This window comes from Ranitomeya variabilis, chromosome 2 (genome assembly GCF_051348905.1).
Source record: "Ranitomeya variabilis isolate aRanVar5 chromosome 2, aRanVar5.hap1, whole genome shotgun sequence".
NCBI lineage: Eukaryota > Metazoa > Chordata > Amphibia > Anura > Dendrobatidae > Ranitomeya > Ranitomeya variabilis.
This window is the reverse complement of record NC_135233.1, coordinates 417,935,240-418,079,418: the sequence shown is the minus strand read 5'-3', so window position 1 is coordinate 418,079,418 and position 144,179 is coordinate 417,935,240. Positions and strand designations below refer to the sequence as shown.

The 144,179-nt window shown below is 47.1% G+C and overlaps 1 long non-coding RNA gene across 1 annotated transcript; it reads right to left on the bottom strand.

Annotated features, from left to right (window-relative positions):
• Positions 1-31,527: 31,527 nt before the first annotated feature.
• Positions 31,528-136,594, bottom strand: LOC143809532 (uncharacterized). Its single transcript, XR_013222322.1, has 3 exons — positions 136,541-136,594; positions 134,753-134,897; positions 31,528-31,637 (listed from the first exon to the last, which is right to left on the bottom strand). It is a non-coding gene; the product is annotated as an uncharacterized LOC143809532 (long non-coding RNA).
• Between the last annotated feature and the right edge of the window lie 7,585 nt (positions 136,595-144,179).

Below are 144,179 nucleotides of genomic sequence, written 5' to 3'. Positions count from 1 at the left end.
CGCGCTGGTCATTATTTTTCTCTCGGTTTAATTTTGTGGTGTCATACCTACCGGGTTCTAAGAATGTTAAGGCAGATGCCCTTTCTAGGAGTTTTGAGCCTGACTCGCCTGGTAACTCTGAGCCCACAGGTATCCTTAAGGATGGAGTGGTATTGTCAGCCGTTTCTCCAGACCTGCGGCGGGCCTTGCAGGAGTTTCAGGCGGATAGACCTGATCGTTGCCCACCTGATAAACTGTTTGTTCCTGATGATTGGACCAGTAGAGTCATCTCTGAGGTTCATTCTTCTGCGTTGGCAGGTCATCCTGGCATTTTTGGTACCAGGGATTTGGTGGCAAGGTCCTTCTGGTGGCCTTCCCTGTCACGAGATGTGCGAGGCTTTGTGCAGTCTTGTGACGTTTGTGCTCGGGCCAAGCCTTGTTGTTCTCGGGCTAGTGGATTATTGTTGCCCTTGCCTATTCCTAAGAGGCCTTGGACGCACATCTCGATGGATTTTATTTCAGATCTGCCTGTTTCTCAGAAGATGTCTGTCATCTGGGTGGTGTGTGACCGTTTTTCTAAGATGGTCCATTTGGTTCCTCTGCCCAAGTTACCTTCTTCTTCCGAGTTGGTTCCTCTGTTTTTTCAAAATGTTGTTCGTTTGCATGGTATTCCTGAGAATATCGTTTCTGACAGAGGGACCCAATTCGTGTCTAGATTTTGGCGGGCATTCTGTGCTAGGATGGGCATAGATTTATCTTTTTCGTCCGCTTTCCATCCTCAGACGAATGGCCAGACCGAGCGGATTAATCAGACCCTGGAGACATATCTGAGGTGTTTTGTGTCTGCTGACCAGGATGATTGGGTTGCTTTTTTGCCATTGGCGGAGTTCGCTCTCAATAATCGGGCCAGCTCTGCCACTTTGGTGTCCCCGTTTTTCTGTAATTCGGGGTTTCATCCTCGATTTTCCTCTGGTCAGGTGGAATCTTCGGATTGTCCTGGAGTGGATGCTGTGGTGGAGAGATTGCATCAGATCTGGGGGCAGGTGGTGGACAATTTGAGGTTGTCCCAGGAGAAGACTCAGCTTTTTGCCAACCGCCACCGTCGTGTTGGTCCTCGGCTTTCTGTTGGGGATTTGGTGTGGTTGTCTTCTCGTTTTGTCCCTATGAGGGTCTCTTCTCCTAAGTTTAAGCCTCGGTTTATCGGCCCGTATAAGATATTGGAGATTCTTAACCCTGTTTCCTTCCGTTTGGACCTCCCTGCATCCTTTTCTATTCATAACGTTTTTCATCGGTCATTATTGCGCAGGTATGAGGTACCGGTTGTGCCTTCCGTTGAGCCTCCTGCTCCGGTGTTGGTTGAGGGTGAGTTGGAGTACGTTGTGGAGAAAATCTTAGACTCTCGTGTTTCCAGACGGAGACTCCAGTATCTGGTCAAGTGGAAGGGATACGGCCAGGAGGATAATTCTTGGGTGAATGCATCTGATGTTCATGCCTCCGATCTGGTTCGTGCCTTTCATAGGGCCCATCCTGATCGCCCTGGTGGTTCTGGTGAGGGTTCGGTGCCCCCTCCTTGAGGGGGGGGGTACTGTTGTGAATTTGGATTCTGGGCTCCCCCGGTGGCTACTGGTGGAATTGAACTGGTGTCTTCATCTTCTCTGTTCACCTGTTCCCATCAAGATGTGGGAGTCGCTATATAACCTTGCTGCTCTGTTAGTTGCTTGCCGGTCAACAATGTTATCAGAAGCCTCTCTGTGCTTGTTCCTGCTCCTAGACAACTACTAGATAAGTTGGACTCTTGTCCATGTTTGTTTTTGCATTTTGTTCCAGTTCACAGCTGTAGTTTCGTTACTGTGTCTGGAAAGCTCTTGTGAACAGGAATTGCCACTCTGGTGTTATGAGTTAATGCCAGAGTTTTAAAGTAATTTCTGGATGGTGTTTTTGATAGGGTTTTCAGCTGACCATGAAAGTGTCCTTTCTGTCTTCTGCTATGTAGTAAGTGGACCTCAAATTTGCTAAACCTATTTTCATACTACGTTTGTTATTTCATCTCAACTCACCGCCAATACATGTGGGGGGCCTCTGTCTCCTTTCGGGGTATTTCTCTAGAGGTGAGCTAGGACTAATATTTTCCTCTGCTAGCTTTATTTAGTCCTCCGGCTGGTGCTGGGCATCTAGAATCAACGTAGGCATGCTACCCGGCCACTGCTAGTTGTGCGTTAGGTTTAGTTCATGGTCAGCTCAGTTCCCATCTTCCAAGAGCTAGTTCCTATATATGCTTATGCTATGTTCTCTTGCCATTGAGATCATGACACCTGATCCTCGGATTGTAAGCTGGGCCATTCCCATGGCCTTTAAAAAGTTCTCCTGTTCATTGGGCGTCGCCGATTATAGCTTCTCTCTTGTGCGTTGTTATCTCGGTCTGGAGTGGAGAGCTGGTTTGGAGATTCGTTGCTGGTGGTGTATTTTCCGCTGTCTTATTTACTCCTTCCTATATTTGTATTTATTTTGCCCTGCACATTTATAGTGTATTCTTGAGTGACTGCGGCGTGGTGTATATTTTCCTTTATCCTTGTCTGTTCTATCTGTGGGTATTGGAATATTACCTCTTCACTGGGTGGAGGGCGGAGGTATCAGCCTAGGGTTATTACAGGAGTTAGGGCTCATTTCCACATGCGAGGCACACGTCCGTATCTCGCATGTGGAAACCAAGCTGTGGAGCCGGCACTCCAGAGCGGAGCGTGCGGCCGCATAGGAACACATGGAGCTGCACAGCTCCGCTCCCTTGAGTGCCGGCGCCAGAGCTTGGTTTCCACATGCGAGATACGGACGTGTGCCTCGCATGTGGAAATGAGTCCTTAGGGTGAGGTTCGAGGCCTGGACATGCACACCATCAGTGTAAACTCCAGGTAGAGGGTCAGTCAGGATTTCCCTAGTCTGAGGGAAACTGCAGGGGCTGCCCGGGTATTTAGCTCTCGCTCACCTAGTTTCCCCGTGACATTTTAATCGGCCCAACAAAAAAAAAAAAAAAAAAGGTTTTTTTTTTTTTTTTGTCTTGTCATGGATTCCATGACTTCCATAACCTGCCAGTTGGAGGCGCTGTCCCTACAGGTCACTGAGTTGAGGGGGGCAGTGCAGCAACAGGGACTAGCAGTAGCTAATGTGCAGGCTGGAGCGACAGGAAGAGTTGCTGAGCCTAAATTTCCTTTGCCTGAAAGATTTACTGGGGAACGCAGTAAATTTGTTTCTTTTCGTGAAGCTTGCAAACTATATTTCCGCATGCGCCCGATCTCCTCGGGTAATGAGGCTCAGCAGGTGGGTCTGGTGTTGTCTTTGTTAAGCGGGGATCCCCAAGCGTGGGCGTTTTCTTTGCCATCTGATTCTGTTGCATTTGACTCTGTGGAGAGTTTTTTTTCTTCTCTTGTGACAGTCTACGATGAACCTGACAGAATGGCTCTAGCAGAATCTAAGATACGCACTATTTGCCAGGGGGAGCGAGTTGCAGAGGATTACTGTTCTGAATTTCGTTGCTGGGTGATCGATACACAGTGGAATGATCCAGCATTGCGGAGTCAGTTTATACATGGGATTTCTGGAAGGGTTAAAAAAGCCCTTCTGATGTACGAGACTCCTGCGTCTCTAGATTCCGCCATGAGTCTGGTTGTCCGCATAGATCGTCGTTTGCGTCAGGGGGAGCATGAGACGCCGCCTGTGGGAGAAGGTTTAGGTTCACGTGAGGTTGCTGCAGGTGAGCCCATGGAACCTATGCAAATCGCAGGGGTGTCACGTGTCAAGCGTCAAGCTCCTGAGCTCAGGAAGCAGGGAGCCTGTTTTTACTGTGGTAAAACTGGTCATTTTATTAACATTTGTCCTCTGCTGTCCAAGAAAAACGCAATAGCGGAAAACTGTTAGGCTCAGGGGGTGTGGAGGAGTCCAATCTGAGCTTATGTATATCCTCCATGGTGGTTTCTCAATGCATGCTCCCTGCTAAGGTTTTTATTGCTGGCAGTGAGCTGCCAATTACTGTTTTTGTGGATAGTGGTTCAGCCACAAATCTCATTGGTGAGGAGTTTGCGCGCACAGCAGGTTTTAGGATTGAAAAACTGTCTCATCCTATCCGCGTGGTCACCATCAATGCTGCTCCTCTCTCTCAGGGGGAGATAACTGAATTTGTGGCTGAGGTGAAACTCCACATAGGAGTTCTACATTCCGAGCGGGTTACATGTAAGGTGCTCAGGAATCTTCCTGCTCAGGTGGTTTTGAGTTTTCCTTGGTTGTCTATGCACAACCCGGTAATTGACTGGAAAACTCAGGACATAATTCGGTGGAGCGAGTTCTGCCAGGAGAATTGCCTGGCCACATGTGTGGCTGCGGTGACTTCAAGCGTTCCGGAGTCACTTCTGGATTTTGTGGATGTGTTCTCTGAGAAGGGTTGTTCAGAGTTTCCGCCACATCATCCTTATGACTGTTCTATCAGGTTTAAACCAGGGGCCAAATTGCCTAAAGCAAGGATGTTTAACATCTTCGGTCTGGAGAGACAAGCGTTAAAAGATTACATTGCTGAAAGCTTGAGCAAAGGGCACATCAGGTCGTCATCCTCGCCGGTGGCAGCAGGGTTCTTCTTCGTGAAGAAGAAAGATGGCGGATTACGCCCGTGTTTGGATTTCAGGGAGTTGAACCAGATCACGGTTCGTGATCCATACCCTATGCCTCTGATACCAGATTTGTTCAACCAGGTGGCAGGTGCTAAGTAGTTTACCAAGCTTGACCTCAGGGGGGCGTACAACCTCATAAGAGTCCGTCAAGTGTTGTGAATTCCGCTCTTGGGCTCCCTCCGGTGGTTGTAAGTAGCACTTTTGTGAATTCTGCTCTTGGGCTCCCTCCTGTGGTTTTGAGTGGTATAGCTGCTTCTTGGATTTAGCATCAGCAGCTGCTTCCACTGATCGTCTTTCTGGCTCGGCTATTTTAGTCTGGCCTTATCCCTCAATCAATGCCAGTTGTCAATTGTTCCTGCTTGGAGCCACTGCTCTTTTGGATTTCCCTGACACTCTGTCCAGTTCAGCAAAGATAAGTCCTTGCTTGTCCTTTTGCAGTCCACTTGTTGTGGACTTTATTGTTCAGCACATTCTATGTTTTGCTCATTTGTCCAGCTTATCAGTATGGATCTATTCAGCTAACCTGGAAGCTCTGGGCTGCAGATTTTGCCCTCCACACCTTTAGTCAAGTGTGGAGATTTTTGCATATCTCTGCGGTGGACTTTTTCTAGTTTTTATTACTGACCGCACAGTGTGCTTTCCTTACTATCTATCTAGCTAGAAGTGGCCTCCTTTGCTAAATCTTGTTTCATACTACGTATGTCATTTCCTTCTCCTCTCACAGTCAATATTTGTGGGGGACTATCCTATCCTTTGGGGATTTTCTCTGAGGCAAGATAGCTTTCCTGTTTCTACCTTTAGGGGTAGCTAGTTCTCCGGCTGTGACGAGGTGTCCAGGGAGTGACAGGAACATCCCACGGCTACTGCTAGTGTTGTGTTAATATCAGGAACTGCGGTCTGTATAGTTACCACCTGCTCAGAGCTAGTCGCATGTCGCTCCTAAATTACCAGTCCATAACAGTACAACTGGCCAAAAATGAGTTGAATGCATCTCAAAAGAAGGAAAAGAAAAAGAGTTCTGAGCCATTTTTTTTTCTTTAGTCTGTTTTGTCTTTTTCCTTCCTCTTAATCTCTGGGTGGATTTGGGTGCGGACATGGATGTTCAGGGTTTGTTTTCTCGTGTGGATCAGCTTGCTGCAAGAGTTCAGAGTATCCAAGATTATGTTGTTCAGACTCCAGCCTTAGAGCCTAGAATTCCTACTACAGATTTGTTTTACGGGGATAGATCTAAGTTTTTGAACTTTAAAAATAACTGCAAATTGTTTTTTGCTCTGAAACCCCGTTCCTCTGGTGACCCCACTCAGCAAGTTAAAATAGTTATTTCTCTGCTGCGTGGTGACCCTCAGGACTGGGCATTCTCCCTTGAGTCAGGGGATCCGGCATTGCTTAATGTAGATGCATTTTTTCAATCGCTCGGATTATTGTATGACGAACCTAACTCTGAGGATCATGCGGAAAAAAACCTTGTTGGCTCTGTGCCAGGGTCAGAAAGCGGCAGAATTATACTGCCAGAAATTTAGAAAATGGTCTGTGCTCACTAAATGGAATGAGGACGCTCTGGCAGTAATTTTCAGAAAGGGTCTTTCTGAAGCCCTTAAAGATGTTATGGTGGGGTTCCCCACGCCTGTTGGTCTGAGCAAATTTATGTCTCTAGCCATTCAGATCGATCGGCGCCTGCGCGAGCGCAAAGTGGTGCACCATATGGCAGCATCCTCTGAACAGAGTCCTGAGCCTATGCAATGTGATAGGATTCTGACTAGAGCGGAACAGAGGGGATACAGACGTCAGAATGGGCTGTGTTTTTACTGTGGTGATTCAGCTCATACTATCTCTGATTGCCCTAAGCGTATTAAGAGGGTCGCTAGATCTGTTACCATTAGTACTTTACAGCCTAAGTTTCTCCTGTCTGTGACCCTGATTTGCTCATTGTCATCTTTCTCTGTCATGGCATTTGTGGATTCAGGCGCTGCCCTGAACTTAATGGACTTAGAATTTGCCAGGCGCTGTGGTTTTTCTTTGCAGCCTTTGCAGAGCCCTATTCCTTTGAGGGGTATTGATGCTACACCGTTGGCCAAGAATAAACCTCAGTATTGAACTCAGCTGACTATGTGCATGGCTCCAGCACATCAGGAAGATTGTCGTTTTCTGGTGTTGCATAATTTACATGATGTTGTTGTACTGGGTTTTTCATGGTTACAAGTACACAATCCAGTGTTGGATTGGAAATCGATGTCTGTGACTAGTTGGGGTTGTCAAGGGGTACATAGTGACGTTCCTTTAATGTCAATTTCTTCTTCCCCCTCTTCTGATGTTCCTGAATTTTTGTCAGATTTCCAGGATGTATTCGATGAGCCCAAGTCCAGTTCCCTTCCTCCACATAGGGACTGTGATTGTGCTATTGACTTGATTCCAGGCTCTAAGTTCCCTAAGGGCCAACTTTTCAACCTGTCTGTGCCAGAACATACCGCTATGCGGAGCTATGTTAAGGAGTCCTTGGAGAAGGGGCATATTCGGCCGTCTTCGTCACCATTGGGAGCGGGATTCTTTTTTGTTGCCAAGAAGGATGGCTCCTTGAGACCCTGTATTGATTATCGCCTTCTTAATAAGATCACGGTCAAATTCCAATACCCTTTACCTTTGCTCTCTGATTTGTTTGCTCGGATTAAGGGGCTAGTTGGTTTACCAAGATTGACCTTCGAGGGGCATATAATCTTGTTCGTATTAAACAGGGTGACGAATGAAAAACTGCATTTAATATGCCCGAAGGCCATTTTGAATACCTGGTGATGCCTTTCGGGCTTTCTAATGCTCCTTCTGTATTTCAGTCCTTCATGCATGACATTTTCCACAATTATCTTGATAAATTCTTGATTGTGTATTTGGATGATATTTTGATTTTTTCCAATGATTGGGAGTCTCATGTGAAGCAGGTCAGGATGGTATTCCAGATCCTTCGTGATAATGCTCTATTTGTGAAGGGGTCTAAGTGCCTATTTGGAGTTCAGAAGGTCTCTTTTTTGGAGTTTATTTTTTCTCCTTCGTCTATAGAAATGGATCCTGTTAAGGTCCAAGCCATTCATGACTGGATTCAACCCACATCTGTGAAGAGCCTTCAGAAATTTTTGGGCTTTGCTAATTTTTATCGCCGTTTCATTGCCAACTTCTCTAGTGTGGTTAAGCCCCTGACCGATTTGACGAAGAAAGGCGCTGATGTGACAAATTGGTCCTCTGAGGCTGTTGAGGCCTTTCAGGAGCTTAAGCGCCGATTTACTTCTGCCCCTGTCTTGCGTCAGCCGGATGTGTCTCTTCCTTTTCAGGTTGAGGTTGACGCTTCTGAGATTGGGGCAGGGGCCGTTTTGTCACAGAGGAATTCTGATGGTTCCTTGATGAAACCATGTGCCTTCTTTTCCCGAAAGTTTTTGCCTGCGGAACGCAATTATGATGTCGGCAATCGGGAGTTGTTGGCTATGAAGTGGGCATTTGAGGAGTGGCGACATTGGCTTGAGGGAGCCAAGCACCACGTTGTGGTCTTGACTAGTGTTGAGCGATACCGTCCGATACTTGAAAGTATCGGTATCGGAAAGTATCGGCCGATACCGGCAAAGTATCGGATCTAATCCGATACCGATACCCGATACCAATGCAAGTCAATGGGACTCAAGTATCGGACGGTATTCCTGATGGTTCCCAGGGTCTGAAGGAGAGGAAACTCTCCTTCAGGCCCTGGGAACCATATTAATGTGTAAAAGAAAGAATTAAAATAAAAAATATTGCTATACTCACCTCTCCGACGCAGCCTGGACCTCACCGAGGGAAGCGGCAGCGTTCTTTGTTTAAAATTCGCGCGTTTACTTGGTTACGTGAAGTCCCGGCTTGTGATTGGTCGCGGCGGCCATGTTGCCGGGACGCGGACCAATCACAGCAAGCCGTGACGTAATTTCAGGTCCTGCAGGATTTTAAAATTACGTCCCGGCGTTGTGATTGGTTGCGCCGCAGTCACATGGGCGACGCAACCAATCACAAGCCGTGACGTCACGGGAGGCTGGACACGCGCGTATTTTAAAATGCGCGCTTGTCCAGCCTCCCGTGACGTCCCGGCTTGTGATTGGTTGCATCGCGGTCAACCAATCACAAGCCGGGAGGCTGGACGCGCGCATTTTAAAATGCGCGCTTGTCCAGCCTCCCGTGACGTCCCGGCTTGTGATTGGTTGCATCGCGGTCAACCAATCACAAGCCGGGAGGCTGGACGCGCGCATTTTAAAATGTGCGCGTGTCCAGCCTCCCGTGACGTCACGGCTTGTGATTGGTCGCGGCGGCCATGTTGCCGGGACGCGGACCAATCACAGCAAGCCGTGACGTAATTTCAGGTCCTGCAGGATTTTAAAATTACGTTCCGGCGTTGTGATTGGTCCGCGTCCCGGCAACATGGCCGCCGCGACCAATCACAAGCCGGGACGTCACAGGAGGCTGGACACGCGCGCATTTTAAAATGTGCGCGTGTCCAGCCTCCCGTGACGTCCCGGCTTGTGATTGGTTACGTCGCCCATGTGACCACGACGCGCCCAATCACAACGCCGGAACGTAATTTTAAAATCCTGCAAGGACCTGAAATTACGTCACGGCTTGCTGTGATTGGTCCGCGTCCCGGCAACATGGCCGCCGCGACCAATCACAAGCCGGGACTTCACGTAACCAAGTAAACGCGCGAATTTTAAACAAACAACGCTGCCGGTTCCCTCGCTGAGGTCCGGGCTGCGTCGGAGAGGTGAGTATAGCAATATTTTTTATTTTAATTCTCTCTTTTACACATTATTACATTAATGTTGTTTCGATACCCGATACCCGATACCACAAAAGTATCGGATCTCGGTATCGGAATTCCGATACAGCAAGTATCGGCCGATACCCGATACTTGCAGTATCGGAATGCTCAACACTAGTCTTGACCGATCATAAGAATTTGATTTACCTCGAGTCGGCCAAGCGGCTGAACCCTAGACAGGCTCGATGGTCCCTGTTTTTCTCCCGTTTCGATTTTGTGGTTTCATATCTTCCGGGATCTAAGAATGTTAAAGCGGATGCCCTCTCTAGGAGTTTTTTGCCTGATTCTCCTGGAGTTCTTAAACCGGTTGGCATTCTTAGGGAAGGGGTGATTCTTTCTGCCATCTCCCCTGATTTACGGCGGGTGCTTCAGGAATTTCAGGCTGATAAATCTGACCGCTGTCCTGTGGGGAAGCTGTAATTTCTGAGGTCCATTGTTCGGTGTTGGCCGGTCATCCTGGGATTTTTGGTACCAGAGATTTGGTGGCTAGGTCCCTTTGGTGGCCTTCCTTGTCACGGGATGTGCGTTCTTTTGTGCAGTCCTGTGGGACTTGTGCCCGGGCCAAGCCTTGCTGTTCCCGCGCTAGTGGGTTGCTTTTGCCTTTGCCTGTCCCTGAGAGGCCCTGGACGCATATTTCCATGGATTTTTTTTCGGATCTTCCTGTGTCCCAGAGGATGTCTGTTATCTGGGTGGTTTGTGACCGGTTCTCTAAAATGATCCATTTGGTACCTTTGCCTAAATTGCCTTCCTCCTCTGATTTGGTTCCATTGTTTTTTCAGCATGTGGTTCGTTTGCATGGCATTCCGGAAAATATTGTGTCTGACAGAGGTTCCCAGTTTGTTTCCAGGTTTTGGCGGGCCTTTTGTGCTAGGATGGGCATTAATTTGTCTTTTTCTTCGGCGTTCCATCCTCAGACAAATGGCCAAACTGAGCGAACTAATCAAACCTTGGAAACCTATTTGAGATGCTTTGTGTCTGCTGATCAGGATGATTGGGTGGCTTTCTTGCCATTGGCCGAGTTTGCCCTTAATAATCGGGCCAGTTCGGCTACTTTGGTTTCGCCTTTTTTTTGTAATTTTGGTTTCCATCCTCGTTTTTCTTCAGGGCAGGTTGAGCCTTCTGATTGTCCTGGTGTAGATTCTGTGATGGACAGGTTACAGCAGATTTGGACTCATGTGGTAGACAATTTGACGTTGTCTCAGGAAAAGGCTCAGCGTTTTGCTAACCGCCGTCGGTGTGTTGGTCCTCGGCTTCGTGTGGGGGATTTAGTCTGGTTATCTTCTCGTCATGTTCCTATGAAGGTTTCTTCCCCTAAGTTCAAGCCTCGGTTTATTGGTCCTTGTAAGATCTCTGAGATTATCAATCCAGTGTCTTTTCGTTTGGCACTTCCAGCCTCTTTTGCCATCCACAATGTTTTCAATAGATCTTTGTTGCGGAGATATGTGGTACCCGTTGTTCCCTCTGTTGATCCTCCTGCCCCGGTGTTGGTTGAGGGGGAGTTGGAATATGTGGTTGAGAAAATTTTGGATTCTCGTTTTTCGAGGCGGAGGCTTCAGTATCTTGTTAAGTGGAAGGGTTATGGCCAGGAGGATAATTCTTGGGTGGTTGCCTCCGATGTCCATGCTGCCGATTTGGTTCGTGCTTTTCACTTGGCTCATCCTGATCGGCCTGGGGGCTCTGGTGAGCGTTCGGTGACCCCTCCTCAAGGGGGGGGTACTGTTGTGAATTCCGCTCTTGGGCTCCCTCCGGTGGTTGTAAGTAGCACTTTTGTGAATTCTGCTCTTGGGCTCTCTCCTGTGGTTTTGAGTGGTATAGCTGCTTCTTGGATTTAGCATCAGCAGCTGCTTCCACTGATCGTCTTTCTGGCTCGGCTATTTTAGTCTGGCCTTATCCCTCAATCAATGCCAGCTGTCAATTGTTCCTGCTTGGAGCCACTGCTCTTTTGGATTTCCCTGACACTCTGTCCAGTTCAGCAAAGATAAGTCCTTGCTTGTCCTTTTGCAGTCCACTTGTTGTGGACTTTATTGTTCAGCACATTCTATGTTTTGCTCATTTGTCCAGCTTATCAGTATGGATCTATTCAGCTAAGCTGGAAGCTCTGGGCTGCAGATTTTGCCCTCCACACCTTTAGTCAGGTGTGGAGATTTTTGCATATCTCTGCGGTGGACTTTTTCTAGTTTTTATTACTGACTGCACAGTGTGCTTTCCTTACTATCTATCTAGCTAGAAGTGGCCTCCTTTGCTAAATCTTGTTTCATACTACGTATGTCATTTCCTTCTCCTCTCACAGTCAATATTTGTGGGGGGCTGTCCTATCCTTTGGGGATTTTCTCTGAGGCAAGATAGCTTTCCTGTTTCTACCTTTAGGGGTAGCTAGTTCTCCGGCTGTGACGAGGTGTCCAGGGAGTGACAGGAACATCCCACGGCTACTGCTAGTGTTGTGTTAAGATCAGGAACTGCAGTCTGTATAGTTACCACCTGCTCAGAGCTAGTCGCATGTCGCTCCTAAATTACCAGTCCATAACAGTCAAGGTGATGAGTGGAAGACGGCTTTTAATACCCCTGAGGGTCATTATGAAAATTTGGTGATGCCGTTTGGGTTGACTAACGCACCTGCAGTGTTCCAACATTTCATCAATGATGTGTTCTCGCATGTTTTGGGGAAATTCGATATCGTGTATCTAGATGACATTCTCATATATTCTTGCGACCGTGATGCTCATTTAGATCATGTCAGGCAGGTGTTACAGCTTCTCAGAGAGAATAAGCTGTATGCTAAACTTGAGAAATGTGTATTTTCTGTTCAAGAGTTGCCTTTCTTGGGTTATATTGTGTCTGCTTCTGGGTTTAAAATGGACGTCGCTAAGGTGCAGGCGGTGTTGCATTGGGAACGTCCTGATAACCTGAAAGCACTTCAATGGTTCCTTGGGTTTTCTAATTACTATAGGAAATTTATCAAGGATTTTTCCATCATTGCTAAACCGCTAACTGACATGACTAAAAAGGGTACCAATTTCTCCGTTTGGCCTGAGGCTGCTGTGCGCGCATTTGAATTTCTTAAGAACAGTTTTGTTTCAGCCCCCATTCTTGTGCAGCCAGATGTATCTAAACCCTTTGTTGTGGAAGTCGATGCGTCTGAGGTTGGTGTGGGGGCAGTACTATCTCAAGGCTCATCTTTGAGTGGTTTATGTCCGTGCGCCTATTTCTCCAAGAAACTGTCGTCCGCCGAACGTAACTACGATATCGGCAACAGGGAGTTGTTGGCAATTAAGTTGGCCTTTGAGGAATGGCGACACTTCTTGGAGGGGTCTGTACATCAGGTTACTGTTATTACCGATCATAAGAATTTGCTGTATTTGGAGTCAGCCAAGCGTCTGTCCCCCAGGCAGGCTCGCTGGGCATTGTTTTTCACGCGGTTCAATTTTGTGGTCACCTACAGACCGGGGTCTAAAAACACTAAGGCGGATGCTCTGTCCAGGTATTTTCCGGGGGGAGAACCTCGGGAGGATCCAGTACCCATCCTCCAAAAGGGTGTTGTGGTTTCGGCTCTCACTACCGAGGTTGAGGCTGAGATTGCCGAGGCTCAGGAGGAGGTACCATCTGAGCTTCCTGTCAACAAATCTTTTGTACCGCTTCATCTCCGCCTAAAGGTTTTGGCGGAGCATCATGATGCTGTCCTGGCTGGCCACCCAGGGGTTAGAGGTACCTTGGAGTTGGCGTCACGTCGGTTTTGGTGGCCCAAGATCCGACAGGACGTGGTCTCATACGTGTCGGCTTGTACCACGTGCGCTTGGGCTAAGACGCCTCGCTCCCGTCCTGTTGGCACACTACTTCCTCTTGAGGTACCTAGTAAGCCTTGGATGGAAATCTCCATGGATTTCATCACTGATTTGCCCTCATCAGCTGGGAACACGGTCATCTTGGTGATTGTTGATCGGTTTTCAAAAATGTCGCACTTTGTGTCTTTGCCTTCGTTGCCTAACGCTAAGACTCTGGCGCAGGTATTTGTGCAGGAGGTGGTCAGACTTCATGGGGTTCCGTCTGACATCGTGTCTGATAGGGGGTCTCAGTTTGTGGCAACATTTTGGAGAGCATTTTGCGCACGTCTGGGGATCAAGTTATCTCATTCTTCAGCGTTTCATCCTCAGTCAAATGGTCAGACTGAGCGTATGAACCAAAATTTGGAACAGTACTTACGCTGTTTTGTCTCTGATAATCAGGAGGAGTGGTCTACCTTTCTTCCTTTGGCTGAGTTTGCCATCAATAATCACCGCCAGGAGTCGTCTGGGGAGTCTCCGTTTTTTTGTGTTTACGGGCTACATCCTCAATTTTGTACCTTGAGTCAGAGGGGCTCTTCCGGCGTTCCGGAGGAGGACCAGTTGTGGACACAATTGTCATCAGTCTGGAGGAGAGTTAAGCAGCGCCTGTTGAGTGTGGGTGCTAGGTTCAAGCGTGTGGTTGACAGTAGGCGTGTGCCAGGTCCGGACCTGAGTGTGGATGACTGGGTGTGGTTATCCACAAAAAAAATAAGACTCAAAATACCGTCCCTTAAATTGGGTCCACGGTTTATTGGTCCATTTAGGGTCACCGCCGTCATTAACCCAGTAGCGTACCGATTGGAGCTCCCTACGGTGTATAAGATACACAACGTGTTCCACAGGTCTCTTCTAAAGAAGGTGGTGGGTTCTGTGGACGCGGCGCCTATGCCACCTCCAGTCTTGGTGGATGGTAATTTGGAGTTTGAAGTCTCCAAGGTGGTTGACTCTCGTGTAGTGCGTCGCACTTTACAGTACTTGGTACACTGGCGTGGTTATGGGCCTGAGGAGAGGTCCTGGGTACCAGCCTCGGACATTCATGCGGATCGGCTGGTCAGGTTTTTTCATCGTCGGCATCCAGACAAGCCGGGTCCTATAAGCCGTGAGGGCCCTGGGGTCCCTCGTAGAAGGCGGGGTACTGTCATGTCGGACGCTGTTCAGACCAGGTCGTTTGACAGACAGCGGTAATTCCGCTGTTGACCACTATTTGCTCATTGGCGTCTGCTAGATTTTGTCTAGCTGTTCCTGGGTTAATTTACCTGATCCTCGGATTGGAAGCTGGGCCATTCCCATGGCCTTTAAATAGTTCTCCTGTTCATTGGGCATCTCCGATTATAGCTTCTCTCTTGTGCGTTGTTATCTCGGTCTGGAGTGGAGAGCTGGTTTGGAGATTCGTTGCTGGTGGTGTATTTTCCTCTGTCTTATTTACTCCTTCCTATATTTGTATTTATTTTGCCCTGCACATTTATAGTGTATTCCTGAGTGACTGCGGCGTGGTGTATATTTTCCTTTATCCTTGTTTGTTCTATCTGTGGGTATTGGAATATTACCTCTTCACTGGGTGGAGGGCAGAGGTATCAGCCTAGGGTTATTACAGGAGTTAGGGTGAGGTTCGAGGCCTGGACATGCACAACATCAGTGTGAACTCCAGGTAGAGGGTCAGTCAGGATTTCCCTAGTCTGAGGGAAACTGCAGGGGCCCGGGTATTTAGCTCTCGCTCACCTAGTTTCCCCGTGACACTTAGCAGGACAAAAAAGCAAATCATCCAACATAATCTCAATGTACTCACAGAAAATAATCGTGTAATGAGCACCCATAGTAAGGCCCCTTTCCCACATCAGATTTTTTGCAGTCAGTAACAATCCGTTGGCTCGATGGATCGACGGATCTGTCACAGATTGTGAAAAACTGATACGAAGGATCTGTTTTTTGGACGGATTCGACTGGCTGATCTGGCTAATTGGATCGTAGCATGCTCAGTTAAAAAAACGGAATCAGTGATGACATTCCGTCATTTGACGGATCTGGCGCCATAGGCTTCCATTCTAGCAAACGATGGACGGCGACAGATCATTGCTGTCCGTTTTTTTGACGTACACAAAAAAACATTACTTTGTCCGTTGTCTCCAGCCGCTGGACAAACAATGTTCGATGGATCCGCCGAACGACGGATGAAACGTGAGGCCATCGTCACCATCCGTCGCTAATACAAGTCTATGAGAAAAAAACAGATCTGGCAGCATCAGTCACCGAATCCGTTTTTTTCAAAATTCGACGGATTGCGACTGATGGCAAAAAACTGATGTGTGAAAGCAGCTTAGAGAGGTAATCACCTGTCCTGACTGATCGCACAATGGTGGCGAGAAACGCGCAGATGTCTGTGGAATCTACTATATAATTGTCTAAGGGTCACTTCCGTCCTTCTGTCTGTCTGTCTGTCACGGATATTCATTGGTCGCGGCCTCCGTCTGTCATGTAATCCAAGTCGATGATTGGTCGTGGCAAAACAGCCACGACCAATCAGCGACGGGCACAGTCCGGCGGAAAAATGGCCGCTCCTTCCTCCCCGCAGTCAGTGCCCGCTCCATACTCCCCTCCAGTCTGCGCTCACACAGGGTTAATGGCAGCGTTGACCGCGGTGTAACGCACTCGGGTAATGCTGCTATTAACCCTGGGTGACCAACTTTTTACTATTCATGCTGCCTATGCAGCATGAATAGTAAAATGATCTAACAAAAAATCGTTATATACTCACCGTCCGTCGGCCCCCGGATCGACAACAAGCCTTTCCCGCTCGCGATGCTCCGGTAACCGGTCCATGCTGCGATCTCGCGAGATGATGTAGCGGTCTCACGAGACCGCTATGTCATCATTTTGCGAGACCGCAATGCGCTCTTGAGACCGAAGCACACGAGCAGCGTCGGTAACCTCTTCGCTTGGATGCGGGGGCTCCGGAAGGTGAGTATATAACTATTTTTTATTTTATTTCTTTTTTTTAACAGGGATATGATGCCCACATTGCTATATACTACGTGGGCTGGGCAATATACTACATGGGCTGTGCAATATACTACGTGGCTGTGCAATATAATACATGGGCTGGGCAATATACTACATGGGCTGTGCAATATACTACATGGGCTGGGCAATATACTACATGGGCTGTGCAATATACTACGTGGCTGGGCAATATACTACGTGGCTGGGCAATATACTACATGGCTCTGTGCTGTGTACTACGTGGCTGGGCAATATACTACGTGGCTGGGCAATATACTACATGGCTCTGTGCTGTGTACTACGTGGCTGGGCAATATACTACGTGACTGGGCAATATACTACGTGGCTAGGCAACATACTACGTGACTGGGCAATATTCTACGTGGCTGTGCTATATACTATGTGGACATGCATATTCTAGAATACCCGATGCGTTAGAATCGGGCCAGCATCTAGTATATATATAATGCCCTCCCTTATTATATAGGTTCTTCTGCTGTTATGTACAGCAGTATCTCTTAAATAGTGTATTCTTGTTATCTTTCTTATTCACAGCGCCCTCTCTTATTACATAGCCCTAGTATAAGGGGTGTGGTCTCATCATTATATCAGTGATGTCATCACCAGGGGCGGGGCTGATAACCTCTCACATGTATACAGGCAGGTTGTCAGCAATGATAGATGAGGGGGCGGGGCTGGAGTATAAGGGGTGTGGTCTCATCATTATATCAGTGATGTCATCACCGGGGGCGGGGCTGGAGTATAAGGGGTGTGGTCTCATTATATCAGGTGATGGACGGTCACTGATACTGATGGGATTTACATTTCTTTTTTCTTCAATAACGTTGTATTTTGTTAATTGATAAACATACCCCTAGTAACACTTCCACACTTCTATTTATGAAGCTTCCACACCTGCCTAAGACTTTTGCACAGTAGAGTATACAGACACAGTTGGGTATATATGTGCACAGAGAATGACAGATACTTATTTCATTACCACGGATATATCAAAGTGTAAATAAAGCAAAGAGCGGAAATACCGGAGAGAATTCCACAGTGAGGATGTAACAATGCGGCTCCACCGGGGTTTGTACAATTCTATTGTTCTGTTGTTACAAGTGACGACTGTTATTGTCAGGGCTGTCTGGGACCTAACACCTCGTGCAGATATGCGTCACCGAACGCTTCGGCCGCCGTCACTCTCTCTGGCGATTCGTCATACAGGACCTGACCCGCTGTGCTGCACGCTGTGGTCCCCGGAAGTGTGGCCCTAGCATACTTTGTACCATACATCAGGCTTGGACTGGCCCTCAGGGCAACAGGGGAATCCCCCGGGGGGCCCCTGTGCAGATCTGGGCCCCATCCCCCCTTATGGGCAGTACTTGGCATAATTCACTTGATTCACTCTGTACAGAAAAAAGCAGCATCTCATCATTAACCACACTGCCCAGTGTATTATTATACAGAGATAGAGGTACATTTGTGAACCAGGGTTGTTTAATATTTGTATGCAGGTGAAAGGTGGCCCCCAAAGGCAATGTTACTGGTGGGCCCTTACACCTCAGTCCAACACTGCCATACCTGTACACTGGAAGTTACACTCACACAAGCGTCCCCCTCCTGATCTGGTCGCTTCCCTCTGCTCTGGCTCGGATCTGGTCACTCGGTTCTTCACTTGACTCCTCACCCAGATCTGGTTGCTCAGTTATGGTCCCTCAATTGATCACTCTGATCTGGTTGCTCAGTTATGGTCACTCAGTTGATCACTCAGATCTGGTTCATTGGTTCCTCACTTGGATCTGGCTATTCGTAATGGCAGCTATAGGCCACCTCTGCTACACTGCACGTCCATCCTGCTACAGGTCCTGAGGCTGACTCCTCTACCCTCCTGAGCCTTTTATAATTAATGACTGCTCCACAGTTTTCACCTGACCTGGTGTCTCCTCCAATCTCTTCCCCTCAGGAACCATGTACTTCACCCTACAGTTTCAGCCGATGCAGTGATTGATACTTAGTCTTGTCCTACAACATTTGAACAGCAGATGGCGGTGCCTGTTTGCTGACACTATTATGCCTCAATCTGTGGAAATCTCTAATTTGTTCATCTCCTTATGCAGGCACATTATATTTTCAGCTGTCAGAAGGAGAAGTAGACTGACTGAGAACTATACTTGGAGTTGTTAGAAGGGGAAGTGGACTGACTAGACAGAAACAATACTAACAGTTGCAAGAGGTGGAAGGAGGCTGACTTGAGAGCTGTTACACGATTACAAGAATAAAATAATGGAGAAATTGTAGGTTCTAGGAACTAAGGAATATAGAGACTAAAGATTATGGGGCCGAAGGATACGAATGTAGGTTTTGGAGATTTTCAAGATGGAGAATAGAGGGACACAAATCTCCTTTTATGAATTGTCGTTGTTTTCTCAGGAATCAGAAGGATTATATGTGAATGATGCAGAGGCGGTGAGAGCCGGAGCGTCTGTCCACTGACAACCATCAACTTTCAATTGGTGAATTACTAAATTAACTTTAGAGCTTACCAGTTTTCTGAGTAATCTGCTGTGCAGATGAGGAACTACAGTCTCTGGCATTATGTCACTTGTATCCGGCGTTATTTCGCAGTTTCCCATTATGCAGGCTGCAGCTTCTTCCCTGTGTGTCCCTCCACTTCCTCCCTCTCCATAGACTTCCATAGGCAGCAGCCGTATTCTGATCCCTCAGCTTAAAGGGAACCTGTCACCTGAATTTGGCGGGTCCTTTTTTGGGTCATATGGGCGGTGTTTTCGGGTCTTTTATTAACCCTTTTGGCCGCACGCTGGTCGCGAAATTGACTTGACGTTGATCCGCTTTCCTCCCTAGTTAACGCGTGCGCAAAGCAATCTTGCCTTGCGCACGTGCAGTATGCTTTGTCCAACTGCAGGCAGGCAAAGCCGAAAACCATTAGTGCGCATGCGCCGGCGCACTATGTCCCGGAAGTATTTCGCTGTGTTCATAGTTCCCTTTAAAGAGTTGTGAAGAAAGATTTCAGCAGTTTTTGAGAGTGAATAAGTAGTTTGGGTGGCAGTGGAGGAGTGGTGTGTGCAGGGCAGTGACGTCCAGATACTGCTTGGTATTGTGGTTACGTTTCTGTGGCACTTGGTCTTTATATTTTACATATGGCACAAGTTCTGGTATAAATTATTTTGTCTTTTTGCACTAATATTTCATTAGTTTATTTGGATATATATTTTCACTAGATTGTATGAAATTGCTTATTTTACTTATATTTATTAGCACTTTCCACTTTGATTATGGTTATAAAATAATTTTTTGCTAATAAATTAAATGTTACTTATAGTATAATTTGTATATATATATATATATATATATATATATATATATATATACATATACATATATATATGTAGATTATGCACATTGATTAAGTGCACGGATTGCCATTAAATTTATTTTGTGCCAATCAGTTTCAGTATGCCCTGCCCTGTACATACATAGGTTTTGTGTTTGACCCCCATATTTCGTGTATATCTATTTAATATTTTTTTAATAAATTTTTTTTATATTTTAATAATTATCAACATCAATAAAGTTTCCTTTTTTATGAAGTAATATGGTGATATTTTGGTGATTATGTCTAAATACAATATTATTTATTATTTAAATTGGTCTGGTGGATAGTTTTTGTAAGGTTATATATGGGTGGCAGTGGAGTCTGATAAGTGCAGGGAAAAGCTTATTTCTTAAGGTACCTTCACTCGAAGCGACGCTGCAGCGATAGCGACAACGATGCCGATCGCTGCAGCGTCGCTGTTTGATCGCTGGGGAGCTGTCACACAGACCGCTCTCCAGCGACCAACGATGCCGAGGTCCCCGGGTAACCAGGGTAAACATCGGGTTGCTAAGCACAGGCCGCGCTTAGTAACCCGATGTTTACCCTGGTTACCAGCGTAAAAGTAAAAATAACAAACAGTACATGCTCACCTGCGCGTCCCCCGGCGTCCGCTTCCTGCACTGACTGAGCGCCGGCCCTAACAGCACAGCGGTGACGTCACCGCTGTGCTTTCACTTTCACTTTAGGGCCGGCGCTCAGTCAGTGTCAGGAAGCAGACGCTGGGGGACGCGCAGGTGAGCATGTACTGTTTTTTTTTTTTACTTTTACGCTGGTAACCAGGGTAAACATCGGGTTACTAAGCGCGGCCCTGCGCTTAGTAACCCGATATTTACCCTGGTTACCAGTGTAAAACATCGCTGGGTATCGTTGCTTTTGCTGTCAAACACAACGATACACGGCGATCGGACGACCAAATAAAGTTCTGAACTTTCTTCTCCGACCAGCGATATCACAGCAGGATCCTGATCGCTGCTGCGTGTCAAACTAAACGATATCGCTAGCGAGGACGCTGCAACGTCACGGATCGCTAGCGATATCGTTACAAAGTCGTTTCGTGTGAAGGTACCTTTACATTCAAAAATGTCTTATCTTTTATTGTTTTATGGTTAAAAAACTATTTAGTGCCTCTGTAAGAACACATTTCTGTGACAGTCAGGAGTCATCATCTGCTGAGATCTAATCACTGAGACCCTCTGATGATGTAGACCCCACTGGGATTCCTGTCAGCTGCAGTGACGTCTTCTGTGACCACTTACATCAATATCTACGTGTCACATGGTTTTATAATAATGTAGTGTTAGATTATATGACAATATATTATATTATGCTATGGCATAGTGTAGCATACTCCAACTCTAGTAATGGTAAGTATTGCCCACACTAAGCTCTTCAGTCAGTCTCCTTCCCCTTCTGGCACCTACGAATATAGTCTCCAGTTCACTCTCTTCTCTGTCTTCTTCCCCTTCAATCAGCTGTAAATTTACTTCCAACTCTATTTTCTTCACCATCCGACATCTGAAAATGTAGTTCTCAGTAAACTTCCTAGTTAGTCTCCTCTCCCCTCTGGAAGTAATAAATACTGTCCCCAGTACATTTCCCTGTTAGACATGAACGTTACAAAATCTCATCCACAGACTTGCGGAATTTGCAGCACAAATTGACTGGTGCTGAGGATAACTTTTGCAAGCTGTGAAAAATGTGCGTCCGTTACACAGTGGACGTGACCGGCGGGAACTTCTCCCGATGGTCCATGGCTCTGAACGTGTGAGAATATCAGCTGTCATCTCCGTGGCTGGGAGTGAAGGCGCGGGCTCATCAGTGGTTGCACTGGGGTGAAATCCTGCATGGCTGCACCTCGCCGCCCCTCCTGCGCCCGCTGCACCAGCATGGGGCACAAATAAAAGGACACGATAAACATCTGGAGAGGATGAGATCTCTTTGATCTCTGAAATATTCTAAATATTTACCATCTCGTATCAATGCGGCTTCCAACCATCTCACAGGAGCCCGTGGGGAGGGCGCAGGCGGAGGACGCCGACACAAAGAACCCGCATTATAACGATTTCTTCTTCTTCTAATCTTCAAAGATAAAGTAAAATTGAAGTCATAAATGACCGCGCTTCGTAGAGGAGCGTCGGAGGCGGCTTTAATAATTCAATTACGCGGGTCCTGAGAATAGAGGCTGATATAATTAGTCATTAGGCCGGGGAGCTGGCGGAGGTTGATGCGTCCTGATCCCGACGCTCCACGCTCCCCCGTTTACATTACAGGCTTCATTTCCATGGATTAAAATCAACTTCCCGTCTCCAGAAAGCAAAAAAACTTCTCTTGTGGGGAAAAAAATGCCTTGTTGACAGCGGCGATGCCTCGCAGAGATCTGCTTCATAAATTATACAGCCTAAGAACAGTAAATATTGTGTCCCCACGTGTACGGTTATGGGGCGCGTGTACGGTTATGGGGTGCGTGTACGGTTATGGGGCGCGTGTACGGTTATGGGGCGCGTGTACGGTTATGGGGCGCGTGTACGGTTATGGGGCGCGTGTACGGTTATGGGGCGCGTGTACGGTTATGGGGCGCGTGTACGGTTATGGGGCGCGTGTACGGTTATGGGGCGCGTGTACGGTTATGGGGCGCGTGTACGGTTATGGGGCGCGTGTACGGTTATGGGGCGCGTGTACGGTTATGGGGCGCGTGTACGGTTATGGGGCGCGTGTACGGTTATGGGGCGCGTGTACGGTTATGGGGCGCGTGTACGGTTATGGGGCGCGTGTACGGTTATGGGGCGCGTGTACGGTTATGGGGCGCGTGTACGGTTATGGGGCGCGTGTACGGTTATGGGGCGCGTGTACGGTTATGGGGCGCGTGTACGGTTATGGGGCGCGTGTACGGTTATGGGGCGCGTGTACGGTTATGGGGCGCGTGTACGGTTATGGGGCGTGTGTACGGTTATGGGGCGCGCGTACGGTTATGGGGCGCGTGTACGGTTATGGGGCGGGTGTACGGTTATGGGGTGCACGTATGGTTATGGGGTGCGTGTACGGTTATGTGGCGTGTGTACGGTTATGGGGCGCGTGTACGGTTATGGGGTGCGTGTACGGTTATGGGGTGCGTGTACGGTTATGTGGCGTGTGTACGGTTATGGGGCGCGTGTACGGTTATGGGGTGCGTGTAAGGTTATGGGGCGTGTGTACGGTTATGGGGCATGTGTACGGTTATGGGGCGCGTGTACGGTTATGGGGTGCGTGTACGGTTATGGGGCGGGTGTACGGTTATGGGGTGCACGTACGGTTATGGGGTGCGTGTACGGTTATGTGGCGTGTGTACGGTTATGGGGCGCGTGTACGGTTATGGGGTGCGTGTGCGGTTATGGGGTGCGTGTACGGTTATGTGGCGTGTGTACGGTTATGGGGCGCGTGTACGGTTATGGGGTGCGTGTACGGTTATGGGGCATGTGTACGGTTATGGGGTGCGTGTACGGTTATGGGGTGCGTGTACGGTTATGGGGTGCGTGTACGTTTATGTGGCATGTGTACGGTTATGGGGCGCGTGTACGGTTATGGGGTGCGCGTACATTTATGTGGCATGTGTACAGTTATGGGGCGCGTGTACGGTTATGGGGCACGTGTACGGTTATGAGGCGTGCGTACGGTTATGGGGCGCGTGTACAGTTATGGGGCATGTGTACAGTTATGGGGCACGTGTACTGTTATGGGGAGCGCGTACGGTTATGGGGCACGCGTACGGTTATGGGGCTCGCGCACGGTTATGGGGCGAGCGTACGGTTATGGGGCGCGCATACGTTTATGTGGCGTGTGTAAGGTTATGGGGCGCGTGTACGGTTATGGGGCACGCATACGTTTATGTTGCGCATGTACAGTTATGGGGCGCGTGTACGTTATCGGGCGCGTGTATGGATAAGTGGCGCGTGTACGTTTATGTAGCATGTGTACGGTTATGAGGCGCTTGTACGGTTATGGGGCGGGTGTACGGTTATGGGGTGTGTGTACGGTTATGGGGCGCGTGTACGGTTATGGGGTGTGTGTACGGTTATGGGGCTCGTGTACGGTTATGGGGCGTGCGTATGATTATGAGATGCATGTACTGTTATGGGGCGCTTGTACGGTTATGAGGCGCGTGTACGGTTATGGGGCGTGCGTAGTCTAGGCTGTCCACAAGACCAAGCTATCCACAAGACTAAGCTATCCATAGGTCTAGGCTATCCACAAGTCTAAGCTATCCACATGGCTAAGCTGTCCAGAAGTCTAGGATATGAACAAGTCTAAGATATCCACAAGTCTAAGCTATCCACAAATCTAGGCTATCCACAAGTCTAGGCTATCCACAGGTCTAAGCTATCCACAAGTCTAAGCTATCCAAAATACTAAGCTATCCATAAAAATAAGACATCCACAAGAATAAGCAATCAACAAATCTAAGATATGCACAAATCTAAGCTATCCACAAGTCTAAGCTACCAACAAGTCTAAGCTATTCACAAGTCTAAGCTCTCCACAAGTGTAAGCTATCCACAAATCTAAGCTGTCCACAAGTCTAGCCTATCCACAAGTCTAAGCTAACCACAAGTCTAAGCTATCCACAAGTCTGAGCTATTCACAAGTTTAAGCTATCCACAAGTCTAAGCTATCCACAAGTCTAGCCTATCCACAAGTCTAGCCTATCCACAAGTCTAGCCTATCCACAAGTCTAAGCTAACCACAAGTCTAAGCTATCCACAAGTCTAGGCTATCCACAATTCTAAGCTATTCACAATTCTAAGCTATCCACAAGTCTAAGCTATCCACAAGACTAAGTTATCCATAACAGTAAGCTATCCATAAGAATAAGCTATCCACAAGTCTAGGCTATCCACAAGTCTAAGCTATCCACAAGACAAAACTATCCACAAATCCAAGCAATACACAAATCTAAGCTATCCACAAGTCTAAGCTATCCAAAAGACTAAGCTATCCATAGGTCTAAGCTATCCACTTGTCTAGGCTATCCACAAATCTAAGCTATCAAAAATCTAAGTTATCCACAAGTCTAAGCTAACCACAAGTCTAAGATATAGACAAGTCTAGGCTAGCCACAAGTTTAAGCTATCCACAAATCTAAGCTATCCACAAGTGTAAGCCATCCACAAATCTAAGTAATCCACAAGTCTAAGCTATCCACAAGTCTAACCTATACATAGATAAAGGCTAACCACAAGTCTAAAGGTACCTTCACACTAAACGACTTTGCAGCGATAACGATAGCGATCCGTGACGTTGCAGCGTCCTGGCTAGCGATATCGTTGTGTTTGACACGCAGCAGCGATCTGGATCCTGTTGTGATATCGCTGGTCGTTGCTGAAAGTCCAGAACTTTATTTGGTCGTCAGATCGGCGTGTATCATCGTGTTTGACAGCAAAAGCAACGATGCCAGCAATGTTTTACAATGGTAACCAGGGTAAATATCGGGCTACTAAGCGCAGGGCCGCGCTTAGTAACCCGATATTTTTTCTCTGGTTACCATTGTAAATGTAAAAAAAAAACAGTACATACTCACCTTCTGATGTCCGTCAGGTCCCTGGCCATCTGCATCCCGCACTGACTGTGAGCGCCGGCCGGCCGTAAAGCACAGCACAGCGGTGACGTCACCGCTGTGCTCTGCTTTTACTTTACGGCCGGCCGGAGCTCACAGTCAGTGCGGGAAGCAGACGGCCAGGGACCTGACGGACATCAGAAGGTGAGTATGTACTGTTTTTTTTTTACATTTACAATGGTAACCAGGGTAAACATCGGGTTACTAAGCGCGGCCCTGTGCTTAGTAACCCGATGTATACCCTGGTTACCCGGGGACTTCGGCATCGTTGGTCGCTGGAGAGCTGTCTGTGTGACAGCTCTCCAGCGACCACACAGCGACGCTGCAGCGATCGGCATCGTTGTCTAGATCGCTGCAGCGTCGCTAAATGTGACGGTACCTTAAGTTATCCACAAGTCTTCGTTATTAACAAAATCTAAGCTATCAGCAAATCTAAGTTATCCACATGTCCAAGCTACCCACAAATCTAAGCTATCCACAAGTTTAAGCTATTTACAGGTCTATGCTAGCAAAAAATTAGTCTAACCCCAAGTGTAGGCTATCCACAGGTCTAAGCTATTCACAAGACTAAGCTATATAAAAAACTAAGCTATCCACAAGAGTAAGCTATCCACAAATCTATGCTAACCACAAATCTAACCTATGCACAAGTCTAAGCTATCCATAATTCTAAATTATCCACAAATCTAAGCTATCCAAAAGCCTAATCGACCCGAAAGTCTAAACTCTCCACAAATCTAAGCTATCACCAATTCTAAGCTATACAAAAGTCTAAGCTGTCATCAAGTCTAAGCTATCCACAAGTCTAAGCTATCCACAAGTACAACCCCTGGCAAAAATGATGGAATCACCGGCCTTGGAGGATGTTCATTCAGTTGTTTAATTTTGTAGAAAAAAGCCGATCACAGGCATGGCACAAAACTAAGGTAATATCAAATGGCAACTTTCTGGCTTTAAGAAACACTAAGGGTATGTGTCCACGTTCAGGTTTGCTTCAGGCTTTGGACAGGATTTTATGCAGGTAAAATCCTGACCAAAACTGCACCTGAGGTCACTGGCAGGTCACCTGCGGTGTTCCTGCGTGTTTTGCTCATTGTAGCAACATGCTGCGTTTTGAAAAAACGCACCGCATGTGCGTTTTCGCGGCAAAAACGCATGCGTTTTTTAACGCATAGTGGAGTCGGGATTTCATTAAATCCCCTCCACTATGCTGTAACATCTGGATGCTGCGTTTTTGACGCTGCAGCTCAGCGCTGCGTCAAAAACGCAGCGTTTCCTGAACGTGGACACATACCCTAAAAGAAATCAAGAGCAAATAATGTGGTAGTCAGTAATGGTTACTTTTTTTTAACCAACCATAGGGGAAATATTATGGAATCACTCAATTCTGAGGAAAAAATCATGGAATCACCCTGTAAATTTTCATACTCAAAACTAACTCCTGCATCAAATTAGATCTGCTCGTTAGTCTGCATCTAAACAGGAGTGATGACACCTTGGAGAGCTGTTGCACCAATAGGACTGACATGAATCATGGCTCCAACACGAGAGATGTCAAATGAAACAAAGGAGAGGATTATCAAACTCTTAAGAGGGTAAATCATCACGCAATACTGCAAAAGATGTTGGTTGTTCACAGTCAGCTGTGTCTAAAGTCTGGACCAAATGCAAACAACATAGGAAGGTTGTTAAAGGCAAACATACTGGTAGATCAAGGAAGACATCAAAGCTTCAAGACCAGAAACTTAAAGCAATATGTCTCCAAAACAGGAAATGCACAACAAGCTCCAAGGCCGGTGATTCCATAATTTTTGCCAGGGGTTGTATAAGCTATGAAGTTTAAGCTATCCACAAATCTAAGCTATCCAGAAATGTAACAAGATTAACCTATGTAAAGTATGTGCCCCCCACATCCACCTCCGGGGGCTTCTCTGTCCTCATCTACATCCATAGACATTAACCCCTTCATGATCGTGGGATTTTCCGTTTTTCCGTATTCGTTTTTCACTCCCCTCCTTCCCAGAGCCATAACTTTTTTTATTTTTCCGTCAATTTGGCCATGTGAGGGCTTATTTTTTGCGGGACGAGTTGTACTTTTGAACAACATCATTGGTTTTACCATGTTGTGTACTAGAAAACGGGAAAAAAATTCCAAGTGCGGTGAAATTGCAAAAAAAGTGCAGTCCCACACTTGTTTTTTGCGTGGCTTTTTTGCTAGGTTCACTAAATGCTAAAAGTGACCTGCCATTATGATTTTCCAGGTCATTACGAGTTCATAGACACCTAACATTACCTAAGTGGTGAAAAAAAATTCCAAACTTTGCTGAAAAAAAAAAAAAATTGCACCATTTTCCGATACTCGTAGCGTCTACATTGTCCATGATCTGGGGTCGGTTGAGGGCTTATTTTTTGCGTGCCGAGCTGGCGTTTTTAATGATACCATTTTGGTGCAGATACGTTCTTTTGATCGCCCGTTATTACATTTTAATGCAATGTCACGGCGACCAAAAAAACGTAATTCTGGCGTTTCAGATTTTTTTCTCATTACGCCATTTAGCGATCAGGTTAATGCTTTTTTTTATTGATAGATCGGGCGATTCTGAATGCAGCGATACCAAATATGTGTAGGTTTGATTTTTTTTTTATTGATTTATTTTGATTGGGGCAAAAGGGGGGTGATTTAAACTTTTATGTTTTTTTTATTTTTTTCAAATTTTTTTAACTTTTTTTTTACTTTTGCCATGCTTCAATAGCCTCCATGGGAGGCTAGAAGCAGGCACAACTCGATCGCCTCTGCTACATAACAGCGATCATCAGATCGCTGCTATGCAGCAGAAAATCAGGTGTGCTGTGAGCGCCGACCACAGGGTGGCGCTCACAGCTACCGGCGATCAGTAACCATAGAGGTCTCAAGGACCTCTATGGTTACAATACTGAAGCATCGCCGACCCCCGATCATGTGACGGGGGTCGGCGATGACGTCATTTCCGGCCGCCCGGCCAGATGCGGTAGTTAAATGCCGCTGTCAGCGTTTGACAGCGGCATTTAACTAGTTAATAGCGGCGGGTGAATCGCGATTTCACCCGCCGCTATTGCGGGCACATGTCAGCTGTTCAAAACAGCTGACATGTCCCGACTTTGATGCGGGCTCACCGCGGAGCCCTGCATCAAAGCAGGGGACCTGACGTCGGACATACTATCCCGTCCGACGTCAGAAAGTATGTGCCCCCCACATCCACCTCCGGGGGCTTCTCTGTCCCCATCTACATCCATAGACATGAATATGGAGAAAGTATGTGCCCCCACATCCTCCTCTGGGGGCTTCTCTGCCCTCATCTGCATCCATAGAAATTAATATGGAGAAAAGTATGTGCCCCCCTCACATCCACCATCTGCAGATATAACGGCTCAGCTCTTCTGGGATTTCTATAACATTTTGGAGGCATCTCTTGGATTTTTCCCCTTTATCTAGAAGAACATTTGTGGTGTCAGACGTTGATGTTGGGGGTCCGGGTTCACAATCGCCGTGGTGTTGGATGTGGCTGGGCTCCGGGGTCTGTCAGCCGATCATGTTCCCCCATGGCTGTGTAACGAATGGAAACGGAGGCACAGATGTAGGAGTTCACATTCGTATTTATTGAGGTTAGATGTGAACCACTAGACCACGGTACTGGGGGCTCCGAAGGGGGCGTTACTGCGTGAGCCCCAACACCCGTAGTAAGTCCCATCGAACAGGGACAGAGTGGAATGTCTGGAGGACACGGGTGCTACCTCCAGTTAGACCCCGTTCTCGTGGCGGCTGTCCCAGCGGAACAGACGGAACAGCAGGGTTAGCGGATACTGAAGAGCTGGCCAGAAGGTATCGGGTGCTTGAATAGTGTCTGGTACCGGTGTAACAGGCCAAAGTAACCCCGTCCCAGATTAACCCCGGGTATAATTTGGCCTAGGCCAGAGTATACCCCGGGGTATAAACTGGCCTAGGCCAAACTATACCCAGGCATAAAATGGCCTAGGCCAAACTATACCCCGGGGTGTAAAATAGCCTAGGCCAAACTATACCCCTCCAGGCCACATTATACCCCCCAGGGTTAAAGTGGCCTAGGCTACATTTAACCCTGGGTATATTTTGGCCTAGGCCAAACTATACCTAAGGATGTAAAACAGCCTAGGCCAAACTATAACAGGCCACACTATACCCTCAGGCCAGACTATAGCCTTTTACTGGTTGCTATGGGATTTTACATGGCCACTTTATCCTAGCAACGCCCTGGATACGGTTGGAAAAGGGGTTTATCTACCTTGGGGGCACCCTCACAGCACTGCGGGGAAGCCGGGGAACCCTTTTACTGGTTGCTATGGGATTTTACATGACCAATTTATCCTAGCAACGCCTTGTATACGCTTGGAAAAGGGGTTAATCTACCTTGGAGGACACCCTCACAGCACTGCGGGGTGGGTGGGGATCCCTTTTACTGGTTGCTATGGGATTTTACATGGCCACTTTATCCTAGCAACGCCCTGGATACGGTTGGAAAAGGGGTTTATCTACCTTGGGGGCACCCTCACAGCACTGCGGGGAAGCCGGGGAACCCTTTTACTGGTTGCTATGGGATTTTACATGACCAATTTATCCTAGCAACGCCTTGTATACGCTTGGAAAAGGGGTTAATCTACCTTGGAGGACACCCTCACAGCACTGCGGGGTGGGTGGGGATCCCTTTTACTGGTTGCTATGGGATTTTACATGGCCACTTTATCCTAGCAACGCCCTGGATACGATATGGCTTTGCTGTTTGTCTAAACTGGGACTTGGCATTTGCACGTTTCTCAGGAGGTAGATCGTAGGTATACTGAGGGTACCTTTGTTCTGTTGCAGTGTAGAATCTCAAAAGCTGGTCATACAATTGATCTTCCATGGTTGTCAAAATTGGAAAAGATTTGGTGTCATAGAGAGCAGAGAGGTGTCATAGAGAACATACAAAACAAGTTATCATTAACTATGCACTGACAGGACAGCGCCATCTACTGTCAGTTCAGATCTGCACACTTTTCAACAAATAAGCAATAGGGTGAGAAAAACAGTGAAGTGATAACATTATGGCCTAGAGAAATACTATAAAAACTATTTTATACCCCCTGGTATAAAGTTTATCCCCCGGGGGTATACTATGGCCTAAGTCAGCTTTTGAATTTTTGTGCTGTTTCCTTCCTCAGTAAAAGGGTTCCCCGGCTTCCCCGCAGTGCTGCGAGGGTGCCCCCATGGTAGATAAACCCATTTTTTAAGCGTATCCAAGGCGTTGCTAGGATAGAATGGCCATGTAAAATCCCATAGCAACCAGTAAAAGGGTTCCCCACCCACCCCGCAGTGCTGTGAGGGTGCCCCCAAGGTAGATTAACCCCTTTTCCAAGCGTATACAAGGCGTTGCTAGGATAAATTGGTCATGTAAAATCCCATAGCAACCAGTAAAAGGGTTCCCCGGCTTCCCCACAGTGCTGCAAGGGTGCCCCCAAGGTAGATAAACCCCTTTTCCAAGCGTATACAAGCCGTTGCTAGGATAAAGTGGTCATGTAAAATCCCATAGCAACCACCTAAGGGGTTAACCACCTATCCTTAAGTGCTGCGAGAGTGCCCCCAAGGTAGATAAACCCCTTTTTCAAGCGTATTCAAGGCGTTGCTAGGATAGAGTGATCATGTAAAATCCCATAGCAACCAGTAAAAGGTTTCCCCACCCACCCGCAGTGCTGCAATGGTGCCCCCAAGATAGATAAACCCCTTTTCCAAGCGTATCCAAGGTGTTGCTAGGATAGAGTGATCATGCTATATCCCATAGCAACCAGTAAAGGGGTTCCCCACCCACCCCTCAGTGCTCGTCAGTGCCCCCTAGGTATACAAAGCCCTTTTCCAAGCATATCCAAGGCGCCAAGACAACGAGCTGGCACGAGCAGGGCTGAAGATTTCATGTCACATGTGACTATAGGGAGGGGGTGGGGCTTAGAAAGGGAGATCCCTGGCGTCACCAGAGGTGGAGGAGCTTGAAAAGGAGCAGTGCCCGATGGGAGGGGGAGCTGTGACCTAGAAGAATGAGCAGCTTTCCCTCAGCTTACCCTGGGGGGTATAATCTGGCCTGGAGGGGTATACTTTGGCCTAGGCTATTTTATACCCCGGGGTATAGTTTGGCCTAGGCCAAAGTATACCCGGGGTATAATCTAGCCTAGGCCACTTTAACCCCGGGTATAGTCTGGCCTGGGGGTATAATCTGGCCTGTTACACCGGGAGTACTGGCGAAGTCCGGAAGAGTAGCTGGCAGACTGGCGGGACTAGACGGGTCCAGCGTAGACAGTGCGGATGCAGTCCCGATTAACCGGGTAATAGGTTGCAGAGGCTCTGTGGAGACAGACACAGTAAGCAGAGTACTTGGCAGATAGCTCAGAAACAGAGACGCATGTTAACAGGAACCGGAAGTAAGCAACAGTGGATACTTGTTGCTCCGGCGCCCTCGCTAAGGTGGAAGAGCTAGAAATAGTAACCAGTTATACGCTATTGGTTAGAGGCAACGTTTGGAAAATGCACACTGTCTCTTTAACCCCTTCCTGACGTCGGACGGGATAGTACGTCCGAGGTCAGCTCCCCTGCTTTGATGCAGGGCTCCGCGGTGAGCCCACATCAAAGCCGGGACATGTCAGCTGTTTTGAACAGCTGACATGTGCCCGCAATAGCGGCGGGTGAAATCGCGATTCACCCGCCGCTATTAACTAGTTAAATGCCGCTGTCAAACGCAGACAGCGGCATTTAACTACCGCATCCGGCCGGGCGGCCGGAAATGACGTCATCGCCGACCCCGTCACATGATCGGGGGTCGGCGATGCTTCAGTATTGTAACCATAGAGGTCCTTGAGACCTCTATGGTTACTGATCCCGGCTAGCTGTGAGAGCCACCCTGTGGTCGGCGCTCACAGCACAGCTGATTTTCTGCTGCATAGCAGCGATCTGATGTTGTCGCGTTGTGCCTGCTTCTAGCCTCCCATGGAGGCTATTGAAGCATGGCAAAAGTAAAAAAAAAAAGTTAAAAAAAATGTGAAAAAATAAAAAAAAACATAAAAGTTTAAATCACCCCCCTTTCGCCCCAATCAAAATAAATCAATAAAAAGAAAAAATCAAACCTACACATATTTGGTATCGCCGCGTTCAGAATCGCCCGATCTATCAATAAAAAAAAAGCATTAACCTGATCGCTAAATGGCGTAATGAGAAAAAAAATCCGAAACGCCAGAATTACGTTCTTTTGGTCGCCGTGACATTGCATTAAAATGCAATAACGGGCGATCAAAAGAACGTATCTGCACCGAATTAGAACCATTAAAAACGCCAGCTCAGAAAACAAAAAATAAGCCCTGAACCGACCCCAGATCATGAAAAATGGAGACGCTACGAGTATCGGAAAATGGCGCAGTTTTTTTTTTGTTTTTTTTTAGCAAAGTTTGGAATTTTTTTTCACCACTTAAAAAAATAACCTAGTCATGTTAGGTGTCTATGAACTCGTAATGACCTGGAGAATCATAATGGAAGGTCAGTTTTAGCATTTAGTGAACCTAGCAAAAAAGCCAAGCAAAAAACAAGTGTGGGACTGCACTTTTTTTGCAATTTCACCGCACTTGGAATTTTTTTCCCGTTTTCTAGTACACGACATGGTAAAACCAATGATGTCGTTCAAAAGTACAACTCGTCCCGCAAAAAATAAGCCAGCACATGGCCAAATTAACGGAAAAATAAAAAAGTTATGGCTCTGGGAAGGAGGGGAGTGAAAAACGAATACGGAAAAACGGAAAATCCCACGGTCATGAAGGGGTTAAGAGACCGGGAGCGAGCGCGCGTGCGACCTAAGAACCCTGCCTGGGAACCTGCTGGCCGCACGCCAGGAAGCAGGAGAGGAAGGAAGGACAGGAGCAGCACCAATGTAGAAGGTACGAAAGGCTAGCACTCGACTGTTGAGGATATGACGGTGCAAGTGAACGGAACCAGTAGTCCCATGAACCATCCAAATATATAATCACTGCACACGTACTATGGAATATGCTTGATGCAGGTGAACAAGTTTATTGAAATAATTGTTGCAGTAAGGTGAACTGAAGAAGCGATAGGCGTAAATGACGTTTCGGCCAGCTTGTGGCCTTGATCACATCATCGCCTGGTGAAAGGAACCTTTCACCAGGCGATGATGTGATCAAGGCCACAAGCTGGCCGAAACGTCATTTACGCCTATCGCTTCTTCAGTTCACCTTACTGCAACAATTATTTCAATAAACTTGTTCACCTGCATCAAGCATATTCCATAGTACGTGTGCAGTGATTATATATTTGGAAGGAGCAGCACCAAGACAGCGTGGAGCCCGACGGGGACCCCCAGGAGGTACAGGAAACGGACCGGGTGTAACAGTCTGTACAGACCTCATGCACTGGGCACAGTCATGGGCTGGCAGATAAGGGTCTTCCCCAAATTGTATCCACAAAGCTGAAGCTACAATTGTCCACAATTTCATGTGCTGAAGATGAAGATTTCCCATTCCTGGAGCTGAGGGTCCGAGGCCGCCCCCTGATAACAGCACATAGCATTATCCCCCTCCACCATCTGTACAGGGGGCCCAATGCAGTCAGGGGTTAACATCCTCCAGGAATCACCAATCCCAGACTCCTCCATCAGACGCAGATAGAGAAGTGCGATCCGTCACTGCACAGAACACGTCTCCTCCAGAGTCCAGTGGTGGAGGTGTTACACTGGCATTGTGCTTGGTGATGTACGGCTGTGTGCAGCTGCTCGGCCATGAATCTCCCGGCAGGGACGCAATGTTTGTGCTGATACCAGTGGAGGTCTGGACTCTGCATTTCAGGTCAAAAACCTAAACCTATAAGTTGGTATGCATGCAACATGTAGGGTATAGTTGCTTGTTTTTGCGCTGTGTGCAGGTAAGTCCGTGGCCTCCCTTTTCCTTGAAATGGACATTACGTTTATATGGCTCCCTGTGGTTAGGTGTCCATTAGTCCGGGGTCTTGGTCCTGCTCAGCCCTTATTCACAGTTACATAATTTGACGTATGGAAAGGTTTCAATACTATAGGTTAGGACCATGCCGAGTAGGGTCACCGTGATGTGGTGGGATGGCTTCTTTCATCAATATTATGTTAACTAAGCACCCTATATTATTTTCATGCCCTATTGCTATTTCTTTACTTCAGGGGATTTGCTCATTTTGCTTTTATTTTAGGTTTTGTCAGTTGTGGGGTCACAGAGTGGTGGTGATATTCTGCCCTCTGCTCCTCAGAACTCGGCCCCCCATTCTGTAACATTACGGGGTCTTCACTTCCATTCCCCTCTCGATAATATCACTTACAGGTGATGGGGGAAAATTCGGGAGGAAGAAATAGACAGACTTGTTCCCCTTGTGGCTCCTATAACAGAACCACGCTGGTATCAGGGAGCTCTGCACCACCGGCCGTTCTTTTACGGCGCTGGTATCGGGGAGCTCGGTACCACTGGCCGCTCTGTCAACACGCTGGTATCAGGGAGCCCTGAACCACCGGCCGTTCTGTCACCACGCTGGTATCAGGTAGCTCGACACCACCAGCCGCTCTGTCACCACGCTTGTATCGGGGAGCCCTTCACCACCGGCCTCTCTGTCACCGCGCTGGTATCAGGGAGCTCGGCACCACCGGCCGCTCTGTCACCACACTGGTATCGGTGAGCTCAGTACCACTGGCCACTCTGTCACCGCGCTGGGATCGGGGAGCCCTGCACCACAGGCCACACTGTCACCGCGCTGGTATCAGGTAGCTCGGTACCACTGGCCGCACTGTCACTGTGCTGGTATCGGAAAGCCCTGCACCACTTGTCGCTCTGTCACTGCGCTGGTATTGGGGAGCCCTGCACCACCGGCCACTCTCTCACCGCGCTGGTATCGGGGAGCCCTGCACCACCGGCCGCACTGTCACCGCGCTGGTATCGGGCAGATCCGTACCACTGGCCGCTCTGTCACCACGCTGGTATCGGGGAGCCCTGCACCACCAGCCGCACTGTCACCGCGCTGGTATCAGGTAGCTCGGTACCACTGGCCGCTCTGTCACTGCGCTGGTATCGGAGAGCCCTGCACCACCTGTCCCTCTGTGACTGCGCTGGTATTGGGGAGCCCTGAACCACCGGCCGCTCTGTCACCGCGCTGGTATCGGTTAGCCCTGCACCACTGGCCGCTCTGTCACCGTGCTGGTATCGGTTAGCCCTGCACCACTGGCCGCTCTGTCACCGTGCTGGTATCGGGGAGCCCTGCACCACCGGCCGCTCTGTCACCGTGCTGGTATCGGGGAGCTCTGCACCACCGGCCGCTCTGTCACCGTGCTGGTATCGGGGAGCCCTGCACCACCGGCCGCTCTGTCACCGTGCTGGTATCGGGGAGCCTTGCACCACCGGCCGCTCTGTCACCGTGCTGGTATCGGGGAGCTCTGCACCACCGGCCGCTCTGTCACCGTGCTGGTATCGGGGAGCCCTGCACCACCGGCCGCTCTGTCACCACGCTGGTATCAGGGAGCCCTGCACCACCGGCCGCTCTGTCACCGTGCTGGTATCAGGGAGCTCTGCACCACCGGCCGCTCTGTCACCGTGCTGGTATCAGGGAGCTCTGCACCACCGGCCGCTCTGTCACCGTGCTGGTATCGGGGAGCCCTGCACCACCGGCCGCTCTGTCACCGTGCTGGTATCGGGGAGCTCTGCACCACCGGCCGCTCTGTCACCGTGCTGGTATCGGGGAGCCCTGCACCACCGGCCGCTCTGTCACCACGCTGGTATCAGGGAGCCCTGCACCACTGGCCGCTCTGTCACCGTGCTGGTATCAGGGAGCTCTGCACCACCGGCCGCTCTGTCACCGTGCTGGTATCAGGGAGCTCTGCACCACCGGCCGCTCTGTCACCGTGCTGGTATCGGGGAGCCCTGCACCACCGGCCGCTCTGTCACCACGCTGGTATCAGGGAGCCCTGCACCACTGGCCGCTCTGTCACCGTGCTGGTATCAGGGAGCCCTGCACCACCGGCCACTCTGTCACCGCTCTGATATCGGTTAGCTCTGCACCACCGGCTGCTCTGTCACCGCTCTGATATCGGTTAGCTCTGCACCACTGGCCACTCTGTCACCGTGCTGGTATCGGGGAGCTCTGCACCACCAGCCGCTCCGTCACCGTGCTGGTATCGGGGAGCCCTGCACCACCGGCCGCTCTGTCACTGTGTTGATATCGGGGAGCCCTGCACCACTGGCCGCTCTGTCACCGCGCTGGTATCGGTTAGCTCTGCACCACCGGCCACTCTGTCACCACGCTGGTATCAGGTAGCTCGGTACCACCAGCCGCTTTGTCACTGCGCTGGTATCGGAGAGCCCTGCACCACCGGCCGCTCTGTCACCGTGCTGGTATCAGTTAGCCCTGCACCACCGGCCGCTCTGTCACCGTGCTGGTATCAGTTAGCCCTGCACCACCGGCCGCTCTGTCACCGTGCTGGTATCGGTTAGCCCTGCACCACCGGCCGCTCTGTCACCACGCTGGTATCAGGGAGCTCTGCACCACCGGCCACTCTGTCACCGCTCTGATATCGGTTAGCTCTGCACCACTGGCCACTGTCACCGCTCTGATACCGGTTAGCTCTGCACCACCGGCCGCTCTGTCACTGCGCTGGTATCAGGGAGCTCTGCACCACCGGCCGTTCTGTCACTGTGTTGGTATCGGGGAGCCCTGCACCACCGGCCGCTCTGTCACTGTGTTGGTATCGGGGAGCCCTGCACCACCGGCCGCTCTGTCACTGTGTTGGTATCGGGGAGCCCTGCTCCACCGGCCGTTCTGTCACCGCGCTGGTATCGGGGAGCTCTGCACCACCGGCCGTTCTGTCACACAGTAGTAATGGCAAACGGCATATGGGGGGCCAGAGGTCATACACTGGGGGGGGGGAATGGGGCTAAAAGAGAACCCAAAATGTAATGATCCCTGACAAATAAATCAATTCTTCTGTCCACATCTTGTACATATTCAGTATATTCATATTTATAGTGTCATTATAATAATCTTGTGGATAATAGAGTAAATATGATGATAGTAAATCCAATTTTCCTGCCATAACTGACACATAATATTGATAGCAAAATATCAATAAACAATAAAACGAATAATATTAACAGTGTCTACATTGTATAAATGATGGAATTCCAACATTGATACAATTACTGCTAATAATAAGCGGTCTCCTAGTAACACTAATGATGCAGTCGATCCCGTTCTACCCGTGGCCGGATCCCGCATTGTCGCTGCCTCTCACAGATCCAGGATTTGCCTCTTTCTTGCATTGCTGCGAATCATCTTTTGCAGCTTTTTGAATGATCGTCGCTCAGTCAGGATCTGAAGCTTCGGCTTTTTAATTATTTCTAGAGAATGTGAAAACATAAACAAAGTTCCTTGTAATAAATTTTTAACTCCGGCTTCCATGTTTTATTTAGAGCCTCCTCCATTTTCCACTTTAAATCCATGAACTTTGTATTAATAATCTGCATTACGCATTTTTTCTTCCATCCACACAAAAAGAAACATCAATAGTTTTGCTTTTCACTGAGCAGCAAGGAACATGCAATGTATGAAAATGAGTCTATCTCACCGTTGACAGACGAAGAAAGGCAAAGTGATTAGCGCGGAACACGAGGCGGCAGCGATCCTGTCATTTATTCCGATGATACCTCGCTAAGAGCTGAACAGTAAACAAGAGGCGGCGATGTAAACGCAAATGTATTGTGATCATTGCATTGTAGATGAAACGCACACAGATGCCATTGTGTTTGACACGCATTCATTACAACCCACATTACAGCAGCGCATTTATCTCCGCACCATTATCTCCTTAATTCTGCCATCCACTCTGCGGGGAAGTTGTGGGCGGAAAGTTCTATGGACCAACCAGGCCCGGAGTGGGACTAAAATTCAGCCCTGGCATATGAAGTTACACAGGCCCACTTGTCAGATGGTGACTGTATAATATCTTTGTACACTTGTAGGCAGGGCCAGTTTTAGGCAAAGTGGGGCCCTACGCCTAGGCAAAGTTTATAATGGGGCCCCAAATGCTAACATATTGCACATCACACAAAAGCATTTCTGTTGTATTTACAAGCGCTGAGTTCAGGCCGCTAAATGAGTTTGATCAACAATACTGAAGTTGTTCAACGCTTGTTTCCCGGCTTCTTTCCACCAGCTGAGGAATAATGATGTGACAGAACGATCACTAATAGATCACTAACAGATCACCATACAGTATCATGTTATCAGCAGCACATCAACAGTCTACGCCGGCGATGTGCTGCTGAGAACAATGATTTTTATTCCAGCAAAAACAATCTGAATATGCAGCATTTTACTTGTTTAGTAAAATACACCCCATAGTCCTCCATATATTATAATGTGCTCCACAGTCCTCCATATGGTATAATACACTCCACATAGTCCTCCATATATTAAAATACACTGCTCAGTCCTCCATATAGCATAATACACTCCTCATAGTCCTCCATATAGCATAATATACTCCTCATAGTGCTCCATATAGTATAATGCACCGCCATAGTCATCCATGTAGTACAATTCACTTCCCATAGTATAATGCACCCCATAGTTCTTCATATAGTATAACGTATTCCCCATAGTCTTCGATACAGTATAATGCAGCCCACATATTGTATAATGCAGCCACCACCCTACAGAATATAATGCAGCCACCCCAGAGTTTAATGCAGCCACCCCAGAGTATAATGCAGCCACCCCATAGAACATAATACAGTCCACCTCCCCAAAATATATAATGTAGCCCCCATAGAACATAATGCAGTCCCCCATATTATATAACACAGCCTCCCCCATAGAATATAATATACACCCACAATAGTATATAACAGCCACATAGTATATAACACGGCCTCCCCCATAGAATATAATATACCCCCCATAGTATATAGCACAACCCACACAGCAGATAACACAGCCCACGTAGCAGTATACAGCACAGCCCACATAGTAGTATACAGCACAGCCCACTTAGCAGTATACAGCACAGCCCACACAGTAGTATACAGCACAGCTCACATAGTAGTATACAGCACAGCCCACATAATAGTATACAGAACAGCCCACATAGTAGTATACAGCAGAGCCCACACAGTAGTATATAGCACTGCCCACATAGTAGTATACAGCACAGCCCACATAGTAGTATACAGCACTGCTCACATAGTAATATACACCACTGCCCACACAGTAGTATACAGCACTGCCCACACAGTAGTATACAGCACTGCCCACATAGTAGTATACATCACAGCCCACATAGTAGTATATAGCACAGCCCACATAGTAGTATATAGCACAGCCCACACAGTAGTATACAGCACAGCCCACATAGTAGTATACAGTAGAGCCCACACAGTAGTATGCAGCACAGCCCATGCAGTAGTATACAGCACTGCCCACACAGTAGTATACAGCACTGCCCACACAGTAGTATATAGCGCAGTCCACATAGTAGTATAGAGCAGAGCCCACACAGTAGTATACAGCACTGCCCACATAGTAGTATACAGCACTGCCCACACAGTAGTATACAGCACTGCCCACATAGTAGTATACAGCACAGCCCACACAGTAGTATACAGCAGAGCCCACACAGTAGTATATAGCACTGCCCACATAGTAGTATACATCACAGCCCACATAGTAGTATACATCACAGCCCACATAGTAGTATATAGCACAGCCCACACAGTAGTATACAGCACAGCCCACATAGTAGTATACAGCAGAGCCCACACAGTAGTATACAGCACAGCCCACACAGTAGTATACAGCACAGCCCACACAGTAGTATACAGCACAGCCCACACAGTAGTATACAGCACAGCCCACATAGTAGTATACAGCAGAGCCCACACAGTAGTATATAGCACTGCCAACACAGTAGTATACAGCACAGCCCACACAGTAGTATACAGCACTGCCCATATAGTAATACACAGCACTGCCCACACAGTAGTATACAGCATTGCCTACACAGTAGTATACAGCACTGCCCACACACTAGTATATAGCACTGCCCACATAGTAGTATACAGCACTGCCCACACAGTAGTATACAGCACAGCCCACACAGTAGTATACAGCACTGCCCACATAGTAGTATACAGCTCTGCCCACACAGTAGTATACAGCACAGCCTACACAGTAGTATACAGCACTGCCCACATAGTAGTACACAGCAGAGCCCACACAGTAGTATACAGCACTGCCCACACAGTAGTATTCAGCACAGCCCACACAGTAGTATACAGCACAGCCCACATAGTAGTATATAGCACAGCCCACATCGTAGTATACAGCACAGCCCACACTGTAGTATACAGCACAGCCCACATAGTAGTACACAGCAGAGCCCACACAGTAGTATACAGCACTGCCCACACAGTAGTATTCAGCACAGCCCACACAGTAGTATACAGCACAGCCCACATAGTAGTATACAGCAGAGCCCACACAGTAGTATATCGCACTGCCCACACAGTAGTATACAGCACAGCCCACACAGTAGTATACAGCACAGCCCACACAGTAGTATACAGCCATGCCCATATAGTATTACACAGCACTGCCCACACAGTACTATACAGCACTGCCTACACAGTAGTATACAGCACTGCCCACACAGTAGTATATAGCACTGCCCACATAGTAGTATACATCACAGCCCACATAGTAGTATATAGCACAGCCCACATAGTAGTATATAGCACAGCCCACACAGTAGTATACAGCACAGCCCACATAGTAGTATACAGCAGAGCCCACACAGTAGCATACAGCACAGCCCACACAGTAGTATACAGCACAGCCCACACAGTAGTATACAGCACAGCCCACATAGTAGTATACAGCAGAGCCCACACAGTAGTATATAGCACTGCCAACACAGTAGTATACAGCACAGCCCACACAGTAGTATACAGTACTGCCCATATAGTAATACACAGCACTGCCCACACAGTAGTATACAGCATTGCCTACACAGTAGTATACAGCACTGCCCACACACTAGTATATAGCACTGCCCACATAGTAGTATACAGCACTGCCCACACAGTAGTATACAGCACAGCCCACACAGTAGTATACAGCACTGCCCACATAGTAGTATATAGCTCTGCCCACACAGTAGTATACAGCACAGCCTACACAGTAGTATACAGCACTGCCCACATATTAGTATACAGCACAGCCCACATAGTAGTATATAGCACAGCCCACATCGTAGTATACAGCACAGCCCACACTGTAGTATACAGCACAGCCCACATAGTAGTATACAGCAGAGCCCACACAGTAGTATACAGCACTGCCCACACAGTAGTATTCAGCACAGCCCACACAGTAGTATACAGCACAGCCCACATAGTAGTATACAGCAGAGCCCACACAGTAGTATATCGCACTGCCCACACATTAGTATACAGCACAGCCCACACAGTAGTATACAGCACAGCCCACACAGTAGTATACAGCCATGCCCATATAGTATTACACAGCACTGCCCACACAGTACTATACAGCACTGCCTACACAGTAGTATACAGCACTGCCCACACAGTAGTATACAGCACAGCCCACACAGTAATATACGGCACTGCCCACATAGTAGTATACAGCACTGCCCAGACAGTAGTATGCAGCACAGCCCATACAGTAGTGTATAGCACTGCCCACACAGTAGTATAGAGCAGAGCCCACACAGTAGTATACAGCACTGCCCACATAGTAGCATACAGCACTGCCCACACAGTAGTATACAGCACTGCCCACATAGTAGTATACAGCACAGCCCACACAGTAGTATACAGCAGAGCACACACAGTAGTATATAGCACTGCCCGCATAGTAGTATACAGCACAGCCCACACAGTAGTATACAGCAGAGCCCACATCCCTCCTCCCCCCCTAGAATGGCCCCACAGTCCAGTAAAAAAAGAAAAAAAAAAGCTCCTCTCCTCGTGCCCGTGTTGAACCCTGCTCCTGTCTCGGCGGCTGCCGCTGCACTGCCTGGGACACAGTGAGTGCGCGTGTACCCGCAGTGTCAGAGGCAGAGCGGGGAATGATGGGAGAGGGAGAGTCAGGTGACACTCTCTCCTCCATCATTGCATTCAACTGTACCGGCATCATAGACGCCGGTATAGTTGAATGCGGCGGTGGCGCTGGGGGGAAGAGTGAGTCGGCGTGCAGCGGCCCACTACTGGCACCGGCCCTTCTGGCATTTGCCAGAACTGCCCGATGGCCAGTCCAGCCCTGGGACCAACATGGATCATAATTTCAGCACTGGAAATTTCCTGTATGACTTAGGTCACATGCCCAGAAAAACAGGGAGAGCCTGAGAGCGCAAAAATGTGTCCAGCCCCTACGAATGTCAGCCCGAAGGAGGATGAAGCCAGCAGACAGACTTCAGCCCGGAATGGGATGTACATTACAAAGGAGGGCGCAGCACAGTATGAGGTGTAGAGTGGAAGATGGCGATGGAAGGAGGCATGGCTGAAGGTAAAGCAATCGGGACTGAAGTGTGATGCAACTGTTGCATTAGTAGTTTGGCCCAAGAAGAGGAGGAGCTGGATGCAAAGGAAGCGCCTCACCAGAAGATGATGGCGCCATTTTCTTAGACACACATGAGAAGTGAGGAGTGTAGAGGTGAGCCTCCAGTGAGAATGGCGCATAGTGAACGGGACTGCCTCATGGATGTCAGTGACAAGGAGGTGATACCAGAACTTGTCAACCCTGGTGCCCGGGGTCAGCACCGCCATCTCAGATGCTGATCCATTGGGCGACCACGCCACAGCCAAACATTGGTCTCCTGCTCCAAGAACTGAAGGTGCTCTGCTGGAGCCGAATGCCGAAGGAACAGATACCCTCAGCTGAGGGAGAAAATTCCTCAGGGACTGCCGGCATGGATGTAACGCTCCCGGAGGAGAGGGGTGAACATATCCAAATGTGGCTAGCTCTAGTTCCGGATATAACCAGGGGGATCCCTGAAGTGAAGACAAGGGTGCACGTGCCTGAGATCAGCAGGCCAAGGGTAAGGCTGAATAACAGAATGGCCCCTTACATTAACTTAGTATAAAGACAGACATCATGAACACCTCACCAACCGACAGCCCCCTGATAACAGTCCGCGGTGCGTGACTGAACGTCCACCCAAGATGAACTTGCTGGCCCACAGCAAATAGACTGATCAGTACCTGAGGTGGTGGCTGGAGGGCTCCAACAGTGCCCGGTGTAAGGCCACAGAAAATATCCAGACCCAGGGGCGGGTCGTCGAGTTCAATATTAACAAGGGATAAGAGTTCATGGAGGAAGAATGGATCATGGACGAGGTCTATGTGAGCCGTCATGTGGTGAAAGGAAAATATCTGCCCTCACTTCTCCACATTTCAAGTCCCGGCGAGATTTTGGAGTTCATGAAATGTGAGCGCCGAAGGGGCTGGTGCGCAGCGGATCTAGTGCACCCTTATGCATGGAAGGACATTTTATAAAAGGACTAGGAGGTCTACAAGCGGAGAGCTCTGAAAGAGGATCCCAAGTGCTTCCTGAAAACGCAGAGGACTGGTGACTCCCGGAAGGAAAAGGTAACTCCTGAAGAGTCACCGGCAGAGTCCGAGGATGTATGCCAAAATCTTCCCGGAATCAGCGGGCCGGCTCAATCTTCTAGTAAGGTGCAGTCTTGCAGCTTGCCAGATATGTGAACTGGAAACTCAGGCTTTGTGAAGTAAGGGACCATAGAGGATAACAGGTCCACAGCATGCCACATGGCTCAAACGTTCAGGGTCACCAGTTAAAGTCATATCCAAGTGGGCTGCGGAAGTGTTACTGCTGGATAAGCAGACCCTGGACCAAGCAAGTTTCTGGACCAGCCTTGAAATGGAGGAGGCCACACTGCCCCACAGCCTGGACCGCCTTCATGAAGGAGAGACGGGACACCCAAAAGAAAATTTGGAGAGAAAAAGTGATCAGGTCTCATTGTATTCCGTTCTTAAGGTGAAAGTCGTTACAGGGAACAGTCTCAGACCAATTGGGGCAAACGCCTACAGAAAATCCCTGTTGGGCGTGAAGTGCACCGTTTCAAGCAAATGACTGCTTTCATGGAGTTTAAAGTTGTGTGCTAATGAAGAGAAATCTGAGGTACTGTTCTTTACCGAAAGGCCTGAAGCGGCTACGTTCATTTTTGCTGCTGGTTTTTGTTGCGCCAGTTGCACCTTTTTCTGCTGGAATTGCAGGTGTTGGTGCAATCTCTGAGGGTCTGATACCTTCAACAACAAAAACTGTGCACTTCCTACACTGTGTTTTGAAAAAAAAATGAAAAATTATTGCTGTGTTGGCCCATGGGCGCTTATTGACAAAAATGGACACACGCACTTTGCTTCCGGGGTCCTTACCGAGAAGGACCAATGCTGCTGAAAGTTATAAAGTTGACCAAAATATATTTATTTGCTGTATTGTTTCACTTGCTGTTCCAGGGCCCTTAACCAAGAAGGGCCGGGTGTTCTCCGAGGTGGGAGAAAAAGTCAGGACCAGTTTACGGCTTAATGTTTTATAAAGTTTATAATGTTTCAATCTTTGCACTATCTCCTCTTTTAAGGTCTGAAATGGCCAAGGACGACCATAATTAAAGTATGGAGGCATGTAGGAGTGGTAAAGCTCCTTACCACTAAAGGATTTAATGTATTTTATATACATGCATGCTATAAAAGGGTAATACTCACTGGAGCTGCAATATAGCCTAGGCAGGGTTAACTGTAATGACTGTTCCAGTTTGGGAGGTGGAACTAAGTGTTAGTATCAGGTTCCAGAAGTGTCAGACAGTTGATGGACAGTAGTGTGAAGTCACAGAAGCAGTCTTACGCATTGGACTGCTAGGGACAATGTGGGCCTAATACTCGGGGCAGTGGATTGCCAAAAATACCCTTCTGTGTGATTCCATCAGGGCCGAACTGGCCATCGGGCAGTTCTGGCAAATGCCAGAAGGGCCGGTGCCAGTAGTGGCCCGCTGCACGCCGACTCATTCTTCCCCCCCCAGTGCCACCGCCGCATTCAACTATACCGGCGTCTATGATGCCGGTACAGTTGAATGCAATGATGGAGGAGAGAGTGTCACCTGACTCTCCCTCTCCCATCATTCCCCGCTCTGCCTCTGACACTGCGGGTGCACGCGCACTCACTGTGTCCCAGGCAGTTCAGCAGCAGCCGCCGAGACAGGAGCAGGGATCAACACGGGCACGAGGAGAGGAGCTTCTTTTTTTTTTTTTTACTGGACTGTGGGGCCATTCTAGGGGGGAGGAGGGATGGGGGCTCTGCTGTATACTATGTGGGCTGTGCTATACACTACTGTGTGGGCTCTGTTGTATACTACTGTGTGGGCTGTGCTGTATACTACTATGTGGGCAGTGCTATATACTACTGTGTGGGCTCTGCTGAATACTACTGTGTGGGCTGTGCTGTATACTACTATGTGGGCAGTGCTGTATACTACTGTGTGGGCTCTGCTCTATACTACTATGTGGACTGTGCTATATACTACTGTGTGGGCTCTGCTGTATACTACTATGTGGGCTGTGCTGTATACTACTATGTGGGCAGTGCTCTATACTACTGTGTAAGCAGTGTTTTATACTACTGTGTGGGCTGTGCTGCATACTACTGTGTGGGTAGTGCTGTATACTACTATGTGGGCAGTGCTGTATATTACTGTGTGGGCTGTGCTGTATACTACTGTGTGGGCAGTGCTGTATACTACTGTGTGGGCTGTGCTGTATACTACTGTGTGGGCTGTGCTGTATACTGCTAAGTGGGCTGTGTTATCTGCTGTGTGGGTTGTGCTATATACTATGGGGGGTATATTATATTCTATGGGGGAGGCCGTGTTATATACTTTGTGGCTGTTATATACTATTGTGGGGGTATATTATATTCTATGGGGGAGGCTGTGTTATATACTATGGGGGGCTGCATTATGTTCTATGGGGGCTACATTATATATTATGGGGAGGTGGACTGTATTATGTTCTATGGGGTGGCTGCATTATACTCTGGGGTGGCTGCATTAAACTCTGGGGTGGCTGCATTATATTCTGTAGGGTGGTGGCTGCATTATACAATATGTGGGCTGCATTATACTGTATCGAAGACTATGGGGAATACGTTATACTATATGAAGAACTATGGGGTGCATTATACTATGGGAAGTGAATTGTACTACATGGATAACTATGGCGGTGCATTATACTATATGGAGCACTATGAGGAGTGTATTATGCTGTATGGAGGACTATGAGGAGTGTATTATGCTATATGGAGGACTGAGCAGTGTATTTTAATATATGGAGGACTATAGGGAGTGTATTATACCATATGGAGGACTGTGGTGCACATTATAATATATGGAGGACTATGGGGTGTATTTTACTAAACAAGTAAAATGCTGCATATTCAGATTGTTTTTGCTGGAATAAAAATCATTGTTCTCAGCAGCACATCGCCGGCGTAGACTGTAGATGTGCTGCTGGTAACATGATACTGTATGGTGATCTGTTAGTGATCTATTAGTGATCGATCTGTCACATCATTATTCCTCAGCTGGTGGAAAGAGGCCGGGAAACAAGCGATGAACAACTTCAGTATTGTTGATCAAACTCATTTAGCGGCCTGAGATCAGCGCATGTAAATACAACCGAAATGCTTTTGTGTGATGTGCAATATGTTAGTATTTGCGGCCCCATTACAAACTTTGCCTATGCGTAGGGCCCCACTTTGCCTAAAACCGGCCCTGCCTACAAGTGTACAAAGATATTATACAGTCACCATGTGACAAGTGGGCCTGTGTAACTTCATATGCCAGGGCTGAATTTTAGTCCCAGTCCGGCCCTGGATTCCATCTACCAGTCTGGGGCAACCTCAGATATGAGGTAGAAGGTATTGCAATCCAGGTCCACCGCTAGTGGTGGAGAAGAATTCCTAGTGCTAGAGAAGATAGCAAGAGGAACACCCTACTCATACCGAGGACCAGGGCTAAAGTTGTGACCAGTACCTGTGGAACGACAACCCGTTGGGCCTTATTTTGTATGCCTGCTTGTAAAGTCTGCCATTCATTAAGTAAAAGTTGGACTGTTTTTATAAAATTGTGTTCCCTAAATTGATTGCTGCTGAGGTTCCAAAAGCAGAAACCAGGAGTCAAAGGAGGCCTGCAGGCCAGAAGAATGTGTGATGCACCCCACACGTAGCAGCACAACGGGACGGGGACAGCCTGATAGGAAGGGTCATCCATCCAGAGGAGCCTGGGTGCACCAAGAAATTTATCCCCACCATTACTGCACCTCCACCATCCTGACAGGCAGGGTAATCAATCAAGAGGAGCCAGGGTGCACCAAGAAAACTTTCTTTGCCATTACTGCACCTTCACCAGCTTCACAGGCAGGGACGGGGGATGGCTGATGATGGGGCGACAGGGGACAGGGTGGCTGGTAAGGGGGCGGCTGGGTATGGGGTGGCTGTGAAGGGGGTGGCTGGGGACGGGGTGACTGGGGACAGACAGGGTGGCTGGGAAGTGGGTGGCTGGGGACGGGGTGACTGGGGACCCAGCCATTACTGCACCTTCACCAGCTTCACAGGCAGGGACGGGGGATGGCTGATGATGGGGCGACAGGGGACAGGGTGGCTGGTAAGGGGGCGGCTGGGTATGGGGTGGCTGTGAAGGGGGTGGCTGGGGACGGGGTGACTGGGGACAGACAGGGTGGCTGGGAAGGGGGTGGCTGGGTACGGGGTGATTGGGAAGGAGGCGGCCGGGGACGGGGTGACTGGGGACAGGGTGGCTAGGAAGGGAGCGCCTGGGAAGGGGGTGGCTGAAGACGGGGCGACTGGGGAAGAGGCGGCTGGGGATAAGACAGCTGGGGACGAGACGGCTGGGGACAGGGAGGCTGGGGACAGGGTGAAAGATCTGACTTGAAAACAAGTAGAAGTGTCTCTACAATGCTGTAAAAACTTAGCACATAGGTCCCAGATTACAACATAAGGACAAAAAACTCATATATGCAGTGGGTACGAATAATATTCAGACTCCTTTAAATTTTTCACTCTTTGTTTCATTGCAGCCATTGGGTAAATTCAAAAAAGTAAATTTTTTTCTCATTAACCCCGTACCGACATCGGGCGTTATAGTACGCCGATGTCGGTATCCCCGCTTTGATGTGGGCTCCGGTGGTGAGCCCACATCTTTTCTGGGACATGTCAGCTGTTTTCATGTGAAAAACATGTGAGTTGTTCCTTTGTTATTTTAGCTGTGTGCTTAGGGTCATTGTCTTGTTGGAAGGTGAACCTCCGGCCAAGTCTGAGGTCCAGACCAGTCTGGAAGAGGTTTTCATCCAGGATATCTCTGTACTTGGCCGCATTTATGTTTCCTTCAATGACAACCAGTCGTCCTGTCCCTGCAGCTGAAAAACACCCCCATACCATGATGCTGCCACTACCATGCTTCACTGTGGGGATTGTATTGGGCAGGTGATGAGCAGTGCCTGGTTTTCTCTACACATATCGCTTAGAATTATCACCAAAAAGGTCTATCTTTGTCTCATCAGACCAGAGAATCTTATTTCTCATACTCTGGGAGTCCTTCATGTGTTTTTTAGCAAACTCTATGTGGGCTTTCATATGTCTTGCACTGAGGAGAGGCTTCTGTCGGGCCACTCTGCCATAAAGGCCCGACTGGTGGAGGGCTGCAGTGATAGTTGACTTTGTGGAACTTTCTCCCATCTCCCTACTGCATCTCTGGAGCTCAGCCACAGTGATCTTGGGGTTCTTCTTTACCTCTCACCAAGGCTCTTCTCCCACGATTGCTCAGTTTGGCTGGACAGCCTGGTGTAAGAAGACTTCTGCTGGTCCCAAACTTCTTCCATTTAAGGATTATGGAGGCCACTGTGCTCTTAGGAACCCTGAGTACAGCAGAAATTCTGTTGTAACCTTGGCCAGATCTGTGCCTTGCCACAATTCTGTCTCTGAGCTCCTTGGCCAGTTCCTTTGACCTCATGATTCTCAGTTGGTCTGACATGCACTGTGAGCTGTGAGGTCTTATATAGACAGGTGTGCACCTTTCCAAATCAAGTCCGATCAGTTTAATTACACACAGCTGGACTCCAATGAAAGAGTTGAACCATCTCAAGGAGGATCACAAGGAAATGGACAGCATGCGACTTAAATATGAGTGTCTGAGCAAAGGATCTGAAGACTTATGACCATGGGATATTTCAGTTTTTCTTTTTTATTAAATTTGCAAAATTTCTACATTTATGTTTTTTTCAGCCAAGATGGGGTGCAGAGTGAACATTAATGAGAAAAAATGAACTTTTTTGAATTTACCAAATGGCTGCAATGAAACAAAGAGTGAAAAATGTAAAGGGGTCTGAATACTTTCTGTACCTACTGTAGATAATAAAGGGCTGCTGAACATCAAAATGCAGGGGCAAAAGGTTGCCAATGAAGTGCAAAGTGTATATGAATATTCAATCAACAGGTAAGTTAGTACATTGAAATACAAAAAGCCACATATAAATTAGCAGCAAATGACAAAAAAGTGCAATGTGCAAATACAAAGATTGAAAGTGGCAATGCAAAAATGATGGCTGTGACAAAAAAAACAAGTGTCTAACCGCAGTATAATCATAAAGCAAGAATATAACACAGATAAATCAGTGGAAAATACTAAAAGCCGCTAAATGCAGGAAATAAAGTGATTAAAGTGTCAGTGACAGAGCAGAGAACACATAGTATTAGCAGCTAAATCAGAAAGTGCCATGTGCTAGTAAAGTATGCCTGAATAGTAATATATTCCTGTAAATGAATGGTGGCTAAAGACAAACCTATCCATAATGCGAGCACAAAGTCAAGGTAAGTAACTTACTGGAATTAATGCGGTAACTGAACTGTCCCTGCTGCCCCCTACGTAACTAACCAGACATTGACTTTGATGTTCCCACTAGAGTTGAGCGACTTTTACTTTTTTCGGATCGAGTCGGGTTTCACGAAACCCGACTTTGTCAAAAGTCGGGTCGGGTGAAATCGGCCGATTATTGCGAAAAGTCGGGGGCCGACTGAAACACGAAACCCAATGCAAGTCAATGGGGAATCAAAGTCGGCAGTGAGTGGAGGACAGGAAAACACCTACAGTGCCCATTTTAATGCCAAAAACATCAATTCTTATTACTTAAGCTTGTCAATCTTAATTTACTTTATATTAATAGTTAGGCATTGAAAACTGGGGGTCATTTGGCTAAAGTTGTGGGGGGTAGGGCTGGCTCAAGATTTTCGTGGGCCCAGGAAACGCGGAATACGTCACGGCGGTGGAGCAGGGAGAGGTAAGTATTTCAACTTTGCAAGTGCTGTGATTCTGAGCAAGCAGGGGGGCCCCACTCGTTCGTAGGAAGGTGCAGATGAAAGTGCAGGTTCCTTCATCAGGTGGGGGGGCATACTCGTTGGTGACGTCACTGGCACAGGGCCCCTCTTAGTACGGCGGTTTGTTTGACGGAGGGTGGCACCTCCCACTGGCAGAGACACTTTTGCGTACTATGAGGGGCCCTGTGCCAGTGATGTCGCCAACAAGTATGCCCCCCCACCTGATGAAGGAACCTGCACTTTCATCTGCACCTTCCTCTTTGTCCCCGTGTAAGGTGGTATAGTATGCGGGAAGGGGAACCTGACTTTCAGTAGGGTCAGATTCTGGCTGTGTAGAGTGCAAGGGGAATGTAGTGGTCTTGGTCAATGTACCAGCAGACTCATCTAGCAGTGGCTGGGCAATGGGCAGGATGAGGAGGAAACACAGTTAGTAGGCCTAAATAATAAAGTAGGCTAAATGCAGTTCAAATGTGGTAACAGGACTAAACAGGCGGCATTGCTTTGTTCAGTGGAGGAAAACCGTAATGAGTGGCAGACACAGTTAGTAGGCCCAAATAATAAAGTAGGCTAAATGCAGTTCAAAATTGGTAACAGGACTAAACAGGCGGCATTGCTTTGCTCAGTGGAGGACTACTGTAATGAGTGGCAGACACAGTTAGTAGGCCCAAAAAATAAAGTAGCCTAAATGCAGTTCAAAATTGGTAGTAGGACTAAACAGGCGGCATTGCTTTGTTCAGTGGAGGACAACTGTAATGAGTGGCAGACACAGTTAGTAGGCCCAAATAATAAAGCGGGCTAAATGTCTGCCAAAAAATTGTTCATAAATAAACAGGTGGCATAGCTACGTTCAGGGGTGGGCTCCTCTGCTGAGTAACAGACAGTGGTAGTAGGCGCAAAGTATTAACTGGTCTAAATGGAGGCCAGGGCCCCTGTATATTTTAACTATCATCTGTCATTTCAAGAAATTTGTATTGGCAGTGCCATTGAAGGATTTAACAGCACAGACTACACAGTGGTGGAGCAGGGAGAGGTAAGTATTGCAAGTGGTAGAGCACTGTTCGAGCTGGGGGGGGGAACACTCGTGGGCAGCGGTACTGGCACAGGGCCCCTCATATTATGACGGTGTGTCTGACGTTGGTTGTGCACCACCACCATCAGAGACACTTCATTGTACTTTGAGGGACCCTGTGCCAGTGCCATCGCCCAAGAGTGGGCCCACCCACCTGTCCAGGCAAACGGCACCCGCATGGGTGCTTGCACCAGGTAATGGGCAGTTAACAATTTCCCTTTCTAACCCAGGCACGGTATGTGTAAAGAGCTCCATGGAGTAACCTGTAGTGTCGCCTGACGTATCCTTCACTTTTGGTTTGGGTGAAGGACACAAGGAAACGTCTTGTTCCTGACCAGGAGCATCCACTGACGACTCGCTGCTTTTATATTTGGAACTTTCTGAAGAGGAGGCAAAAGAGCTAGAGGCTGAGTCAGCAAGGAAAGCCAAAACTTTTTCCTGCTGCTCCGGCTTTAAAAGCTGTTTTCCTACTCGAGGCCTTCGAGGCCTTGTGTAGCCAGACGATGATGCTGGCTCAACACCTCCAGCCTTAGGTGCTATTGTGCTTTTGCCACTACCACCAGATGCACCACCACCACCACTATCAGTACCAGCTGGCAACCACCGCCCACGGGCTCTTCCACCAGACTTCCTCATTTTTTGGAAAATCTAACCAAAATAACAACCGTTATATGGTACTGTAAAACAAGGTAGAATGTGTATATAATCTTGTTGAGAATTTAAATCTCCCTTTTTTTTTGTGGGAGACTGAACCAAAACTCAGGCCCTGTGCATAAAACAACACAATGTAAGTGGCAGAAAGTAGCTGGCTGACATACGACAAACTAACAGGACTGTAGTATATCCACTTTGTGAGAATTTGAATCTCACTTTTTTTGGGGGGAGACTGAACCAAAACTCAGACCCAGTGTATAAAACAACACAATGTAAGTGGCAGAAAGTGGCTTGAAGATATATGAAAAAATACAAGGACTGTAGTACAATTTCAATCTCCCTACAATGATCTCAGGACAAGTATGGCAGCAATAAAAAGGACTGCTGCACACAAAAGTGTGGACAAATAAACAAGATAACTGTGCAGAAAGGAGCAACAGGATTTTTGCTTTTAAAAAAGCAGTTGGTTTGCACAGCAGCGTGCAAACAGCAATGCAGCTATCAGGGAGCCTTATAAGGCGGCCTAATAAGCTACAGAGCTGATGCACAAAAATATAGCTTCCACTGTCCCTGCAAAAAAAAGGTGGTGTTGGACAGTGGAAATCGCTACAGCACAAGCAGTTTGGGGGTTAATATTCCCTCCCTAACTATATCCCTTCTTCTGATGAAGCTGCAGCAACCTCTCCCTATGCTAAGATTGGCAGAAGTAAGATGGCGGTCGGCGTGCACGCCCCTTTATAGCCCCTGTGACGCCGCAGAAAGCAAGCCAATCACTGTCATGCCCTTCTCTAAGATGGTGGGGACCGAGACCTATGTCATCACGCTGCCCACACTCTGCATCCTCCTTCATTGGCTGAAAAATGGTGCTGAAAGCGTCATACGAAACGCGACTTTTGGTCGCAGATCGCCGACCTCATGGCCGATCCCACACTAGGATCGGGTCGGGTTTCATGAAACCCGACTTTGCCGAAAGTCGGCGATTTTTGAATTTGTCCGATCCGTTTTGCTCAACCCTAGTTCCCACATCTCCTATATGTAACAGAGTCCAGGAAGGTAGTCATGGCTGAGGGTGGTAGTACTTGAAAACCCTGGCCCTCCGTCACATAAATACATTGTCCCTTCTGTTGTGCGGGGGATGGCTCACTTACTTGCACATCCGAGTTCTCTCCAATCTGTTGGGGATTTCTTTTATCAGATATTGTGCAAAGACAGGCAGAGTCCAAATTCATTGTTAAACAAACAACTTTACTTATTTCTTGTCTCAGCTGATCCAGGTCAATCACAGGTACAACACAGGATCCTTCACACATCATGGCCTTTCCTTTCCCTGTGCCGTCCGGTACACCCCCAGGAATATCGCAGCGTCGTACCGTCATCTCCCGTACCGCAGCGTTCTCTCTGGTCAGCCTAACTACCTTCAGAAGTTCCCTGTCCGTTTTGCATCGGACATTTAGGTGTCTTCCCACGTAGTTTGCTGCAACCATGTTGAAGCTGCCCTGTATTCCTGTCTCCCAAAAGACTGTTGCTCCTAGGCCCTGGATGAGCTGGGCTCATTTACTTAAATGTTGCGTAGCACAACTGCCCGGTCCGGGCTCCCAGGCCCGCCCTACTAACTAAATGCAGGAAGCTCTCTCTAACTTGTCCCAGTTGGCCCCTCCTAATTAACTAGTTCCTATCTTAACCTATTATGCCCCCCTCTAGTGAGCTAATCTAAGCACTACGTTTTCCCTATATCTGTACAGTACAGGAACAATGTACATTAGCAGCATTATGACACAAGGCATTATACGGCATAATGTATATATATATGTATATATATGTAGCGCCCCCCCACTGCCGCAGGGCCGAGGGGTACCCGGTACCGGGCCTCTGAGTCTCTGCTCTGGGGTTGTCACGGTGGCTAGACCCGGTCCGTGACCCTGCTGAGGGGCGTACAGTAATAGATGTGGATGGTGGTGGTGGTGCGGTGCAGTAAATAACGAGGACACCAGGTTGCAGTCTCTTTACCTCTTTACTGAATGTCTCTGGGTCCTCAATCCGGAATACGGTTAACCAGGCTGCGCAAGTCCGGCCGGTCCAATGGCACTTCCAGAGTTCTCTTTGCAGGTGGAAATCTGTGCCTTCCTGCTAGCGCTATGTGTTGTGGTCCTTCCCTGCTGTGCTTACGGAAAGTCCCCACAACTGTTGTGTCTGTTTCTTAAGTTCCCTCACAACTCGATTAGATGATGTTCTGCTAATCTTCTGTCCCTCCCTGATGTTACGGTTAGGACGGCACCCGTATGACGGGTAGGCTCGGAGCTCTTCCGGGACCCTAGAGTCGCCCCTCTCCACAAGTTGCCCCCTATGTCTTCGTAGGTGATTTAGGTGAGACAGCCCGCCTATGACTGACTGTCCTGACGTTGGTTTGAAGCATTGCTTGAAGCTAGATGTATGAATACTTCTTCGGCGTTCCGGCCGCCGGTTGTGCGCCTCAGTAGGATGTTGCCTCGGTCTCACAGCATGACTCCTACTGGTATTCTCCTTGTTGCTTTGATCTCGTTTCTCACTCAGCACAATCTATCTCGCTTCTAATCCTTCCTTGGGCACCGCCGCTATGCTGAGCAGGCACGGTCCCGTGACGTTCTCTCAAGTTGCCAGACCTCTGTCAGGATCCCACCCCCAACAGGGGCCCTACCGAATCTTCCCCCACAACACCCTCTTCCACAAGGTGTTGCCTGGTTCCAACCCAGTCAGCTTTCTCTCTAACTTCCTGCCTGACCCCCAGTTTTACCAGTATGTGAGGAGTGGCCTAATGAATAGAACCCTTAGCTCCCCCTGGAGGCCCGGCTGCGAAATGTATTGGTGTCTGTGATACCTGGTCAGGTGAACTCCTTCAGTGCCATCAGACGTACCATAGCTCCCCTTAGTGGCGGAGCCACAGTACTGCAACGACCAGGACTCTGGGGCGCTGCACTCCCCCCCGGTTAAATCCAGTACTCCTGGACTGGGAAGAAAACAACAATACAGGTTAGCAAAAAGACATACAATTTTGAAAATGCAATAACAATAAGTAAGCTTGAACAGAGCTTCCCTTTATGGGAGGTGAGGACACTTGAACGTTACAAACATGGTTAAACATTATAAATTACAGGCTGTAAACAACTCCTGTTACCCAACCGGGTATTCTACTCAGTGCAAACTTTTGAATAATAAGTTAACATTGTCCTTAAGGACGTACACTTCCTATCCACTAAAGACGTTACTTATAAAACATTATGAAACTAACTTCTTCTTCAAGGGCGTACAGACTAAACCCACTAAAGAATTATTCTGAACTCTTTCTCTTTCATTCTCCTTCGTTAAATCTGCAGGACCGCCTGTCCTAACTGCTCCAGGCCTACTGCCTCTCCTTTCTTTACAGGACCGCCCCTTTCAGCCCGGGCCTACTGCCTTTTCAACTACTATACACAGTATAGAACATAACATTTACTTTCGGTTTGAAATCACTGAGCCATCCCCATATGGCTCCAAAGAGGACTCGCTGACTAACCCCGTACGGGTTCACTTTTCTGTCCTCATTCTTCTATCAACATTATCAAACATTTCTTACAATCAACTAATTGGATACATATAACTTTTACATGTAAGCATCATCATCACTTTCCTTTTTATCAAAACATTATTGCTATCTATCTGTCGTAAAGCAATACCATTCTTTAAGTGCAACAAGTGAACATCCCCTTTAAGAGGGGTCCAAGTCTTTACGAGGTAGCACATCTTCTCAAGCTACCAGTCCATACTCAGCAAAGGCTCCGGAGCGGTATCTTCACAAAGAGTCCTTCTTTAAGTAAAACCAGTAGGGAGCACCTTTAATAAGGTGCAAACTATTTACAAGCAGTTTGTATCATGCACTGTTCATGATTGCGGCAGTTCTTGATAACAAAGAAGAAAATAGAAAAATAACCAAAAACAATAGGGATCCCGGGACAACAAAGGGATCCCTTTAAGAGTTAACCCTAACCGGGTTTAGCAGCAAAACAGTAGAACAGTAACTATTTACATTCTCATGGTATCGAGGTTTATCCTCATAGTAAGGTGCACGACATCAGCCGAAAGTGGACACCTCCTGACTGCGCAGGCCCCGGCCCCTGGTCCACGACTGATGCGGTGCCAGTGTCAATAGTTGGTCCCTCGGGTGCAGTCAGACCACCTGATGTCTGGATTCGAAGGCGGACTCTAGCCGCCAGCTCAGTTGCTGCAATAAGACGTACGGCGGCAATAGTAGTAAGGTCTGTCACGTCTGGTTCAATCCCAGTTGAAGTAACAGATGACGCCCCCTCAGGTTCACAGCGGTGAACGTTCCGAGCGTACCATCCTTGCGCATTCCGATGACGGGTGTAGGTCACCTGATCCCCCTTTTGCAACGGGTCACCATCTCGGCTGCAGCAGGGAGTTTTTACGTTGTGACTAGTAACGAAGACGTCAGTTGGTAGCCCCGGTTCCTGTATGGAGCCCCATCCCCTCTTCGGGTGGAAGGCCAACACAGTTCCCCGCTTTACCACGTCTTTCCTACCACGCGCAAGAGGTGGTCGTTGTACTCTCGGTGGGTCAGTTAATTCTGCCTCTTTTTGTCTTTTCCAATGTAGGATCAAACATTGTTTGTATTGTTCCCAGGTAAGCACAGCAAGGGTGAAACCTTCCTCCCGAGCTCCATCTGGCCCAATCCGGGGGGTGTCCCACTGGAGAATCACCCCGTCTGGGCCCACGTCTATGGGTTCTCCCATCCTAATCGGCAGCGGTGGTACCAGCTTCCCCATTGCGTCGGGGGGTAACACCACTAGCTCTGCCGAGAGGAGGCGGCTTTTACTAAGATGAGGGTCGGTCGCGAGAGCGGGATCGAACGGGGGAGTAGGGGCGTCTTCCATACATGCGCCTGATGTGATTCCACCGATGTCGATCCGGTCCACTAACGAGGACACTGGAGTCGGCTGCAGCCCGGACCGCGGCTCCTCCAATGTGGTCTCCGGATGCGGCTCCGCCCTCCATGGTTCCTCCTCCGTTGGCTCCGAGGTCGGGATGGGTAGGCTCAGCTCCGTGACCGGTTCCAAGGAATTCAGGTCCTTCCGCTGCGGTGGACGTGGGTCCGCCTCTAGTGGATGAGGGCAAGCCGGGATTGCTCCTTCCTCGTTCAGGCACTTGCTGTTCACCATCGCTGTCTGATAGTCGGTGGCAGTGCATGCATCTGACTCCATTTCGCCGGGGCCGAGCTTCTCCATCACCCACTTCCCGCCGTTGCAAATCAAGGGGTGGTCCTCTGCTTTGAGGCAGGTCCTCGCTTTGCAGCAAGAGGCGCAGGGGGCGGTCGCCGCTTCTGGCGCCACTTTGGTAGTCTCCTCCCATGGCACGCCCTCCTTCTCCTTTGGTGTAGCAATGGCGGCGATTTTTGGCGGGAACTTCTGGCGGCAAACGACAATACACAATCCTCTCAATAACACGCAGTCTTTGCAACAAAGTACAGTCCAAGCACAATAAATCACAGTTCCAAGGCACACATGACCTGATTCTTCAGGCTTAAGTAGATCCTGTTCGTGACGCCAAGTTGTAGCGCCCCCCACTGCCGCAGGGCCGAGGGGTACCCGGTACCGGGCCTCTGAGTCTCTGCTCTGGGGTTGTCACGGTGGCTAAACCCGGTCCGTGACCCTGCTGAGGGGCGTACAGTAATAGATGTGGATGGTGGTGGTGGTGCGGTGCAGTAAATAACGAGGACACCAGGTTGCAGTCTCTTTACCTCTTTACTGAAGGTCTCTGGGTCCTCAATCCGGAATACGGTTAACCAGGCTGCGCAAGTCCGGCCGGTCCAATGGCACTTCCAGAGTTCTCTTTGCAGGTGGAAATCTGTGCCTTCCTGCTAGCGCTATGTGTTGTGGTCCTTCCCTGCTGTGCTTACGGAAAGTCCCCACAACTGTTGTGTCTGTTTCTTAAGTTCCCTCACAACTCGATTAGATGATGTTCTGCTAATCTTCCGTCCCTCCCTGATGTTACGGTTAGGACGGCACCCGTATGACGGGTAGGCTCGGAGCTCTTCCGGGACCCTAGAGTCGCCCCTCTCCACAAGTTGCCCCCTATGTCTTCGTAGGTGATTTAGGTGAGACAGCCCGCCTATGACTGACTGTCCTGCCGTTGGTTTGAAGTATTGCTTGAAGCTAGATGTATGAATACTTCCTCGGCGTTCCGGCCGCCGGTTGTGCGCCTCAGTAGGATGTTGCCTCGGTCTCACAGCACGACTCCTACTGGTATTCTCCTTGTTGCTTTGATCTCGTTTCTCACTCAGCACAATCTATCTCGCTTCTAATCCTTCCTTGGGCACCGCCGCTATGCTGAGCAGGCACGGTCCCGTGACGTTCTCTCAAGTTGCCAGACCTCTGTCAGGATCCCACCCCCCACAGGGGCCCTACCGAATCTTCCCCCACAACACCCTCTGCCACAAGGTGTTGCCTGGTTCCAACCCAGTCAGCTTTCTCTCTAACTTCCTGCCTGACCCCCAGTTTTACCAGTATGTGAGGAGTGGCCTAATGAATAGAACCCTTAGCTCCCCCTGGAGGCCCGGCTGTGAAATGTATTGGTGTCTGTGATACCTGGTCAGGTGAACTCCTTCAGTGCCATCAGACGTACCATAGCTCCCCTTAGTGGCGGAGCCACAGTACTGCAACGACCAGGACTCTGGGGCGCTGCATATATACATATATAGATATAGATATATCAGAATATACCAAACATATGAGATGTACCAGCACTTCCAGAGACATAGAAGCAGGTGCAGGGTATAAGCTATCCCCTGTAACCCCTTACATATATACACAGTATGGTGCTCCCACAGTGCCTATATACACAGTATGATTGTATGGGTGTAAATAGGAAATCGCCCATAAAGTTATTACATCTGTATGAATTATAATAGTGTTTAACTCCTCTCTGTATTACCCTTTGTGTTTATATGCAAGTTAAGTGAATAATGAAATTCCCCCGCTTTTTGAATATTCCCGTATGCGAGTAATAATAGGACATAGGAATTTGACATGACAAGACGTCACTGTTAATGGCCATAATGGAATTTCTCTGTGGAACGCATGATGCGTCTCAGGAGAGACTTCCGGATAGCAAACCGGAAGTGTAACGGCCATCTTGGATACACACGCTGCAAGGTTGCGGCGAGCGGTGACCATGGTGAGCTGTGGACGCTACTGTGTAAGCTTCCGGAGCATGAACCGGAAGCTGAGCTGCCATTTTCTGATACACGTGCAGCAAGATAGATGGCGTGTGTAGCGGCGGAATACTAATGGGTGAGTCATTATGATTGGAGAATTCCTTCATAACTTTTTTCTGGCCAATTGGGAGTTAGCCTATAAAGGCAACCAATGCGGGCGTGGTGACATGACCATTGAAAGCCCGAGAGTTACAAAGAAAAAACCCCCGTTTTTTCTGCAATTAGTGATGTACCCTAACAGAGTGTGGAGGTCCCCTGAGGATTCTGAGCATTGATGAAACGCGTTGGAACGCACAGGGACGAGTAGGGCTAATGTTGTAAGGGTCAGCTGTGGACTGCCCTTGTAAGGGCGGGAGTTTATGGGCTTAGGGCCGTAATAGCCTTTACAGGGCGTAACAGGTCGAGAGCACCCCACTCCTCTGCATGGAGACCGGCTGTCCGGAAATGAAGAAGTGATGGTCGGTACCTGAGCTGCTGACGGGTGAGATCCCTCCAAATTATTTCTTTTGAAAAACAGTGTGAGAATTAATACATGCACCCGAGCAAGCAAGGCCACGTGGAGACTGTGATTGTTTTTTGTGGATCAAGAATCGTATATGATGCCGGGATCTTTGGTTTAATTTCACGGTCTATAAATATATATGATGTGGTATCTAATCTAAATGTTGATCGGAATTGGAATTGGTCAGTATATTATATAGGGTCTCTATCGCAATAGATATTAGTATCCCTATGTTGTTTGGTTCGTGTGGACATATAGTGGATAAGTGAAAATTTACTTTGCACTTGGTCACTTTCTTTTATAAGGTAGTTTTTAATAGAAATAAATAAAAGTTACATTTTAAATATATTCTCTGTGCTGGTAGGTACTTGAAGGAGAGAGAATTCCGGGCTTTGACCCTGTGTTATTTTAAAGGAAATGATACAAGGTTTTCTAATTACTTAAGAAATGTAAATCTGAAAATTGTGCCGTGCATTTGTATTCAACCCCCTGAGTCAAATCTTTGTAGGACCACCTTCCACTGCAATTACAAATGTGAGACAAGTAAATCAGGAGAAAGGACTGTCAGTCATTACATGTCTCACACTGGTAACGCACCATTTCATTTACAATTAACTCTGGAGGCGGGGTCTCAGGGAGATCTTTGCCCCACCCATAGATCTTATCAGCTCATTTACATATAAGAAAAGTGGATTTCTCTGTAATAAGACATAGGATCATAGATATCACAGCGTTTTTTTATTTAGCTTCCTATGACCTGCTCAGAAGGGACGATCACTGATACATTCCCTTCAATACTGCACCATGTGACTTCTCTGCTTTGTGCGTCAGTATCTTCCTGTATCATCCATGTGATGATAGAGATAATGGTTACTGTATGTCCCAGGTGAAATGGTTCCTTATCCCTCACTGTCGGAGTGTGGGATGATTCTGCTGAGATCTCCAATATTGAGTTTCTGCTCCCCGGGATGCAGTGAGATGTGACGTGATGACATCACTATCTTGAGCCTGATGACATCACTGCTCTGGCCCTGACCTTATGACATCACTAATGACACATGTCCAGCTGGCTAGTCTTATGTGAGGGCACTGCGGGGGGCTGGTACTGGCCAGATGCCCCTCATTCTTAGCTGCCTGGACATTTTCAGGTAATTGCTGATTGGTTGTTCCCGTTCCGAGCTCAGTTTTCTGTAAATAATAATCATTTCCTGGCGCTGTGGTCAGATGTGCGGTCGGGTCCCATCTACAGGTCGGCACTGATCCGGCAGCCAATTATTCCCTCTTAGGGCGCCCGGATGTGCCGACTGGTGGCTGAACGTGACACGGAGCAGAGACGATTTGCTTTTTAGATTAATTCTGCTTTGACGGTGGTTTGTAGGGTAATGTGGCGTCTTGAGATGCAGGCAGATACACAGCGATATCTTTGCGCTACTTTGTTGAACTATGGCAGGAGCCGGGCTCCGAAATCTTCAAACAAATAAGTCATTTTCAAACAGCACAATGAAGGCCTCGGATCGGGGGCTGATGGGGATCTCAGTGGGATATACACGGATTAGTCTCTAATTAGGGCTCCCGCTATAAATGTCACAGGGAGACGCCGCTTCCTTCAAGCATTACAGTAAATTAACAATTTGTTTAACTATCATATTTTTCAGACGTTGCCGGTTTTGATGTGTGAAGCTGAAGTGAATCGAGCCACAACATGACTAAGTGAATAGCCTCCGCGCCGCTCCTAAATGGAATCATATTGGCATAAGTCAACACACGGCCGCCTCTGATGTGCGGGGACGAGGCCGACATAAAAAGCAGCACATTTACATTTCTAGAAAAAAGAAGATAAACTTTATAAATATTTACAGCAAAATAACCGAGGCTCCTCCACCGGCCCTGCAATGTGAGCGGCGACTGAGCCCCTCCACAAACGACCCCTACAGACCCCATATCAGAGACTAACCCCTCAGATATGGCGCCTAGAGACCCCCATAATAGAGACTGACCCCTCCAGATACGGCGCCTAGAGACCCCATATCAAAGAATGACCCCTCCAGATACGGCGCCTAGAGACCCCATATCAGAGAATGACCCCTCCAGATACAGCGCCTAGAGACCCCATATCAGAGACTGACCCCTCCAGATATGGTGCCTAGAGACCCCCAAAATAGAGACTGACCCCTCCAGATATGGTGCCTAGAGACCCCCAAAATAGAGACTGACCCCTCCAGATACGGCGCCTAGAGAACCCCATAACAGAGACTGACCCCTCCAGATACAGCACCTAGAGACCCCCATATCAGAGAATGACCCCTCCAGATACGGCGCCTAGAGACTCCCAAAATAGAGACTGACCCCTCCAGATACGGTGCCTATAGACCCCCAAAATAGAGACTAACCCCTCCAGATACGGCGCCTAGAGACCCCCATAATAGAGACTGACCCCTCCAGATATGGCACCTAGAGACCCCATATCAGAGAATGACCCCTCAGATACAGCCCCTAGAGACCCCATATCAGAGACTGACCCATCCAGATGCGGCGCCTAGAGACCCCCATAATAGAGACTGACCCCTCCAGATACAGCGCCTAGAGACCCCCAAATCAGAGAATGACCCCTCCAGATACGGCGCCTAGAGACCCCCATATCAGAGAATGACCCCTCCAGATACGGCACCTAGAGACCCCCATATCAGAGAATGACCCCTCCAGATACAGCGCCTAGAGACCCCATATCAGAGAATGACCCCTCCAGATATGGCGCCTAGAGACCCCATATCAGAGAATGACCCCTCCAGATACGGCGCCTAGAGACTCCCAAAATAGAGACTGACCCCTCCAGATACGATGCCTATAGACCCCCAAAATAGAGACTAACCCCTCCAGATACGGCGCCTAGAGACCCCCATAATAGAGACTGACCCCTCCAGATATGGCACCTAGAGACCCCATATCAGAGAATGACCCCTCAGATACAGCCCCTAGAGACCCCATATCAGAGACTGACCCATCCAGATGCGGCGCCTAGAGACCCCCATAATAGAGACTGACCCCTCCAGATACAGCGCCTAGAGACCCCCAAATCAGAGAATGACCCCTCCAGATACGGCGCCTAGAGACCCCCATATCAGAGAATGACCCCTCCAGATACGGCGCCTAGAGACCCCCATATCAGAGAATGACCCCTCCAGATATGGCGCCTAGAGACCCCATATCAGAGAATGATCCCTCCAGATATGGCGCCTAGAGACCCCATATCAGAGAATGACCCCTCCAGATAAGGCACCTAGAGACCCCATATCAGAGACTGACTGTGATGATTCAAAGAGGGAAAACGGAAAGTGGACCCTCTAGACCGTGACGACGAACCCCTCACGGACAAGCTGACCAGATAGACCACCCCCTATACAGGGAGAGTTAGGGGCAGGCCCGTGAGGGACTATTGCCATGGAAGCTGGAGGACCTGGACGGGGGAAGACCAAGAAGAGGCGGAGATAGTAGGACCACAGGATAGGAGGGTACTGCGGAGACACAGAACTGGCGGGTATAACGGGAACACTGCAGTAACACAGACCGTGCCGAAGCAATGCAGAGACACAGGGACTGACGGAGGTATGGCAGCGGTACGGGGACTGACAGAGGTATAGCACTGACACAGGGACTGACGGACGTATAGCGGTGACACAGGGACTGACGGAGGTATAGCAGTGACACAGGGACTGACGGAGGTATAGCAGTGACACAGGGACTGACGGGTGTACTGCAGCGGAACAGGGACTGACGGAGGAATCGCAGGGACACAGGGACTGAGGGAACGCAGAGGCTGGAAGGGTACTGGAAAGACAGGATTAACCCTAAGTCAGAGGAGATGAACTCACAGAGACCAAGGGCGGCCAGGAGCACCTGAAGGTACAAATGACAACCAGGCACAGAGGGACGGCAGGAAGCAGTTTAAATACCTTAAAGGGACTCTGTCACCTGAATTTGGAGGGAACAATTTTCAGCCATAGGGGCGGGGTTTTCAGGTGTTTGATTCACCCTTTCTTTACCCGCTGGCTGCATGCTGGCTGTAATATTGGATTGAAGTTCATTCTCTGTCCTCCGTAGTACATGCCTGCACAAGGCAATCTATCCTTGCGCAGGCGTGTACTATGGAGGACAGAGAATGAACTTCAATCCAATATTGCAGCCAGCATGCAGCCAGCGGGTAAGGAAAGGGTGAATCAAACAGCCGAAAACCCCGCCTCTATGGCTGAAAATTGTTCCCTCCAAATTCAGGTGACAGAGTCCCTTTAAGGCAGCGCAGCACTTCCGGGTACCAGTCCTCCAGAGCCATAGAGAGGACAATAAGGAGCGCCAACTTCTGGGTACTAGTCCTCCAGGACCATAGAGGAGACGAAGAGGAACGCCGACAGAAGATCAGAAGTGGTCGCGCGCAGCACTGAACCTGGTATGCGCACGAGAAGCAGAGGCCGGGAGCGAGCGCAGAGGGAAGGACGCTGCAGAAGGAGAGGCGCGCCGGGACGCCAAAGACAGGTAAGTATGACAGGGCAGGGGAGGCGGCAGCAGCGGTATGATACTGACCCCTCAGATACAGCCCCTAGAGACCCCATATCAGAGACTGACCCCTTCAGATACGGCCCCTACAGACCCCAAATCAGAGAATGACCCCTCCAAATACAGCGCCTAGAGACCCCCATATCAGAGACTGACCCCTCCAGATAAGGCACCTAGAGACCCCATATCAGAGACTAACCCCTCCAGATATGGCACCTAGAGACCCCCATATCAGAGACTGACCCCTCCAGATACAGCGCCTAGAGAACCCAAATCAGAGACTGACCCCTCCAGATACGGCGCCTAGAGACCCCCATATCAGAGACTGACCCCTTCAGATACGGCCCCTACAGACCCCATATCAGAGAATGACCCCTCCAGATACAGCGCCTAGAGACCCCCATATCAGAGACCGACCCCTCCAGATAAGGCGCCTAGAGACCCCCATAATAGAGACTGACCCCTCCAGATATGGCACCTAGAGACCCCCATATCAGAGACTGACCCCTTCAGATATGGCCCCTACAGACCCCATATCAGAGAATGACCCCTCCAGATACACGCCTAGAGACCCCCATATCAGAGACTGACCCCTTCAGATACGGCCCCTACAGACCCCATATAAGAGACTGACCCATCCAGATACGGCACCTAGAGACCTCATATCAGAGACTGACCCATCCAGATACAGCCCCTAGAGACCCCCATATCAGAGACTGACCCCTCCAGATATGGCGCCTAGACACCCCCATATCAGAGACTGACCCCTCCAGATAAGGCACCTAGAGACCCCGTATCAGAGACTGACCCCTCCAGATACGGCGCCTAGAGACCCCCATATCAGAGACTGACCCCTCCAGATACGGCACCTAGAGACCCCATATCAGAGACTGACCCCTCAGATACAACCCCTAGAGACCCCATATCAGAGACTGACCCCTCAGATACAGCACCTAGAGACCCCATATCAGAGACTGACCCCTCAGATACAGCACCTAGAGACCCCATATCAGAGACTGACCCCTCAGATACAGCACCTAGAGACCCCATATCAGAGACTGATCCCTACACATACAGCACCTTGAGACCCCCATATCAGAGACTGACCCCTCCAGATACGGCACCTAGAGACCCCATATCAGAGACTGACCCCTCAGATACAGCACCTAGAGACCCCATATCAGAGACTGACCCCTCAGATACAGCACCTAGAGACCCCCATATCAGAGACTGACTCATCACTGCTGACAACCTGCCTGTATACATGTGAGAGGTTATCAGCCCTGCCCCCGGTGATTACATCACTGATATAATGGAGACCACACCCCTTGTACTCCAGCCCCGCCCCTCATCTATCACTGCTGACAACCTGCCTGTATACATGTGAGAGGATATCAGCCCCACCGCTGGTGATGACATCACTGATATACTGATGAGACCACACCCCTTATACTCCAGCCCCGCCCCTCATCTATCACTGCTGACAACCTGCCTGTATACATGTGAGGTTACCAGCTCCGCCCCCCGGTGATGACATCACTGATATAATGATGAGACCACACCCCTTGTACTCCAGCCCCACCCCCATCTATCACTGCTGACAACCTGCCTGTATACATGTAAAAGGTTATCAGCCCGCCCCCGGTGATGACATCACTGCTATAATGATGAGACCCCGCCCCTTATGCTCCAGCCCAGTCCCTCATCTATCACTGCTGACAATCTGCCATTATATGGTGTGTGAGGTTGTCAGAGCCCGCCCCTGGTGGTGACATTGTAAGGTGATGGACTTATTGCCCACGTTCCCCCTTGAAGAAATGAGTGTTACTGTAATGTGAACTGTGATGTATAATGTAAATTGAGACTTGTGCTAATGATGTTAATATTGTGAATTACTGGCAGCAGGGACAGCAAGAGTTAATGGTTGGGACCAGCCCATAGTGGGAGAGGTTATGCTGAAGGCACCTAGAAAATTTCCTGTGGGGAGAGCAGATAGGAACTGGAATGCATAGAGAGGAGACTTAAGGTCCAATGTGAGCAGTGCTGCATTATGGGGTGACCCTAACAGTGAGAGGAGACCGGGAAAAAGAGATAGCATGACCCGGACCAGAAACTAGGAAGAGTGACCAAGAGACAGAGTGATTTACCAAAGGCGGGTCCTGGGAGATGCCGTTTAGCAGTACAGCCCAGACAGGTCAGGGTATGCGAGACAAAGAGAGCGCCCCAGGCGGGAGCTCCACAGTGTCAGCGTCAGAGAAGGTACACACCGGCCATACTGGCATCCTAAGGGGAGAGAAGACGTGGACCTGCGGGCTGGGTATAGGACTCTGGCTATCTGAACTGTAATGTCGAGCAGAGGGGTGATGGAGTAGTGAGGATCAGTGACGACAGAGGACAAGTAGTGAGAGAGAACAGAAAGGGACTGACTGTGAGGGAAATGCTGCACATCATGGAGGAAGCGTTTGAGACAATACGTGGCTGCTATCTGCGATATATAACTGCCCAAGTTACCGTCAGGAGAGTTTATTGGTGACTGGTGTCTCCTCATTGACCTGTCAAACACCTGGTCCTGACCAACCACCAACATCGGTTACATGCGGCCTGCACCCTCACAGCACACACCACAGACCCAGCCAGCACCCCCAGCTTCATGTACCACGGCCACGGCTGCACCCTGCGCCACACAGCACTGATATAATGCTGGGGGTTGTGGTCTCGGATGAGGGGTGCAGTCTCAGTAGAGCACTACAGTGCTTCAGCCATTATTCTTATGTCCCCTTTCTTCTGGTTTTAATTCTTGCAGCTCTGGACTTTCTTACAATGGAGCAGTCGCTGAGTGATTGTCTGGGAAGCGGAGGATTTAATCAGCGCCGCCGCTCGGGAGATCAATCACCGCCGCTGCTGCCGCTCACATGACTTACTGTTTGGGAAGTTGGGAAGTTTTGATCTGTCAGTAATTGCTGCCTCAGGATTCAATTACCGGAGCCGCTCATGTATCTTCTGTGCGGCGTCTGCAAGTGCAAAATGTCCAACAACGTGACCGTCGCCCGGCCGGGTGGTACTGCTTCTGTCCCACCAGGGCGGCGTCCAAACATGGCGGCTTCTGGTGATCTGGTAGGACGTTCTAAGCCAGCGCCCTCCTAACAGCTGCAGGTGTCAGTGAATGGAAACATTCGGAGAATCTGGAAACCATTCCTGGACCATTACTGTTCACAGCTGAGAGTTTGTTACAGTTATATCAAGTCTATAGAACCCTCTCTACAGGTGTCAGCAGCCTGCCATCATTGTGTACTACAACTCTCAGCATGCCCAGACTTATGAGCTGTGCAGATATAGAAAGTTGCTGGACTTGACCCTATAGAATAGAGAGGGAAACATGCAGATTTACTGATATATGAATCAGGAGGCCCCGGATGGACAGAGCTGCAGAGCCTTCCTAGATAAGGTGCTATGTCCTAGGTGATCACATGACCAGTGTGGGCTCCGGGGCCCCTGAGACTATCACTAGTAACGATGCTGCTCTGTGGTCTGTGGGCGTTTCCGACAGGACAGCGGCTGGTGATGGCGGCAGGATCCTCCCACAAGCGGGCGAGCTGTAATATCGGGAAACCTCAGAAAGAACACTATTGCGCTGCGTCATGTGGCGCGGAACGGTGGCTGTGGGCTCGATACTCATCTCTTCCATGTTATATGATGGTGGGGTCCGGGCCGGGTATGTGAATTGTGCTATGGGGGAGCAACGCCTCTTCAGGCCACATGCAACCGATGACTGGGGATGGCCAGGACCAGATGTTGAGGATGTAATGAGGGAGGCCAAAAGTAAACCTTTTACTGAAGGATAACTTGCTGCGGATTCCGCACAGCAGACCGCGGGGGCAGAACTATGGAGCATTTTCCACAGACGGCTCCTACTCCTTTCTTGATACTCGCTTGTTCTTTGCCTCCAGTTTCACTGTCCTCCCCCACCCCCGCGCCCAGTGCTATGGTCCAGATTACAAGAGTCTTTTACTGAACCCACGGCTCCGCGTCTAAAGGTCTCCCCTCAAGGGAAGTATATTACCACCATGGCCTCACTTCGTCTTCCATCCTCTGTCCCATCCTGGCCCTTACCTTGCGGGGTTATAAACTATGGTCCATACTCTGGTTCTCTCCCAGGACCCGTCTCCATTCGATCACTCCTTCCTCCTGCCAGTTTTCCTTCTCTCTTTATTCTTGTTCAAACTAACCACCGTCATGCAGCGCTGCTTACTGTCCAGACCTTAGGTCTACTTCACACACTGGGCCCTAACTGACGTCGTGACAGGAAACTGTCTCCGTCCCTTCACCTTACACCCTGCCACTCTGGGCTAGTCCCAACTGTTGGTCAGAACAGAATACCGACACTATTAATGCATGTCACAGTTCACATTACACAATGCAACAATGCACATGTTCTTCAAGGGGGAATGTGTGCAGCATGTCCACCTCTTTACAACGGCACCATGTAACAGGAGAAAATGGCAGAAGAATTCCTGCGAGAGAAAAGACTGATGATAAGGCCACGTTCAGACAGAATTTAGTCAGTTTTTCACATCAGTATTTGTCACGATATGGTAGGAAATATCATATAAGTTTAGTTCTCTTGCTAGCCTGCTGTGGGCTAAGCCCCCCTTCTTGGAGTGATTCTGTAACAGCTTGTGGCTGCAAATGCCTGACTTTCAGCTCACAAGCCCTCATCCCCCGCACTAAGGTATTTACGACCGGCATTTCCTGTAGTAGAAAGTGCCCAGCTTTAACTGGATTAGAAACTTCTAGAATCTGAAAGTCCTTTGTTCTGTTATTGTGAGATATTAGGCAAACTATTTCAGATAGGAGAATGATAAATACATATCCTTGATCTCCATCGAAGCATCTACCCATCACTCTAAACACAGACGTCTAACTCCATCGGGTGAAGAAGTAGGGATTGCTCTGTAAATAATAGGACATATTTGATCTCATTAGAAAGCCCACGTTAATCCCAGATGAATGCTGGGTTTCTCACAACTATGACATGTTGTGTAGTGGAGTTATAGAAATTAGATATAGGTTAGGGAAAAATCAGTTAGCAGAAGAAGTAGGAGGGGTTGGAAAAGCCAGCCCTTTCTGTGAGGTCACAGACTGTAGGTTTTAAGTGCTGGCAGGCGTCCAAGAGAGAGATTGGAGTCTTCTTGTCCTTTCCTGAAGTGCCCTCAGCACGTCCAATGAGCTGGGACGTATGGTTGCCTGCAATGCAATGATCTGAGAATATGTGAGTGTTACCTTTTCTTCATTTAATCCTTTTATTTTTATAATTACCTTGTACATATTTGCAATTGTCTCATTTGTAACATCTTTGTAACATATTTTTATAAAGCACTGCCTACCGTTTGTGGGGTATATTATTTCATGCCAGTTCTTTCTCCCCGCTCTAAAAAGTACCCTAAGTCTCTTGAAGGGAAATTACGCTACTGTTTTGGGGTTAGCTTCGGACCCGATTAATCGGAGCTGGTGGCAGCAATACCGTGTACAGGCCGTTGGGTGTCACTGCAGCGACTGCGGCTTGATAATTATTGTTCCTGCCCGAGCGGGAGTAGTTATCGCCTCGCTGCAGCGTGCCCAATAGCCAGTACATAGCAGGCAGCCTAATTACCCTAGGTGCAGTACCTAATCTGACCTGACGGTAAGGGGGGCGCTAGAGAGCCGCAAGGTTTAAATGGAACTGTAAGCGGGATACACAAATCCCTGCAGTTCATGGTATATTGAAGAGCAGTGGGATACCTAAAATAAGCCCCTGCTGTAACCTAAGAGGTCATTAAACTTGTGTGTGTTTTTTTATCACATTGTGGCAGTGGAGGGATAACTAAGATAAGCCCCCTGCACATGTGATAGCCGTCTGTTGGTCTAAAGTCACCCCAATCCGTGACCTATTGGTGGCAGTGGTCAGGAATCCCTGTGGATTTCGTGACAAACTGCTGGCCGCGGCTAAGGGAACTTGACAGTCACGGTGTGAATCGTGACAATTGGTGGCAAGGCGGTGGGATATTAGAGCATTAGTGATTTGGTTTGAGCAATCATTCCTCTCACTAAAAACTTGCAGAAAGTTCTTGCGAGAACTCTGCGCAAATAAGTTTGGGAGAACGAACTCAGTGCTTATTAGTTGTGAGACAATTGTGTACTGGTAATTATCCCCTCCCTTTCTCTTCGTTTTTCTATCCTCTTTTATTTGGCAACCATGGTTGTGCTGGGAGAAACCTTTTATGAGCAGCAGACCAAAGACACCCTTGTGGCCTTGTGCAAGTCACAGCACATTGAGTATGCAAACAAAAACAAAAGCCAACTGGTCGCAGTCTTAATGCAATGGGAAGCCGCTCTAGACCACTCACAGAGCCCAGGAGCCGCAGAAGCCAGCACCAGCGAACATGGTGCTGCAGCCGAGGTCCAACCACTGAATGCTGGCCCTGTTAGCAATCCGGGCGAATTGGACCCCCACCTGCAGGCGGCCTTGAAAGAATTCCCCACTGACGACCATGAGGGACGTCGGCAGCTGATTCAGCAATACCGGCAGGAGGCTGAGGCCCGAGCCGAGCGAGAGGCCCAGCGAGCCGAGCGAGATGCCCAAGCGCAGCGGGAGTACCAGCTGCAGATGGCCCGACTGCAAATGCAGGGGTCGTCCCAGTCCAGTCGTGAGCCCAGCAGCGCTCAGACACCAAAGCCCCGGCCCGACCACTTTCCTGTTATGGAAAAGGATGGGGACTTGGACACTTTTCTGCGGGCCTTTGAGAAAGCCTGCAGACAGTACCAGCTGCATACACAAGAAAAGGCACGATACCTGACACCAGGGCTGAGAGGCAAAGCTCTGGAGGCGTTTGCTGCCCTCCCTCAAGAACAAGATGGTGACTATGAGGCCATCAAGCAGGCTCTGATAGCCAAGTACCAGCTTACACCCGAGGTGTACCGTAAAAAGTTTCGGACCCTCCAACGTGGCCCACACGACAGTTACAGTGATGTGGTGCATGGACTGGGGACCCACTTTGACCAGTGGACCCAAGGACTGTCAGTGACCACCTTTGCACAGCTGCGAGACCTGATGATCAAAGACCAGTTCTTCCATCTTTGCCCAACTGAGGTGCGACAGTTCGTGATGGACAGAGAACCCAAAGACGTGACGAAAGCAGCGCAGATTGCCGATGCCTATGAGGCCAACCGTAGATCGGAAGTGCGGAAGCCAGTCACCTCCAGCTGGAGAGGGGGTAAGCCTGCATCCAACGCCAGTACCCCTGCCAGCCAACACTCCAGAGGTCCTGTCCCCGTGGCCAACAGCACCAGACCTACCACCGAACTTCGCCAGTGTTACCACTGCAGGCAGCCTGGTCATATCAGTACCTTCTGTCCAACCAAGCAGAAGAACCCACCAGCCAAGGCCCCAGGGCCGAATGCAGCAGTTCTTTTGGTGGGTGGTGTGGTTGGGAGGGTGTGTGACAATGTACAGCCCGTCACTGTGGGAGGTCATGTTGGTACAGGCCTCAAGGACACCTGGGCTGAACGAACCCTCATCCGACTCGAACTGGCGGCCCCTGAAGAAATCATTCCGGGGAAAACCCTAACTGTCACTGGGATTGGGGGCATCAGCTGTCCCTTACCGATGGCCCGGGTTTATATTGATTGGGGTGCTGGGAGCGGGGTGAAGGAAGTGGGGCTGTCTGATAATTTGCCCACTGATGTTTTGTTGGGGACTGATTTGGGGAGGTTGGTTGCATACTACGTCGTTGACACCCCTCCCCAATCTGCTAATAAGGGTAACGTTAACCCTGATGATGATGATGATGATGGGAAATCGCATGTGTTACCTGACCATGCTTTATCTTGTAATGATGCGTCTGTTAACCATTTTTTCCCTAGGATTGATGGTGAAAATGTTGTACCTGTGCCAACTGAATCTGATAATGATGTTTCTGTGCAAGTTGATGTGTCCATAGGTACAGGAGTGCTCAACCACGTTGCTCTGCGGAGTGAGACGACTGAGGAACCTCTAGCAGGGGCAAGTGTCGGTGCTACAGGAAATGGGGAGATACATGGGAACCGTGAGGAAGGTGATGCCATGCAATTGACCAGTGCCACCGAGGAAGGTAACTGGCCCATAAGTAGCAATGCTCCTGAGGTAATGGGGGTGGATGGGGAGGTAGAGCCCATAGCAGCGTCGGCTGATGGGTCTGTAGAAATCCCCGGGGAGACAGCCTGCGTAGCTGCTGTCACCTGCAGTCAGAGTGCCCGGAACGCAGATACCTGTTTGCCTCCCGGACCCTCCTCAGTCATCAGTATGACTGAACCAGAGGTGGACCTAGAGCAGGTCCCAGAGGGCTCCCGTGGGGAAGGGACCCTGACGTCGCTTCTGGCTTCCCCTAGCCAGGAGTTTCAGGCTGCTCTGCACACAGATGCGAGCCTAGAGAGTTTGAGACAACTCGCCGGGACGCCATTCTCCGAGACTGATAAGGAGAAGGTGTTCTGGGAAGGAGGAAGATTGTACCGGGAGACAGTACCCGGAGAATCACAAAAGGAGTGGTTGAGGGAAAGACAGCTGGTCGTCCCGCAGCAATTCCGGGGTGAGTTGTTGCGGATTGCTCATGAGATCCCGCTAGCTGGACACTTGGGGATCAGCAAAACTAAGGCCCGGCTGTCTTAACACTTCTATTGGCCTAAGATGGGGACAGATGTGTCAAACTACTGCCGCTCCTGTATCACCTGTCAAAGAGTGGGGAAGGCGGGGCCTGCTCTTAAGGCTCCCCTGATCCCTTTGCCAGTGATAGAGGAGCCTTTCCAGAGGATTGCGGTGGACCTTGTGGGCCCGCTGGCCGTCCCCAGCAGCTCTGGAAAGCGATTTATTCTTACTGTGGTAGACTACGCTACCCGGTACCCAGAGGCAGTAGCTCTGTCTTCAACTAGGGCAGATAAGGTGGCGGATGCCCTGTTGGCTATCTTTGCACGGGTAGGATTTCCCAGAGAAATGCTTACTGATCAAGGGACCCAATTTATGTCTCACCTAATGGAGGCTCTCTGTAAGAAAATGCAGGTGAAGCACCTGGTATCGAGTGCGTATCATCCACAGACCAATGGCTTGTGTGAACGCTTCAATGGTACCCTCAAACAGATGCTACGCATGCTGGTTGAGACACAAGGGCGCGACTGGGAGCGGTACCTCCCACACCTGCTATTCGCTTACCGAGAGGTTCCGCAGGCCTCGACGGGGTTCTCCCACTTCGAGCTCCTGTACGGCAGGCGAGTCCGGGGACCCCTTGGGTTGGTAAGAGAATCCTGGGAAGAGGAGCCGAAACCTTCTGAAGTGTCCATAGTGGAGTATGTCATGCGCTTCCGTGACAAGATGCAGACCTTGACGCAGTTGGTGCATGACAACATGACGCAGGCTCAGGCTGATCAGAAGCACTGGTACGACCAGAACGCCCGGGAGCGGACCTACCACGTGGGTCAAAAGGTGTGGGTGCTGGTTTCCGTACCAACGGATAAGCTTCAGGCAGCCTGGGAGGGCCCGTACGTCGTCCACCAACAGCTCAACCCGGTCACCTATGTGGTCACGCTTGACCACACTCGGGGTAGGCGAAAGGCCTTTCACGTCAACATGATGAAGGCTCATCACGAACGTGAACCTTTCGTCCTACCGGTGTGCAGCGCACCCGAAGAAGGGGAGGAAGACACCCTCCTGGACATGCTGGCCCAAGCCAAGGCCCGTGGGTCCATTGAGGACGTGGAGGTAAGCGCCTCGCTAGATGAACCACAGCGGTTGCAGTTGCAAACCACACTGGAACCCTTCCGGGTCGTGTTCTCCAACCGGCCGGGAAGGACTGAGTTAGCCGTCCACGAGGTGGACACTGGGAATCACGCCCCACTACGGCGAACACCCTATCGAATCTCTGACCAGGTGCAGCAGATTATGCGCCAGGAGATCGATGAGATGTTACAGCTGGGGGTGATTCGACGGTCAAAGAGCGCGTGGGCCTCACCGGTAGTTCTCGTGCCAAAGAAGGACCGGACCACCCGGTTCTGCGTGGACTACAGGGGGCTCAACGCCATTACAGCCTCTGACGCGCACCCAATGCCACGCATCGAAGAGCTGCTTGAGAAGTTAGCGGGCGCAAAATACCTGACAATAATGGATCTGAGTCGCGGTTCACACCGTGACTATATTTGTGAGCCAAAATCGGGAAAGGAACAATCAGAGGAAACGTGTAATAGAAATGCGTCTCTGCGTCTGACCCCGGTGTTTTGTATTTTTTGCTGTTGTATTTATGGATGGTCCTGTAGTAATTATAGTAATAACGTATGTGCCCCCTGGATCTGCTATTATCATGTATTTATCGCACGTCTGTCAGTGATGCTGTCGATAAAGAATTAAGCTTCTTCGCTCCCAGAAAAGGCGACTTGGCAAAGCGCCACTGACAGATTTGAAAAGTGTGGATGGGATTGGGCAGATCGTCCTCGTGGATGGGTCTGATAACGAGGCCAGTGCAGCTGTCAGTCCTGCGCAACCCGCATCCTCCATCTCGTGTGACAGCAGATTTCTGTGATTATTTATAACTAATGTGATTTCTCTGCAGTCAGAACGTGATATAAATAGATTCACGGAACAGAACAGAAACATCCACGGCTGCACAAAACTACAGAAAGCACGAGGACATTTAAAATATAGAAGAACCAGAGCTGTCACGAATCCAAAAATGGATCGTGATAGTTTTCTGTGCACAGATGAGGTCCCTAACCCTTGGGCTTAGCCTTCTTATATTCACAATGAATTCAGCACTTAGAGACAAAGTGGTGCCTAACCCTACCCCTAACCTAAACCTTACGCCTAACCTTAACCCTGCCCCTAACCTTAACCCTACCCCTAACCTTAACCCTACCCCTAACCTTAACCTTAAAGCTACCCCTAACCCTGCCCCTAACCTTAACCCTACCCCTAAGCTTAACCCTGCCTCTAACCTTAACCCTGCCTCTAACCTTATCCCTGCCTCTAACCTTAACCCTACCCCTAACCTTAACCCTACCTCTAACCTTAACTTTAACCCTACCCCTAAGCTTATCCCTAACCCTACCCCTAACCTTACCTCCAACCCTAACCTAAGGATTAGTGAGCTGTGTACACACAGGCTGATGTCTCCATCTAACCGACCTTCGTCAGATATTCACTAAAATCAAAGAATATATAAATATAAAAATATGACAAAGAAAACCAAATGATAGAAAACTACACACAAAAATTGTACAAAGTAGATAATGGAATCTAGTCAAAAAGGCAAAATGATGGCTGCTGAACTTGAATTTATCATTTACATCCTCCATCTCAATAATCACTGTACACACAAATCCTATAAGAGCATATTATAATTTAAGATGAAAAGGACAAGCAAATTGCTCGTAAGACGCGCTTGTGGAGAGGTGACTAATGTGACTTTTCCATTGTGAGAGCGCGCTCACTAACAGGTAGGGGAACACTCGCTTAGCAACGAGATTCAAGATACACAGGAACACTTTTTGCACATAACAGTCTATGCGGTTTATAATAGAGTCATAAACCGTACCACGAACAGTCCATTACACACTGTATCAGGACATGACATTAGGTTTCACATCATTAGTTTGTGGCAACTAAACACGCTGGTCCTCCTCTGACCAGTTGCCGTGGGTGACCGCACAGGTCATAGAACATAATAAGCATCAACAGTCTGCGGAGGTATCTTACGGGAGCTCCTGCTCCACCTGCTGACTCCCTGTCAATCTTTTCTCCCTGGGAAAGCTGCATTACGGGGATCACCAACTTGCCTGAGAGGCAGACGCCAGTCGGTTCCAGACTCACTGAAGGATGGTAGCTTCCCCAACACAGTAGCCGCCACTGGCTCTGCAGGTCCTTGGCCTCACCTCGTGCTCTTCAGGGATCCGGTCTACACACAGGGCCTCCCAACACAGAGGCCACTCAGGATCATGGTCTCACCAGGTGCTCTTCAGGGATCCAGTCCACACTCTGGACCTCCCAAAACCCAGGCCATTCAGAATCACGGCCTCACCAGGTGCTCTTCAGGGATCCGGTCCACACTTTGGACCTCCCAACATCCAGGCTACTCAGGTCCATGGCCTCATCAGGTGCTCTTCACGGATCCGGTGTCATGTCGGACGCTGTTCAGACCAGGTCGTCCGACAGACAGCGGTAATTCCGCTTTTAACCACTATTTGCTCATTGGCGTCTGCTAGATTTTATCTAGCTGTTCCGGGGTTAATTTACCTAATCCTCGGATTGGAAGCTGGGCCATTCCCATGGCCTTTAAATAGTTCTCCTGTTCATTGGGTATCGCCGATTATAGCTTCTGTCTTGTGCGTTGTTATCTCGGTCTGGAGTGGAGAGCTGGTTGTTGGAGATTCGTTGCTGGTGGTGTATTTTCCTCTGTCTTATTTACTCCTTCCTATATTTGTATTTATTTTGCCCTGCACATTTATAGTGTATTCCTGAGTGACTGCGGCGTGGTGTATATTTTCCTTTATCCTTGTATGTGCTTACTGTGGGTATTGGAATATTACCTCTTCACTGGGTGGAGGGCGGAGGTATCAGCCTAGGGTTAAAACAGGAGTCAGGGTGAGGTTCGAGGCCTGGACATGCACACCATCAGTGTAAACTCCAGGTAGAGGGTCAGTCAGGATTTCCCTAGTCTGAGGGAAACTGCAGGGGCCCGGGTTTTTAGCTCTCGCTCACCTAGTCTCCCCGTGACATTATAATCGGCCCAACAAAAAAAAAAAAAAAAGGGGTTTCTTTTTTTGTGTGTTTTGTCATGGATCCCATGACTTCCATAACCCGCCAGTTGGAGGTGCTGTCCCTACAGGTCACTGAGTTGAGGGGGGCAGTGCAGCAACAGGGACTAGCAGTATCTAATGTGCAGGCTGAGCCTAAATTTCCTTTGCCTGAAAGATTTACTGGGGAACGCAGTAAATTTGTTTCTTTTCGTGAAGCTTGCAAACTATATTTCCGCATGCGCCCGACCTCCTCGGGTAATGAGGCTCAGCGTGTTGGCCTGGTGTTGTCATTGTTAAGCGGGGATCCCCAAGCATGGGCGTTTTCTTTGCCATCTGATTCTGTTGCATTTGACTCTGTGGAGAGTTTTTTTTCTTCTCTTGGGAAAATCTACGATGAACCGGACAGAATGGCTCTAGCAGAATCTAAGATACGCACTATTCGCCAGGGGGAGCGAGTTGCAGAGGATTACTGTTCTGAATTTCGTCGCTGGGCGATCGATATAGTTGTGAATTCTGCTCTTGGGCTCCCTCCGGTGGTTATAAGTGGAAGCACTGCTGTCTCTGGATCGCAGCATTTATCAGGTGTTTTCACTTTTTGCAATTCTGACTGGGCTATTTAGTCTTGCTTGACCCTTTAGTCAGTGCCAGTTGTCCATTGTTCCTGGAGGATTCACATCCCTGCCTGGTCTCTCCTGCTTGCTGTTCTTTTCAACAAAGATAAGTTCTGGCCTTGATTTTTGCTGTCCACATGCTGTGGCCTTATTGTTCAGTTCTTTTCCATGTTTTTGTCTTGTCCAGCTTGGTCTGTATAAGGATTTGTTTAGCCAAGCTGGTATCTCTGGAGATGCAGATATACCCTCCATATCTTTAGTTAGATTTGGAGATTTTGTATTTTCTGTGGTGGATATTTTCTAGTGTTTTAATACTGACCGCATAGTACTCTGTCCTATCCTTTCTATTTAGCTAGAAGTGGCCTCCTTTGCTAAATTCTGATTTCAGTCTGTGTATGTTTTTTCCCTCTCCTCTCACAGTCAATATTTGTGGGGGGCTGTCTATCCTTTGGGGATTTTCTCTGAGGCAAGATAGTTTTCCCTTTTCTATCTCTAGGGGTAATTAGTCCTCCGGCTGTGTCGAGATGTCTAGGGAGTGATAGGTACATTCCACGGCTACTTCTAGTTGCGGTGTTAAGTTCAGGGTCTGCGGTCAGTACAGGTACCACCTTCTCCAGAGTACGTCTCATGCTGCTCTTAGGCCACCAGACCATCACAGTACAACTGGCCAACAATGAGTTAACCGCATCTCAGAAGAAGGGAAGGAAAGTGCTGAGCCATTTTTTTTCTGTAGTCTGTTGTGTTTTTTTTTTTTTTCCCTCTTTACCTCTGGGTGGCTCAGGAGTTCGGCGCTGGTATGGATGTTCAGGGATTGGCTTCTCGTGTGGATCAACTTGCTGCTAGAGTACAGGGTATTTCCGATTATATCGTTCAGACTCCGGTTTTAGAGCCTAGAATTCCAACTCCTGATTTGTTTTTTGGGGACAGGTCCAAATTTTTGAGCTTTAAAAATAACTGTAAACTGTTTTTTGCTCTGAAACCCTCTGGTGATCCCATCCAGCATGTTAAAATTGTTATATCTCTGCTGCCTGGTGACCCCCAGGATTGGGCATTTGCCCTGGAACCTGGGAATCCGGCGTTGTTTAATGTAGACACCTTTTTCCAGGCGCTTGGGTTATTGTATGATGAACCTAATTCAGTGGATCATGCTGAGAAGACCTTGTTGGCCCTGTGTCAGGGTCAAGAAGCGGCAGAATCATATTGCCAGAAATTTAGAAAATGGTCTGTACTGACTAAATGGAATGAGAATGCCTTGGCGGAAATTTTCAGAAAGGGTCTTTCTGAATCCGTTAAAGATGTTATGGTGGGGTTCCCCACGCCTGCTGGTCTGAGTGATTCTATGTCTCTGGCCATTCAGATTGATCGGCGCTTGCGCGCGCGCAGAGTTGTGCACACTATGGCATTGTCTTCCGAGCGGAGTCCTGAGCCTATGCAGTGTGATAGGATTGTGTCTAGAGCTGAACGACAAGGATTCAGACGTCAGAATAGGTTGTGTTTTTACTGCGGCAATTCTGCTCATGTTATTTCTGATTGCCCTAAGCGTACCAAGAGAATTGCTAGTTGTGTTACCATCAGTACTGTACAACCTAAATTTCTGTTATCTGTGACCCTGATCTGCTCATTATCGTCATTTTCTGTCATGGCATTTGTGGATTCAGGTGCCGCTCTAAACCTAATGGACTTAGAATTTGCCAGACGTTGTGGTTTCCCCTTGCAGCCTTTGCAGAGTCCTATTCCTTTGAGGGGCATTGATGCTACACCGTTGGCTAAAAATAAACCTCAGTTTTGGACACAGCTGACCATGTGCATGGCGCCAGCCCATCAGGAAGATTGTCGTTTTCTGGTGTTGCATAATTTGCATGATGCTATTGTGCTGGGTTTCCCATGGTTACAGGTGCATAATCCGGTATTAGATTGGAAATCTATGTCTGTGACTAGTTGGGGTTGTCAGGGGGTTCATGGTGACGTTCCTTTGATGTCAATTGCCTCCTCCCCCTCTTCTGAAATTCCTGAGTTTTTGTCAGATTTCCAGGATGTATTCAGTGAGCCCAAGTCCAGTTCCCTTCCACCGCATAGGGACTGTGATTGTGCTATTGACTTGATTCCAGGCTGTAAGTTCCCTAAGGGCCGACTTTTCAACCTGTCTGTGCCAGAACATACCGCCATGCGGGGCTATGTTAAGGAGTCCTTGGAGAAGGGGCATATTCGGTCATCTTCTTCACCATTGGGAGCAGGGTTTTTTTTGTTGCCAAGAAGGATGGCTCCTTGAGACCCTGTATTGATTATCGCCTCTTGAATAAGATCACGGTCAAATTCCAATACCCTTTGCCTTTGCTTTCTGATCTGTTTGCTAGGATTAAGGGGGCTAGTTGGTTTACTAAGATTGACCTTCGAGGGGCATATAATCTTGTTCGTATTAAGCAGGGTGACGAATGGAAAACTGCGTTTAATACGCCCGAAGGCCATTTTGAATACCTTGTGATGCCATTCGGACTCTCTAATGCTCCATCTGTGTTTCAGTCCTTCGTGCATGATATATTTCGGAATTATCTTGATAAATTCATGATTGTATATTTGGATGATATTTTGAATTTTTCAGATGATTGGGAGTCTCATGTGAAACAAGTCAGGATGGTATTTCAGATCCTTCGTGATAATGCCTTGTTTGTTAAGGGGTCTAAGTGCCTCTTTGGAGTACAGAAGATTTCTTTTTTGGGCTTCATTTTTTCTCCCTCATCTATAGAAATGGATCCGGTTAAGGTTCAGGCCATTCATGATTGGATCCAGCCCACATCCGTGAAGAGCCTTCAGAAATTTTTGGGCTTTGCTAATTTTTATCGCTGTTTCATTGCCAACTTCTCCAGTGTGGTTAAACCCTTGACCGATTTGACGAAGAAAGGCGCTGATGTGGCGAATTGGTCCTCTGTGGCTGTTTCTGCCTTTCAGGAGCTTAAGCGCCGATTTACTTCTGCCCCTGTGTTGCGTCAGTCGGATGTTTCTCTTCCTTTTCAGGTTGAGGTTGACGCTTCTGAGATTGGGGCAGGGGCCGTTTTGTCTCAGAGGAATTCTGATGGTTCCTTGATGAAACCGTGTGCCTTCTTTTCTCGAAAGTTTTCGCCTGCGGAACGCAATTATGATGTCGGCAATCGTGAGTTGTTGGCTATGAAGTGGGCATTTGAGGAGTGGTGACATTGGCTTGAGGGGGCCAAGCACCGTATTGTGGTCTTGACCGATCATAAGAATCTGATTTACCTCGAGTCTGCCAAACGGCTGAATCCTAGACAGGCCCGATGGTCCCTGTTTTTCTCCCGTTTTGATTTTGTGGTCTCGTATCTTCCGGGTTCTAAGAATGTTAAGGCTGATGCCCTCTCTAGGTTCTTTTTGCCTGATTCTCCTGGGGTCCTTGAGCCGGTCGGCATTCTGAAGGAAGGGGTGATTCTTTCTGCCATCTCCCCTGATTTACGACGGGTTCTTCAGGAATTTCAGGCTGATAAACCTGACCGCTGTCCAGTGGGGAAACTGTTTGTTCCTGACAGATGGACTAGTAAAGTGATTTCGGAGGTTCATTGTTCTGTGTTGGCTGGTCATCCTGGGATTTTTGGTACCAGAGATTTGGTTGGTAGGTCCTTTTGGTGGCCTTCTTTGTCACGGGATGTGCGTTCTTTTGTGCAGTCCTGTGGGACTTGTGCGCGGGCCAAGCCTTGCTGTTCCCGCGCTAGTGGGTTGCTTTTGCCTTTGCCAGTCCCTGAGAGGCCTTGGACGCATATTTCTATGGATTTTATTTCAGATCTTCCGGTTTCCCAGAGGATGTCGGTTATCTGGGTGGTTTGTGACCGGTTTTCTAAGATGGTTCATTTGGTACCTTTGCCTAAATTGCCTTCCTCTTCTGATTTGGTTCCGTTGTTTTTTCAGCATGTGGTTCGTTTGCATGGCATTCCGGAGAATATTGTGTCCGATAGAGGTTCCCAGTTTGTTTCTAGGTTTTGGCGGGTCTTTTGTGTTAGGCTGGGCATTGATTTGTCTTTTTCTTCCGCATTTCATCCTCAGACAAATGGCCAAACCGAGCGAACTAATCAGACTTTGGAAACTTATTTGAGATGCTTTGTGTCTGCTGACCAGGATGATTGGGTGGCTTTCTTGCCATTGGCTGAGTTTGCCCTTAATAATCGGGCTAGTTCTGCTACCTTGGTTTCACCCTTCTTTTGTAACTCTGGTTTTCATCCTCGTTTTTCTTCAGGGCAGGTTGAGCCTTCTGATTGTCCTGGGGTGGACTCTGTGGTTGACAGGTTGCAGCAAATTTGGGCTCAGGTTGTTGACAATTTGGTGTTGTCTCAGGAGGGGGCTCAGCGTTTCGCTAACCGTCGTCGGTGTGTTGGTTCCCGGCTTCGAGTTGGGGATTTGGTCTGGTTGTCTTCCCGTCATGTTCCTATGAAGGTTTCTTCCCCTAAGTTTAAGCCTCGGTTTATTGGCCCTTATAGGATTTCTGAGATTATCAATCCAGTGTCTTTTCGTTTGGCCCTTCCAGCCTCTTTTTCCATCCATAATGTTTTTCATAGATCTTTGTTGCGGAAATATGTGGCGCCCGTTGTTCCCTCTGTTGATCCTCCTGCCCCGGTGCTGATTGATGGGGAGTTGAAGTATGTGGTTGAAAAGATTTTGGATTCTCGTTTTTCGAGGCGGAAGCTTCAGTATCTTGTCAAATGGAAGGGTTGTGGCCAGGAGGATAATTCTTGGGTTGTTGCCTCCGATGTTCATGCTGAGGATTTGGTTCGTGCCTTTCATTTGGCTCGTCCAGATCGGCCTGGGGGCTCTGGTGAGGGTTCGGTGACCCCTCCTCAAGGGGGGGTACTGTTGTGAATTCTACTCTTGGGCTCCCTCCGGTGGTTATAAGTGGTAGCACTGCTGTCTCTGGATCGCAGCATTTATCAGGTGTTTTCACTTTTTGCAATTCTGACTGGGCTATTTAGTCTTGCTTGACCCTTTAGTCAGTGCCAGTTGTCCATTGTTCCTGGAGGATTCACATCCCTGCCTGGTCTCTCCTGCTTGCTGTTCTTTTCAACAAAGATAAGTTCTGGCCTTGATTTTTGCTGTCCACATGCTGTGGCCTTATTGTTCAGTTCTTTTCCATGTTTTTGTCTTGTCCAGCTTGGTCTGTATAAGGATTTGTTTAGCCAAGCTGGTATCTCTGGAGATGCAGATATACCCTCCATATCTTTAGTTAGATTTGGAGATTTTGTATTTTCTGTGGTGGATATTTTCTAGTGTTTTAATACTGACCGCATAGTACTCTGTCCTATCCTTTCTATTTAGCTAGAAGTGGCCTCCTTTGCTAAATTCTGATTTCAGTCTGTGTATATTTTTTCCCTCTCCTCTCACAGTCAATATTTGTGGGGGGCTGTCTATCCTTTGGGGATTTTCTCTGAGGCAAGATAGTTTTCCCTTTTCTATCTCTAGGGGTAATTAGTCCTCCGGCTGTGTCGAGATGTCTAGGGAGTTATAGGTACATTCCACGGCTACTTCTAGTTGCGGTGTTAAGTTCAGGGTCTGCGGTCAGTACAGGTACCACCGTCTCCGGAGTACGTCTCATGCTGCTCTTAGGCCACCAGATCATAACACGATACACAATGGAATGATCCAGCATTGCGGAGTCAGTTTATACATGGGATTTCTGGAAGGGTTAAAAAAGCCCTTCTGATGTACGAGACTCCTGCTTCTCTAGATTCCGCCATGAGTCTGGTTGTCCGCATAGATCGCCGTTTGCGTCAGGGGGAGCATGAAACACCGCCTATGGGAGAGGGCTTAGGTTCACGTGAGGTTGCTGCAGGTGAGCCCACGGAGCCTATGCAAATCGCAGGGGTGTCACATGTCAAGCGTCAAGCCCCTGAGCTCAGGAAGCAGGGAGCCTATTTTTCTGTGGTAAAACTGGTCATTTTATTAACATCTGTCCTCTGCTGTCTAAGAAAAACGCAACGGCGGAAAACTTCTAAGCTCAGAGGGTGTGGAGGAGACCAATCTGAGCTTATGTATATCCTCCATGGTGGTTTCTCAATGCATGCTCCCTGCTAAGGTTTTTATTGCTGGCAGTGAGCTGCCAATTACTGTTTTTGTGGATAGTGGTTCAGCCACAAATCTCATTGATGAGGAGTTTGCGCGCACAGCAGGTTTTAGGATTGAAAAACTGTCTCATCCTATCCGCGTGGTCACCATCAATGCTGCTCCTCTCTCTCCGGGGGAGATAACTGAATTTGTGGCTGAGGTGAAACTCCATATAGGAGTTCTACATTCCGAGCGGGTTACATGTAAGGTGCTCAGGAATCTTCCTGCTCAGGTGGTTTGGGGTTTTCCTTGGTTGTCTATGCACAACCCGGTAATTGACTGGAAAACTCAGGACATAATTCGGTTGAGCGAGTTCTGCCAGGAGAATTGCCTGGCCACATGTGTGGCTGCAGTGACTTCAAGTGTTCCGGAGTCACTTCTGGATTTTGTGGATGTGTTCTCTGAGAAGGGTTGTTCAGAGTTGCCGCCACATCGTCCTTATGACTGTTCTATCAGGTTTAAACCAGGGGCCAAATTGCCTAAAGCAAGGATGTTTAACATCTCCGGTCCGGAGAGACAAGCGTTAAAAGATTACATTGCTGAAAGCTTGAGCAAAGGGCACATCAGGCCATCATCCTCGCTGGTGGCAGCAGGGTTCTTCTTCGTGAAGAAGAAAGATGGCGGATTACGCCCGTGTTTGGATTTCAGGGAGTTGAACCAGATTACGGTTCGTGATCCATACCCTATGCCTCTGATACCAGATTTGTTCAACCAGGTGGCAGGTGCTAAGTGGTTTACCAAGCTTGACCTCAGGGGGGCGTACAACCTCATAAGAGTCCGTCAAGGTGATGAGTGGAAGACGGCTTTTAATACCCCTGAGGGCCATTTTGAAAATTTAGTGATACCGTTTGGGTTGACTAACGCACGTGCAGTGTTCCAACATTTCATCAATGATGTGTTCTCGCATGTTTTGGGGAAATTCGTTATCGTGTATCTAGATGACATTCTCATATATTCTTGCGACTGTGATGCTCATTTAGATCATGTCAGGCAGGTGTTACAGCTTCTCAGAGAGAATAAGCTGTATTCTAAACTTGAGAAATGTGTATTTTCTGTTCAAGAGTTGCCTTTCTTGGGTTATATTGTATCTGCTTCTGGGTTTAAAATGGACACCGCTAAGGTGCAAGCGGTGCTGCATTGGGAACGTCCTGATAACCTGAAAGCACTTCAGCGGTTCCTTGGGTTTTCTAACTACTATAGGAAATTTATCAAGGATTTTTCCATCATTGCTAAACCGCTAACTGACATGACTAAAAAGGGTACCAGTTTCTCCGTTTGGCCTGAGGCTGCTGTGTGCGCATTTGAATTTCTTAAGAACAGTTTTGTTTCAGCCCCCATTCTTGTGCAGCCAGACATATCTAAACCCTTTGTTGTGGAAGTCGATGCGTCTGAGGTTGGTGTGGGGGCGGTACTATCTCAAGGCTCATCTTTGAGTGGTTTACGTCCGTGCGCCTATTTCTCCAAGAAACTGTCGTCCGCCGAACGTAACTACGATATCGGCAACAGGGAGTTGTTGGCAGTTAAGTTGGCCTTTGAGGAATGGCGACACTTCTTGGAGGGGTCGGTACATCAGGTTACTGTTATTACCGATCATAAGAATCTGCTGTATTTGGAGTCAGCCAAGCGTCTGTCCCCCAGGCAGGCTCGCTGGGCATTGTTTTTCACGCGGTTCAATTTTGTGGTCACTTACAGACCGGGGTCTAAAAACACTAAGGCGGATGCTCTGTCCAGGTGTTTTCTGGGGGGAGAACCTCGGGAGGATCCAGTACCCATCCTCCAAAAGGGTGTTGTGGTTTCGGCTCTCACTACCGAGGTTGAGGCTGAGATTACCGAGGCTCAGGAGGAGGTACCATCTGAGCTTCCCGTCAACAAATCTTTTGTACCGCTTCATCTCCGCTTAAAGGTTTTGGCGGAGCATCATGATGCTGTCCTGGCTGGCCACCCAGGGGTTAGAGGTACCTTGGAGTTGGTGTCACGTCGGTTTTGGTGGCCCAAGATCCGACAGGACGTGGTCTCATACGTGTCAGCTTGTACCACGTGCGCTAGGGCTAAGACGCCTCGCTCCCATCCTGTTGGCACACTACTTCCTCTTGAGGTACCTAGTAAGCCTTGGACGGAAATCTCCATGGATTTCATCACTGATTTGCCCTCATCAGCTGGGAACACGGTCATCTTGGTGATTGTTGATCGGTTTTCTAAAATGTCGCACTTTGTGTCTTTGCCTTCGTTGCCTAACGCTAAGACTCTGGCTCAGGTATTTGTGCAGGAGGTGGTCAGACTTCATGGGGTTCCGTCTGACATTGTGTCTGATAGGGGGTCTCAGTTTGTGGCAAAATTTTGGAGAGCATTTTGCTCACGGCTGGAGATCAAGTTATCTCATTCTTCTGCGTTTCATCCTCAGTAAAATGGTCAGACTGAGCGTACGAACCAAAATTTGGAACAGTACTTACGCTGCTTTGTCTCTGATAACCAGGAGGAGTGGTCTATAGGGTTGAGCGAAACGGGTCGATCATTTTCAAAAGTCGCCGACTTTTGGCTAAGTCGGCGTCTCATGAAACCCGATCCGACCCCTGTGCTTGTCGGCCATGCGGTACGCGACTTTCGCGCCAAAGTCGCGTTTCAATGACGCGAAAAGCGCCATTTCTCAGCCAATGAAGGTGAACGCAGAGTGTGGGCAGCGTGATGACATAGGTCCTGGTCCCCACCATCTTAGAGAAGGGCATTGCAGTGATTGGCTTGCTGTCTGCGGCGTCACAGGGGCTATAAAGGGGCGTTCCCGCCGATCGCCATCTCACTGCTGCTGATCTGAGCTTAGGGAGAGGTTGCTGCCGCTTCGTCAGAAGCAGGGAGAGCGTTAGGCAGGGTCCACTAACCACCAAACCGCTTGTGCTGTAGCGATTTCCACTGTCCAACACCACCTTCGGTGTGCAGGAACAGTGGAAGCTATTTTTTTTTTTTTTTTCCTCAGCGCTGTAGCTCATTGGGCTGCCCTAGAAGGCTCCGTGATAGCTGTATTGCTGTGTGCAATAGAAAGCCTATTTATTTATTTTTTTAAATATTATTGGGTTTCTAAAGTCTCCCTTAAAAAACAAAAAATACATAAAAAAACAGTGGGAGAGTAATATTGCCCTTTCAGCTTGTGTGCCAGTCTTGACTCCTGGGTGTGCCACCTCTCTCTCTCATTCAGTGGGCCATAGAAAGCCTATTTATTTTTTTGGTTTTTTTAATATTATTTGGTTTCTAAAGTCTCCCTGAAAAAAAAAAAAACATAAAAAAACAGTGGGAGAGTAATATTGCCCTTTCAGCTTGTGTGCCAGTCTTGACTCCTGGGTGTGCCACCTCTCTCATTCAGTGGGCCATAGAAAGCCTATTTATTTTTTTTTTAAAATATTATTGGGTTTCTAAAGTCTCCCTTAAAAAACAAAAAATACATAAAAAAACAGTGGGAGAGTAATATTGCCCTTTCAGCTTGTGTGCCAGTCTTGACTCCTGGGTGTGCCACCTCTCTCATTCAGTGGGCCATAGAAAGCCTATTTATTTTTTTTTTTAAATATTATTGGGTTTCTAAAGTCTCCCTTAAAAAACAAAAAATACATAAAAAAACAGTGGGAGAGTAATATTGCCCTTTCAGCTTGTGTGCCAGTCTTGACTCCTGGGTGTGCCACCTCTCTCTCTCATTCAGTGGGCCATAGAAAGCCTATTTATTTTTTTGGTTTTTTTAATATTATTTGGTTTCTAAAGTCTCCCTTAAAAAACAAAAAAAACATAAAAAAACAGTGGGAGAGTAATATTGCCCTTTCAGCTTGTGTGCCAGTCTTGACTCCTGGGTGTGCCACCTCTCTCATTCAGTGGGCCATAGAAAGCCTATTTATTTTTTTTTAAAAATATTATTGGGTTTCTAAAGTCTCCCTTAAAAAACAAAAAATACATAAAAAAACAGTGGGAGAGTAATATTGCCCTTTCAGCTTGTGTGCCAGTCTTGACTCCTGGGTGTGCCACCTCTCTCTCTCATTCAGTGGGCCATAGAAAGGCTATTTATTTTTTTGGTTTTTTTAATATTATTTGGTTTCTAAAGTCTCCCTGAAAACAAAAAAAACATAAAAAAACAGTGGGAGAGTAATATTGCCCTTTCAGCTTGTGTGCCAGTCTTGACTCCTGGGTGTGCCACCTCTCTCTCTCATTCAGTGGGCCATAGAAAGCATTTTTTTTTTTTCCTTGATTTGTGTTCTAAAATCTACCTCAACACAAAAACACTACATCAATCAGTGGGAGAAAAATATTGGCCTCAGTCAGGGCTTGTGTGCCACTGCTGTGTGTGCTATCTCTCATTCAGTGGGCTATAGAAAGCCTATTTATTTATTTTTTTTCTTATTATTTGGTTTCTAAAGTCTCCCTGAAAAAAAAAAAAACATAAAAAAACAGTGGGAGAGTAATATTGCCCTTTCAGCTTGTGTGCCAGTCTTGACTCCTGGGTGTGCCACCTCTCTCATTCAGTGGGCCATAGAAAGGCTATTTATTTTTTTGGTTTTTTTAATATTATTTGGTTTCTAAAGTCTCCCTGAAAAAAAAAAAACATAAAAAAACAGTGGGAGAGTAATATTGCCATTTCAGCTTGTGTGCCAGTCTTGACTCCTGGGTGTGCCACCTCTCTCTCTCATTCAGTGGGCCATAGAAAGGCTATTTATTTTTTTGGTTTTTTTAATATTATTTGGTTTCTAAAGTCTCCCTTAAAAAACAAAAAATACATAAAAAAACAGTGGGAGAGTAATATTGCCCTTTCAGCTTGTGTGCCAGTCTTGACTCCTGGGTGTGCCACCTCTCTCTCTCATTCAGTGGGCCATAGAAAGCCTATTTATTTTTTTGTTTTTTTTAATATTATTTGGTTTCTAAAGTCTCCCTGAGAAAAAAAAATAAATAAATTAGGTGGGAGATTAATATTGACATTAGTGCTTGAGTGACAGTCCTGCGTGTGTGTCATCTCTGTGATTTTGTGCCACAGAAAACAGAGTGTGTAACATTGTGCCTGATTTTCCTTGTGGTCTCACCAACCTGTTAAGGGATATTGAAATCATACTGAAGTTATAGCTCACCGTGTAAGTTGTTTGACAGCAACAAATAAAGTTACTTTGGTTAAGATTTTAAAACAATGAGGAAGTCTGGTGCAAGAGGTCGTCGTGGGCGTTCATTGTCAGCTGGTAATGATGGTAGTGGTAGTGGAGCATCAGGTGGTCGTGGGGATAAAAATATTCCACCTAAGTCTGGAGCTGTGGAGCCAGTTTCGTCGTCAGGCTACACAAGGCCTCGAACGCTCTCTTTTCTGGGAGTAGGAAAACCGCTTTTAAAGGCGGAGCAGCAACAGCAAGTTTTGGCTTACATTGCAGACTCAGCCTCTAGCTCTTTTGCCTCCTCTTCCGAAACTGGTAAATGTAAAAGCAGCGCGTCGCTTGTGGATGTTCACGGTCAGGGACAAGTCGCTTCCTTGTCCTCCTCAGCAAAAACTACAACAAGAGAGAAGGATGCAGCAGGCGACACAACGGGTCACTCCATGGAGCTCTTTACACATACCGTCCCTGGCTTAGAAAGTGAAACATTTAACAGGCCATGCCCATTACAAGTAGATTCTGACATGGAGTGCACTGATGCACAGCCACAGCCAGAGTACTATGCTGCTCCTTTGACTCAGACCACCACATTGCCCTCTCAGGGTACAGATCCACAATCAGACCCTGATGAGACTATAACAACTAGAGAACATGGAGTAAAGAAACACCAATAAATTGGAAAGATAAAACATAATACTTTATTGGTACATATAAAATCTATAACATAAGCCCAAACATGGGGCAAATACACAAAAAGGAGGGTATCCAAGGAACCTGCTAGTTCAGCAGGTGAACAGGACCTGTATAATATCACATATGGATAAGTGTGGCAAGGTATAGACAATAGGAAAAAAGGGGGGGAGAAAGGTAAAGCAGGGGTGATCCCACAAGCTCCAACATCAGGGTTCAGGCCAAAAGACTCCTACAGACGCTGCCAAGAGCAGTGGGATCCCAGACCCCCCTTAACAATCCCAATGAAGGGCCATCACTTACCCATAATAACCAGTAAAAAAAGGTCCTCCTGCTGACCCCTTCCTCCTGCTGACCTGATGAGACTATGTTGCCCCGCCACGAACGCTATACCACCGACCGACACAGTGACACAGACGAAGTTGCACACGAGCTCGAAGAGGAGGTAATAGATGACCCAGTTATTGACCCCGATTGGCAGCCATTGGGGGAACAGGGTGCAGGCGGCAGTAGTTCAGAAGCGGAGGTGGAGGAGGGGCCGCAGCAGGCATCAACATCGCAACAGGTTCCATCTGCCGGGCCCGTATCTGGCCCAAAATGCGTGTCAAAGCCAAAACCTGTTGGAGGACAGCGTGGCCATCCGGTTAAAGCTCAGTCTGCAATCCCTGAAAAGGGATCCGAGTCTAGGAAGAGTGCAGTCTGGCATTTTTTTAAACAACATCCAACTGATCAGCGCAAAGTCATCTGTCAAAAATGTTCAACTAGCTTAAGCAGAGGTCAGAATCTGAAAAGTCTAAATACTAGTTGCATGCATAGACACTTAACCACCATGCATTTTCAAGCCTGGACTAACTACCAAACGTCCCTTAAGGTTGTAGCACCCTCGGCCAATGAAGCTAGTCAGCAACGCAACATCCCTTCCGTCACTGTAAGGCCACCATTTTCCGCACCACCGGCAGTATCTGTGCAGGTTTCTTTGCCAGCCAAAAGCAGTCAGGGTCAGGGAACCACCAGTTTTGTAGGAGGAAATATTGCATCTAGGGCACCGGCGGAAACAATACCGTCTCCAACCGTCTCTCAGTCTGCCATGTACACCGGCACACCCGAAAGTTCCACGATCTCCAGCTCTCCAGTCCAGCTCACCCTACATGAGACTCTGGTTAGAAAAAGGAAGTACTTATCCTCGCATCCGCGTACACAGGGTTTTAACGCCCACATAGCTAGACTAATCTCGTTAGAGATGATGCCCTACCGGTTAGTTGAAAGCGAAGCTTTCAAAGCCCTGATGGAGTACGCTGAACCACGATACGAGCTACCCAGTCGACACTTTTTTTCCAGAAAAGCCATCCCAGCCCTGCACCAGCATGTTAAACAGCGCATCGTCCATGCACTCAGGCAATCTGTGAGTACAAAGGTGCACCTGACTACAGATGCATGGACCAGTAGGCATGGCCAGGGACGTTATGTGTCCATCACGGCACACTGGGTGAATGTGGTGGATGCAGGGTCCACAGGCGACATCAATTTAGGGACAGTTGTGCCTAGCCCACGGTCTAGGAAACAGTTGGCTGTAGGCGTTCGCACCCCCTCCTCCTCCTCCTCCTCGTCCTCCTGCAGAAGCTACAGCTCTTCCACAGAACGCAGTCTGCCAACCACTCCATCGGCAGATGACACTGTTGCACACCAGTTGTCCCATTATGGGCCAGCTACTGCCAAGCGTCAGCAGGCTGTATTGGCTATGAAGTGTTTGGGTGACAACAGACACACCGCGGAAGTTCTATCCGAGTTCTTGCAACAAGAAACGCAGTCGTGGCTGGGCACAGTAGATCTTGAGGCAGGCAAGGTAGTGAGTGATAACGGAAGGAATTTCATGGCTGCCATCTCCCTTTCCCAACTGAAACACATTCCTTGCCTGGCTCACACCTTAAACCTGGTGGTGCAGTGCTTATTGAAAACTTATCCTGGGTTCTCCGACCTGCTCCTCAAAGTGCGTGCACTTTGCTCACATATCCGACGTTCGCCTGTACACGCCAGCCGTATGCAGACCTATCAGCGGTCTTTGAACCTTCCCCAGCATCGCCTAATCATAGACGTTGCAACAAGGTGGAACTCAACACTGCACATGCTTCAGAGACTGTGCGAACAGAGGCGTGCTGTTATTTATTTGTGGGAGGATACACGGGCAGGCAGTAGGATGGCAGACATGGAGTTGTCAGGTGTGCAGTGGTCTAAGATACAAGACATGTGTCAAGTCCTTCAGTGTTTTGAGGAATGCACACGGCTGGTTAGTGCAGACAACGCCGTAATAAGCATGAGCATCCCCCTAATGCGTCTGCTGATGCAAAGTTTGACGCACATAAAGGAGCAGGCGTCTGCACCAGAGGAAGAGGAAAGCCTTGTTGACAGTCAGCCATTGTCTGGTCAGGGCAGTGTACAGGACGAGGTAGCGGGCGAAGAGGAGGTGGAGGACGAGGAGGATGATGGGGATGAGTATATTTTTAATGCCGAACCTTTCCCGGGGGCACAGGAAATTGGTTGCGTGTCACGGCCGGGTTCTGGTTTTTTGAGGGACACAAGTGACGTAGATTTGCCTGCAACTGCCCCTCAACCAATCACAACCGGAGATTTGACAACTGGAACTTTGGCCCACATGGCGGATTATGCCTTACGTATCCTAAAAAGGGACACACGCATTACGAAAATGATGAACGATGACGATTACTGGTTGGCCTGCCTCCTTGATCCACGCTATAAAGGCAAATTGCAAAATATTATGCCACATGAGAACTTGGAACTAATATTAGCAACCAAACAATCAACTCTTGTTGACCGTTTGCTTCAGGCATTCCCAGCACACAGCGCACGTGATCGTTCTCACACGAGCTCCAGGGGGCAGCAGACTAGGAGTGTTAGGGGTGCACACATCAGAAGTGGCGTTGGACAGAGGGGTTTTCTGACCAGGTTGTGGAGTGATTTTGCTATGACCGCAGACAGGACAGGTACTGCTGCATCAATTGAAAGTGACAGGAGACAACATTTGTCCAGTATGGTTACTAACTATTTTTCATCCCTTATCGATGTTCTCCCTCAACCGTCATTCCCATTTGATTACTGGGCCTCCAAATTAGACACCTGGCCAGAATTGGCAGAATATGCATTGCAGGAGCTTGCTTGCCCGGCAGCAAGTGTCCTATCAGAAAGAGTATTCAGTGCTGCAGGTTCAATATTAACCGAAAAAACTCGTCTGGCTACCCAAAATGTTGACGATCTAACATTCATTAAAATGAACCACAACTGGATTTCGAAATCTTTTGCCCCACCTTGCCCGGCCGACACCTAGCTTTCCTATGAAAAGCTCTTGCCTGTGAATTACTTTTCTAATGTCTAATTTGCTGCAGCTGATTGTACAGCATACGACATGTTTACACCTCCCTAAATGGCAAAACTCCCCACACGGGGCCGTGGTATCGCGACTTGGCGCAAGCACCCGTGAGACTGCTGTTTGTCTGAAGAGGTGGGTGTGCTCGCTTTTGGCTGACGGCATTGCTACTGGGTCCCTCATAGTACAATGTAGTGTCTCTGGCGGTGGTGGTGCGCACCCAACGTCAGACACACCGTTGTAACATGAGGGGCCCTGGGGCGGTCCCGCCGGCCTCAAGAGAGTTCCCCCCTACCCCAGCTCAAAATGTGCTCTACCACGTGCAAAATTATGTCGCACAGCTCCACCAATCTTTAGTCTATTCGCTGACATCATTCAATGTCTGGCACTGACAATACAAATTTGTAGACATCTATGATGCAACTTAAAGTAGTCTGTGTCTGTGTCCTATATTGGCACCATTAAATAGTTACTGCCAAATTACTATGTCAGAAACTCAGTAGATGAGCCCACCCCTGTACCTAAGTATGCCACCTTTTTTTTTGTTTTGGTTGTTTTGCGAGACATTAACATCTATTTATATTTTGGGAGTACTGGGACAGACACTCCTTGCACTACTCCTCCACTCACCACCAAGCTGCCTGTGTATCCATGTAACCGCTGTAAAGCTGCCATGAGCCTACTGTTTGTTATTTTAGGCCTTTGATAGCCTGTCTGCGGTCCCTACTTTAAATACTCCTCCACTGACCACCAAGCTGCCTGTGTATCCATGTAACCGATGTAAAACTGCCATGAGCCTATTGTTTGTTATTTTAGGCCTTTGATAGCCTGTCTGCGGTCCCTACTTTAAATACTCCTCCACTCACCACCAAGCTGCCTGTGTATCCATGTAACCGCTGTAAAGCTGCCATGAGCCTATTGTTTGTTATTTTAGGCCTTTGATAGCCTGTCTGCGGTCCCTACTTTAAATACTCCTCCACTCATCACCAGCTGCCTGCCCGTGTATCCATGTAACCGCTGTAAAACTGCCATGAGCCTATTGTTTGTTATTTTAGGCCTTTGATAGCCTGTCTGCGGTCCCTACTTTAAATACTCCTCCACTCATCACCAGCTGCCTGCCCGTGTATCCATGTAACCGCTGTAAAACTGCCATGAGCCTATTGTTTGTTATTTTAGGCCTTTGATAGCCTGTCTGCGGTCCCTACTTTAAATACTCCTCCACTCACCACCAAGCTGCCTGTGTATCCATGTAACCGCTGTAAAGCTGCCATGAGCCTATTGTTTGTTATTTTAGGCCTTTGATAGCCTGTCTGCGGTCCCTACTTTAAATACTCCTCCACTGACCACCAAGCTGCCTGTGTATCCATGTAACCGATGTAAAACTGCCATGAGCCTATTGTTTGTTATTTTAGGCCTTTGATAGCCTGTCTGCGGTCCCTACTTTAAATACTCCTCCACTCACCACCAAGCTGCCTGTGTATCCATGTAACCGCTGTAAAGCTGCCATGAGCCTATTGTTTGTTATTTTAGGCCTTTGATAGCCTGTCTGCGGTCCCTACTTTAAATACTCCTCCACTCATCACCAGCTGCCTGCCCGTGTATCCATGTAACCGCTGTAAAACTGCCATGAGCCTATTGTTTGTTATTTTAGGCCTTTGATAGCCTGTCTGCGGTCCCTACTTTAAATACTCCTCCACTCATCACCAGCTGCCTGCCCATGTATCCATGTAACCGCTGTAAAACTGCCATGAGCCTATTGTTTGTTATTTTAGGCCTTTGATAGCCTGTCTGCGGTCCCTACTTTAAATACTCCTCCACTCACCACCAAGCTGCCTGTGTATCCATGTAACCGCTGTAAAGCTGCCATGAGCCTATTGTTTGTTATTTTAGGCCTTTGATAGCCTGTCTGCGGTCCCTACTTTAAATACTCCTCCACTCACCACCAAGCTGCCTGTGTATCCATGTAACCGCTGTAAAGCTGCCATAAGCCTATTGTTTGTTATTTTAGGCCTTTGATAGCCTGTCTGCGGTCCCTACTTTAAATACTCCTCCACTCATCACCAGCTGCCTGCCCGTGTATCCATGTAACCGCTGTAAAACTGCCATGAGCCTATTGTTTGTTATTTTAGGCCTTTGATAGCCTGTCTGCGGTCCCTACTTTAAATACTCCTCCACTCACCACCAAGCTGCCTGCCCGTGTATCCATGTAACCGCTGTAAAGCTGCCATGAGCCTATTGTTTGTTATTTTAGGCCTTTGATAGCCTGTCTGCGGTCCCTACTTTAAATACACCTCCACTCACCACCAAGCTGCCTGCCCGTGTATCCATGTAACCGCTGTAAAGCTGCCATGAGCCTATTGTTTGTTATTTTAGGCCTTTGATAGCCTGTCTGCGGTCCCTACTTTAAATACTCCTCCACTCACCACCAAGCTGCCTGTGCATCCATGTAACCGATGTAAAACTGCAGTATTTTGCTTATAAAAAAGAAAATACTGGAGAGATATCAAATGCAGACATTTTAACATTAAAAACAAAAACACATACAACAAAAAACTGGTACAGTACAAAAATTGGCCACCAGCTACAAAAACTTGCTCCTGCAAGTAGTTAACTGAAAGGTTTTTTTCCATTGAAAACACAGATATGGCATCCACCGAGTGTTGTCCTGTCGCGTCTTCTTTATATTATTGCCAAGAAGCTGCAACTGAATAAAGCTGAGCTTCTACCTTCTGCCTCTTATTAACTGCTTTTTTTAAAAAAAATTGTCCACCAGCTACAAAAACTTGCTCCTGCAAGTAGTTAACTGAAAGGTTTTTTTCCATTGAAAACACAGATATGGCATCCACCGAGTGTTGTCCTGTCGCGTCTTCTTTATATTATTGCCAAGAAGCTGCAACTGAATAAAGCTGAGCTTCTACCTTCTGCCTCTTATTAACTGCTTTTTTTAAAAAAAATTGTCCACCAGCTACAAAAACTTTCTCCTGCAAGTAGTTAACTGAAAGGTTTTTTTCCATTGAAAACACAGATATGGCATCCACCGAGTGTTGTCCTGTCGCGTCTTCTTTATATTATTGCCAATAAGCTGCAACTGAATAAAGCTGAGCTTCTACCTTCTGCCTCTTATTAACTGCTTTTTTTTAAAAAAATTGTCCACCAGCTACAAAAACTTGCTCCTGCAAGTAGTTAACTGAAAGGTTTTTTTCCATTGAAAACACAGATATGGCATCCACCGAGTGTTGTCCTGTCGCGTCTTCTTTATATTATTGCCAAGAAGCTGCAACTGAATAAAGCTGAGCTTCTACCTTCTGCCTCTTATTAACTGCTTTTTTTTTAAAAAATTGTCCACCAGCTACAAAAACTTGCTCCTGCAAGTAGTTAACTGAAAGGTTTTTTTCCATTGAAAACACAGATATGGCATCCACCGAGTGTTGTCCTGTCGCGTCTTCTTTATATTATTGCCAAGAAGCTGCAACTGAATAAAGCTGAGCTTCTACCTTCTGCCTCTTATTAACTGCTTTTTTTAAAAAAAATTGTCCACCAGCTACAAAAACTTTCTCCTGCAAGTAGTTAACTGAAAGGTTTTTTTCCATTGAAAACACAGATATGGCATCCACCGAGTGTTGTCCTGTCGCGTCTTCTTTATATTATTGCCAAGAAGCTGCAACTGAATAAAGCTGAGCTTCTACCTTCTGCCTCTTATTAACTGCTTTTTTTTAAAAAAATTGTCCACCAGCTACAAAAACTTTCTCCTGCAAGTAGTTAACTGAAAGGTTTTTTTCCATTGAAAACACAGATATGGCATCCACCGAGTGTTGTCCTGTCGCGTCTTCTTTATATTATTGCCAAGAAGCTGCAACTGAATAAAGCTGAGCTTCTACCTTCTGCCTCTTATTAACTGCTTTTTTTAAAAAAAATTGTCCACCAGCTACAAAAACTTTCTCCTGCAAGTAGTTAACTGAAAGGTTTTTTTCCATTGAAAACACAGATATGGCATCCACCGAGTGTTGTCCTGTCGCGTCTTCTTTATATTATTGCCAAGAAGCTGCAACTGAATAAAGCTGAGCTTCTACCTTCTGCCTCTTATTAACTGCTTTTTTTAAAAAAAATTGTCCACCAGCTACAAAAACTTGCTCCTGCAAGTAGTTAACTGAAAGGTTTTTTTCCATTGAAAACACAGATATGGCATCCACCGAGTGTTGTCCTGTCGCGTCTTCTTTATATTATTGCCAAGAAGCTGCAACTGAATAAAGCTGAGCTTCTACCTTCTGCCTCTTACTAACTGCTGTTTTTTTAAAAAATTGGCTGTTCCGGCCTACTAAAGGTGTCTGTCTGCCCCTGCCTGGTGTTGTCCTCAACTGAATAAAGCTGAGCTTCAACCTTCAGTTCCAAATTACCATTTTTAAAAATGCAATTGGCTGTTCCGGCCTACTAAAGGTGTCTGTCTGCCCCTGCCTGGTGTTGTCCTCAACTGAATAAAGCTGAGCTTCTACCTTCTGCCTCTTACTAACTGCTGTTTTTTTAAAAAATTGGCTGTTCCGGCCTACTAAAGGTGAATGTCTGCCCCTGCCTGGTGTTGTCCTCAACTGAATAAAGCTGAGCTTCAACCTTCAGTTCCAAATTACCATTTTTAAAAATGCAATTGGCTGTTCCGGCCTACTAAAGGTGAATGTCTGCCCCTGCCTGGTGTTGTCCTCAACTGAATAAAGCTGAGCTTCTACCTTCTGCCTCTTACTAACTGCTGTTTTTTTTAAAAATTGGCTGTTCCGGCCTACTAAAGGTGAATGTCTGCCCCTGCCTGGTGTTGTCCTCAACTGAATAAAGCTGAGCTTCTACCTTCTGCCTCTTACTAACTGCTGTTTTTTTAAAAAATTGGCTGTTCCGGCCTACTAAAGGTGTCTGTCTGCCCCTGCCTGGTGTTGTCCTCAACTGAATAAAGCTGAGCTTCAACCTTCAGTTCCAAATTACCATTTTTAAAAATGCAATTGGCTGTTCCGGCCTACTAAAGGTGAATGTCTGCCCCTGCCTGGTGTTGTCCTCAACTGAATAAAGCTGAGCTTCTACCTTCTGCCTCTTACTAACTGCTGTTTTTTTAAAAAATTGGCTGTTCCGGCCTACTAAAGGTGAATGTCTGCCCCTGCCTGGTGTTGTCCTCAACTGAATAAAGCTGAGCTTCTACCTTCTGTTCCAAATTACCATTTTTAAAAATGCAATTGGCTGTTCCGGCCTACTAAAGGTGAATGTCTGCCCCTGCCTGGTGTTGTCCTCAACTGAATAAAGCTGAGCTTCTACCTTCTGTTCCAAATTACCATTTTTAAAAATGCCATTGGCTGTTCCGGCCTACTAAAGGTGTCTGTCTGCCCCTGCCTGGTGTTGTCCTCAACTGAATAAAGCTGAGCTTCAACCTTCAGTTCCAAATTACCATTTTTAAAAATGCAATTGGCTGTTCCGGCCTACTAAAGGTGTCTGTCTGCCCCTGCCTGGTGTTGTCCTCAACTGAATAAAGCTGAGCTTCTACCTTCTGCCTCTTACTAACTGCTGTTTTTTTTAAAAATTGGCTCTTCCGGCCTACTAAAGGTGTCTGTCTGCCCCTGCCTGGTGTTGTCCTCAACTGAATAAAGCTGAGCTTCAACCTTCAGTTCCAAATTACCATTTTTAAAAATGCAATTGGCTGTTCCGGCCTACAAAAGGTGTCTGTCTGCCCCTGCCTGGTGTTGTCCTCAACTGAATAAAGCTGAGCTTCTACCTTCTGCCTCTTACTAACTGCTGTTTTTTTTAAAAATTGGCTGTTCCGGCCTACTAAAGGTGTCTGTCTGCCCCTGCCTGGTGTTGTCCTCAACTGAATAAAGCTGAGCTTCTACCTTCTGCCTCTTACTAACTGCTGTTTTTTTAAAAAATTGGCTGTTCCGGCCTACTAAAGGTGTCTGTCTGCCCCTGCCTGGTGTTGTCCTCAACTGAATAAAGCTGAGCTTCAACCTTCAGTTCCAAATTACCATTTTTAAAAATGCAATTGGCTGTTCCGGCCTACTAAAGGTGAATGTCTGCCCCTGCCTGGTGTTGTCCTCAACTGAATAAAGCTGAGCTTCTACCTTCTGTTCCAAATTACCATTTTTAAAAATGTAATTGGCTGTTCCGGCCTACTAAAGGTGAATGTCTGCCCCTGCCTGGTGTTGTCCTCAACTGAATAAAGCTGAGCTTCTACCTTCTGTTCCAAATTACCATTTTTAAAAATGCCATTGGCTGTTCCGGCCTACTAAAGGTGTCTGTCTGCCCCTGCCTGGTGTTGTCCTCAACTGAATAAAGCTGAGCTTCTACCTTCTGTTCCAAATTACCATTTTTAAAAATGCAATTGGCTGTTCCGGCCTACTAAAGGTGAATGTCTGCCCCTGCCTGGTGTTGTCCTCAACTGAATAAAGCTGAGCTTCTACCTTCTGTTCCAAATTACCATTTTTAAAAATGCCATTGGCTGTTCCGGCCTACTAAAGGTGTCTGTCTGCCCCTGCCTGGTGTTGTCCTCAACTGAATAAAGCTGAGCTTCAACCTTCAGTTCCAAATTACCATTTTTAAAAATGCAATTGGCTGTTCCGGCCTACTAAAGGTGTCTGTCTGCCCCTGCCTGGTGTTGTCCTCAACTGAATAAAGCTGAGCTTCTACCTTCTGCCTCTTACTAACTGCTGTTTTTTTAAAAAATTGGCTGTTCCGGCCTACTAAAGGTGTCTGTCTGCCCCTGCCTGGTGTTGTCCTCAACTGAATAAAGCTGAGCTTCAACCTTCAGTTCCAAATTACCATTTTTAAAAATGCAATTGGCTATTCCGGCCTACTAAAGGTGTCTGTCTGCCCCTGCCTGGTGTTGTCCTCAACTGAATAAAGCTGAGCTTCTACCTTCTGCCTCTTACTAACTGCTGTTTTTTTTAAAAATTGGCTGTTCCGGCCTACTAAAGGTGAATGTCTGCCCCTGCCTGGTGTTGTCCTCAACTGAATAAAGCTGAGCTTCAACCTTCAGTTCCAAATTACCATTTTTAAAAATGCAATTGGCTGTTCCGGCCTACTAAAGGTGAATGTCTGCCCCTGCCTGGTGTTGTCCTCAACTGAATAAAGCTGAGCTTCTACCTTCTGTTCCAAATTACCATTTTTAAAAATGCAATTGGCTGTTCCGGCCTACTAAAGGTGAATGTCTGCCCCTGCCTGGTGTTGTCCTCAACTGAATAAAGCTGAGCTTCTACCTTCTGTTCCAAATTACCATTTTTAAAAATGCCATTGGCTGTTCCGGCCTACTAAAGGTGTCTGTCTGCCCCTGCCTGGTGTTGTCCTCAACTGAATAAAGCTGAGCTTCAACCTTCAGTTCCAAATTACCATTTTTAAAAATGCAATTGGCTGTTCCGGCCTACTAAAGGTGAATGTCTGCCCCTGCCTGGTGTTGTCCTCAACTGAATAAAGCTGAGCTTCTACCTTCAGTTCCAAATTACCATTTTTAAAAATGCAATTGGCTATTCCGGCCTACTAAAGGTGTCTGTCTGCCCCTGCCTGGTGTTGTCCTCAACTGAATAAAGCTGAGCTTCTACCTTCTGCCTCTTACTAACTGCTGTTTTTTTAAAAAATTGGCTGTTCCGGCCTACTAAAGGTGAATGTCTGCCCCTGCCTGGTGTTGTCCTCAACTGAATAAAGCTGAGCTTCAACCTTCAGTTCCAAATTACCATTTTTAAAAATGCAATTGGCTGTTCCGGCCTACTAAAGGTGAATGTCTGCCCCTGCTGTTATGACCCCAATGGCGAGGGTCTCAGAGGAACGTGGAAGTCTGCAGAATACAAAAATCCAGCTCATAGGGCAGTGGTAACTGGGTTGACCATATATCTACTCCTAACGCCAACACTAGAAGTAGCCGGGGATCATTCCTACGTTGATTCTAGATGACACGCGCCAGCCGGAGAATCTAGCTACCCCTAGTAGAGGAAAACAAAGACCTTTCTTGCCTCCAGAGAAGGGGACCCCAAAGCTGGATAGAAGCCCCCCACAAATAATGACGGTGAGGTAAGAGGAAATGACAAACACAGAAATGAACCAGGTTTAGCACAGAGAGGCCCGCTTACTGATAGCAGAATAAAGAAAGGTAACTTATATGGTCAACAAAAACCCTATCAAAATCCACACTGGAAATTCAAGAACCCCCGAACCGTCTAACGGTCCGGGGGGAGAACACCAGCCCCCTAGAGCTTCCAGTAAAGGTCAGGATATAGATTTGGAACAAGCTGGACAAAAATACAAAACCAAAACAAATAGCAAAAAGCAAAAGGCAGACTTAGCTGATATAACTGGAACCAGGATCAGTAGACAAGAGCACAGCAGACTAGCTCTGATAACTACGTTGCCAGGCATTGAACTGAAGGTCCAGGGAGCTTATATAGCAACACCCCTAACTAACGACCCAGGTGCGGATAAAAGGAATGACAGAAAAACCAGAGTCAAAAAACTAGTAACCACTAGAGGGAGCAAAAAGCAAATTCACAACAGTACCCCCCCCTTAGTGAGGGGTCACCGAACCCTCACCACGACCACCAGGGCGATCAGGATGAGCGGCATGAAAGGCACAAACTAAATCGGCCGCATGAACATCAGAGGCGACCACCCAGGAATTATCCTCCTGACCATAGCCCCTCCACTTGACCAGGTACTGAAGCCTCCGCCTGGAGAGGCGAGAATCCAAGATCTTCTCCACCACGTACTCCAACTCGCCCTCAACCAACACCGGAGCAGGAGGCTCAGCAGAAGGAACTACAGGCACAATGTACCGCCGCAACAAGGACCTATGAAATACATTGTGAATAGCAAACGACACAGGAAGATCCAGACGAAAAGATACAGGATTAAGGATTTCCAATATCTTGTAAGGCCCAATAAAACGAGGTTTAAATTTGGGAGAGGAGACCTTCATAGGAACAAAGCGGGAAGAAAGCCACACCAAATCCCCAACGCGTAGTCGGGGACCCACACCGCGGCGGCGGTTGGCAAAGCGCTGAGCCTTCTCCTGTGACAACTTCAAGTTGTCCACCACATGATTCCAGATCTGCTGCAACCTATCCACCACAGAATCCACCCCAGGACAGTCAGAAGGCTCCACATGACCCGAAGAAAAGCGAGGATGGAAACCAGAGTTGCAGAAAAAAGGTGAAACCAAGGTGGCGGAACTAGCCCGATTATTAAGGGCAAACTCAGCCAACGGCAAGAATGTCACCCAATCGTCCTGATCAGCAGAGACAAAACACCTCAAATAAGCCTCCAAAGTCTGATTGGTTCGCTCCGTCTGTCCATTAGTCTGAGGATGGAAAGCAGACGAAAACGACAAATCAATGCCCATCCTACTACAAAAGGATCGCCAGAACCTGGAAACGAACTGGGATCCTCTGTCTGACACAATATTCTCAGGGATGCCGTGCAAACGAACCACGTTCTGGAAAAACACAGGAACCAGATCGGAAGAGGAAGGCAGCTTAGGCAAAGGAACCAAATGGACCATCTTGGAGAAGCGATCACATATCACCCAGATAACGGACATGCCCTGAGATAGCGGAAGATCAGAAATGAAATCCATGGAGATATGTGTCCAAGGTCTCTTCGGGACAGGCAAGGGCAAGAGCAAACCGCTGGCACGAGAACAGCAAGGCTTAGCTCGAGCACAAGTCCCACAGGACTGCACAAATGACCGCACATCCCTTGACAAGGAAGGCCACCAAAAGGACCTGGCCACCAGATCTCTGGTGCCAAAAATTCCCGGGTGACCTGCCAACACCGAGGAATGAACCTCGGAAATGACTCTGCTGGTCCACTTATCCGGGACAAACAGTCTGTCAGGTGGACAAGACTCAGGCCTATCAGCCTGAAATCTCTGCAACACACGTCGCAGATCCGGAGAAATAGCTGACAAGATAACTCCATCTTTAAGAATACCAACAGGATCAGCGACTCCAGGAGCATCAGGCACAAAGCTCCTAGAAAGAGCATCGGCCTTCACATTCTTTGAACCTGGTAAATACGAGACAACAAAATCAAAGCGGGAGAAAAACAATGACCAGCGGGCCTGTCTCGGATTAAGGCGTTTAGCAGACTCGAGATACATCAGATTTTTGTGATCAGTCAAGACCACCACACGATGCTTAGCACCCTCGAGCCAATGACGCCACTCCTCAAATGCCCATTTCATGGCCAACAACTCCCGATTGCCCACATCATAATTTCGCTCGGCAGGCAAAAATTTCCTAGAGAAAAAGGCACAAGGCTTCATAACAGAGCAACCAGGGCCTCTCTGCGACAAAACGGCCCCTGCCCCAATCTCCGAAGCATCCACCTCAACCTGAAAGGGAAGTGAGACGTCAGGCTGGCACAAAACAGGCGCCGAAGTAAACCGGCGTTTCAACTCCTGGAAAGCCTCCACGGCAGCAGGAGCCCAGTTAGCTACATCGGAGCCCTTCTTGGTCATATCCGTCAAAGGTTTCACAATGCTAGAAAAATTAGCGATAAAACGACGGTAGAAGTTAGCGAAGCCCAAGAACTTCTGAAGACTCTTAACTGACGAGGGCTGAGTCCAATCAAGAATAGCTCGGACCTTGACTGGGTCCATCTCCACAGCAGAAGGGGAAAAAATGAACCCCAAAAAGGGAACCTTCTGTACACCAAAGAGACACTTTGAGCCCTTGACAAACAAAGAATTTTCACGCAAAATTTTAAAGACCAACCTGACCTGCTCCACATGCGAATCCCAATTATCAGAAAAAACCAAAATATCATCCAGATAAACAATCAAAAATTTATCCAGATACTTCCGGAAAATGTCATGCATAAAAGACTGAAAAACTGAAGGCGCATTGGAGAGCCCAAAAGGCATCACCAAGTACTCAAAATGACCTTCGGGCGTATTGAATGCGGTTTTCCATTCATCACCTTGCTTAATGCGCACAAGGTTGTACGCACCACGAAGGTCTATCTTGGTGAACCACTTGGCACCCTTAATCCGGGCAAACAAGTCAGACAACAGCGGTAAAGGATACTGAAATTTGACAGTGATCTTATTTAAAAGCCGATAATCAATACAAGGTCTCAAAGATCCGTCCTTTTTTGCCACAAAAAAGAATCCCGCACCAAGAGGGGAAGAAGACGGACGAATATGTCCTTTTTCCAGAGACTCCTTGATATATGAACGCATAGCGGTATGTTCAGGTACCGACAGATTAAACAGTCTTCCCTTAGGAAATTTACTGCCTGGGATCAAATCTATAGCACAGTCACAGTCCCTATGAGGAGGCAGTGCACTGGACTCAGACTCACTGAAGACATCCTGATAATCAGACAAATACTCCGGAACTTCCGAAGGCGTAGAAGAAGCAATAGACACAGGCAGGGAATCCTCATGAATACCACGACAGCCCCAACTTGAGACTGACATAGCCTTCCAGTCCAGGACTGGATTATGGGTCTGTAACCATGGCAGCCCTAAAACGACCAAATCATGCATTTTATGTAAAACCAGGAAACGTATCACCTCGCGGTGTTCAGGAGTCATGCACATGGTAACCTGAGTCCAATACTGCGGTTTATTTGCTGCCAATGGTGTAGCATCAATACCCCTAAGAGGAATAGGATTTTCTAATGGTTCAAGAGTAAATCCACAGCGCTTAGCAAATGAGAGATCCATGAGACTCAGGGCAGCACCTGAATCTACAAACGCCATGACAGGATAAGATGACAGCGAGCAAATCAAAGTTACAGACAGAATAAATTTAGGTTGCAAATTACCAACGGTGACAGGACTAACAACCTTAGCTATACGTTTAGAGCATGCTGAGATAACATGTGTAGAATCACCACAGTAGTAGCACAAGCCATTCCGGCGTCTATGAATTTTCCGCTCATTTCTAGTCAGGATTCTATCACATTGCATTAAATCAGGTGTCCGTTCAGACAACACCATGAGGGAATTTGCGGTTTTTCTATCACATTGCACCGAATTAGGTGTCTGTTCAGACAACACCATGAGGGAATTTGCGGTTTTGCGCTCCCGCAACCGCCGGTCAATTTGAATAGCCAGTGCCATAGTATCATTCAGACCTGTGGGAATGGGAAAACCCACCATAACATTCTTAATGGCTTCAGAAAGGCCATTTCTAAAATTAGCGGCCAGTGCACACTCGTTCCAATGTGTCAGCACGGACCATTTCCGAAATTTTTGGCAATACACTTCAGCCTCGTCCTGCCCCTGAGACATAGACAGCAAGGCCTTTTCTGCCTGAATCTCAAGATTGGGTTCCTCATAAAGTAAACCGAGCGCCAGAAAAAACGCATCAAGATCAGCCAATGCCGGATCTCCTGGCGCCAGCGAAAAAGCCCAATCCTGAGGGTCGCCCCGTAAGAACGAAATAACAATTTTTACTTGCTGAGCAGAATCTCCTGATGAACAGGGTCTCAGGGACAAAAACAATTTACAATTATTCACGAAATTCCTAAACTTAAACCTGTCTCCGGAAAACAGTTCAGGAATCGGTATTTTAGGTTCTGACCTAGGATTTCTGATAACATAGTCTTGTATGCCCTGCACACGAGTAGCCAGCTGGTCCACACTTGTAATCAAGGTCTGGACATTCATGTCTGCAGCAAGCATAGCCACTCTGAGGTAAAGGGGAAGGAGAAAAAAAAACAAAAACTCAGAATCTTCTTTCTTATAATCCCTCTTCTGCAATGCATTAAACATTTAATACTGGCCTGGCAAACTGTTATGACCCCAATGGCGAGGGTCTCAGAGGAACGTGGAAGTCTGCAGAATACAAAAATCCAGCTCATAGGGCAGTGGTAACTGGGTTGACCATATATCTACTCCTAACGCCAACACTAGAAGTAGCCGGGGATCATTCCTACGTTGATTCTAGATGACACGCGCCAGCCGGAGAATCTAGCTACCCCTAGTAGAGGAAAACAAAGACCTTTCTTGCCTCCAGAGAAGGGGACCCCAAAGCTGGATAGAAGCCCCCCACAAATAATGACGGTGAGGTAAGAGGAAATGACAAACACAGAAATGAACCAGGTTTAGCACAGAGAGGCCCGCTTACTGATAGCAGAATAAAGAAAGGTAACTTATATGGTCAACAAAAACCCTATCAAAATCCACACTGGAAATTCAAGAACCCCCGAACCGTCTAACGGTCCGGGGGGAGAACACCAGCCCCCTAGAGATTCCAGTAAAGGTCAGGATATAGATTTGGAACAAGCTGGACAAAAATACAAAACCAAAACAAATAGCAAAAAGCAAAAGGCAGACTTAGCTGATATAACTGGAACCAGGATCAGTAGACAAGAGCACAGCAGACTAGCTCTGATAACTACGTTGCCAGGCATTGAACTGAAGGTCCAGGGAGCTTATATAGCAACACCCCTAACTAACGACCCAGGTGCGGATAAAAGGAATGACAGAAAAACCAGAGTCAAAAAACTAGTAACCACTAGAGGGAGCAAAAAGCAAATTCACAACACCCTGCCTGGTGTTGTCCTCAACTGAATAAAGCTGAGCTTCTACCTTCTGTTCCAAATTACCATTTTTAAAAATGCAATTGGCTGTTCCGGCCTACTAAAGGTGAATGTCTGCCCCTGCCTGGTGTTGTCCTCAACTGAATAAAGCTGAGCTTCTACCTTCTGTTCCAAATTACCATTTTTAAAAATGCCATTGGCTGTTCCGGCCTACTAAAGGTGTCTGTCTGCCCCTGCCTGGTGTTGTCCTCAACTGAATAAAGCTGAGCTTCAACCTTCAGTTCCAAATTACCATTTTTAAAAATGCAATTGGCTGTTCCGGCCTACTAAAGGTGAATGTCTGCCCCTGCCTGGTGTTGTCCTCAACTGAATAAAGCTGAGCTTCTACCTTCTGCCTCTTACTAACTGCTGTTTTTTTAAAAAATTGGCTGTTCCGGCCTACTAAAGGTGAATGTCTGCCCCTGCCTGGTGTTGTCCTCAACTGAATAAAGCTGAGCTTCTACCTTCTGTTCCAAATTACCATTTTTAAAAATGCAATTGGCTGTTCCGGCCTACTAAAGGTGAATGTCTGCCCCTGCCTGGTGTTGTCCTCAACTGAATAAAGCTGAGCTTCTACCTTCTGTTCCAAATTACCATTTTTAAAAATGCCATTGGCTGTTCCGGCCTACTAAAGGTGTCTGTCTGCCCCTGCCTGGTGTTGTCCTCAACTGAATAAAGCTGAGCTTCAACCTTCAGTTCCAAATTACCATTTTTAAAAATGCAATTGGCTGTTCCGGCCTACTAAAGGTGTCTGTCTGCCCCTGCCTGGTGTTGTCCTCAACTGAATAAAGCTGAGCTTCTACCTTCTGCCTCTTACTAACTGCTGTTTTTTTTAAAAATTGGCTCTTCCGGCCTACTAAAGGTGTCTGTCTGCCCCTGCCTGGTGTTGTCCTCAACTGAATAAAGCTGAGCTTCAACCTTCAGTTCCAAATTACCATTTTTAAAAATGCAATTGGCTGTTCCGGCCTACAAAAGGTGTCTGTCTGCCCCTGCCTGGTGTTGTCCTCAACTGAATAAAGCTGAGCTTCTACCTTCTGCCTCTTACTAACTGCTGTTTTTTTTAAAAATTGGCTGTTCCGGCCTACTAAAGGTGTCTGTCTGCCCCTGCCTGGTGTTGTCCTCAACTGAATAAAGCTGAGCTTCTACCTTCTGCCTCTTACTAACTGCTGTTTTTTTAAAAAATTGGCTGTTCCGGCCTACTAAAGGTGTCTGTCTGCCCCTGCCTGGTGTTGTCCTCAACTGAATAAAGCTGAGCTTCAACCTTCAGTTCCAAATTACCATTTTTAAAAATGCAATTGGCTGTTCCGGCCTACTAAAGGTGAATGTCTGCCCCTGCCTGGTGTTGTCCTCAACTGAATAAAGCTGAGCTTCTACCTTCTGTTCCAAATTACCATTTTTAAAAATGTAATTGGCTGTTCCGGCCTACTAAAGGTGAATGTCTGCCCCTGCCTGGTGTTGTCCTCAACTGAATAAAGCTGAGCTTCTACCTTCTGTTCCAAATTACCATTTTTAAAAATGCCATTGGCTGTTCCGGCCTACTAAAGGTGTCTGTCTGCCCCTGCCTGGTGTTGTCCTCAACTGAATAAAGCTGAGCTTCTACCTTCTGTTCCAAATTACCATTTTTAAAAATGCAATTGGCTGTTCCGGCCTACTAAAGGTGAATGTCTGCCCCTGCCTGGTGTTGTCCTCAACTGAATAAAGCTGAGCTTCTACCTTCTGTTCCAAATTACCATTTTTAAAAATGCCATTGGCTGTTCCGGCCTACTAAAGGTGTCTGTCTGCCCCTGCCTGGTGTTGTCCTCAACTGAATAAAGCTGAGCTTCAACCTTCAGTTCCAAATTACCATTTTTAAAAATGCAATTGGCTGTTCCGGCCTACTAAAGGTGTCTGTCTGCCCCTGCCTGGTGTTGTCCTCAACTGAATAAAGCTGAGCTTCTACCTTCTGCCTCTTACTAACTGCTGTTTTTTTAAAAAATTGGCTGTTCCGGCCTACTAAAGGTGTCTGTCTGCCCCTGCCTGGTGTTGTCCTCAACTGAATAAAGCTGAGCTTCAACCTTCAGTTCCAAATTACCATTTTTAAAAATGCAATTGGCTATTCCGGCCTACTAAAGGTGTCTGTCTGCCCCTGCCTGGTGTTGTCCTCAACTGAATAAAGCTGAGCTTCTACCTTCTGCCTCTTACTAACTGCTGTTTTTTTAAAAAATTGGCTGTTCCGGCCTACTAAAGGTGAATGTCTGCCCCTGCCTGGTGTTGTCCTCAACTGAATAAAGCTGAGCTTCAACCTTCAGTTCCAAATTACCATTTTTAAAAATGCAATTGGCTCTTCCGGCCTACTAAAGGTGAATGTCTGCCCCTGCCTGGTGTTGTCCTCAACTGAATAAAGCTGAGCTTCTACCTTCTGTTCCAAATTACCATTTTTAAAAATGCAATTGGCTGTTCCGGCCTACTAAAGGTGAATGTCTGCCCCTGCCTGGTGTTGTCCTCAACTGAATAAAGCTGAGCTTCTACCTTCTGTTCCAAATTACCATTTTTAAAAATGCCATTGGCTGTTCCGGCCTACTAAAGGTGTCTGTCTGCCCCTGCCTGGTGTTGTCCTCAACTGAATAAAGCTGAGCTTCAACCTTCAGTTCCAAATTACCATTTTTAAAAATGCAATTGGCTGTTCCGGCCTACTAAAGGTGTCTGTCTGCCCCTGCCTGGTGTTGTCCTCAACTGAATAAAGCTGAGCTTCTACCTTCTGCCTCTTACTAACTGCTGTTTTTTTTTAAAATTGGCTGTTCCGGCCTACTAAAGGTGTCTGTCTGCCCCTGCCTGGTGTTGTCCTCAACTGAACAAAGCTGAGCTTCCACATTCTGGCTTTCGCCCTATACTATCACATATTAAACTGCATTTGGCCTACTAGTGTGGTTAGGCCCTTGAAACAGTGTCTGCTGCTCTTGGGTTTGCTACTCCACTGAACAAAGCAATGCCGCCTGTTTAGTCCTGTTACCAATTTTGAACTGCATTTAGCCTACTTTATTCTTTGGCCCTATATCTGTTTCCTCCTCATCCTGCCCATTGCCCAGCCACTGCTAGATGAGTCTGCTGGTACATTAACCTAGACCACTACATTCCCCTTATACTCTACACAGCCAGAATCTGACCCTGCTGAAAGTAAGGTTCCCCTTCCCGCATGTTATACCACCTTACACAGGGACAGAGAGGAAGGTGCAGATGAAAGTGCAGGTTCCTTCATCAGGTGGGGGGGCATACTCGTTGGCGACGTCACTGGCACAGGGCCCCTCAGAGTACGCAAAAGTGTCGCTGCTGGTGGGAGGCGCCCCCGCCATGCAAACACACATCGCTGTACTTTGAGGGGCCCTGTGCCAGTGCCAATGCGAACGAGTGGGCCCCCCCTGCTTGCTCAGGATCACAGCACTTGCAACGTTGAAATATTTACCTTTCCCTGCAACACCGCCGTGACGTAGTCCGCATTTCCTGGGCCCACGAAAAACTTGAGCCGGCCCTACTCCCCCCACAACTTTTGCCAAATGACCCCCAATTCCCTATGCCCAACTATTATTATAAAGTTAATTAAGATTGACAAGCTTCAGAAACAAGAATGGATGTTTTTGGCATTAAAATGGGCACTGTAGGTGTTTTCCTGGCCTCCACTCACTGCCGACTATGCTTCCCCATTGACTTGCATTGGGTTTCGTGTTTCGGTCGATCCCCGACTTTTAGCGATAATCGGCCGACTGCACTCGACTCGACTCTGGACAAAATCGGGTTTCACAAAACCCGACTCGATCTTAAAAAAATGAAAGTCGCTCAACTCTAGTGGTCTACCTTTCTTCCTTTGGCTGAGTTTGCCATCAATAATCACCGTCAGGAGTCATCTGGGGAGTCTCCGTTTTTTTGTGTTTACGGGCTACATCCTCAATTTTGTACCTTTAGTCAGAGGGGCTCTTCCGGCATTCCGGAGGAGGACCAGTTGGGGACACAATTGTCATCAGTCTGGAGGAGAGTTAAGCAGCGCCTGTTGAGTGTGGGTGCTAGGTACAAGCGTGTGGTTGACAGTAGGTGTGTGCCAGGTCCGGACCTGAGTGTGGATGACTGGGTGTGGTTATCCACAAAAAACATAAGACTCAAAATACCGTCCCTTAAATTGGGTCCACGGTTTATTGGTCCATTTAGGGTCACCTCCGTCATTAACCCAGTAGCGTACCAATTGGAGCTCCCTACGGTGTATAAGATACACAACGTATTCCACAGGTCTCTTCTAAAGAAGGTGGTGGGCTCTGTGGACGCAGCGCCTATGCCACCTCCAGTCTTGGTGGATGGTAATTTGGAGTTTGAAGTCTCCAAGGTGGTTGACTCTCGTGTAGTGCGTCGCACTTTACAGTACTTGGTACACTGGCGTGGTTATGGGCCTGAGGAGAGGTCCTGGGTACCAGCCTCGGACATTCATGCGGATCGGCTGGTCAGGTTTTTTCATCGTCGCCATCCAGACAAGCCGGGTCCTATAAGCCGTGAGGGCCCTGGGGTCCCTCGTAGAAGGCGGGGTACTGTCATGTCGGACGCTGTTCAGACCAGGTCGTCCGACAGACAGCGGTAATTCCGCTTTTAACCACTATTTGCTCATTGGCGTCTGCTAGATTTTATCTAGCTGTTCCGGGGTTAATTTACCTAATCCTCGGATTGGAAGCTGGGCCATTCCCATGGCCTTTAAATAGTTCTCCTGTTCATTGGGCGTCGCCGATTATAGCTTCTGTCTTGTGCGTTGTTATCTCGGTCTGGAGTGGAGAGCTGGTTGTTGGAGATTCGTTGCTGGTGGTGTATTTTCCTCTGTCTTATTTACTCCTTCCTATATTTGTATTTATTTTGCCCTGCACATTTATAGTGTATTCCTGAGTGACTGCGGCGTGGTGTATATTTTCCTTTATCCTTGTCTGTGCTTACTGTGGCTATTGGAATATTACCTCTTCACTGGGTGGAGGGAGGAGGTATCAGCCTAGGGTTAAAACAGGAGTCAGGGTGAGGTTCGAGGCCTGGACATGCACACCATCAGTGTAAACTCCAGGTAGAGGGTCAGTCAGGATTTCCCTAGTCTGAGGGAAACTGCAGGGGCCCGGGTTTTTAGCTCTCGCTCACCTAGTCTCCCCGTGACATCCGGTCCACACTCTGCACCTCCCAACACTCAGGCCTTTCCAATCACAGGACCTTCCAGCCAAGAAGCATTCAGGTCCATACACAGGAACCCAGTGACCCACACCCTGGTCACATTATCAAGCTGTAACCACTCCTATAGATGGGTGGTGTGTGTGTATGTGTGTGTGACTAGTTCGACCTGCCCAGCTCTCAAACTAGACCTGCCAGCCTCCCTCAAACTACACAAATACTTGTGGGTCTACAGGTCCCAGGACAACCTTACTTCAGGCTTGCAACGCAGAGTATCTTCCTCTGCGACACACATAGTGGCCATTCACAATAATGTCAGACTTTGTCTCATCACCATAGACTGCCATGCATTCCTATGGCCTCAATACGCCTCCATGCATATTCTGGGGAGACCATGCAGTACCCCCTACCTGTAAAAGGGGTCACTGCATCACACCATGTACAAATGAGAATAATGATGATCCCTCTACACTGTGACAGCCCTTCAGATATTTGTAGACCGCTATTAAGTCTCCTCTTAGTCGTCTTTTTTCCAAGCTAAACATTCCCAGATCCTTTAACTGTTCCTTATAGGACATAGTTTGCAGTCCGCTCACCATCCTGGTCGCTTTCCTCTGAACTTGCTCCAGTTTTTCAATGTCTTTTTTAAAATGTGGTGGCCAAAACTGGGCCCAGTATTCCAGATGAGGCGTGAACAAGGAGGGGTAGAAGAGAATCATTACTTCACGTTATCTAGACTCTATGCTTCTCTTAAAACTTCCTAGAACTGTGTTTGCCTTTTTTGCTGCGGCATCACACTGATGACTCATGTGCAGTCTGTGATCCATTAGTATACCCAATTTTTTTCACACGTGCTGTTGCTTAGTTCTATTCCTCCCATTCTCTACATGTAATTTTCGTTTTCTTGACCAGATATAGAATCTTGCAATTCTCCCTGTTAAATACCATTCTATTAGTCACTGCCCATTGTTCTAGCTCATCTAGATCCTTCTGAATGCTTTCTCTGTCTTCTCTAGTGTTAGATATCCCTCCTAGCTTCACATCACCTGCAAATTTGATCAGTTTACCTTCAGTTCCCTTATCTAGATCATTTATAAAAATGTTGAACAACACTGGGGCCAGGACAGAGCCTTGTGGTCCCCACTTGTAACACTGGGGCCAGGACAGAGTCTTGGGGTCCCCACTTGTAACACTGGGGCCAGGACAGAGTCTTGTGGTCCCCACTTGTAACACTAGGGCCAGGACAGAGCCTTGTGGTTCTCCACTTAAAACACTCTTCCAATTGGATGTGCAACCATTTACAGTATTACCAGTCTTTGAGTACGATCACTGAGCCAGTTATGAATTCATATAAGTGTAGCCTTGTCAATCCCATACTTGGTCATTTATTTTAATAAGGATAGTAAGAGATACTTTATCAAATGCTTTGCTGAAGTTGAAATATACTATATCTACCATATTTCCCTGATCCACCCAGTCAGTAATTCCTTCATAATAATAATAATAATAATTTTTTATTTATATAGCGCCACCATATTCCGCAGCACTTTACAATTAAGAGGGGACATGTACAGACAATAAATTTAGTACAAGTTAAGACAATTTAAACAGTGACATTAGGGGTGAGGTCCCTGCTAGCAAGCTTACAATATACAAGGAAATGGGGGGACACAATAGGTGAAAAGTGCTTGTTATTTCAGGTCTGGGAATTCTAATAAATAGGGATTTTCATATAAAGCTGCATGATCCGGTCATCAGCCCGTGTGTTTAAGTGCAATAGTGCAAAAGTATCAAGTGCAGTTATCTTGTGCATGGAGGGTGTGGAGACAGATGAATAATAGGGTGCAGATTCAGAATAATATTTGGAAGGAGGGAACAGGGCAAAGTTAGTTTACTGAGTAGTTGATGTGGTAGGCTTGTTGGAAGAGATGGGTTTTTAAAGCGCACTTGAATAGGTCCTCCCAAGACCTCCTTCTGTCCTCCACACTTATTCGCTCCTCATCCAATCGCCTCCAAGACTTCTCCCGAATATCCCCCATCCTCTGGAATTCTTTGCCCCAACACGTCCGACTATTAACCACATTCGGATCCTTCAGACGGAACTAAAACCCATCTCTTCAGGAAAGCCTACAGCCTGCACTGACCCCGCTGCCTCCTCATCACTACCGGAGATACCGCCTCACCAACACCGGAGCTCCTGCAACCCTCAACCTACTGTCTTCTTCCCCATAATCCTGTAGAATGCAAGCCCGCAAGGGCAGGGTCCTCACCCCTCTGTATCAGTCTGTCATTGTTAGATTACTGTAAGTGATATCTGTAACTTGTATGTAACCCCTCCTCGTGTACAGCACCATGGAATCAATAAATAATAATAATAATTATAAGTCGGGGCTAGGTATCAGTCTGATCGTCTGGGGAAGTGCATTCAAGAGAGCTGGCGCAGCACGATAGAAGTCTTGGAGACTGAGGTGCGAGGTTTGGATTACGGGGGATGTTAGTCTAAGGCTAGTTTCACATTTGCGTTCGAATCTGCAGCGTTTAATCCGCATCCGCAAGTGCAGGAAAAAATGCATAGAAACACGTACAAACGCAGCATGTTTTAGACGCATGCTGGAACGCATGCGGTTAATAAAACGCCGTGTTTTCACGCTTTACCATGCGTTTTGTCATACGTTTGCGGTTTTTGTGCGCATGGTGAAAAATTTTACAGGAGAAAAATCTAGATAACCAGACACCTCCAATGGGACTACACAGGGCGTGTATTATGGGATATCTATATAGACCCTAGGACTGCTGAAATCTTAACAGTGTGCTACTGTATCCTGTGTCATGATGGATCTTCGCATGGAGAGCTTTTATTTCAACTGGATTTAAGCATCAAGCTGTTTCTTGCCTGTGCGTTTGCTTGGGAGCAACACAGAAATTGCGAAAGATGGAGAAGGACACGGCGTAGGCGTTTTTGGAGACACTCCATTATTGAACTCCGTGAGAGCCGTGGAGCCTATCACACGCTATATGGCGAGCTTAATGCCAACCCAAACAAATTCCCAGAATATACCAGGATGTCATAAGACTCTTTTCGTGATTTGCTTGATCGTGTCCAAGGAGCCATCTGGAGACAGGACACCCAGCTCCGTAGAGCGATTCCACCAGAGGAACGTCTGCTGGTTACATTAAGGTATGTAACAATTCTAAACAAATGCCAGTCCTAATTTTGGTTGGTCTGACATGTATTCTTTGTATTTTCCTTTATGTCTTTAGCAGAACAACACCATAAATAGAATTGATAGTAAATTATTTTTATTTATTTTATTACAGATTTCTGGCAACCGGAGAGAGTTTATCATCCCTCCACTTCTAATACCGGCTTGGAATTTCCACCTTGTCTGGAATGGTTGCAGACACCTGCCGGGCTTTGTGGAATGTTCTCCAGGATGAGTTTATACCCCTACCCACCGTGGACATGTGGATTGAAATTGCTGAAAAATTCTGGAGTGTGTGATTTCCCCAACTGTTTGGGAGCGGTGGATGGAAAGCACATCCGCATTATCAAACCAGCCAGAACAGGATCAGAGTACTTCAACTATAAAAAATATTTTTCTGTTGTGCTCATGGCAATAGCAGATGCGGACTGTCGCTTCATCGCTGTGGACATTGGAGCTTTTGGCTGTGGCATCGATTCCCAGACTTTCAAGAACTCGGATATGGGCAAATATGTGTGTATGGCGAAAATTTTAATTTTCCATGGGCACGACCTCTCCCCAACACTCAAGGTCCACCGATGCCATTTGTTATGGTTGGGGATGAGGCCTTTCAGATGTGTGAAAACCTACTGAAGCCATATTCCAGTCGGGACTTGAACCACACTAAAAGGATCTTTAACTACAGACTGACCAGGGCCCGAAGAACCGTAGAGTGTACCTTTGGGATTCTAGTCTCAAAATGGTGCATTTTTTCAACAGCCATTAATCTAAAAATGGAGACAATCGATGAGGTGGTCAAAGCCTGTGTGGTTCTCCACAATTACATTATGGCTAAGGAGCAACCCACCATTGAACTGGATGAACCAGTTGCAAACCCATTGCCAGATTACCAGCATCACCCGCTGCGGTCAACTGCTGAAGTTGGCCACATGCGGGACCAATTTGCTGCCTTTTTTGATTCTGATATTGGACGTGTGGCATGGCAGGGCAATATTGTGTAAAATGTCCTGTTGGGTTTGGGCCTGTACCAGTTATGTTTTATATGTTACTAATATTTGTGAATAAACTTTTTTTTTTGGTATCTTGACCGTGTCTCCTATGTATTTCCTCTACAAACCACTTAGGTTGTTAGTGGTAAGTTTATTGATGTCATTGCATCCTGATTCTGTTCTGCAGTATCTATTGGACGCAGACTGAAGAGACGATGGCTGTTTAATACAAAACAGATCTATACTCATCAAGTCAGGTGTCAGAAAGAATGAATTCATGATGCACATATAACAGCCTCATGAATTCACTATTTCTGACATATGTCCAGGTGAGCATAGATATGCCTTGTATTATTATTATTATTCATTTATATAGCACCATTAATACCATGGTGCTGTACATGATAAAGGGCTTGCATGACCGCCATCGTCTCTTCAGTTTGTGTGAAATAGATTAAGTACACATAAGAGAAAATGGAGGTTATACAAGGCAGTTCTCTACTCACCAGGTCAGGTGTCATAACTAATGAGTTTTTGGACACATGACCTGTGGAGTATAGTTCTGCATTGTATTGCCGCCATTTTCTCTTCAGTCTGCAACACTAGTCACGGACTAAGCAGAAGGAAGAGATTATGGATAAAATACAAGTATAAATTTTTTGGCCCACCTCATATCTCTATACTAAAGACACACAAAACTGCAGTGATGTACTTTGCTAACTACTGGAGCCATGATGTGGCCAAAAAATAAAGTGTGCAGCGCAGTTTTTTATTTGGCGCACTGTGTGTTGCCGGCGGCGAAATACACAATTAACCAAACACTTTTGAGGGCAAAAAACATTATTATTTATTTTTATAACAAAAAAAAAAAAAAATTAACTGCACCTGCTTGGGGTAGAGTGCTGGAAACGGGGGGCATGTAGCTGTGAAGCTTGACTCACTGTGGACAACGCAGGGCTGGCAGCAGAAGGCGATTAACCCCTTCACCCCCAAGGGTCGTTTGCACGTTAATGACCGGGCCAATTTTTACAATTCTGACCACTGTCCCTTTATGAGGTTATAACTCTGGAACGCTTCAACGGATCTTGGCGATTCTGACATTGTTTTCTCGTGACATATTGTACTTCATGATAGTGGTAAAATTTCTTCGATATAACTTGCGTTTATTTGTGAAAAAAACGAATATTTGGCGAAAATTTTGAAAATTTCGCAATTTTCCAACTTTGAATTTTTATGCCCTTAAATCACAGACATATGTCACGCAAAATACTTAATAAGTAACATTTCCCACATGTCTACTTTACATCAGCACAATTTTGGAACCAAAATTTTTTTTTGTGACGGAGTTATAAGGGTTAAAAGTTGACCAGCAATTTCTCATTTTTACAACACCATTTTTTTTTAGGGACCACATCTCATTTGAAGTCATTTTGAGGGGTCTATATGATAGAAAATACCCAAGTGTGACAACATTCTAAAAACTGCACCCCTCAAGGTACTCAAAACCACTTTCAAGAAGTTTATTAACCCTTCAGGTGTTTCACAGGAATTTTTGGAATGTTTAAATAAAAATAAACATTTAACTTTTTTTCACACAAAATTTGTTTCAGCTCCAATTTGTTTTATTTTACCAAGGGTAACAGGAGAAAATAGACCCCAAAATTTGTTGTACAATTCATCCTGAGTACGCTGATACCCCATATGTGGGTGTAAACCATTGTTTGGGCGCAGGGCAGAGCTCGGAAGGAAAGGAGCGCCATTTGACTTTTCAATGCAAAATTGACTGGAATTGAGATGGGACGCCATGTTGCATTTGGAGAGCCCCTGATGTGCCTAAACATTGAAACCCCCCACAAGTGACACCATTTTGGAAAGTAGACCCCCTAAGGATCTTATCTAGATGTGTGGTGAGCACTTTGACCCAACAAGTGCTTCACAGAAGTTTATAATGCAGAGCCGTAAAAATAAAAAATCATATTTTTTCACAAAAATGATCTTTTCGCCCCCAATTTTTTATTTTCCCAAGGGTAAGAAAAGAAATTGGACCCCAAAAATTGTTGTGCAATTTGTCCTGAGTACGCTGATACCCCATATGTGGGTGTAAACCATTGTTTGGGCGCAGGGCAGAGCTCGGAAGGGAAGGAGCGCCATTTGACTTTTCAATGCAAAATTGACTGGAATTGAGATGGGACGCCATGTTGCGTTTGGAGAGCCCCTGATGTGCCTAAACATTGAAACCCCCCACAAGTGACACCATTTTGGAAAGTAGACCCCCTAAGGATCTTATCTAGATGTGTGGTGAGCACTTTGACCCAACAAGTGCTTCACAGAAGTTTATAATGCAGAGCCGTAAAAATAAAAATCATATTTTTTCACAAAAATGATCTTTTCGCCCCCAATTTTTTATTTTCCCAAGGGTAAGAGAAGAAATTGGACCCCAAAAATTGTTGTGCAATTTGTCCTGAGTACGCTGATACCCCATATGTGGGTGTAAACCATTGTTTGGGCGCAGGGCAGAGCTCGGAAGGGAAGGAGCGCCATTTGACTTTTCAATGCAAAATTGACTGGAATTGAGATGGGACGCCATGTTGCGTTTGGAGAGCCCCTGATGTGCCTAAACATTGAAACCCCCCACAAGTGACACCATTTTGGAAAGTAGACCCCTTAAGGTACTTATCTAGATGTGTGTTGAGCACTTTGACCCAACAAGTGCTTCACAGAAGTTTATAATGCAGAGCCGTAAAAATAAAAATCATATTTTTTCACAAAAATGATCTTTTCGCCCCCATTTTTTTATTTCCCCACGGGTAAGAGAAGAAATTAGACCACAAAAGTTGTTGTGCAATTTGTCCTGAGTACGACGATACCCCATATGTGGGGGTAAACCACTGTTTGGGCGCATAGCAGAGCTCGGAAGGGAAGGAGCGCTATTTTACTTTTCAATGCAAAATTGACTGGAATTAAGATGGGATGCCATGTTGCGTTTGGAGAGCCCCTGATGTACCTAAACATTAAAAAACCCCACAAGTGACACCATTTTGGAAAGTAGACCCCCTAAGGAACTTATCTAGATGTGTTTTGATAGCTTTGAACCCCCAAGTGTTTCACTACAGTTTATAACGCAGAGCCATGAAAATAAAAATTATTTTTTTTTTCACAAAAATGATTTTTAGCCCCCAGTTTTGTATTTTCACAAGGGTATCAGGATAAATTGGACCCCAAACTTTGTTGTCCAATTTGTCCTGAGTACGCTGATACCCCATATGTGGGGGGGAACCACTGTTTGGGTGCATGACAGAGCTCGGAAGGGAAGGAGTGTCATTTGGAATGCAGACTAAAATGGATTGGTCTGCAGGCGTCACGTTGAATTTGCAGAGGCCCCTGATGTACCCAAACAGTACAAACCCCCCACAAGTGACCCCATATTGGAAACTAGACCCCCCAAGGAACTTATCTAGATGTGTTGTGAGAACTTTGAACCCCCAAGTGTTTCACTACAGTTTATAACGCAGAGCCGTGAAAATAAAAATTCTTTTTTTTTTTCACAAAAATGATTTTTTAGCCCCCAGTTTTGTATTTTCACAAGGGTATCAGGATAAATTGGACCCCAAAAGTTGTTGATCAATTTGTCCTGAGTACGCTGATACTCCATATGTGGGGGAGAACCACTGTTTGGGCGCATGACAGAGCTCGGAAGGGAAGGAGCGCCATTTGGAATGCAGACTTAAATGGATTGGTCTGCAGGCGTCACGTTGCATTTGCAGAGCCCCTGATGTACCCAAACAGTACAAACCCCCCACAAGTGACCCCATATCGGAAACTAGACCCCCCAAGGAACTTATCTAGATGTGTTGTGAGAACTTTGAACCTCCAAGTGTTTCACTACAGTTTATAACGAAGAGCCGTGAAAATAAAAATTCTTTTTTTTTTCACAAAAATGATTTTTTAGCCCCCAGTTTTGTATTTTCACAAGGGTATCAGGATAAATTGGGCTCCAAAAGTTGTTGTCCAATTTGTCCTGAGTACGTTGATACCCCATATGTGGGGGGGAACCACTGTTTGGGTGCATGACAGAGCTCGGAAGGGAAGGAGCGTCATTTGGAATGCAGACTTAAATGGATTGGTCTGCAGGCGTCACGTTGCATTTGCAGAGCCCCTGATGTACCCAAACAGTACAAACCCCCCCCAAGTGACCCCATATTGGAAACTAGACCCCCAAAGTAACTTATCTAGATGTGTTGTGAGAACTTTGAACCCCCAAGTGTTTCACTACAGTTTACAACGCAGAGCCGTGAAAATAAAAAATCTTTTTTTTCCCACAAAACTTATTTTTTGGCCCCCAGTTTTGTATTTTCCCAAGGGTAGCAGGAGAAATTGGACCCCAAAAGATGATGTCCAATTTGTCCTGAGTACGCTGATACCCAATATGTTGGGGTAAACCCCTGTTTGGGCACACGGGAGAGCTCTGAAGGGAAGGAGCACTGTTTTCCTTTTTCAACGCAGAATTGGCTGGAATTCAGATCGGATGCCATGTCCCGTTTGGAGAGCCCCTGATGTGCCTAAACAGTGGAAACCCCCCAATTATAACTGAAACCCTAATCCAAACACATCCCTAACCCTAATCCCAACGGTAACCCTAACCACTCCTCTAACCCAGACACACCCAACCCTATTCCCAACCGTAAATGTAATCCAAACCCTAACCCTATCTTTAGCCCCAACTCTAACTGTAGCTCCAACCCTAACCCTAGCCCTAACCCTAGCAATAACCCTAGTCCTATCACTAGCCCTAACACTAGCCGTAACACTAGCCCTAACCCTAGCCCTAACCCTAGCCCTAACCCTATCCCCAACCCTAGCCCTAACCCTAGCCCTAACCCTATCCCCAACCCTAACCCTAGCCCTAACCCTAGCCCCAACCCTAGCCCTAACCCTAGTCCTAACCCTTGCCCTAACCCTAGCCCTAACTCTAGTCCTAACTCTAGCCCTAACCCTAGCCCCAACCCTAGCCCTAACCCTTGCCCTAACCCTAGTCCTAACTCTAGCCCTAACCCTAGCCCCAACCCTAGCCCTAACCCTAGCCCTAACCCTAACCCTAGCCCTAACCCTAGCCCTAACTCTAGTCCTAACTCTAGCCCTAACCCTAATGGGAAAATGGAAATAAATACATTTTTTAAATTTTTTTATTTTTCCCTAACTAAGCGGGTGATGAAGGGGGGTTTGATTTACTTTTATAGCGGGTTATTTAGCGGATTTTTATGATTGGCAGCCGTCACACACTGAAAGACGCTTTTCATTGCAAAAAATATTTTTTGCGTTACCACATTTTGAGAGCTGTAATTTTTCCATATTTGAGTCCACAGAGTCATGTGAGATCTTGTTTTTTGCGGGACGCGTTGACGTTTTTATTGGTAACATTTTCGGACACGTGACATTTTTTGATCGCTTTTTATTCCGATTTTTGTGAGGCAGAGTGATCAAAAACCAGCTATTCATGAATTTCTTTTGGGGGAGGTGTTTATACCGTTCCGCGTTTGGTAAAATTGATAAAGCAGTTTTATTCGTCGGGTTAGTACGATTACAGCGATATCTCATTTATATCATGTTTTTTATGTTTTGGCGCTTTTATACGATAAAAACTATTTTATAGAAAAAATAATTATTTTGGTATCGCTTTATTCTCAGGACTATAACTTTTTTATTTTTTTGCTGATGATGCTATATGGCGGCTCGTTTTTTGCGGGACAAGATGACGTTTTCAGCGGTACCATGGTTATTTATATCCGTCTTTTTGATCGCGTGTTATTCCACTTTTTGTTCGGCGGTATGGTAATAAAGCGTTGTTTTTTGCCTCGTTTTTTTTTTTTTTTTCTTACGGTGTTTACTGAAGGGGTTAACTAGTGGGCCAGTTTTATAGGTCGGGTCGTTACGGACGCGGCGATACTAAATATGTGTACTTTTATTGTTTTTTTTATTTTATTTAGCTAAAGAAATGTATTTATGGGAATAATTTTTTTTTTTTTTTCTTTATTTAGGATATTTTTTTTATTTTTTTTTTATACACATGTGGGGAATTTTTTTTTTTACTTTTTTACTTTGTCCCAGGGGGGGACATCACAGATCATTGATCTGGCAGTGTGCACAGCACTCTGCCAGATCTGCGATCTGCTGTGCAGGGCTGCAGGCTTACCAAGCGTCTGCTCTGAGCAGACACTCGGTAAGCCACCTCCCTCCCTGCAGGACCCGGATGCCGCGGCCATCTTGGATCCGGGACCTGCGGCGAGGAGGGAGGTAGGAGACCCTCAGAGCAACGCGATCACATCGCGTTGCTCCGGGGGTCTCAGGGAAGCCCGCAGGGAGCCCCCTCCCTGCGCGATGCTTCCCTATACCGCCGGTACACCGCGATCATGTTTGATCGCGGTGTGCCGGGGGTTAATGTGCCGGGGGCGGTCCGTGACCGCTCCTGGCACATAGTGCCGGATGTCAGCTGCGATAGTCAGCTGACACCCGGCCGCGATCGGCCGCGCTCCCCCCGTGAGCGCGGCCGATCGGCTATGACGTACTATCCCGTCGAGGGTCAGATAGGCCCAGGTCACCTCGACGGGATAGTACGTCCAAGGTCACAGAGGGGTTAAATAACTGGGGTCTGGCAGATCGGGGATGGGGCTCGATGCATGAGAGGGGTGAGACACCTTGGAAGGGTGAGACAAACCTTACATAACAGACACATTGGAAGGTGAGGGGGGAGGAATAGAAATAGTCCGCTTTTTTTCCCTTTTTGGGATCGGCGCTGCGGTCTGGGGAGCCTCGGCGGGCTCATTTCTTGCGGCCTGGTCATAGTGGCCAAACTGTCATTGTCTTTGTCCCGCTGCTGCTGCTGCATGGTTGTGGTAGAAGTTTGGAAGGCCATGCCAGGGTCCTGCTGCATCGTGGTGGCGGAGCGGAAGGGAATGCCAGGGTCCTGCTGCATCGTGGTGGCAGAGTAGGGAATGCCAGGGTCCTGCTGCATCGTGGTGGCGGTTCGGAAGGCCATGCAAGGGTCCTGCTGCTGCATGGTGGTGTCAGTGGAGGAGGTCCAAGCAGGAGCAGCAGTTGTCATGGTGGTGGCGGTGGGCTGTCCAACTGCACTCGGCATGGTGGTGGTGCTGTAATGGTGTCCGGCAGTGCTTGGAATGGAGGTGGTCGTGCAGTGGTATGCAGCAGAGCTCAGCATTGAGGTCAAGCGTGACAGTGTTGGCACAGGTGGATATGCTGCCACTGTCTGCTGAAAATACCGACTCTGCTGCATAGCCTGCACGTAAGCAGCATTGCAGGCCTGCTTGACACTAAGCTGGAGATCAGGAGTAAGGCGTTCCGACATGCCCTGTTCAATTTGATTAAAAAAAATGATGTCCTGGCCTCTGGAGGTCTGCTTTTACTTGGTCAAGGCTTTTGGTGACCTCCTGGATACGTGTATTCATATGGCTAATGGCAGTATCCAGGCGTTCACCCAAAGCCTTGAGTCCATCGTGGAAAACCGAGCTCAAGTGCAAAAACTCGGGCATGAGTGACCTGTCCGATGCCCTCTGCCGCTGCCGGGAGGAGCCCAAAAAACAGGGGCAGAGGCAGAGGACTGGGAAAGATGAACACCTGATGGGCCAGCTTCCTGGTCTCCAGTCTGTGTGGCAGACCCACTTGCTGCAGCGCTGCTGGATGGCTGGGACGGGTCCGTGGCTGTCTGATGAAGGTCCGCTCCAGAACCTGGGTCAACAGTGCTGCTCCATATGCTGTGAAAGAAGAAAAAAAAAATTAATACCAAACATTTACTAATGCCAACTCCTGTGGAACAGAAACACAGATTATGGCAATACAACACAACCTAATACACCGAAAAAATACTTACATTCTCTGGGCAAGGACCGGTCTTAAAAATGCCAGAATGCGGTGGTATTTTCAGATCCTTGATCCAGAACCACTGGGAACACGGCTCTCGACGCAGGTCCTTGTTGAAGCGGTCCTTCATCGAACGCCAACGTGTTTTGACTTTGAGCACTGTTGAAAAAACAAAAAATAATGGTTAGACAATGGACTTTTGGCCATGCTCACACAACTGTGTGTGATGAGAGAAACTCCTGAGAGTTTCTGTCATCACACACAGTTTTGTGAGCACGGCCAAGGTCTCTGCTGCATCACACTGCATTGCAATACTTACAAAATGCATTTTGGACCCAAGTCGGGCTTTGTCCCAGCCATCCCACATCGCTTTGGCCACCTCATTCCATAGCTGCCGGATTGTCACGTTGTCCGAGTGCTGGGGAACTCGGGTGTCCCACAACAGGACTCGCTCATGGACCAGGGAGATGAGGATATCGTTGTCAATGAGGTCCCCATCCCGTTCTGGAACCTAAAAAATAAATTAAGACATTATGGTTGGAGACATTAACATAAGGAAATGAAAGAAAACAGAGGCAGAGAAATGGGATGAATAATGAAAGTCAAGATAAAAAAGGAGTCCAGAAGAAAAATGTAAAGAAAGAAAGGAAGATTCAAGAATAAAAGTGAGGATACAGTAAACAGTCAGCCAGGTATATGTACACGCTGCCGCCTTGCCACCCGACCGTGAACCCGCTTCTCCTGCTCAGCCTCTGCCGCAGTGGAAGAAGTGCTCTAAAAAAAAGGAAAAAAAAAAATTGTCACATGTGTAGATGTGACAGTGAATACTTACCAATCTGAGGAGGTGAGTACTCACTTCACTGACATGTTCGGCTTGTGAAGGCCCAGGACGTTGCTCCTCATCAGAAGAAGAAGACATTCTGATGCATGCAGAAAGAAAGAAATGCAAGAAATTAGAACATGTAGACACAGAAAATAGAAAATAAAGACATTGGCTAGGATATACTCACTTTGTTTAGTCTTGTTTCCTCCAAGGTTCCTGCCTGCGTCTGCTCTGCTTCTCTGTCTGCTGAGGAGTGACCTGCAAATGTCCACTCCCTCCTTTTATCACTTTGTATGTGGGGGTGGCTAATCAGTGTCTAGACATGTCTTCCTGTGGTGCAACGCATGCGTTCACAAACGCAAGCAAACGCATGTACTTGCGGCCGCATGTGTTCACAGACAGCAATGCGTTTTTTGGCCGCATTCCATCCGCTAACAACCGCATACGTTTCTAGGCGGCAAATTGACACCTCTAAAATTACTACATGTAGCGTTTACCGTGCCAAACCGCAGACGACGAAACGACGCATGTGTCGTCAAACGCGGCAAAACGCAATCGAACGCAGACACATGCGTCCCTAATGTTAAAGATAGGAATACACAATGCATGCAGATAATTGCGGAAGAAACGCTGCGGACACAACCGCAAATGTGAAACCGGCCTTAGGTCATTTGTAGAACGGAGGGCACGTGTAGGGCGATAGACAGAGATGAGAGAGGAGATATAAGGCAGTACTGAACTGTGGAGAGGTTTGTGGGTGAGAGATGAGTTTATACTAGACCCTGTAGCGAATGGGTAGCCAGTGTAATGACTGGCACAAGATGGAGGCATCGGTGAAGCGGCTGGACAGAAATATGACCCTGGCTGCCGCATTCAAGATGGATTGGAGAGGAGAAAGTTTGGTAAGAGGGAGACCGATCAGAAGAGAGTTGCAGTAGTCCAAACAAGAATGAATAAGAGCGACAGTAAGAGTCTTAGCAGTTTCAAAGATAAGAAAAGGTCAGATTCTGGAGATGTTTTTAAGATTCAGGTGACAAGAGCGAGTGAGTGATCGGATATAGGGAGTAAAGGAAAGTTCGGTGTCTAATATGACCCCAAGACAGTGGGCATGCTGCTTGGGAGTTATGGTTGAACCCTCCAGATTGTAAGGGGTCGAGAAGAGAGTTATCTGAGAGATAGCGGATTAGACGAGAGTGGACCAAGCGTTCCAGGAGTTTAGAGATGAAGGAAAGGTTAGAGACAGGTCTGTAGTTAGCAGTGCAGTTCTGGTCCAGGGATGGCTTTTTAAGTAAAGGGGTTATGATGGCATGTTTAAATGAGGAGGGAAAGATACCTGAAGAAAGAGAGGTTAAATATTTTAGTCAGGTGAGTGGTGACCACTGGTGAGAGAGACTGCAGGAGATGTGAAGGAATGGGGTCATTGTTACAGCTTGTAGGCCGAGCAGAAGCGAGGAGCTTGGAAACTTCTTCTGAAACAGGCTCAAAGATGTCTAGTGAGCTTGAGGTGTGGCAGGGAAGGGGATCCAGGCACTGAGGAGATTGGACTGAGATATCCTGATGGATATGGTTGATTTTTTCTAGGAAATAAGTGGCCAGATCCTCACCACTGAGATTGGTGATGGAGGCCTGTACTTAAGGTTTCAGGAGGGAGTTTAAGGTTTCAAAAAGTCGTTTTGGGATGTTGGATAGTGAGGTGATGAGGGTGGTGAAGTAGGATTGTTTGGCCAGATAAAGGGCAGAGTTATAGGTTTTGAGCATGAGCTTATAGTGGATGAAGTCTTCTGCTAAGAGATTTTCTCGACTACCGCTCTGCACACCTTGTGCAACGCTGAAGAAAGCGTGTTTGCATAGTGTGCCAGGGCTGCCGTTGTCTGTGTTGGGTCTTTCTGCGTGTAGAAGGTGCTGCTTCATCTAGGGCATTCTTCAGTGTATTATTGAAGTGTGACAATGCTAAGTCTGGACAGGAAAGGGAGGAGATGGGGGCTAAAGATGTGTGGAGATTGTCTATAAGCTGCTGGGTATTAATGGAACGTGTATTTCGATAAGTGTGGTAAGTGGGGGTGTCCCGAGTGAGGAGACATTTCTTGACAGAGAAGGAAAGAAGGATGTGGTCCGAAAGAGGGAGAGTGGAGTTAGTAAAGTCGTGCAGTGATCCGGGATGGGAGAAAACCAGGTTCAGAGTATTCCCGTCCTCATGCGTAAGAGAATTAGTAAACTGTGAGAGGCCGAAAAAAAAAAGATAGCTTTGAACACATTGAATCAGAAACCAAAAACAGAGGAAAAAAAAGCAACACAGGAGTGATGGATAAATCACCATGAGCAAAGCTTGCTAGATATGGTTCTGTTCACACTTGCAGTCAGCACACAAATGGATGATGAATAAATTACCATGAGCAAAGCTTGCTAGTTATGGTTCTGTTCACACTTGCAGTCAGCATGCAACGCCCCAGAGTCCTGGTTGCTGCAGTAATATTATTCTTCCACCAGGGGGAGTGATATTATGTATGAAGGTAATAAACGAGCTCATCTTTCCAGGTATCACAGCATCACAACACACTTCACACTCCAGACCACCAGGGGGAGTTATGCTCCTATCTAGTAGGGCACTCCTCACAGAAGGGTAAAACTGGTGGGCTGGATAGAAAGTTAGTGAGAAGCTGCCTGGGTTTGACCCAGAGAGGACCTGTCAGGCAGACAGGGGGAAAGGAGGAACATCTGAGCTGCAGACAGAGGGCCCTTGTCAGGGGTGGGATCCTGACAGAGGCCTAGCACGAGACAAAGATACGGAACTGCACCTGCCCCACGTGCGGCAGCATCCTGAGGAAGGACAAGAAAGGAATTGTGTGTTGCAGGGAGTGAGAAACTAAGTCACAGCACAAGGAGACAACACCAGAAGGAGTTCTGTCCTGTAAGAGGCTGCCTCCTTCTGAGGTGCGTAGCTGGAACACCGAGGGAGTAATTGACTCCACGCTTTACTTCAAAGACCGGCAGGACAGTCAATTCCAAGTTGGCTGCCCGACCTTAAAACCTAAGAAGACACAGTGGCAAATTGTGGGGTCGGGGCTCTCTAGGGTCCCTATAAACAAGCCTCAGGCCATCAGTCATACGGGTATGTCCTATCCATACCATTTGGGGGACAGAGAGGAAGAAATAACATCTAGAACATCTACAAAGGTTGTGAGGACTTTTCCGTGGTGCTCAGCAGGGAGGTACTACAACACACAGGCGCTAGTAGGAAGGCTACTGATTTCCACCTGGATAAGAGAACTCTGGATTTTGCCTTCGGAGCGGCCGGACTCTGCCTGCCCTGTGGTTTGTACTCTGGAATGTGTACGAAAAAACAAGAAAAGAAGCCATGCAAACGGAGCGCACACCCAAAGAAAATACAATCTAAATAGAAAAATATATAACAATAATTTATTGAACATAGAGACAAGTGCACAAGGATAAAAACATATTAAAAGAACAACAAACACACCACCGGTCCCATAGTAGATGTTAAGTAAGAAGACGGCCCAAATGCAGATGGTAAATAACAGAGGCAAAAAATACACCACCAATATGCTCTTTAAATTTTATGCATTATGTGAGGAAAACCTACAGTGTGAAGGGTGAAAAGCCATGCATGCTATGTATATATAGGCATGGTATGCCCCCTAATTAAATGACCAACAGATGGCAATGTAAATATGGGTAAATATAGCAAGTCTGGGCGTCCCCAGACAACCATAAGGTAAAAATAAAATACCCTTATACTGTTAGAAATAATAGGCCACCAGTACGGCCCCAATAAGCCAAAAAAAGAGGAGTGGCAAAAAGAAACAAAACCGCCTCACCAAAATAGAGGTGCCAAGAAGATGAAAGTATATGGCACAAGGTAGACAGGGAAGAGAAGGGGGGCAGAAGGTAAGTCACCCAGTAGGTCGTCCAGTGCGTGGTGTGGGCCGTCGGCCGTCAGCAGTCAGCAATGGGAGAAAATGATCCCGGGATCCAAGCGGTGTGGGGGAGGCCCCACGCGTATCGCTGCTAACCGCAGCTTCGTCAGGGGAAGTGCAGGGTAATAGGTCTTAGAATCTTAAATAGCGGTAGATTAATAAGAAGATTACCAGCAGGTGGGCGAGGAACGCCCGGATACATACCATAAATGGCGTCGGTAGAAGCGCTGTGTGCATCCACCTGCATAGAAGATGTGTGATCGCAGATGAAAACGAAAGTACGCGCATGCGCACAGTATCCAGTCCCTAGCAGCAGGGCGGCGCGTGCGTACTAAACACCGCCCGGAATAAAGCTAATGTGACGTGTGCCGGGCTGAATCAGCCCGCAGACAGAAGGCAAGCGTAAATAGCGCGTATATACAGCGCAACTGCACCACCAATTGAGGAGAGACAAGAGCCCAACAATTGCTGCGCCCTGATATAACGCCGATAAAAGGAAACAATCAGAGGGGAACTGTATGTGCTGTATTGTGTTTCTTCTCTTTAGCGGTTTAGGTTTATTTATTGTGCAGCAGGTGTTTGGAGCCGAGCCTACCCTATATGGATTGGGAAACTCGTGAGGCTTCTTGGCAGGCCTGTTCCTCGAACATCTTCCAAACTCAAGATGTTCCGGTTGTTGGTTCTGATTTTTCAAAATTGACACATGATTTAACCACGGCCCATAAATCAGGCATCCGTTTATGGTGGAATATACGGAGCCTTGAGGAATATGCCAGGACTACCATTATCCCACGGGGCCTGAGGGTTACAATATTTCCGGCCTGGGAGCCTTCACCATCTTTTAAATCTACTTGGGAGCAGGGACTAACTCGGTGTTCCAACATATTGATCTCCCTACTTCTCGAACATGACAAAGGGCTTCTTTCCTCTACAAAAGCTCAGATCAGGGAACTAGAATCTAAACTTTCCTCATATGATTCTACCCAGGTTGCCGACTACAGACTTAAGTTAAAGGATACCCTTGATAAGTTTGAGGCTGAGGTAATTGCCAAAAAACGTAAAAAATTCCAAAGGGACCGTTGGGACTTTGACAACAATACCGCATTCAAGTGGAAACACTTTGGGAATAGTCGGCATCCCAATAGGCTAGTCCCAAATCAGGCCATTGGTCTTATCAATGACCCTCCTGTGGGGGCTACAAGCTCTAGCGATTTTTTATCGTCAGGGGGAAGCGATCTGGACGTAGGACACGACGAGGGGGCAAACACAAGGGTCCTAAGGCAAAGGACATATACCTTCAAGGGACAAAAATCCCCCTTTCGCCGGCCATACAGACATCGTCGCAAATGAACGCTTCCCCGACACCCCATGTAAACCAGGTCCCCCCTACTGAATCCGAGCACTTACAGGTAATTAACCTTTCTGACCATTCTCTGTCTGCCGCTGAAATTTCTGTTTTGCAGAAGGGCCTAACTTTTTCACCTACTAAAGCCCTTGACAAATTTACTTTGGTTAAAGATCTTTTCCTTTTCTGTCGCAAACTAGTTTTGCAGGTTATCCATCGCAAACCAGATATGGCAAATAATCTGGACATCGTGGAGGAACAAGCATTCCGGGATCTTCTGGACCTTCTACATGAAAATGAGGGTGGACCAGGTAGGAGGTTTTTCCCGTACAAGAACAAATCTGTTTTTTCCCCCTCATTTTCTTTGGTCCCTGCTGTTAAGATTTTTTTTGAGCTGGCGAAAAGGGATATTATGCTCTTATCTCCTTCCTCAGGGGTACCTAGCAATCTCACCCCATGCGAAAAGAGAGCAATCACCTCCCTCAAAAATAATAAACAATTCATCATCAAGGAGGCAGATAAGGGTGGGAACGTGGTCATTTGGCCTACTCATCTTTATACAGCGGAAGTCTCTAGACAGCTTAACAACGATAGGTTTTACACCAGGCTTCCCTCTGACCCTACTGAGACATTTTCGGCCAAATACCATTCTTTGGTCAACCGGGCTCTGGAGTATGGTATTATTAACAAGAGCACACAACAGTACTTACAGGTCGAGTTTCCGGTTATTCCTACATTTTACTTACTCCCTAAAGTGCACAAGTGCCTAACTGCACCTCCTGGACGCCCCATTGTGTCCAGTATAGGGAGTCTTTGTGAAAAAGCCAATGTCTATGTAGACTTCTTTCTGCAACCCCTGGCCACGTCATTACCATCCTATATCAGGGATTCGGCTCATTTTATCAGCATGTGCCGTGATATGGTTTGCCCAGACAATACGCTTTTGGTAACTTGCGATGTCGAATCGCTGTATTCAAACATTAACCATCTTGATGGAATACATGCAGTAGGCCACTTCCTTAGCAAACAGGACAATTTTGATCGTCTCCATGACTCCTTTTTGATTGATTTACTTCATTTTATTTTACATCATAATTATTTTCTGTTTGATCGTACTTTTTTTGGCAGGTATCTGGTGTGGCCATGGGGGCGCGGTGCGCACCGGCGTACGCTAACGTTTTTTTAGGCTGGTGGGAAGAAACCATCGTTTACTGTTCTGAATCTTTCAAGAGATGTGTCCGATATTGGCATCGCTTCATCGACGATGTTCTTTTTTTATGGACAGGTACAGAGCAGGAGTGCCTTGACTTCCTGAAGGAATTGAACAATAATAATTTAAATATCTTTCTCACACATTCTCTTTCCTCTGATTCAGTGACCTTTCTGGATTTAAAAATCCATATTCGGGACAAACATTTGGTGACGGATCTGTACCGCAAGTCCACCGCAACAAATAGCCTGCTCAGGTACAACAGCTTTCACCCTTTACATACCAGAAAGGGTATCCCAACCGGCCAATTTTTAAGGGCCCGCCGTAATTGTACTCTTGATGAGGATTTCTTCACACAATCTAGGGCCCTTACTTCAAGATTTAGGCAGCGGGGTTACCCGCAAAAAGTCATCTCTCGTGCTTACCAGAGGGCCAAGAGTATGAATCAAGATTTGTTAATCTCCCCTAATGTCCACCACCAGGACAAGAGTGTCCGGTTTATTACGGACTTCAATGATCGGTGGAATCAGATTAGGAATGTCCTAACATCCCATTGGGACATTCTCACTACTGATACACAAACCTCCTCCTTGGTCACCTCCCGTCCTGCCTTAACAGCTAAGAGGGCCCCCAATCTTGGTGACATCTTGACTAGAAGCCATTTTTTACGCCCCACCATTCACTTGAACCGTGGCATACGTTTGAGGGGATCATTCCCCTGTGGGGGATGTAGCGTCTGTCAGCATGTCCCAGCCACCAAAGATTACTTTACTAATCCATTGGATTCAAAATCATATCGACTAATGTCGTATATCAATTGCCGTACGGTCAATGTGATTTATGCCATCATCTGCCCTTGCAAGAAGGTGTATGTGGGCCAGACCTCCCAGGAACTTAGAAAGAGGGCCCAGAAACACCTGTCCACAATACACCTGGCGGCATCCGACACAAAAAAAGGCAGGATGCTATCCCCAATTGCTTCGCATTTTCTAACTGTCCATGGCGGTTCCTCTGCTCATATCTCATTTTTTGGTTTGCAGAAAATCTTTCCCAGTACTAGGGGTGGCGACCATAAGAAACGGTTACTCCAAATCGAATCCCGATGGATCTTCAACCTACGGAGCCTTTCCCCCACCGGGCTAAATGAAGAATTGTTATTTTCAAGTTTTCTGGGATAATACTCCACTGGACTCACATACCTGACTTTGGGTTATATTGGATGAAGCAGAGACACCATGGGTGCTCTTGGAACATATACAACGACATTGCCTCTTTTGGACATTATACATTCTCTCTTTATTTATATTTCTTGGGTTTGCGTTTACTCCCTCATGGGGTTGACACCAGGCCTGATGACTTATATTTTTGAACTTACCCCCAGGACTATACCTCACTGGTATGGTTTTCACCTGAGGTTACAACTTTGGGGGTCTTTTGGCCTTGGATATCACCCGCGACGGCTTTTAGTCTGGCCCTAATGTGGATGCTTAAGTAAAAAATTATTATTTGTGCATATTTGTTATGTCACTATTAAAGCATTGTAAATTACTGTGAAGCATGCTATATTATCTTGCCCTTTCCCACTGGACTGGGTAACTACTAGCCATTTTTGTGGTGCTTATTCTTCGCACTACATTACGACACTGGGACACCATAGCTCTATTTGTCCTTTGGTTGAGAATCAATTGTCAACTATCTAGCCTTATTGGCATTCTCTCTCTTGTTCCCCTCTGATTGTTTCCTTTTATCGGCGTTATATCAGGGCGCAGCAATTGTTGGGCTCTTGTCTCTCCTCAATTGGTGGTGCAGTTGCGCTGTATATACGCGCTATTTACGCTTGCCTTCTGTCTGCGGGCTGATTCAGCCCGGCACACGTCACATTAGCTTTATTCCGGGCGGTGTTTAGTACGCACGCGCCGCCCTGCTGCTAGGGACTGGATACTGTGCGCATGCGCGTACTTTCGTTTTCGTTTTCATCTGCGATCACACATCTTCTATGCAGGTGGATGCACACAGCGCTTCTACCGGCGCCATTTATGGTATGTATCCGGGCGTTCCTCGCCCACCTGCTGGTAATCTTCTTATTAATCTACCGCTATTTAAGATTCTAAGACCTATTACCCTGCACTTCCCCTGACGAAGCTGCGGTTAGCAGCGATACGCGTGGGGCCTCCCCCACACCGCTTGGATCCCGGGATCATTTTCTCCCATTGCTGACTGCTGACGGCCGACGGCCCACACCATGCACTGGACAACCTACTGGGTGACTTACCTTCTGCCCCCCTTCTCTTCCCTGTCTACCTTGTGCCATATACTTTCATCTTCTTGGCACCTCTATTTTGGTGAGGCGGTTTTGTTTCTTTTTGCCACTCCTCTTTTTTTGGCTTATTGGGGCCGTACTGGTGGCCTACTATTTCTAACAGTATAAGGGTATTTTATTTTTACCTTATGGTTGTCTGGGGACGCCCAGACTTGCTATATTTACTCATATTTACATTGCCATCTGTATGTCATTTAATTAGGGGGCATACCATGCCTATGTATACAAAGCATGCATGGCTTTTCACCCTTCACACTGTAGGTTTTCCTCACATAATGCATAAAATTTAAAGAGCATATTGGTGGTGTATTTTTTGCCTCTGTTATTTACCATCTGCATTTGGGCCGTCTTCTTACTTAACATCTACTATGGGACCGGTGGTGTGTTTGTTGTTCTTTTAATATGTTTTTATCCTTGTGCACTTGTCTCTATGTTCAATAAATTATTGTTATATATTTTTCTATTTAGATTGTATTTTCTTTGGGTGTGCGCTCCGTTTGCATGGCTTCTTTTCTTGTTTTTTCGTACAATTATCCCTTTAGCCTTGCAGTGAGCGGCACCCCTCACTATTACGTATCTCGTATCTGGTATGCAGTAATACAATTGCCCAAGTGTGGTGCTCCCTGGCCCCCCCAATTCTACATTGTACTCTGGACTGTGGACGCTGAAGTCTTCAGTAAAAGGTAAAGAGACTGCAACCTTTGTGTCCTCGTTATTCACTGCGCTTTACTTCATCCACCATCACCACCTACACATCTGGGAAGCCCTGGGGACATACTTCACCTGTGGGAAGGTATACCATCTAGCTGCCATTCCATCACCCCAGCGGACCCCTAAGCAGCGTCGGTCACCCTGACCGAGTACCATAGGTGGCGTCACGAACATTATACAGACTTCACCTTTAAATTGGACGCCCCTCAAAGGGCCACGGACCGGGTCGGGCCACCGTGACATCCCACGAACCAAAGGACCCGGTAGCGAGTACCCCATTGCCCTTACGCGTGGGGGCGATCCAAGCACACAAATGGATGATGTATAAATTACCTGTGTGAAGAAGAGAAGAGAGGAACATCAGCTTCAATGCCATTGTCTAACTGCCAAGCACTTGATCCTGTTGCACTTAATATCTGTTGCACACGCGACCCCGCACGCGTGCTATCCCAGCTAGACAAAATATATGAAGCAAATTAGATTAGTCTGCCATGACTTGTTTGCTACAAACCCATGAACCCATGCTGGCTTTGGTTAATTACTGTATTCTTATCCAAGTACTTGCATACATGCTGTTTAATAATTTATTCACAGATCTCTCCTGGTATAGAAGTAAGGCTCACTGGCCTGTAATTTCCTGTCTGTCTTCTTTCCTTTTTTGAAGATAGGGACAACATTTGCCCTTCTCCAATTTTCTGGGACTTCTCCTGTTTTCCAGGATTTTTCAACAATTTTGTCTAGTGGTTCTGAATTTCCTCTGCTAACTCTTTCAGTACCCTAGGATGTAATTCATCTGGACCAGGAGATGTAAATTCATGTAAATTAGCTAAGTGTTCCCTCACCATCTCTCTTTGCTTTCGTAGAGAACACAGATGCAAAATAAGAATGTAAAAGTTCGTATTCTCAACATCATTTCTGACCACTTCACCCTTTTCATCCTGTAAAAGTCCTATAGCATCTGTGAGTTTACTTTTGCTTTTAACATACCCCCAAAATCCTTTTTTGCTGCTTTTGGTCTCCCTTACAAGCCTTACTTCATTACTGGCTTTAGCTCTTCTAACTCTTACCCGGCATTCCCTGCAGGGATCATTATATTCTTCTTTAGATATGCCCCCTCTTTCCATTTAATATACATTTCTTCACTAGGAGAACCTTTGTGTGTGGTCACATATGACGGACTGGGCAAGGCTAGAGAAGAGGCTTAGTGTAAGATAGGACTTGCCTTGCTCCGCAGGGTGTGCCCCACTTTTCTGTCATTCATACTTGGGATGTATCACTCTGACCCTCATTTATTTCATATAATGATGAAGATTAAGGAATATTTCACCTTTCTAGATCTTAATTACAGGAAAGTAAATAAACATGTTAATTAGATGAAGCTTAGAAGACGCGTCCGCAACAACTTCAAAGATTTCATATCAAACATTTACTAAGAGCCCCATGTAACAGCGCGCTCCAGACAGCGAGAATACTTCATTTTGTTACTTCCTTATATAGCGCCATCATATTCCACATAGCTGTACAGGCATCATCATCAATGTCCCCATTGGGGCTTAAAATATACATTCCTTATCATGATGTTTATGTAGTGTGGGAGAAAAATGGAGAACCTGGGGGAAAGTCATGCAAAGATGCTGTTCTTGGTGGGACATGGCTCCTTATAGTAGAGTAATATCCATACTGCACATACATTACACATAATATGCAGATGCAACACATGTCATACAGCTCTGGTAAAAATGAAGAGACCACTGCAAAATGTTCAGTTTGTCCGATTTTCCTCTTTTGAGTAAAATGTAAATTACTCTTTTATTCTATAAACTACTGACAACATGTCTCCAAAGTTCCAAGCAATAAATTTTGAATTTATTTTCTTTAAATGAGAAATGGTCAAAATAACAAAAAAATGCAGACCTCAAATAATGCAAAGAAAACAAGTTCATAATCATTTAGAAACAACAATACTAATGTTTTACCTCAGGAAGAGTTCAGAAATCAATATTGTGTGGAATAACCATGATTGTTAATCCCATCTTTCCTGCGTCTTGGCAGCTTTCCACCAGTCTCTCACTCTGCTCCTGGGTGACGTTATGCCGCTCCTGGTACAATGATGTCAGTCGTTCTTCTTTGTTTGGTGGATTGTGACTATCCATCTTCCTCCTGATAACATTCCAGAGGTTTTCAGTGGGGTTCAGGTCTGGAGATTGGGCGGCCATAACAGGGATTTAATGTGGTGGTCCTTCATCCACACCTTGATTGACCTAGCTGTGTGGAATGGCGCATTGTCCTGCTGGAGAAACCAGTCCTCAGAGTTGTGGAACATTGCCTGAGCAGAAGAAATCAACTGTTTTTCCAGGATAACCTTGTATGTGGCTTGATTCATATGTCCTTTGTAAAGATTAACCTGCCCAATTCCAGCCTTGCTGAAGCATCCCCAGATCATCATTCGCAGATCCTCCACCAGATCTCCCCATGGTGCAGACACTGCGGCTTGTGCCTCTCCAGGTCTCCATCTAACCATTACACGACCCTGTGATGCTCGTCTATGTCTGTCACCCTGCGGAGCGGCACCTCACCTCCTGTTGGCGCTGCAGGCGGCACTCGCTTCCAGCTCTTTTTTCCAGCCTTCCACCCCCCTCTTCCTGGGTCATGTGACCTGTCCGGCCCCCTATTCCTTCCCCCGAGCAACATGGGACGCAGCCTCGACAGTTCCGGACCTGGCTCACTGCAGGAACCTGCAGCCCGACCCTCCTCCTCACAACAACACCATTGTCCCCCTCTATATAACACAGCGCAGGACCCCAGTATAACACCATTGTAATTACATTATACCCCTCTATATAACACAGCGCAGGACCCCAGTATAACGCCATTGTAATTACATTATACCCCTATATAACAGCGCAGGACCCCAGTATAACACCATTATAATTACATTATACCCCTATATATAACACAGAGCAGGACCCCAGTATAACACCATTGTAATTACATTATACCCCTATATAACACAGAGCAGGACCCCAGTATAACACCATTGTAATTACATTATACCCCTATATAACAGCGCAGGACCCCAGTATAACACCATTATAATTACATTATATCCCTATATATAACACAGCACAGGACCCCAGTATAACACCATTGTAATTACATTATACCCCTCTATATAACACAGCGCAGGACCCCAGTATAACACCATTGTAATTACATTATACCCCTCTATATAACACAGCGCAGAACCCCAGTATAACGCCATTGTAATTACATTATACCCCTATATATAACAGCGCAGGACCCCAGTATAACACCATTGTAATTACATTATACCCCTATATAACACAACGCAGGACCCCAGTATAACACCATTGTAATTACATTGTCCCCCTCTATATAACACAGCGCAGGACCCCAGTATAACACCATTGTAATTACATTATACCCCTCTATATAACACAGCGCAGGACCCCAGTATAACGCCATTGTAATTACATTATACCCCTATATAACAGCGCAGGACCCCAGTATAACACCATTATAATTACATTATACCCCTATATATAACACAGAGCAGGACCCCAGTATAACACCATTGTAATTACATTATACCCCTCTATATAACACAGCGCAGGACCCCAGTATAACACCATTGTAATTACATTATACCCCTCTATATAACACAGCGCAGGACCCCAGTATAACACCATTGTAATTACATTATACCCCTATATAACACAACGCAGGACCCCAGTATAACACCATTGTAATTACATTATACCCCTATATAACAGCGCAGGACCCCAGTATAACACCATTATAATTACATTATATCCCTATATATAACACAGCACAGGACCCCAGTATAACACCATTGTAATTACATTATACCCCTATATAACACAGAGCAGGACCCCAGTATAACACCATTGTAATTACATTGTCCCCCTCTATATAACACAGCGCAGGACCCCAGTATAACACCATTGTAATTACATTATACCCCTATATAACACAACGCAGGACCCCAGTATAACACCATTGTAATTACATTATACCCCTATATAACAGCGCAGGACCCCAGTATAACACCATTATAATTACATTATATCCCTATATATAACACAGCACAGGACCCCAGTATAACACCATTGTAATTACATTATACCCCTATATAACACAGAGCAGGACCCCAGTATAACACCATTGTAATTACATTATACCCCTCTATATAACACAGAGCAGGACCCCAGTATAACGCCATTGTAATTACATTATACCCCTCTATATAACACAGCGCAGGACCCCAGTATAACACCATTGTAATTACATTATACCCCTATATAACACAGAGCAGGACCCCAGTATAACACCATTGTAATTACATTATACCCCTCTATATAACACAGCGCAGGACCCCAGTATAACACCATTGTAATTACATTATACCCCTCTATATAACACAGCGCAGGACCCCAGTATAACACCATTGTAATTACATTATACCCCTCTATATAACACAGCGCAGGACCCCAGTATAACACCATTGTAGTTACATTATACCCCTCTATATAACACAGAGCAGGACCCCAGTATAACACCATTGTAATTACATTGTCCCCCTCTATATAACACAGAGCAGGACCCCAGTATAACACCATTGTAATTACATTGTCCCCCTCTATATAACACAGCGCAGGACCCCAGTATAATGCCATTGTAATTACATTATATCCCTATATATAACACAGCACAGGACCCCAGTATAACACCATTGTAATTACATTATATCCCTATATATAACACAGCGCAGGACCCCAGTATAACACCATTATAATTACATTATATCCCTATATATAACACAGCACAGGACCCCAGTATAACACCATTATAATTACATTATACCCCTTTATATAACACAGCGCAGGACCCCAGTATAACACCATTGTAATTACATTGTCCCCCTCTATATAACACAGCGCAGGACCCCAGTATAACACCATTGTAATTACATTATACCCCTCTATATAACACAGCGCAGGACCCCAGTATAACACCATTGTAGTTACATTATACCCCTCTATATAACACAGAGCAGGACCCCAGTATAACACCATTGTAATTACATTGTCCCCCTCTATATAACACAGCGCAGGACCCCAGTATAACACCATTGTAATTACATTATACCCCTCTATATAACACAGCGCAGGACCCCAGTATAACACCATTGTAGTTACATTATACCCCTCTATATAACACAGAGCAGGACCCCAGTATAACACCATTGTAATTACATTGTCCCCCTCTATATAACACAGCGCAGGACCCCAGTATAACACCATTGTAATTACATTGTCCCCCTCTATATAACACAGCGCAGGACCCCAGTATAACACCATTGTAATTACATTGTCCCCCTCTATATAACACAGCGCAGGACCCCAGTATAACATCATTGTAATTACATTATACCCCTCTATATAACACAGCGCAGGACCCCAGTATAACACCATTATAATTACATTATACCCCTATATAACACAGAGCAGGACCCCAGTATAACACCATTGTAATTACATTATACCTCTCTATATAACACAGCGCAGGACCCCAGTATAACACCATTGTAATTACATTATACCCCTCTATATAACACAGCGCAGGACCCCAGTATAACACCATTGTAATTACATTATACTCCTCTATATAACACAGCGCAGGACCCCAGTATAACGCCATTGTAATTACATTTTACCCCTCTATATAACACAGCGCAGGACCCCAGTATAACACCATTGTAATTACATTATACCCCTCTATATAACACAGCACAGGACCCCAGTATAACACCATTGTAATTACATTATACCCCTCCATATAACACAGCGCAGGACCCCAGTATAACACCATTGTAATTACATTGTCCCCCTCTATATAACACAGAGCAGGACCCCAGTATAACACCATTGTAATTACATTGTCCCCCTCTATATAACACAGCGCAGGACCCCAGTATAACACCATTGTAATTACATTGTCCCCCTCTATATAACACAGAGCAGGACCCCAGTATAACACCATTGTAATTACATTGTCCCCCTCTATATAACACAGCGCAGGACCCCAGTATAACACCATTGTAATTACATTGTCCCCCTCTATATAACACAGCGCAGGACCCCAGTATAATGCCATTGTAATTACATTATACCCCTCTATATAACACAGCGCAGGACCCCAGTATAACACCATTGTAATTACATTATACCCCTCTATATAACACAGCGCAGGACCCCAGTATAACACCATTATAATTACATTATACCCCTATATAACACAGAGCAGGACCCCAGTATAACACCATTGTAATTACATTATACCCCTCTATATAACACAGCGCAGGACCCCAGTATAACACCATTGTAATTACATTATACCCCTCTATATAACACAGCGCAGGACCCCAGTATAACACCATTGTAATTACATTATACTCCTCTATATAACACAGCGCAGGACCCCAGTATAACGCCATTGTAATTACATTTTACCCCTCTATATAACACAGCGCAGGACCCCAGTATAACACCATTGTAATTACATTATACCCCTCTATATAACACAGCACAGGACCCCAGTATAACGCCATTGTAATTATATTACACTATGTTCCAAATTATTATGCAAATGACATTTTTCTCGGATTTTCCTAATGGTCAGTGCAAATGACAGTCAGTCTAATAAAAGTCATCACCCGTTAGAGTATACATCGAATTTTATTGAAGAAACCTCCCAATGATAACAGTATAATCTCCAAAATGAATAAAAACTCAAAATGCACTGTTCCAAATTATTAGGCACAGTAGAATTTCTAAACATTTGATGTTTTAAAGAACTGAAAATGCTCATTTGTGGAATTTGCAGCATTAGGAGGTCACATTCACTGAACAAAAAAGCTATTTAACTCCAAAACATCCTAACAGGCCAAGTTACATGTTAACATAGGAGCCCTTCATTGATATCACCTTCACAATTCTTGCATCCATTGAACTTGTGAGTTTATGGAGAGTTTCTGCTTGTATTTCTTTGCATGAAGTCAGAATAGCCTCCCAGAGCTGCTGTTTTGATGTGAACGGCCTCCCACCCTCATAGATCTTTTGCTTTATGATACTTCAAAGGTTCTCTATAGGGTTGAGGTCAGGGGAAGATGGTGGCCACACCATGAGTTTATCTCCTTTTATGCCCATAGCAGCCAATTACTCAGAGGTATTCATTGTCATGCATGAAGATGATTTTGTTCCTGAAGGCACGTTTCTGCTTTTTAGACCATGGAAGAAAGTTGTCAGTCAGAAACTCTATTTACTTTGCTGAGGTCATTTTCACACCTTCAGGAACCTTAAAGGGCCCTACCAGCTGGATCCCCATGATTCCAGCCCAAAACATGACTCCTCCACCTCCTTGCTGACATCGCAGCCTTGTTGGGACATGGTGCCATCCACCAACCATCCACTACTCCATCCATCTGGACCGTCCAGAGTTGCTCGACACTCATCAGTAAACAAGACTGTTTGAAAATTAGTCTTCATGTATGTCTGGGCCCACTGCAACCGTTTCTGCTTGTGAACACTGTTTAGGAGTGGCCGAATAGTAGATTTATGCACCACAGCAAGCCTTTGAAGGATCCTACACCTTGAGGTTCGAGGGACTCCAGACGCACCAGCAGCTTCAAATAACTGTTTGCTGCTTTGTAATGGTATTTTGGCAGCTGCTCTCTTAATCCAATGAATTTGTCTGACAGAAACCTTCCTCATTATGCCTTTTTCTGCATGAACTCTGTCTGTGCTGTGTTTCAGGAAAAAAGAAGCGTGTGCACTACTGGTAGGAAGGTGCTTAGGTAGGCTCCCACACCTTGATATAATAACGAAAAAAACCTAGCACTCAACTTGATGCTTAAGTGAAGAATTTATTGTAGTACCCAACAAACGTTTCGGTCCGTACATGGACCTTCATCAGTAACTACATGTGAAAACAACCAAAATAAACAAAATAACATAAACAAAGTATATACATAGCATGAACAGAGAAAGTCAATGGCATCTGTATACTAACAGGTCCAAAAGTACAAACTGAATGTATGCTGGAGAGAACCATGCAGAATAGAATGGCACATCACTGAAAACAATATAAAAGTGATGGGGGAGGGGGTGTGCGACACGTACCGTACTGTACTGAAGCTTGACAAAAGAGACCGTAGTGTCTCAGGGCACCTATAGCCGTGTCGCCTATGAATTATGGAAGGGAGAATAAGAAACCAGCCTGTAGTGCAGTGACCAGGGAGTGTGCTGGTGTGAGCATACCTTATAAGAGCGCTGGGCCGGTTAGGAGACTGAGAAAAGAGGAGAGGAACACGGTAGGGTTACATACCAAGTGGTTATGTGGATGAAGATGAGCCGTGCAGAAGGGTAGTTACCTGTGGAGGATATATCTTGAAGCGCCACGGACAGACGCGGAATCCACCGCTAGTCTGATAAGGAGACATGTGAGCCGCCATTAAATGTGCCGGGGGAGGGGCTAAATCGGCCGTTTTGGCCTATGGACAGTGAATGCCCGCAGGGCCGGAAGTGACATCACCGGACCATAGTGATGCTGTGCTGCCGGCGTGCAGCTGTATAAACAGCGTGCACATGTGAAGAAAGCCGGTGGAAGTGCCGTGTCTGTGTGTCGCAGTCCTCCGGAACACAGTAACACGCATATCGGTTCCACCTAGCAAACGGCGTTAAAGAGTAGTCACAGTACAGCACGGATGGGCGGTGCCTAATAAGGATCCAGTGAGTGAGGAAGATAGCCGTGGTGAATGTGATCTTTCTGAGCCGTGTTCGGCCCTATGGATGTTAGGAGAAAGAAGACTTTGTCCAGTGCGGTCCGTGACTGTGCCGATGGATAGAGGCATAACAGTGATCTCAATACAGACGGCTCTGATAATGAAAAAGAGAAAACAATTATATCTGGCACAAATACATATAAATATATATATATATATGGTCATGATGAATAACCCCATATGGCAAGGATGTATACATTGCGGGATAACAGATATAACTGATATGTGATCACTAAAAAAGCTAGATACACATTGGATGTCCACATATGGGGACCTCGATCGTTTATAAAGGAATAGAGTCACTATGGATGTCACCATAATATTAAATGAGCCCTAGGGACTACTGCAAAGGGGTCAATATGACTGTTGTGTACATGTACTTATCAGAGAAAATTTTTTTAATATATAGAAACAATGACTATCTGAATATATACTCACAGAAATGACGCCAGATCATAGTCCCTATTGAGGCCCAATGGGTGAAGGGTCTCCAACGTGTGGATCCAGAATGCCTCCCTCCGTTTTAGACGGGCCACCCTATCTCCACCCCGTCTCATGGGGGGGATGTGTTCGATTACCTGGAACCGTAACTGTGAGACATTGTGGCCTTGGGTGTTGAAGTGTGACGGAATGGGTAAAAGAAGGTGTTTACAGCGGACTGTGGACTTATGCTTGGAGATACGATCGCGTATTGATTGCGTGGTTTCCCCCACGTATAGGAGTCCACATGG